General features: G+C 34.9%; 20 protein-coding genes and 1 long non-coding RNA gene across 30 annotated transcripts; 9 read left to right on the top strand and 12 right to left on the bottom strand.

The window, feature by feature from the left end:
• Positions 1–1,271: 1,271 nt before the first annotated feature.
• On the bottom strand, positions 1,272–8,014 carry LOC135849674 (thioredoxin domain-containing protein 11). Its single transcript, XM_065370186.1, has 12 exons — positions 7,666–8,014; positions 7,362–7,572; positions 7,074–7,304; positions 6,819–7,004; positions 6,549–6,740; positions 6,388–6,475; positions 6,116–6,307; positions 2,407–2,705; positions 2,096–2,323; positions 1,808–2,001; positions 1,583–1,718; positions 1,272–1,490 (listed from the first exon to the last, which is right to left on the bottom strand). Exons 1-12 carry the CDS (start codon positions 7,821–7,823, stop codon positions 1,284–1,286), a joined length of 2,322 nt encoding a protein of 773 aa, XP_065226258.1. The 5' UTR covers positions 7,824–8,014; the 3' UTR covers positions 1,272–1,283.
• Positions 8,015–10,445: 2,431 nt separating this feature from the next.
• Positions 10,446–11,852, top strand: LOC135833949 (uncharacterized). The gene has a single exon (XM_065347792.1). The coding sequence runs from the start codon at positions 10,446–10,448 to the stop codon at positions 11,850–11,852; it is 1,407 nt and encodes a 468-aa protein (XP_065203864.1).
• A 50-nt stretch (positions 11,853–11,902) lies between these two features.
• LOC135833945 (uncharacterized) lies at positions 11,903–15,705 on the top strand. The gene is made up of 2 exons (XM_065347782.1): positions 11,903–13,503; positions 13,548–15,705. Exons 1-2 carry the CDS (start codon positions 11,903–11,905, stop codon positions 15,703–15,705), a joined length of 3,759 nt encoding a protein of 1,252 aa, XP_065203854.1.
• Positions 15,706–16,306: 601 nt separating this feature from the next.
• LOC135849672 (1-phosphatidylinositol 4,5-bisphosphate phosphodiesterase-like) lies at positions 16,307–41,037 on the bottom strand. Of its 4 annotated transcripts, none has more exons than XM_065370181.1 (23): positions 40,732–41,037; positions 40,426–40,615; positions 40,267–40,326; positions 34,250–34,387; positions 29,237–29,316; positions 24,424–24,559; positions 24,217–24,317; positions 23,936–24,102; positions 23,634–23,844; positions 23,461–23,554; positions 22,975–23,139; positions 22,687–22,878; positions 22,443–22,584; positions 19,661–19,818; positions 19,312–19,518; positions 18,644–18,808; positions 18,360–18,564; positions 18,043–18,240; positions 17,786–17,960; positions 17,504–17,707; positions 17,250–17,415; positions 17,008–17,088; positions 16,307–16,908 (listed from the first exon to the last, which is right to left on the bottom strand). In XM_065370181.1, the coding sequence occupies exons 2-23, from the start codon at positions 40,594–40,596 to the stop codon at positions 16,840–16,842; spliced, it is 3,285 nt and encodes a 1,094-aa protein (XP_065226253.1). In that variant the 5' UTR covers positions 40,597–40,615; positions 40,732–41,037; the 3' UTR covers positions 16,307–16,839. The 4 variants fall into 4 exon arrangements, with proteins under 4 accessions (XP_065226253.1, XP_065226252.1, XP_065226255.1 ...); XM_065370180.1 differs by lacking the exon at positions 29,237–29,316 and adding an exon at positions 25,167–25,246; XM_065370183.1 differs by lacking the exons at positions 29,237–29,316; positions 40,426–40,615; positions 40,732–41,037.
• A 3,777-nt stretch (positions 41,038–44,814) lies between these two features.
• On the top strand, positions 44,815–52,018 carry dbo (Kelch-like protein diablo). Its single transcript, XM_065370170.1, has 10 exons — positions 44,815–45,049; positions 45,475–45,707; positions 45,790–45,974; positions 46,056–46,219; positions 46,297–46,455; positions 46,532–46,742; positions 46,819–47,146; positions 47,231–47,364; positions 47,452–47,660; positions 51,398–52,018. Exons 2-10 carry the CDS (start codon positions 45,538–45,540, stop codon positions 51,587–51,589), a joined length of 1,752 nt encoding a protein of 583 aa, XP_065226242.1. The 5' UTR covers positions 44,815–45,049; positions 45,475–45,537; the 3' UTR covers positions 51,590–52,018.
• A 334-nt stretch (positions 52,019–52,352) lies between these two features.
• Positions 52,353–57,970, bottom strand: LOC135849667 (integral membrane protein GPR180-like). Its single transcript, XM_065370171.1, has 7 exons — positions 57,376–57,970; positions 55,326–55,893; positions 55,077–55,242; positions 54,757–54,990; positions 54,533–54,670; positions 54,201–54,456; positions 52,353–54,099 (listed from the first exon to the last, which is right to left on the bottom strand). Exons 2-7 carry the CDS (start codon positions 55,802–55,804, stop codon positions 53,870–53,872), a joined length of 1,503 nt encoding a protein of 500 aa, XP_065226243.1. The 5' UTR covers positions 55,805–55,893; positions 57,376–57,970; the 3' UTR covers positions 52,353–53,869.
• Positions 57,971–58,100: 130 nt separating this feature from the next.
• On the bottom strand, positions 58,101–60,795 carry LOC135849670 (arrestin domain-containing protein 17-like). Its single transcript, XM_065370175.1, has 6 exons — positions 59,812–60,795; positions 59,518–59,670; positions 59,197–59,405; positions 58,919–59,104; positions 58,561–58,740; positions 58,101–58,434 (listed from the first exon to the last, which is right to left on the bottom strand). Exons 1-6 carry the CDS (start codon positions 59,924–59,926, stop codon positions 58,228–58,230), a joined length of 1,050 nt encoding a protein of 349 aa, XP_065226247.1. The 5' UTR covers positions 59,927–60,795; the 3' UTR covers positions 58,101–58,227.
• A 134-nt stretch (positions 60,796–60,929) lies between these two features.
• On the bottom strand, positions 60,930–65,331 carry LOC135849668 (arrestin domain-containing protein 1-like). The gene is made up of 6 exons (XM_065370172.1): positions 65,075–65,331; positions 64,798–64,935; positions 64,507–64,715; positions 64,160–64,345; positions 63,882–64,061; positions 60,930–61,411 (listed from the first exon to the last, which is right to left on the bottom strand). The coding sequence occupies exons 1-6, from the start codon at positions 65,190–65,192 to the stop codon at positions 61,163–61,165; spliced, it is 1,080 nt and encodes a 359-aa protein (XP_065226244.1). The 5' UTR covers positions 65,193–65,331; the 3' UTR covers positions 60,930–61,162.
• Positions 65,332–66,356: 1,025 nt separating this feature from the next.
• On the top strand, positions 66,357–68,595 carry LOC135849669 (UDP-glucose 4-epimerase-like). Its single transcript, XM_065370173.1, has 9 exons — positions 66,357–66,566; positions 66,750–66,894; positions 67,049–67,167; positions 67,247–67,360; positions 67,441–67,620; positions 67,695–67,875; positions 67,944–68,080; positions 68,160–68,310; positions 68,399–68,595. The coding sequence occupies exons 2-9, from the start codon at positions 66,771–66,773 to the stop codon at positions 68,449–68,451; spliced, it is 1,059 nt and encodes a 352-aa protein (XP_065226245.1). The 5' UTR covers positions 66,357–66,566; positions 66,750–66,770; the 3' UTR covers positions 68,452–68,595.
• On the bottom strand, positions 68,445–70,448 carry LOC135849671 (very long chain fatty acid elongase 1-like). Of its 4 annotated transcripts, none has more exons than XM_065370179.1 (7): positions 70,302–70,448; positions 70,157–70,215; positions 69,664–69,742; positions 69,390–69,580; positions 69,176–69,310; positions 68,860–69,099; positions 68,445–68,796 (listed from the first exon to the last, which is right to left on the bottom strand). In XM_065370179.1, exons 3-7 carry the CDS (start codon positions 69,731–69,733, stop codon positions 68,590–68,592), a joined length of 843 nt encoding a protein of 280 aa, XP_065226251.1. In that variant the 5' UTR covers positions 69,734–69,742; positions 70,157–70,215; positions 70,302–70,448; the 3' UTR covers positions 68,445–68,589. The 4 variants fall into 4 exon arrangements, with proteins under 4 accessions (XP_065226251.1, XP_065226249.1, XP_065226250.1 ...); XM_065370177.1 differs by having other exon boundaries at positions 69,664–69,745; positions 70,302–70,447; XM_065370178.1 differs by having other exon boundaries at positions 70,157–70,439.
• Positions 70,449–77,731: 7,283 nt separating this feature from the next.
• On the top strand, positions 77,732–78,704 carry LOC135849664 (uncharacterized). Its single transcript, XR_010559602.1, has 2 exons — positions 77,732–78,089; positions 78,335–78,704. It is a non-coding gene; the product is annotated as an uncharacterized LOC135849664 (long non-coding RNA).
• Positions 78,705–78,920: 216 nt separating this feature from the next.
• On the bottom strand, positions 78,921–81,898 carry LOC135849663 (quinone oxidoreductase-like protein 1). 2 transcript variants are annotated; one of them, XM_065370169.1, is made up of 9 exons: positions 81,790–81,898; positions 81,607–81,711; positions 81,336–81,540; positions 81,197–81,265; positions 80,863–81,108; positions 80,675–80,787; positions 80,501–80,599; positions 80,267–80,418; positions 78,921–80,186 (listed from the first exon to the last, which is right to left on the bottom strand). In XM_065370169.1, exons 2-9 carry the CDS (start codon positions 81,691–81,693, stop codon positions 80,081–80,083), a joined length of 1,077 nt encoding a protein of 358 aa, XP_065226241.1. In that variant the 5' UTR covers positions 81,694–81,711; positions 81,790–81,898; the 3' UTR covers positions 78,921–80,080. The 2 variants fall into 2 exon arrangements, with proteins under 2 accessions (XP_065226241.1, XP_065226240.1); XM_065370168.1 differs by having other exon boundaries at positions 81,607–81,866.
• Positions 81,899–82,260: 362 nt separating this feature from the next.
• LOC135849662 (uncharacterized) lies at positions 82,261–84,136 on the top strand. Its single transcript, XM_065370167.1, has 6 exons — positions 82,261–82,546; positions 82,657–82,723; positions 82,808–82,983; positions 83,053–83,214; positions 83,291–83,445; positions 83,529–84,136. The coding sequence occupies exons 1-6, from the start codon at positions 82,507–82,509 to the stop codon at positions 83,616–83,618; spliced, it is 690 nt and encodes a 229-aa protein (XP_065226239.1). The 5' UTR covers positions 82,261–82,506; the 3' UTR covers positions 83,619–84,136.
• A 131-nt stretch (positions 84,137–84,267) lies between these two features.
• On the top strand, positions 84,268–90,280 carry LOC135849661 (tubulin alpha-8 chain-like). The gene is made up of 4 exons (XM_065370166.1): positions 84,268–84,522; positions 84,642–84,870; positions 84,951–85,252; positions 88,867–90,280. The coding sequence occupies exons 1-4, from the start codon at positions 84,520–84,522 to the stop codon at positions 89,764–89,766; spliced, it is 1,434 nt and encodes a 477-aa protein (XP_065226238.1). The 5' UTR covers positions 84,268–84,519; the 3' UTR covers positions 89,767–90,280.
• Positions 90,281–94,887: 4,607 nt separating this feature from the next.
• Positions 94,888–103,355, top strand: LOC135849658 (transient receptor potential channel pyrexia-like). Its single transcript, XM_065370162.1, has 2 exons — positions 94,888–96,297; positions 101,791–103,355. The coding sequence occupies exons 1-2, from the start codon at positions 95,192–95,194 to the stop codon at positions 103,337–103,339; spliced, it is 2,655 nt and encodes an 884-aa protein (XP_065226234.1). The 5' UTR covers positions 94,888–95,191; the 3' UTR covers positions 103,340–103,355.
• Positions 103,356–103,766: 411 nt separating this feature from the next.
• LOC135849659 (fatty acyl-CoA reductase wat-like) lies at positions 103,767–115,639 on the bottom strand. Its single transcript, XM_065370163.1, has 9 exons — positions 115,453–115,639; positions 111,355–111,743; positions 110,997–111,245; positions 110,590–110,735; positions 110,379–110,488; positions 104,882–105,101; positions 104,541–104,780; positions 104,188–104,445; positions 103,767–104,070 (listed from the first exon to the last, which is right to left on the bottom strand). Exons 2-9 carry the CDS (start codon positions 111,718–111,720, stop codon positions 103,980–103,982), a joined length of 1,680 nt encoding a protein of 559 aa, XP_065226235.1. The 5' UTR covers positions 111,721–111,743; positions 115,453–115,639; the 3' UTR covers positions 103,767–103,979.
• On the bottom strand, positions 115,528–122,716 carry LOC135849660 (intraflagellar transport protein 56-like). Of its 2 annotated transcripts, XR_010559601.1 has the most exons (12): positions 122,557–122,716; positions 121,935–122,060; positions 121,640–121,840; positions 121,355–121,563; positions 121,067–121,259; positions 120,807–120,965; positions 117,187–117,297; positions 116,891–117,088; positions 116,706–116,814; positions 116,369–116,609; positions 116,083–116,278; positions 115,528–116,013 (listed from the first exon to the last, which is right to left on the bottom strand). XR_010559601.1 is itself a non-coding variant. In XM_065370165.1 (11 exons), the coding sequence occupies exons 1-11, from the start codon at positions 122,557–122,559 to the stop codon at positions 116,167–116,169; spliced, it is 1,662 nt and encodes a 553-aa protein (XP_065226237.1). In that variant the 5' UTR covers positions 122,560–122,716; the 3' UTR covers positions 115,528–116,166. The 2 variants fall into 2 exon arrangements, 1 of the variants encoding a protein (XP_065226237.1); XM_065370165.1 differs by having other exon boundaries at positions 115,528–116,278.
• A 714-nt stretch (positions 122,717–123,430) lies between these two features.
• LOC135849654 (digestive cysteine proteinase 1-like) lies at positions 123,431–127,283 on the bottom strand. Of its 2 annotated transcripts, none has more exons than XM_065370159.1 (10): positions 126,605–127,283; positions 126,226–126,399; positions 125,960–126,123; positions 125,777–125,869; positions 125,370–125,508; positions 125,140–125,298; positions 124,430–124,536; positions 124,151–124,291; positions 123,846–124,044; positions 123,431–123,732 (listed from the first exon to the last, which is right to left on the bottom strand). In XM_065370159.1, exons 1-10 carry the CDS (start codon positions 126,669–126,671, stop codon positions 123,548–123,550), a joined length of 1,428 nt encoding a protein of 475 aa, XP_065226231.1. In that variant the 5' UTR covers positions 126,672–127,283; the 3' UTR covers positions 123,431–123,547. The 2 variants fall into 2 exon arrangements, with proteins under 2 accessions (XP_065226231.1, XP_065226230.1); XM_065370158.1 differs by having other exon boundaries at positions 126,651–127,283.
• Positions 127,284–127,395: 112 nt separating this feature from the next.
• Positions 127,396–130,808, bottom strand: 26-29-p (C1 family peptidase 26-29-p). Its single transcript, XM_065370157.1, has 11 exons — positions 130,608–130,808; positions 130,131–130,271; positions 129,878–130,053; positions 129,681–129,785; positions 129,436–129,592; positions 129,168–129,357; positions 128,874–129,091; positions 128,698–128,801; positions 128,316–128,447; positions 128,049–128,238; positions 127,396–127,973 (listed from the first exon to the last, which is right to left on the bottom strand). The coding sequence occupies exons 1-11, from the start codon at positions 130,687–130,689 to the stop codon at positions 127,789–127,791; spliced, it is 1,680 nt and encodes a 559-aa protein (XP_065226229.1). The 5' UTR covers positions 130,690–130,808; the 3' UTR covers positions 127,396–127,788.
• Positions 130,809–131,836: 1,028 nt separating this feature from the next.
• LOC135849657 (dolichol-phosphate mannosyltransferase subunit 3-like) lies at positions 131,837–133,494 on the top strand. Its single transcript, XM_065370161.1, has 3 exons — positions 131,837–132,910; positions 132,994–133,071; positions 133,164–133,494. The coding sequence occupies exons 1-3, from the start codon at positions 132,761–132,763 to the stop codon at positions 133,215–133,217; spliced, it is 282 nt and encodes a 93-aa protein (XP_065226233.1). The 5' UTR covers positions 131,837–132,760; the 3' UTR covers positions 133,218–133,494.
• A 41-nt stretch (positions 133,495–133,535) lies between these two features.
• On the bottom strand, positions 133,536–134,982 carry Manf (mesencephalic astrocyte-derived neurotrophic factor). The gene is made up of 4 exons (XM_065370160.1): positions 134,546–134,982; positions 134,348–134,472; positions 134,134–134,275; positions 133,536–134,070 (listed from the first exon to the last, which is right to left on the bottom strand). Exons 1-4 carry the CDS (start codon positions 134,652–134,654, stop codon positions 133,904–133,906), a joined length of 543 nt encoding a protein of 180 aa, XP_065226232.1. The 5' UTR covers positions 134,655–134,982; the 3' UTR covers positions 133,536–133,903.
• Positions 134,983–135,940: the final 958 nt, after the last annotated feature.

Here is a 135,940-nt window from a genome sequence, read left to right as displayed (position 1 = left end):
GTCGAGATCAAGAACAAAAATGTAGTCAGAAAAACGAATCGATAAAATTCAAAACAAAATCGTGGAAGGGATGTAAATGGAAAACTCTCAAAAATTCAGTTCAGGAAAAATCAATGAAAATTCAGGACAAAGAACTCGCGAGAATTAAAAGTACCACAAATTCGAAAAAAATCGACAAAATTGTGAAGAAAAATCATCGACAAATTTCAAGCAACGTAACCATTCAAGAGAAAAAAATAATTTCAACTTGAAAAAAAAATTGTTCAAAGAGAGAGGAAATCCTGAAGATCTTCCCCATAACTGTGAGGGAAGGGGAAAGGAGAGAGGGATCAACAAATGAAAGATATCAAGACTCAGAAAAAAAAAATCCACCTTAAAATGTCAAAATGAAACAAACAAACTCATCGAATCTTGAAGAAGTTCCCCCCTCCCTTAATAAATTATCAAAATTTAAAGGTAATCGTAACTTTTGGAAGAAGAAAAATCACAATTCCACAAAAACGTAAGCCAAAAAATTACTAGATTTTTTAAAGCACGAGATTCGAAAAAAAAAATGTTGAAATTCAAAGAAATTCAATTAAAAATTAAGGCAAAAAAATAACCATAAGTTAATGTAAAGCAAAACTAAAATCGTGAAAATTCAAAGTCGATAAGTAGGTAAATCAAAACTGGAGAAATTTCGCCAAAATTTGAAAAGAAAAAAAAATTGAAATTCCAGAAAAATCATCGAAAAACTGAAAAAAAAGAATTGAAAATACAAAAAAAATGATATCCGTCAAAATTGAGAAAAAACTACAAAAATTCACAAAAAAAAACACCAAATCGGGGATATGAGCAACTAAATCATACAAGCCTAAGGGAAAATTTTCATGAAAAAATCACAAAAACTCGAGGTGATAAAATTCAGCAAAACTCCACTAAAAACTCACGAGAAATTCAAAAATAATAAATGAGTAATATTTGTTAAAATTCAAAAAAAAATTCAAAAAAAACACCAAATTTGGAAAAATGAAAAAGCAGGAAGTAAGAACATTTTTTCTTCAAGAATTTTGGTTATGAATTCCGAGAAAAAAAGGACACGTCTTGTGAAGCGAACTTGACAATTGAGTCTTGAAGAAAATTCAACTTTTGACATTTTTGGCAAATATTTTTGAAAGCAGGCATTCATACCTTTGAAATACCGCAAATATGTAGATTTGCCATTAGGTCAAGATTTCATTTCATTCCTCGTATCATTGAGCGAGCTTCCCTATAGAAAAAACATTCGCAAAACTGATAAAACGTTATGTATTCTCCAAATGCATATAAACAGACTTTAGTAAATTCAACGCGTTATATAAGTTATCTGCCTTCTCGGGAAAATCGGCGGTTAAAGTAACATTCGCATCGATAGTGACGTAATTATGCACCAGATTATTGATCAATTGTAAACAATGATTTTTCACGTTATCGATGCAACGTTCGAATACAACACAGCCAGCTTGATGTTCCTGAAAATTGTAAAAATGAATTACCATCTCGTTCACAATTCGTTATTTCGAACGATGAAAATAAAAATATCACGTGCAGGTAGGGTACTTACAATTTTACGATACTTTTCGCATTCGTTTATCATAAATTTGATCTTGATATCGACGTCGATGCTGGTCAACACGAAATCCAGTAAATTATCCACCGTCAATTCCTCATTCATGGAGAATAGTTTGGCTTCCGATTTACTACAAATTAAATAACTCGTTTAGTTCATTGATAAGTAGGTTTAATTTCATTCGAACGTATGTAAAATTAGCTAATGAATTCTACATACCTGCTGGCCGAGAAAACCATTATAGAAGGGTAACTTAGAGGAACGTAATGCCAAGGCAAATCGTTATTTTCGCTGTCGATTCGAGTGAATAGAACATCGCTGAAGTTTTTCAACATGTAAGCTACGGTCGAATAGACATAAGATGATACCTGGCAATAACTACAGAACGGCGAATAAAAGTAGACCACTACATGCTGCCCAACAAAATAAAACAAAAAAAAATTATTAGCATTGATAGTACATTAGGTATTTCGAGTACAAAAATCGTGTGCAAATTCTCCAACTCACTTTCGAAGAGTCTAAAACCACAGATTGGAATGTTTCACTATGCAATTCTGCGACCACAAAATCGCTGGAAGAAAGATTTTTTGGAATTTGATAACGATGCGTATACAACGACGTATCTCTGGTTGATTTCATCCATCGTGGAATGGTTCGATTACTCACATCGATCATAAATTGTAGTAAAGTATTTTTATCAACGAATTGATCAGGTAATACGTATGCTTCTTCAACCTTTCAAAAAACATAGTTCAAATTAGGAAAATGATATACCAACTTGGGCATCTACGAGTAACTCGAGCAAATTTCCATCTTACCTTATTATTAACTATCACAATTGCCGTTTTATCCTTATAGTTACTTAAATTTATGCCTAATGCTTCAGAAAAATAAGAATATAACAAAGAATCAACAGCGAAAAAAGTAAAAGTCCTATTTAAACTGCAAATATCACGTGGTAGGGGAAGATCACTATTGAAATGTTGTTTATCAGATTTATCACGAAGATACGAATACTCGTACGTTTTCTTCATCATCTTCAACCAGCGACACTTGTCGCGGATATGAAATAAGACTAGATTCTCCGGAGATCTTTTATCGTATTTTAAATTCATTCCTACATGAAAATGATAAACAAACTTGGATTAGAATTGAAATAATATTATAGCATAAGATGGTACAGGGATGAAATCCACTATTTAATTTTTTTTTAGTGACTTTAGTGACTGAAAAATAGCAAAGTGACCAAAATTTTGAGAAATGAGAGCAAAGGAATATATTATGTTAGTAGAGAAGCCCGCATCAGGATCTATTGCACCACCTACCCCCCCCCCCCTCGGTCGATCCTCCGGGACAAATTTTTTCATAAAGGGGGAGTCCCAAGGAACATTTCTAGCCATTGTCTTCAAAAAAGTGGCCCTACTTACAAAATGTCGGCAATTTTGATTGATAGGTCAGCCAAAATCGCAGATTTTGCGTTCCAACAGGACTTGCACGAAATTTTTCAAACTATACAAAGGTAGAACGAAAGATCAGACAAAATTTTCACCTGTCAAAATTTCAAGCGCTAAAGTGTCTTTTTCGATTTTTGGTGAATTTTTAAAATTCAAATTTAGGCCAAAAATGAGGAAAAAATCAAAATTTCACCAAATTGATCAAGAAAGCTGAAATTTGAGATATACCCTATTTTCAACCTGACAAATCGATTGGACATGGTTTCAAACCGTTTTGAGCAGTTCTGAAGCCTCCAGCAGATTTTTGAAACTTGAAATTCCCACAAAATTTCATCAAATGGAGTTGGAAAGCCGAAATTCATTCTGCGAACTAATTTCAATACACTACGAAGTCGACTGCAGGTAAACTTCAAGTCATTCTGGAGCCTCCAGCGATTTTTTGAAAATTACTGGTGCCTCCAGTACATTTTTGAAACTTGAAATTTCCCCAAAATTTTATAAAATGGAGATGGAAAGATGAAATTAACTCTGCACTCGAGTTTTAACAACCTCTGATGACGAATTCAGGTGAATTTCAAGTTGTTTTGGAGCCTCCAGCGACTTTTTGAAAATTCCTTGAGTCTGCACTAGATTTTTGAAGCTTTAAATTTCTCCAAAATTTCATCAAATGGAGATGAAAAGCGGAGATTTAATCTGCAATTAAATTTTAGCACTCTCTGAAGACGACTTCAGGTGGGTTCAAGTCATTTTGAAGTCTCCAGCAACTTTTTGAAAATTACTCGAGTCTCCACCAGATTTTTGAAACTTGAAATTTTTTCACAACATTTTATCAAATGAGGTTAGCAAGCCGAAATTTACTCTGCAAACTAATATCAATACAATATGAAGTCGACTGCATGGTGGTTTCAAGTGGTTTTGGAGTTTCCAGCAACTTTTTGGAAATTTCAATTTTCCTAAAAACACTACAAAACATTTCAAAAGATCACTGGAGGCTCCAGAATGACTTGAACCCTCCTGAAGTCGTTTTCAGAGCGTGTTAAAATTGGACTACAGAGATCATTTCGGCTTTCCATCTCCATTTTATGAAATTTTGGGGAAATTTCAAGTTTCAAAAATCTACTGGAGGCTTCAATAATTTTCAAAAAATCGCTCGAGGCTCCAAAACGACTTGAAACTCACCTGCAGTCAACATCGTGCTGTATTAAAATCAGTTTGCAGAATGAATTTCGGCTTTTCAACTCCATTTGCTGAAATTTTGTGGGAATTTCAAGTTTCAAAAATCTGCTGGAGGCTCCAGAACTGCTCAAAACGGTTTGAAACCGTTTCCAATCGATCTTGCAGGTTGAATATAGGGTATATCCCAAATTTCAGCCTTCTAGGTCAATTTGGTAAAATTTCAATTTTTTCCCGCATTTTGGCCAAAATTTGATTTTTGAAAATTCACCAAAATTCGAAAAAGACACTTTAGCACTTAAAATTTTGACAGGTGATGAATTTTTGCCTGCTCTTTCGATCTACCTTTATACGCTTTAAAACATTTTCGTTCAAGTCCTATGTTGGAGCGCAAAATTGTTTTAAGCAGTTCTGGAGTCTCCAGCAGATTTTTGAAACTCGAAATTCCCACATAATTTCATCAAATGGAGTCGGAAAGCCGAAATTCATTCTGCAAACTAATTTCAAGTCGTTTTGGAGCCTACAGCAACTTTTTGAAAAATTACTGGAGCCTCCTGTAGATTTTTCAAACTCGAAATTTCCCAAAATTTCATCAAATGGAGATGGAAAGCCGAAATTCATTCCGCAAACTAATTTCGATACGCCACGAAGTCGACTGCAGATGGATTTCAAGTCGTTTTGGAGCCTCCAGTTTTTTTTTGAAAATGACTAGAGCCTTCAGTAGATTTTTGAAACTTGAAATTTCCCAAAACTTTGTCAAATGGAGATGGAAAGCCGAAATTCATTCTGTAAACTAATTTTAATACACTACGAGGTTGACTGCTGGTGGGTTTAAAGTCGTTTTGGAGCCTCCAGCGACTTTTTGAAAGATTGTATTGCGTTTTTTGGAAAATTGAAATTTCGAAAAAGTAGCTGGAAACTCCAAAACCACTTGGAACCACTATGCAGTCGCTTTCATATCGTATTGAAATCAGTTTGCGAAGTAAATTTCAGCTTGCTAACTCCATTTGATAAAATATTGTGAGAATTTCAAGTTTCAAAAATCTGGTGACTCCAGTAATTTTCAAAAAGTCACTGGAGGCTCTAAAACTACTTTAAATCTACCTGCAGTCGACTTCGTAGCGTATTGCAATTAGTTTGCAGAATGAATTTCGGCTTTCCATCTCCATTTGATGAAATTTTGGGAAATTTCAAGTTTAAAAAATCTGCTGGAGGCTCCAGAACTGCTCAAAACGGTTTGAAACAGTTTCCATTCGATTTGGCGTGTCGAAAATAGGGTATACCCCAAATTTCAGCTTTCTTGGTCAATTTGGTAAAATTTTGATTTTTCCCCCTCATTTTTGGCCTGATTTGATTTTCAAAAATTCACCAAAAATCGAAAAAGGCACTTTAGCACTTGAAATTCTGACAGATGATGAATTTTTACCTGATCTTTCGATCTTCCTTCGTACAGTTTAGAAAATATCGGCTCTATCTTATCACATCGTCTTACATTCTTAATGTTGAACAGTTGATTTTTATTTTTTTTTTAAAATGATGATTCTGAAGGATTTTCATGAAAAATATTGATCATTTCCTAAAATTTTGCACTTTTTCTTTTTTACAGGAAAAATATTACTTAAAAAAGACCAAATTCATTCACTTTTTTTGGAAATTTTTGCCGAAGTAGTGATAAAAAAAGATTGAAAGTGAAATAGTGACTAAGTCACTTTTTAAGTGACCGAATTTCATGCCTGATGGTACAGATTTCAAAAAACTTGACGCGAAAAAATTCACAGGAAACAAAGTCGGGGCTCACAAAACTCCGCACTTCGCTGAATTTTTTAGGATTTTGCTTTCCCCCTCTCCCTAGAAAGCCTGTACTAACTACTAAGTAGACAACTAGGTACGAGTTTCTTACCGAGGGTAAAATTGCGACTAGTATAATCGTTTTTATTCTTGTACGAACTTCTGGCTGTCGTCATATTTTGCAAACTTTCGTCGAATACTTCTTTCGTAGCGTACGTATCGAGAAACAATTCGTAAGCATCTCCCATATAAATAAACCGTTCATCGCACAGATTATCCCAGTAATGGAAATCTTGCAGGATTTCTACAAATAGTATTTCGAAATATTAAATCACTACCGCGTATAATACATACAATAGGTCAAATCAATCCAAATTCCATTACCTTGACGTTTACGAGAAATATACGGTATAGCTTGTTTCGCAACGGAAATTTCGAAACAACTTTTGTATTCGAGAGCAGCCTCTTTCAACTATAAAATAAAAGTATCGTGTAAGAAGGTTTCTCGTTAATGTAGGCAAAAGTCTGAAATGCTAGTGAATTACCAATAAATAAGCCGGATTGCTTTCTAGGTACATGTTCCTCGGAGTAAATAAGATCACAGATGGATTATGTTCGATTAAATCTGACACTAAATCGCTCCTGGAGTTCTTCAAAAACACCCATCGCGTTAGAGAGTCGACGTTATCGTGTACCCATTTGACAATGGCGTTATCAATGAAGTCGTCTCTGTACACCTACGAAAGCGGAATAATTTCTATATCATCGAGAATAACAAACACAGCTTTCAAAAGAGGTTAATTCGATGGACTTACCAAACTCTCATTCCATAAATACAACCTGACAGTGTTCAGTTCGAGTTGTAGAACGTCGGCTAACTTGTGATCGGTTACAAAAGCCCAACATGTGTCACGTCTTGGATCACGTTCTAAGTACTTGATAGAAGCGGTGTAATACCGTTTGTATAATTTATATCCCGGTAGAAATGAAACAACCAACGCCTACGATGAAAATAAAAACAATCGTTATTACTAACTCGACGACTAAACTCTCGGATCTGTTCAACTTACATCGCATGTACCGCTCAATTTGTTGAATTCGTCCACCGAATGAATTCTTTGTAACGGTTTTATGACAGTGGACAAGAAATGGATCATATGCGAAGAACTGTATTCACCGTTATATCTTATCGACGGGATATTTCTCAAATCCAGTAAGAATAAAGGATACATGGCGACATTTTCGAAAAGAGCTTTACAACCTCCACTCGCTTGCCAACAGTTGACTGCGGCGCAGTATACCTGCAACGAAACCAAATAAATACTCTATCCGAAACTATGAGTAAACATTCGACGTACTTTTTTATGAAAATATCGACAAGCTGTTTCAAATTCTGATCGAGCATTTTGACTATCTGCGTCCCACGGAGCATACAGCATTAGGAATATCACATCGTACTTTGTAGCTTTTAATATAGCGTAGTACAACTCGCCGGCGAAGTAATCATCGACCCAGGTGCCATTGCTGAAGAAGGGCTTAGTCGGAGGAACTCTGCGAGTATTATTTTGACTACGGAAGAGAACAGAATTAAATCGTAAGTAATGAAATAACGGAACGGATAACTTTGTAAAATACTGTAGTGAGATCCGGTATTCGGTGTACCTGTTTGTTATGACAGCTACGACAGTGAAAACTACTGCCAGTATGAAACACACATCTCGGCCAACGAGGAGCATTTTATATAGAAAATTTTGCACTGTTCGTTCAACCTCATCATCTTCGCAACTTAGTAAAATTTTCAGTATACCCACCAATGTCATAACACCACGTCATAGGAATTTTTTAAAAACGAAGCTCTTAATATGCGAAATATAACATTGTACGTATTACAGACCAGAATACTCGATAAATCGTCCACTTGGAAATATTCAATTATTAGATTAACATGATTCACATTATTGTAAAATTTTTATCATTTTTATCGCAATTTTGAAAATTTTTTATTTTTTTTTCTTCGATCAAGGATTTTTATGCGTGAACTGGATAGTGCAAAAGCAGAGCAATCAAACACAGTGGTGCCAGATGAAAATTTTTTTTCATCTTTAAAATTTAAAATTAATTTTAATTATTTTTTTAAAACAGAAATTTATGCTATTATGCCAGAAAGCAAAAATTATTATCCTAGATTCATTATGCTAAAAAAATTTCCAATCTTCACCAGTCTATGTTTAAAAAATCAGCTTTTAACTTGTTAGTTACCCGCCCATGTAGCCATTTTCTCGATGGCTTAAAGCGAAAAGATCCTATATCCAAAAAGTAAGATTTTACAGTAGAGAGAAATTAAGTTTTCAACTGATCGCCAGAACTGTCACGTCGAGAATACCAAAGTGGGGTAAGTGAAGCAATGTTACCAGATGATCTAGTGTCAATTTCCTTCACTCCTTTTTCAAAAATATATTCTTTTAAAGGAGTAGTGACTTAAAAACGAGAGTGATGCTGTATGTAGGACTTTTTCGCTCTGAGAAAACTCTGATTTGTTGGGAGAATTAATCGTATAGGACACCTTTTCAATCTCATTTTACTTAGTTTCACGAATGTATTTCAGGTAATTATCTTACTGATTAGCTTGAGAAAAATAAAATTGACTTCTTCTGACTGAAGCATCTTCGGATTGACCATCGAGGCATCGACTTGCTTATTTTTCCATTTACAAGATCTTGTCTTGTTGCCCAATGTATGAAAGTCATTATAATATCGTTTGACGTGATAATTAAGGACCCGGATCGCGTAGATGAGCCATAGATAATAAAATAAGACCGTATTATTCGTCATCTTTATTTACATTACTCTCTAGGAGTAATATTTTCAGAAACATGACTGATCAAAATCCTAAACAGTACAGACAAGAATGGAGCTTGATATCAAGCTTTAGTCTATTTATTTTGTTTTATACTAACCTGGAGTTGCTGGTGAAGTGATGTAATGCTATTTTATTCATTTTTGTGACAAATATCAACAGATTTTCCAGCAGAGTATGCTATAACTCCAACTCCACAAACTCCTCAACCTTGTCAAAAAATACGTTATCAACATTCCATAGTGTATTTTTATTTGTAATGATTTATTTGCATTTTTTTAAATTAGAGACGTGATGACGTGACTATAAGACTCTTTTCGCGAAGAAAAAATTATAAAAACACTTGTACACTCCTAGCAATGGCCCAAAAATAGCATGTAAAAGTGGATATAGGACTTTTTCCCTCTGGAACTTTTTAACAGTTGAGCTGGAAGACTGTTTGTTTTCGGCTTTTTATACAGGTTATTTTGCTTCAAATCACAATAGCAGTGTTTCCATTGGAAAGAGGATGAAATTATCTTTCCAATGATACCAAAACCTCAAAATTGAAAAAAATGTCCTATAGGACCTTTTCGCTTTAAGCCATCGTTCTAATTTATGCAGACTTCATTTATGTAGCTTTCCAAGCTTTCTCAAGACGTCAAGAGTCAAGACCAAGAGAGACCTCCTGTGGTGAACCCACCTATAGCGAACCTACAGATAATACCTAGAATTAAGAATATGCAGGGATGTCTAGCCAATGGGATTGGCTAAAGCTAACGGCTAAAGCTAAAAAAATTTAGTGCTTTGGCTAAGCTAACGGCTATTGGCTAATGTCTCTTCATTGGCTGGCTATTGGCTGGCTATTAGCTGGCTAATTTTATGATTTTTTAAAAATCGAGTGACCCCTCTAAATACTCCTCTAAATGAGCACATTCCCATTATAGATATTATTTATAGTTTTAGGAAATGATTATTATTTCACAAACGTGAATCACAATTATTCGCATTCACTCATTATTTGATTATATTCATAAACTGATTTTTCACTAATTTTCTGGAACACAACGATCATTGAAAAAAATTCAGAAAAAAAAACCGGAACCGCCAATGTCAAACTACTTTTTTGGTCTTTTGCTTTTGATTTTATTACGAATTTTAAAATTTTAATTTTTTTTACCCACAGGAAACCCATTTCCTCACCTAATTATTTTCAATTTTAGCCAATCATTTTTAGCCAAAATCAATTGGCTAAAGCTGGCTAATGGCTAAATTTTTTCTTGATTGGCTGGCTAATGGCTAATGGCTAAACGTCAAAAATTCAATAAGCTAACGGCTAATGGCTAATGGCTATTGGCTAGCTAGACATCCCTGAGAATATGTTACTTTCCAAAAATTATAAACAAAAAATATACGTTTTAATGTAATGATGAAACAATCATGTCGCTCGTTTAATTAAAATTAATTGTTTCTCCATACGTTTAAAATATAATCGGAAACATGGTAGCAGAGACCCTCGAATCGCGGACCTAAATAATGCAAAAAATAACTACTCTCGCTTGATAATTCGTTTATTTTCGCGTCAAATAAAAAACTTCCAGAAAGCATGGCCAAAAACGCGGCAACGATTTTCCTTCAGGTATCTATCGATCGTTTAAAATCGCATATAGAAGAAACCAAACAGATCCTGAAGGAGAAGAAAGAATTAAAAGTGCCATACGACTTTCTCAACAAATTAATAAAAGACACCCGCATTCACATCGACAAATTGAGCAACACGGAATTAAACGATACCCTCATCAGCCAACTGACAGAAGCAACTTCAATAATCTACGACGCCGAGCACCTCGCATCCGAATTAGAAAACTTGCTTGAGCCTAAACTACGATTAAAAAACTCAGGTACTGATGATAAAACAATTACAAATCCGTCTACTTCTATCGTTCACAAACCAAAGCTCAATACACGTTACTTCGATGGAACCCATGCGGACTTTGTTCCTTTCTGGCAATACTTCGATCGTCACTACCACTCCAACCCTAATTATGATTCCGCAACGAAATTCGATTTCTTAGAAATGCATCTAATAGGTGACGCCGCTATCCACCTGAAATACTATAAACCAACGGCACAAAATTACGATTCAGTGGTAGCATTGCTGAAACAACGATATGGTGATAAAAGTATAACAATCCCGCTTATCTACAAAGAAATTAAATCCTTCCCAAAAGCAACACTCAATCTTCCGAGCCTGAAAAATACGTACGACACCCTTGAAGCGCAACTACGGGCATTAGAAAATCTAGATGAAAAGGTAAACGAAAATACACTGCTTTTAGACACTCTCATCGAAAAATTTCCTGAGCAGTTTTACCTAAACAACTCCATCTCGTTATCAAGCATGAAATTATTCCGTACAACCGTCGGTACTGCTCTACAAAAACGTGAACTGATATCCATATTAAATAACACGTCGATTACTCAACCAGCAGCCGCATCCGCCTCGCCATCTACAACAGCAGCACTCGTAACCTATAATAAAACTGATCCAAATGAAAATACAAATCGAAATGATATGAAACCGAGCTGTATTATGTGCGGACAAGAACATTGGACCACTGAATGCACCAAATTTACTACTTACGAAGAAAGGCGCAAACAAATCGAAGGTAGCTGTTATATCTGCCTAAAAACTGGTCATTCATATAAAAAATGCAACAAACGAAACAAACCCTGTTTTTACTGCAAAAAAACTGGGAATCATCATTCGTGCATCTGTCCAACGAAATTTGGTATCGACATCTCCAAACCAAAACAAACACCATTAACTCAAAATGAAAAGCCAGAAACAAACAGCCAACAAGATCCCACGAAGAAAACCAACACACTTTCTTTGCTTAGCTCCATATCAACTACTTTACTAACAGCTACGGCAACTGTATCAAATCCCTGCAACGGTAAAAATACAAAAATACGTGTGATTCTTGACTGCGGTAGTGACAAATCTTCATAACTACACGATGCATTAAAAAACTACAACTCCGTTCCACCGAATCTGAAACAATGCATATGCAAGTCTTCGGTGAAGAAAAATCAAAAGTAATGGAATCAGAAAAGGTAATCATAAACATACACACTCAAAACGGCGATTCAAAAACCCTCCATCTTTACTCATCGAATCAAATAATACCTGATCTTAATCCACCCGATATATCAGCATTTAAAAAATCATACCCGCAATTTAATCACCTCTACTTGGCAGATGATGGCCTTCAACATCACACTGACATCCTCATCGGACTGGATTATATAATCGACATTCTGAATTGGAAGAAAATCGACGCCACTCCAACGGCAACACTGCTCGATACTGTGTTTGGCTGGGTACTGGCGATCCGTCATCCAGGCAGTGGAAAAGTTGGAACTCACTGTCTTATCAGCAAAACATTGTCCGATCCTCTATCACAACTATGGTCACTTGATACTATCGGCATTCGGGAAGATTTGAACAACGAAAATGAGGAACCGGCAATTAAACAATTTCAAGACAGTATTCAATTTAAAGATGGCCGATATCACGTTGCCCTGCCTTGGAGATTTTACCCTCCGAACCTACCTGAAAACTACGATCTCGCTATTGGGCAACTGAACTCACTGTATAAAAGTTTGAAACAAGGTAATCTCCTAACTACATACGACGAGGTAATTAAAAATCAATTAGCAAACGGTGTCATCGAGGTAGCTCCAAAAAACTCATCTAGCGAAATCACCCATTACCTCCCCCACCACGCCGTTTTAACTCCTGAAAAATCCACAACGTTACGTATCGTTTACAATGGCTCAGCCCGGACCAAACAATCTAAAACAAGCCTAAACGACTGCTTATTAAAAGGAAAAAACCTAATAGAAAACTCAGCAGGTATAATAATACGCATCCGGTGTGAAATAATTGGTATAACAAGCGACATCGAAAAAGCATACCTACAGGTTGGCTTACAGATACGGGATCGCGACGCAACTCGCTTCGTGTGGTTAAAAGACATCAACCTACCTCCAACTGCAGAAAATTTAATCGTGTTTCGCTTTACCAGAATACTATTCGGAATCGTAGCATCAGCTTTTCTACTCGCAGCTACTCTAAAACATCATATTCAATTAAAAGCTCACCACTATAAACACATCACGAAAATTCTGAAAAGCTTGTATGTTGATAACTTTGCCAATGGTGCTAATTCGTTGCAAGAAGCCATCGAAATCTACAATGTTATGAAAAAACTTCTTGCTGAAATTGGCATGAATATTCGTCAATGGAGTTCAAACTCAACCGAATTCATGAACTCTATACCCGAAGCTGACCGTAACAACGCCGAAATCGTCAATCTCCTCGGTATACAATGGAAGCCAAAAGCAGATACCTTGAATATCCAAAAACCATCCGTTCACGCACCTGAAAATCCAACTAAGCGAACAGTTCTTCAGTTCACAGCCGCCATCTACGATCCAATGGGCTTTTTCTCGCCAATAATTTTGAAAGCCAAACTTTTCATTCAAAAACTGTGGATTTTGAACTTCGAATGGGACCAAAAACTAAACGAAAATCTTACCAGCGAATGGCGCATAATGGCGAACTCGAAAAAATTCCCACCCACTCCTTACCTCGCTACGTAAATATCCAAGGAGCGCTAACGCTACAACTTCACTGCTTTAGCGACGCGTCAAAAGACGCATACGCCGCTGCTGTCTACATACGCGCCACAGATAACGAAACGTCACACACGCACTTATTATTTGCCAAAACCAGAGTGACACCACCGAAAAACGAAAACGAATTAGCCAAATTCACGCCTAAATTCGAATTACTAGGTGTTTTAATTGGAGCTCGAATTCTCAACTTCGTTGAAACATCTTTAGAACGTGAAATCTCCGAGAAAATTCTATGGACTGACTCGCAGTGTGCCATGGCTTGGATACAATCTCCTCAGGTGTTACCAGTTTTCATCGAAAAACGCGTCAATGATATAAAACAACTGGTTCAAAACATCAAATACGTACCTGGTGAACAAAATGTAGCCGACATCGCATCCAGAGGCGGTACACTCGATGAAATGAAAGCGGTCAATTGGTTTAACGGACCTCCGTGGCTAAACGATGAAAAATTGTGGCCAGAACAACCAGTTCTCGGAAAAAACTTACCTGTGCTGCCCACAGAAACTTCCGAAAACACAACAACGACTCTCTTAACAAACACCGAAACAGAAACAACGCCAAAATCGACTCCCTTCAACTTGATTTTTGAAAAATATACGACCTATGGAAAACTCATCTCGGTTACAGAAAAGTGTCTCATCGCAGCCAATAAATTCCGGAAAATTCAATCTGACAAAACAAGACAACAGGCAGAAGAAATGTGGATAATTTATTTCCAAGATACCATCGGCGAAAAAATTACTCACTACTCTCACCTTGGGTTAAAGAAAGATGAGAATAACGTACTTCGTTGTCGCGGACGGCTAGAAAATTGCACGTACCTAACAGATGAAGAAAAACACCCGATTTTACTTCTTCCTGATTGGCCAATTACTAAACTAATCGTTATGCACTACCACAACAAGCTATACCACGTTGGTACTCAGCACACACTAGCAGAAATCCGGAGAAAATTCTGGATACCCACAGGACGCCGAGTCGTTTATTTCACGCTAAAAAACAACTGTAAAAACTGCAAAAAGCTGAGAAATAAACCATACAGAGCACCACCTACGCCTCCGCTCCCAAAATCGCGCCTAAACCCTACAAAACCGTTCGAAAACTCCGGCGTTGATATACTGGGACCTCTCTACGTAAAATTTGCTCCAGGTGAATGTAAACGTTGGATACTAATTTTCACCTGTCTCGTAACAAGAGCAATACACATGGAAATCCTTCACGATCTTACATCCGAAGATATCTTATCCGCATTCAAATTATTCTTCGCCAGAAGAGGTACGCCAAAACTACTCATATCCGATAACGCGCCTCAATTCAAACTTATCAGCACCGTCTATGAACTCAGCTGGCAAAATGCGATTAAAGACAAAAATTTCAAAGACTTCTTCGCCAAGAACGAAATTGTTTGGAAATGGATTCCTCAATTAGCACCATGGATGGGTGGCGCCTACGAACGTCTTATCGCACTTGTAAAAGAAGCTTTAAAACTTACGTACTATCGAATAACCCTCACTGATCGTCAACTTCAAGTCGCCATAGCTGAAACAGAAGCAATTCTAAATTCCCGTCCCCTTACGTACTTCGGACCAAACTTGGAAGAAGACATAATAACGCCGAATCTATTCCTAAGAGGAAATTTCCCTCACATACTCGAAGTCAACGCTGACGCCCCTACAGTAACAGGAAAATCTCTCGTAGACTCGTGGAAAAAAGCGGATCAACTTTTGAATCGTTTTTGGGATATATTTTATTCAAAATATATCATCTCGTTGAGAGAGCGTAGCTCAAAACTCAAGCAGAAACGCTCAACTACACCAATAACTCCGCAAGTAGGCGATATTGTAATGCTCGCAGACGACAACGTTAAAAGAGGATACTGGAAACTTGCTGAAATAATCGAAATAGAAGTCAGCGAAGATAAAGAAATACGAGCAGCCAAAGTCAGGTTGGCCAATGGTGATATCACACGTCGACCTATCATAAAACTCATCCCCATGGAAACTTCCACAACGGAAAACGGAAACGCCGACGAGCCGCCGATTATCACCGTTTCTAATGAAACATCCGTCGATCCAGTGGCAGTCACAGAACCTCTGCCGGAAGACTTCGAAATCGCCGAAATTACTTGCGAAATCGTCTCTGAATCGGATGACGAATAATTAGAATCGTAATTCTATATTTTTTAAATCATAATCCTTTCATTTTTTTTACTTTTTTATTTTTATTTCGTCTCACTTTTTACTCTTTACTCTATAGTTTAATCACTTTTGTCTCTTCTTCGGGAGTGTGGTGAACCCACCTATAGCGAACCTACAGATAATACCTAGAATTAAGAATATGTTACTTTCCAAAAATTATAAACAAAAAATATACGTTTTAATGTAATGATGAAACAATCATGTCGCTCGTTTAATTAAAATTAATTGTTTCTCCATACGTTTAAAATATAATCGGAAACACCTCCACTCTCCAGGCTCCAATGATGGCAGCTGAATTCTGAATCACATAAATCGAGAATATCTCGAGGAACCTGCATTTTTGAATGTTTTTCTAATAAAATAAACCAAACCTCAAACGTCAAACCTCACAAAAATTTGTCCAATAGTTTTTGCACAATCCCTTCCAAAAGTTGGTTTGCAGTTTTCTAAAAATCACTACATGATTGATTGATTGATGACATCAATCAACACTTAACCACATGAAAAGCTCAACTTGAAAAGATGTTGACTGCATGGTAAAATGAGACGAAAAAACAAAACATTTCTAGAAAATACAATTTATTCGTAATGAAATAAAAACAATAAAATGATTACGAATAATAAAACAAAAACCAAGTATAGGTAGGTACAACGATAAACTAACGATAGGATGAAATAATAATAAGAAGGATAACTCATGATTCTAGATGAGAAGGATAAAACAAGAAAATAAACGCTAATTGAGCGTCGTTTATATGTAGTAATAGGTATACATAAATATTAACAAATTAGGTAGGTAAATTTGAGAAAACAAAGGAATGGGAGAAAATTATTCAATAGGTAGGGTAGTCTGGAGGACCAGAATAAAGTGACTAGATTCAGTTGGAAGGATACTTTCAACTTGGAAACGAGAAAATAATATGTATAACAATTTGCAACTTGAATACATAATTGCAAAAAACAAATTTGTAACTTGGTATTACCTAGATACATACGTATGTAGTCATGAAAAGGAGAAATAAAGTAACCCCTTAATGAAGCAAGAGACTTTTTGTGTGATAGATTGAGTGCGCAGCAGAAACACAGAAACCGAGTTTAAGCGAAGAATTCAGTTTTTGATGTAAGTTCGTACTCAATTTCTTCATTCTTGTACATTTCCAGCAACTGAAGAAAACAAAATGAGAAAATATTCAAATTGACCAAATTTCTAAATAGGTACCTAAATTTAAATTTCAAACTGTGAACAGGAATAGCAATTCTTACATCGTTTACTTCTTTGTTAATATCTTGCTTTTGTTTCTCATGCTTGGCTGCCAGTTTTTCTTTCTCTCTGCCATGCTTGAACTAAAAGACACAAAAATTGGCAAAAATATAGATACCTATCTATTTGTGGAAATTTGAAGTATTACAAAGGAAATTAGTATCGAAAAAGTAATTCTTATTAACATGATAATAACTGATGCAAAGATAATGCTATCCATCACTTCCATCAGCTAGCTACTAACCTGTAAGGTTTTTCTCTCTTCCATGAATTTTTTCGTGTTATTTTGTTTCTTTTCTCTCAATCTTCGGTCTTTGTCACCTTTTGTCTTCAGATTCTTGTCATTTTGTACTTCTTTCATCGTTTCAACAGATATTTTAGCTTGTCTGGTGTTCATTTGCTTTAAATCTCTGAAGTTCAAACAAAAATAAGCTCGAGTAATTCATCATTGTTATAAAAGACAGAAGAAGAAGAACATCAATGAATGTTGTAGCTCACCTTTCATATTTTGCCTCCAACTGTTTGAATTGATTGCTTTGAACTAATTCGATGACCTTGTCCAATGCTTCTCGTTGCTCAGTCACTTGATTTTTCAACAATTCCCATTCCTCTTTTCTATGTCGATCGATCATCTCAGACCACTGCATTACTTGATCAGCGATCATCTTCTTTATCGAAGCGTCATTGATTAGATCCGCTTTGCTGCAAAAAAAAAAAAAATCATCAGAATTACCTTGATGTTATTCATGCCAAATGTGGGTCTTTAGGTAAATTACTCACCTTTTACCCTTGATTGCCTTATCAATGGTAGTGCATTGCTGCTTTTGAACAACGACTTTCTCTTTCAAGTGCTTTTTACGCAACGAATCTAATTCCTTTTGCTGTTTACGACTGGTTTTTTGGAAGCTTTTCTCATTTCTCAAGGTTTCTAAAGTGATGGGTTCGAAGATTTCCTCTGAAATAATACCACTCCGTTCAAGAATAAATTCCTCCAACATAACTTCAACAGAAGTGTTTGGTATTAAAAATTTTTATACCTTTTTTCTCCTCTTCTTTTTTCGTTTTACTGCCTTTTTTCACTGGAGCTACGCCTCCGGGACCAGCTGCTGACGATGAACTTCCTCCTGGTACATCCTTGATATCTGTCTCCTCAATTCCCATTGCTTTCATTTGCTGAGCTCTTTTCTCCTGAGCTGATAAAAATGCTCTAGGATCTGATAAGGCTGCCATGAAATCTAAAACATAAATGAAATGGTTTTAAATCACCTCAATGAATCCAAATTTGCACAAAATTGCAGCATAAACACGTGTTTATAGGTTTCAAGATGACAATGGTAGGTACTCAAGATCTCACCTTCAAAACCATCTGGCACATAGATTTTCAATTCGATGTTGCAGAACAACATGGGCAAAGACATAGGGAAATTAGCTTCAGTTCGCAGCGAAATATGCCGATAGCCAGCTTGTAATCCATCCAATGGAAGAATACGTTGACCAAGCAGTTTATTATTTTCGTCATAAACTCCGATTCGAAGGACAGCTAGATCTGGTAACACAACCTAAAAAGCAAAGGAAATGTTGAAAGGGATAGTTACATATGACAACATTTGGCGTTGTGATGGTAGGTATTTCTCTTACTTTGCGGAATAAAAATGGTTCTTCGTTGTAAATCGGATTCAGACCATTGCTTGGAATGAGCCTGGTACGGAATTCTTTTCGAATGGTATCTGTTGGTAAACCATACATGTCCACTTCGACGTATGTTCCAACTTTTTTATCAGATAAAAACTGACCAGCGATAACCTAAGAGTAAGAGAATGAAAATGAAATGTGTTATTCAACAGTGTATCTATCAAACCAAGTGAACGTTTCATCATTGGCATGGCTTAAAACTATCACCAGTGCACTCATAACATGTTGAAAATAGAGCACAAAATAAATTTCCGCTTTCTACGCCATTTTTTCGAAAAACTGGAATTTCAAAAATTTTGCTGAAGCATTTGTCCCAAATAGAGTATTTGGGTAAAATTTTGAGGAAACTGTACAAGTGTAGCTGTACATTCCAAAAATTCACTGGAGACCCCAGAACAGCTGAAAACTGCTAGAAATGGTTTCCAATTGATCTACTTCTGAGAGTAGGGTAGAAAAGCTTAAAAAAATGGAATAGGTACCATATGTACTAGGAAAATTTCAGCTTTCTGACTCAATTTATGTAGGTAGTAAAATACTGATTTTTTGCTCATTTTAAGCCTTTTAATTCTTGAAAACATTTCAAAGCTTCAAAAATGAACTTATTCTATAACTACCTGAACTGTACACTGAGCAGCGATCACACCATCCACCGGTGTTTCTGCAAAAGGATCGAATTGTTTATCAGAGCGACGCATGAAATCTGGTTTCAGCAAGTAACCACAATTTCCATTATATTCGAATTTTCCCTGATTCAATTGCATTGGCAAATCGGAGGTTTGGAAATTCAGCGAAACCATTTGACAACCTGCATTCCAGAACACCTACAACAACCAAAAATCAATTAATTACCTAACATTTTAAAATTACAAGGCACAGATTACGATTTATGAAACTATGAATCTATATTCTATGCAAGCAAATTTGGATGCCTGTACAACTCTGCTAACAGAAGGACTGACTTACCTGAGGCATGTAATTCGACGAATCAGCTCTGGTACCCTTTGGATAAATTCTACTCATTTGTCGTTTGTTATAATTCACGAATTCGATTGCTTGAGATTTCAAATAGCCTAGACCAGCGGTCTCCGCGAACGAGCTCATGTTATGGTGGAGGTTTTTGCCTAAATAAATGAAAAAATAAATTAAAATCATTAAATAAATTTGAGAACATCACTCAAACAATGTAAAATTTTTGGATTATTACAAAGCATCGATCTCATCCGGCAGAAAAATGTCAAATTGGGACAAAAAAGAAAAATACTCAACAGAATTAAGAGGTAAAAAAAATTGTTATGAAAAACCAAACATCGTTGAATCGAATTGAAAGAGCATGCAAAAAATTCATCACTGGTCAAAATCTCGAGGGCTTAAGTTCATTTTTAGACCTTTGGTAAATTTTTGAAAATCTTCAGCCAAAAATGAAAAATAGAAAAAAATATCAAACTGACCTAAAAATATGAAATTTCTAATTTCTAATAGAAAATTGGTGTTCAAATGGTCAAGGGCCTCAAGGGGGTCATTAACATACACTGAACAAATTTTTAAATACAAAAGTTCACTGTAACAGATTTCATGACTTTGTTTTGAAAAACTACTGCTGGAGGCTCAAAAGTGGACTAAAACCATCTCTAGTAGACTCAACATGTCAAAAATAGAGTGTAAAGTGAATAATGTGAACAACTTTTATGGCACTTTCTCTGTTCTACCTGAAACCAGTTTTGTTGAAGTAGACCGCATTTTTTTACTGCATCCACACTGAGTTTATGCCATCTCACACTCCAGGGGGTCTTTCATTAAACTATTTACGCTCTGAGTTTATGCGATTACACCGGGTGGAAACACACCAAAAAACATGGTCTCAGTTTCACATGTCTAACCACATTTTTCTTGTCAGTAGGGTACAAGACTGAACTCAATAATACCCCGACTTCTTATTTGGATTGAAGCCAAATGAAGCATGGGGCATTTCCGACATAATTAGTCTACAAATTCCCCACAAAAGTATGAAGTTCAATTTTACACGTGAACTCATACAAATTCTTGAAAAAATGACTAGATGTGAACTTTCTTCTGTCTTTGCTGCAAAATGCTTAGAACAGAAGTTAGAACCTCAAGCCGACTTCAATAGACACTGATGATTGTGTTCAAGGCACTGCCTACAGAGCCTGCTTGAAAAACAGTGATGCAAAAGCAACATTAGGTATAGGGATATGTTTTGCGCCAGACTCATCCTAAAATATCTCAGAGCTCATCACAAACTCAGAATACCCTATTTCCAACAATCTTACTGAGTTGATTGCAATATGCACATCCCTGCAAATTTTGAAGGAAATTGTATCAAGAAAATGAAATTGTTGAGTGATTTGAATTACATGATTAAAGCTCTCAACAATGCTTGCTCTTCTTGGCAATTGAATAATTTGAAGAATTCTCAAAAAATAAACCTATAATGTGCAGCATGAACACTTGTTTAGAGTAATTCTCAAACTATGTAAAGAATTTGATAATGTTGAATTTATTCTTGTATTTGCTAGAAAGCATGAATTTACCAACATCATTGCCGATTTTTTAGCTAAGAAGGCCATTTATGGGGTGGAAGAACAAAAGATGCGAGTCCTTGACATGTCTCCACATCAAGTGATTGAAACTTTCATCTTGACATGTCTCCACATCAAGTGATTGAAACTTTCATCATTGAAAAACATAGGCTAAAATGAATTGAAGAAGAAAGTACCTTCAATAAAAGCCACCCTAATCTGACATTTTTTTCAGGAAGGTGACTGGGTTCTCATGACAAATCATAAGCAGTCATAATTTGAAAAACTTACCTCGGGTAAACTATATCAGAAGAAAACTGGTCCTTTCATGGTAATCAAATGAAATGGTCATAACTGTTATTTATTAGCACCTACTGATGGCACTAATACTGACAACAGGCCCCGACCCACCCACTGAGTTATGGAGAAAATCTCAGTGGGCCGTGATGTATTTGGGCCGCGATGTATTTGGCCCGATAAGGTAAAAACTGGATCGCTTAAAAAATTTCTGAATGAATTTTTATGCTCAGTGTTCTGCACTTTAAAAAACAGGAGAAAAAAATTTGGCTGATTAATAATTGAGGAGCCCAAAATCATCAGGGCCACTAAAACGGTACCTATATCTCGGTGGACCACTAAATTTTCTGTGTTCTTGGGTCTGGCCCTGATTGACAGGGTATCAAATATTCATCAACTGACTCTCTTTGTTACAAAAGAGAATTTATGAATGAATGAATGAATGAAAATTTTAGTTAAGAAACGAAGTTTGTCTCAAATCTCACATCGACTCTCGCTCATTAAAGCAATGTATTATAGCATTCTTTACAGATCATCAACACAACTTGAATGATGAGAGTGATGTGGAAATTTCAACTTCTCTGGGACTCCAAAACTCCTCTAAACCGTTTGAAACTGTCTAAAATTGATTTGACCAAATTTCAGTTTTCTGAGTCAATTTAGTAAGATTGGTTTTCCCCACTTTTGACTTCTTGATTTTCAAAAATTCACCAAATATTGTAAAATGCATGTTGACACCAGAATTTTGCCTAGTGATATATTTTTGCACGTTTTTTCAATTTATCTTTGACAGAGTCAAAAAAAAAAGTCTGCCATTGGGCTACCTCCCTTTTAAACCCTTTGAATATTTCTCTGACAAATTTTTCCGCCAGTTGAGACTGAAGCCTTTACACGAGTACGTTTTATCTTACTTTCAGCGACGTCGAATCCTTGAAACTTGATTGGTTGAGCGTAGTTCACCATGGACGACAACCATGGATGAACATTGGTCGTTGAGCCAGAATATTGTATCGCGGCGGGCGGTATCTCCTCCACAGCACCTTCAACTTCCACCTACGAGAACCATACAATCAATCAAAGTAAAAAAAATGAAACCACAATCAGTAAAATGAGGGGAGCAAGGAGGGCTCTCTCCGAGTTGGCGATAAAAATCACCTTTTTCTCTTCCGGAGGATTTGCAGACGCTGGAGCGGTGGCGTCTTCTTTTTCTTCATCTTCGATGACGAACTGACCCTGCCTGAATAATTCCAACTCTTGCTTCTCTACTTCCAACTTCAAGCGTTTGTTCTTTATCATGATCTTTCTCTTGAGCGCACTCGGCGGAGGAAGCGGCGCTCCTGGCTCCAACTAGTAATGAGAATTTTTCAATCAAAATCCACCATCTTCTACAGCTTAGACCGCTCATAAATCACCACCATCGCTCTTATGTATGAGTGTACTTACCGGATAATCTGGTAATGCTTCCTTTAGTAATAAATCTCCCAGAATTTCGTCGCAATATTTTGCCAATTTGTATTGTTGGCTTTTGCAGCAATGATTTTCGAATGATAAAATTATCGGGAATTCGGACGTGACAAATGCGGTATCTCTCAAAGCATAGATGACATCCTGTAAAATAACCCGAAAATTATTACGAATCGAGCTCGCAGTATACGATTATCACATGTAATTATGTACTGTACACGTCAATAAAATATTTATGAAATGACGAATGACCCAACGATCGATGATATCGAGTCGGGACAGTTGGAAAAGTTCTCGGATAAAAGATTTGAATCCAGTTATAGGTATCTAGATATTGAAATTGTATGCAGGTAGGTTCGTACGAAAAATGAATAAAATTACGTAAACCGTAATAAACCCATACAAAATCGTATTCTAAACAAGTAACATCAATAAAACGAAACTAAATACGAGATATTGGTATACCTTGAACAGAATATCGGTACACATCGCTTTACCGTGAGTAATAATAGGCTCTTCGTCTTCGCCTTTACCATCCCAACAATCCAATTCAACACATCTGCGAACATAATTCGAAATTAGTTATCAAATTGAACCCACATTTTGATAATTACGTTGGCTGTGACGATTCAACTAACCTGCAACCGGCCAAAAGAACTTGTCGATACATCTCGACGCTAGATTTGCCACCAAATTGCCTCCCCGTTAGGTAGGTATTATGAGAAGAATTAATATAGTAATGAGCTAAAGGCTGGTCCATATCCATATAGAAGTCTAATCGATCCAAAAACACAGGGGCGTTTTCATCCGACATCAGATAACGAATTAATCCTTCTTTTGAAAGTTTTTCTGCAACAAAAAAAATTGATCGTTAAAAGTTAAAACTGCGAAAAAAAGGGCACAGGATGGTGCAGAGTAACGTGGGGGTGGTTTGACGTACTTTCAGTACGTAGCTGCTCGTTGGGTTCATAATCGTTGATAATCTCGTTGGCTCGTTTTTCGTCGTATAATGGATAAAGTATTTCGTTTAGTCTTGGATCTCGTTGTTTTTCATTTAAAAAATTTATAAATTGGTCCACGCTAATGGTATCCGCTTTGCCTTGTGTTCTGTATAACAAAAGACGAGAATTAATATCAACGAGTGAAATTATCCTACTTACATTTGCATAGTGCAAATTCAATAGGTAAGTACTGGTAGGTACATATATTCATCATACTCACATAAATTGAAACAATTCTTCGATATCGTTCCTGGGACATATTTTATGGTACAATTCGTAAAACTTATCGAACGTGAAATCAGCTGGTTCAATCAGATCATTCTACGAGAATAAAGTTTTAATTAAATAATGCATTAATCGGGCAAGTCTTGATGAACATGCACAGTCGTATTGCTCAAAAAAAAAACCACGAGACATTGAAAATTACCTTTCCACTCGGCAGTCCTAAATCGGATAAACACTGATACACCATTTTTTCAGTTTTACCAGATGCGAAAGTACGAGCTATAACTTTAACTGGAACTTTACCGCTTACTTCCACCAGCATGCCAAGTCTCATCCAACTGTAGTAGACAAAATAACAGAAAAATGTAAGTAATGCAAACTAGAAAAAAAAATATTTGTTTTTATTCGAGTCTGAGTTCATAGATTTCAAGTTTCCAGGCCGCAATAGACAGGTACGTTGTCTACATACGTACGTACAGTATGCCTGGAAATCCTACCTAGTTCCATCTTATTTTCGATCACTTTCGATACCGATTACTTACAAATCCAGTTTTCTTCTAGGCATGTTCAGAAAATTAAAAAAAAAAAAATCGAGAAAATAAGATAGAAAGATCAAACAGTAAATTACTCGTGATTGGCAAAACCAACAAGATGGAAACCGGACTCAAAGAATTTACATCTTGCTTCTACGTGCACCACTTTGCTCGAGAAATTCGTCTTCATCTTTGAAAAAATTTCGATAAAATAAACGAGTACATAATTCATGATTACTATTTTCACAAAATTTCCACATTCAGGATTTTCCGAACATACTGTACGAGTATTTCGACCATCTATAGCTACAAATATGTACCAGCATTTGATGCGAGTAATTATAATCTAAGCATATACTGTAGAAAATAGTACAATAAGTAAAATGAAAAAGAAACAAAATGAAATACTAACTGTTTCATTAGATTAGTACGAGGGCATACATTATTCATTTTATTGTTATGCGTGATTTTTCTCAACCCTTCTTGCCATATCTTGACAAAAACAAAATACAAAGAAAAATTTCATTAAGCCAAAGCAAACATGCGAACATCAAACTAATACGTAAATATAAGAAAATAAAATTGTAATACATATCAAAATAAAATAAATCATAAAAGCTGAACGACGTATACTTGTACATACATATCTAATTTCCCAAGTCTACACTTACCCAATCTACAGCTTCTTTACGAATAATAATAGTAGGTATCGAATAACCTAGCAGACAATTTTGTCACCCTAAGATTATCTAACTCTAAGTCCTAATATGATCGATGCTGATAATCATCTTTTTTCACGATTCACCTGCATATATTTGGGACAGTCAGTTTTATTGGGTTTCTAACTCTGGATTATTCGGGGAATCGAAGGGAAATGCTTAAAAAAAAATGATTATGACGAAGAATACATAAAAGTGCCCATAATGCACGTGTATAGCCCTAGCTAAATGCTTATTAAACACACCATAATATGTACATATTATGTACTTGTTGCTCGTAGGTCTAATTAAAAAAGTAATTTACTACCTAACGTGACAAAAAAAAATCAAACCGCAAGGTAGGTACTCGTGCCTAATTCATGAAAAAACAAAACCATGAGTAGGTAAGTAGAAGTACCAATATTAAAATACAAAGATTTTTTAAACAGTAGTATGCGTATCAACACAAAGTAATTTCGTTGTCAAACTTCGAACAACCCACCATCCTACTCGTGTGTCATTTTTTTTTCAAATTTGAAAAACTGCTGTACATGAACATCATAAATACACACAGAAGATATATGTATGGTATAGAGACAGCCCCGCTTCAAAGAGTATATTTTAACGCGTTAATTATTAAAATTACATCACGCGAGTATTAACCTACGTCCTTTCTCGCCGTTGATTAAATTTGTACCCATATTATTAATTATACTTTGCCCTTAGATACGACCTAAAAATAAATTACACCCATTTCTCGTTGGTAGCTTTCGAATAAGTAATATCTTCAATTTTGATATGCAAATAGAGAATTACCTATTTATGAGAAGAGAATTAATTTAATACACTGACAATGGCGGGTGTCGCAATACTTTTTTTTTTTTTTTTGAAAATGGACGAAAAATCAAGGTTAACGTGAGAGGCAACCAAACAGGCATAAACATTTTTGCACTTGGTTGAGAGGCCCACATCAGGATCAATTGCACCCCCCCCCCCCCATCAATCATGTAGGACAACTTTTTCTTAAAGGGGGAGTCCTATAAGGAACATTTCTAGCCCTTGTTCTCAAAAAAAATTGGCCCCACTTACCAAAATGGCGGCCATTTTGATTGACAGGTCAGCCAAAATAGCATATTTTTGTGTTCCAACATAGGACTTGCACGTAATTTTTTAAACTGTACAAAAGTAGATCGAAACAGCAGGCAAAAGTTCATTAATTGTCAAAATTTCAAGTGCTGAAATGCCTTTTTCGATTTTTGGTGAATTTTTGAAAAATCAAATTTAGGCCAAAAATGAGGGGAAAAATCAAAATTTTACCAAATTAACCAAGAAAGCTGAAATTTGGGGTATACCCTATTGTCGACACGCCAAATCGATTGGAAACTGTTTCAAACCGTTTTGAGCAGTTCTGGAGCCTCCAGCAGATTTTTAAAACTTGAAATACCCACAAAATATCATCAAATGGATTTGGAAAGCCGAAATTCATTCTGCAAACTAATTTCAAAGTCGACTGCAGGTGAATTTCAAGTCGTTTTGGAGTCTCCCGTGATTTTTTGAAAATTACTGGAGCCTCCAGTAGATTTTTGAAACTTGAAACTTCCACAAAATTTTATAAAAAGGGAGATGGAAAGCTGAAATTGTCTCCGCACTCCATTTTTTAACACCCTCTAAAAACTAATTCAGGTGGGTTCAAGTCATTCTGGAGCCTCCAGTGACTTTTTGAAAGGTTTCATGGTGTTTTTAGGAAAATTGAAATTTCCAAATGAAACCACCATTTGATAAAACGTTGTGAAAATTTCAAGTTTCAAAAATCTGGTGAAGACTCCAGTAATTTTCAAAAAGTTGCTGGAGGCTCCAAAACGACTTGAAATTCACCTGAAATCGTCATCAGAGGGTGTTGAAATTGGAATGCAGAGACAGTTTCAGCTTTCCATCTCCCTTTTTACAAAATTTTGGTGAAATTTCAAGTTTCAAAAATCTACTGGAGGCTCCAGTAATTTTCAAAAAATCGCTGGAGGCTCGAAAACGACTTGAAATTCACCTGCAGTCGACTTCGTAGCGTATTGAAATTAGTTTGCAGAATTAATTTGTGGGTATTTCGAGTTTTAAAAATCTGCTGGAGGCTCCAAAATAATTTGAACCCGCCTGAGGTCGTGTTCAGGGGGTGTTAAAATTGAAGTGCAGAGTAAATTTCGGCTTTCCATCTCCGTTTGATGAAATTTTGGGAAATTTCAAGTTTCAAAAATCTACTGGAGGCTCCAGTAATTTTCAAAAAGTCGCTGGAGGCTCCAAGACGACTTGAAATCCACCTGCGGTTGACTTCGTGGTGTACTAAAATTGGTTCGCAGGGTAAATTTCGGCTTTCCAACTCCATTTGATGAAATTTTGTGGGAATTTCGAGTTTCAAAAATCTGCTGGAGGCTCGAGAACTTTTCAAAACGGTTTGAAACAGTTTCCAATCGATTTGGCATGTCGAAAATCTGCCTTGGATATACAAAAACGTGGGGTAAGTAAAGAACAAATTTAAAATTTCAGCAGTTCGAGTTTATTTTTCAAATTTTGGCGAATTTTTGAAACAGTCAAAACGACCCAAAAATTAATGAAAATTGAAACTGAAAAAAAAAACAAACGAACTGGTATTTCAGTTACTAGCTAAATTTATTCTTCATTTTCAGTCGTTCTGGAGCCTCCAGCGCAAAATCGGTAATCTCGTGGAATTTCAGAATAAGTACATAAGTTCAATCAAAAAAATAGATAAAATACACACTTGATTATTATTTCGCCAATTTCTGCGGGTAATTGTGAAATTTCTAAAAAATTGTCAGAAATCGTGACTTTGGGAACCTGAAATTTTGTATTTGGTGTTTTTTTTTTTGACACGCCTGCAAATTTTTCAAATCGGATATGAAAGCCTGGAATGGTTCCGCAATAAAATTGGCAACCTTATTTTGAAATTCAATCAACCTATATAATAACAAACTGCGAAATCAATTCTTTCTTCGTCGATGAACTTTAAACTACATACACTAAAACCTTTGTGAAAATATAAAAATTCGCTTTCTACATATAGTACAGCGTACCTACAGCGTAGAATGCAAAATACATAATATAAAAGTAAAACAGAAAAAAGGTAAAGAAGTAAAACGAGAATAAAAAAACAAACGGGTGAAATCGACGGTAGGCTATAAGTATTTATGTAATACGCTCAAAGGCCTAAAGCCTACGTATAAAACTACAGGTAGGTATAAAGTAATAAGTAGCCTATATTCGAGTTAAGCGAAATGAAAAACGTTTTGCTATCGGACTACAGCATCAAAACCAACTTTCACAGCGCTTTTAGGGCACAGTTACGAGTATTACCATTACGAATTAAGTTACCTACACGATGCGATACTACGAAAAATCCCTAAGCTACAGAAAAGGCTAAAATTTCACACCTACCAGGACCAGTCTTGCCAACTAGCCGCAAAAAACTGAATTTCGTGTTATTTGTCGACATCTAATTTGGAAAAATTTTCCACTTGGGTTGAAAAAAAAATAGGGTATCAAATTTTTTAGACTATTTTTTTCGGTTTGAGTTGGCAAGTCTGTTGGTACTGATAGTAGTAATAGTAGGTAGGTATTAGCAGTTTCAAAAATATCGAATAACGAATTTAAAAAAAAAATCATATTTCAATATTACGCTTCAAACAAAAACTAGAAAAAAAAGAACTGTCTAAGCATTTCTTTCCAGCGGCAGCGCAGCCACAAATTCAGATTCAGTTATTTATGTAGTTACACTTACTGTTTTTTCAAACAGGTCAACGGGCAAACATTATTAGCTTTTACATTGTGAGTAATGTTTCTCAAACCAATCAGCCATACCTGCCGGTTAAGGTATTTACAAATTGATTAACTCAGAAATGGATCGCTGCGGACTGCGATTCTTAAAAAGTAAGTGTATAGTACGCGTATGATGTACATAGTCTATGTAATTGTAAGTATAATAATAATATAGATAGGTAGAGATAGTTTTGATACAATAAATAGGTAGCAGCTCTACGAGTAAGTCCGATAATAATCTGCCTCTCGTATCGTAAATATGTGTAATTCTTTGAATAAATAACAAATACTGTGTGTACCTGGCAATGATTTTTTTTCACGAAACCAACGTCTACAAATCTCATTAACCTTCACTTCAACGTTTTTAACCCGCATCCAAGGATAGGTATACCTAAACAGACCTACCTATTGGGTAACCAATTCATTCAACAGTTCATCAAGCACTCATGCTTATAAAGTTCATTCGATCGACGGATCACCAAACAACACGACGATTTTCGTTTCAACGCCATTCATTCGGATGATTTCGATTGAAGGCGCTGAATTTGACCACACTGGAATCCCCATAAACATGTTTGAAAGACTAAAAATTCAATGAAAATGAAGCCGAAGCGATAATCGTAATTTGATAGGTTCTTTAGGGTGCTGAGTTCGAATACCCACGAATTTTTGCATTTAGTGTCCGCTCCCCTTGCCAATTTCGAGGAAAAAATCGAAAAATTGTAAAAATATGGCGTTCTGCTAGCAAGGCCCTATTTGGTTGGCCACAAATTATGGAGAGAAAACAAGAAAAAACTCCCACCGCTGAGAAATGGATGAAATCATTAGCAAGAATCATAGTCCGCAACTTTGCGACAAAAGATTCATATTTTACTGGAAAGATACTGAATGGAAGTTTTAAAGATATGGAGAAAATACTGCAAGAAGCTATATGCCGAGGAAGAGGAGCAACCTGATGACCACAGGTTCAATGTCATGGATGAGAAGGAGCCACTAATCCTATTTGATGAGGTCATCAATGCCATCTAGTACTTGAAAAAGAACAATGTGCCAGAACCAGATAAGGTAATGCCTGAGGTCTTCAAAGCTGGAGGCGAAGAAGTCACTTGCCAAACCCACAACATATGCAACTCAACATGAATGAGTGGCGAATGGTCAGAGGACTGGGTACAGTTGATGTATGTCACTCTGTACAAAAAAGGATCTTCTGGGAACTGCAAGAACTACAGAACAATCTCTCTGATAAGTCATGCCAGCAAAGTATGTACATACTACTGAAGATCATGTACAATAGGTTATACTCGCTCATGCAGTCAAATTCCTTCCATATCAAGCAGGATTCATGAGAGAAATAGGAACTAGGGGGCAGATCCTCAACCTCAGCCTGCTGATTGAGAAAGCACTTGAATGCAAGTCCATAATGTGCTATGTTTTGTTGATTACAAGAAATCGTTTGACTGCGTACAATGGCAAAAGCTGTGGGAAATTCTACTCAAGATAGGTGTACCAATACATCTGGTGTGGCTGATGAAACAATTATACAAGAGGAGCGTAACAAATGTCTGAATCAACAGAGAAACAACATCAGAGAAATTCCATCCAGAGAGAGGAGTAAGATAGGGCTGCATTCTATCTCCACTCCTGTTCAATCTATATGTGACCCTCGCTGACAAAATCGACCATCTTGATGAAAAAAGTGTCCAAAATAATGATGTATTAAATGAATTTTAAAGGTTAAAAAATCAGATTTTTGAAAAAAAAAAATTGAAATTTTGTTGAAATGGTCAAATCTTTGCTACACTGATAACACAATCCACATCACCTCAAGCATCAAAAATATGATCAGCTTTCTGAAATGCCTGGAAGAGGTCAGCACAAAATATGGCTTGCTGATACAGTCAGCCCCGCTTATTATGGTCGCATTTGTCCGAGGCAAATTGATTTTATTAAGCGGGTGATTTTATAAAGCGAACTTTTGAAAAAACACAATTTTCACATAAAAAAATTTATTACAACTTCACAATGTACATGCATACTAAAAAGATGGATTAAAATTACGATAGGTACTCCCAAATTCGCGATTTAGGTACATAACATATCTATTTTTCAAATGTTCAAATGTTTAGACCTTTTTCCCTTTATCATCACTTGAGAGAAAGTTGTTAGAAATCAAAATTTAAAAATAAGAGAATAATACGTGAAAAATTCCAAATTTTTGATTTAAAGTATGAAAAAACAAGCCATTTTCCCAAAAATACCTCAATATTTTCACAAAATGATTCTGCTAAGCGGGGAGTTTGATTACATTAAACGAGTGATTTTCTGTGTAATTAGGTACAAAAAATCGGGACCAAGCCATTTGATTGCATTAAACGGGTGATTTTATTAAGCGGATCCATAATAAGCGGGGCCGACTGTATGTAAAACTAAGACAAATATCATGATTGTGAATTGGCCTGAGAACAACTCGCCTGAAGGCTGAAATCCAGGAAATTGATGGATCGAAGTAATGAATCAATTTGTGTACCTAAAATCCATTGTTAATAACAAAGGTGGCAGTGCAGCTGAGATGAGACACAGAGTGCAAATCACACGAAGCGCCATGTCTCAACTAAAGAAGATATGGTCACTCAGATGTAGCAGTTAGCAAGACTTCAATGATAAGGCTTGTACAGTGTTGAGGAGTGGAATGAATTTTGTTCCTGGTTCAGGGTTCCGCTCCAGCATAAAGAATAATTCTTTTCCGGTTTCTTATATCATTCCGCTCTGCTTAAAAATATTGTTCCATTCCATTTAGTGTTTTGTTCCACTCCGACTTTTCTTTTTTGTTTTAGAGAACGTTGCATCCAAAGTACGTCAGAATTTTCATGTCTAGAGCGAAAATTGAAGTTGAAATACGCAAAATTTTGAAAAATGGTTGAATTCAGAGTGTTTTAATGAAATTTAAAGTCCATCTCACATAAAAGAAGCATGAAAAACACCCAATGAAATTTGGAAGGTTTTACTTGGTGTTTGGACTGTTCAGGATTTGAATTTTTATGAGCGGAAAATGGCCTATTTCATGTCATTTACCATGTCTTGTTATAATTTTCTGGTTTATTGAGGTGAAATTTCAGCAGAAACACGTGTTGTTCATACTACAGTTTTGCAAAACGTTCATTAAAGGTCAAAAAATTTTGTGAGGTTGGACCGTTAAAAACCCATATTTTTATTCCAGTTTGGTTCCAGTTTTGCTCCAGTAAATTTTTTGTAAGTTGCTCCAGGTTCTGTTCCACTCCGCAAAAATGTTCCCAAAAGTTGGGGGTTCAGGGTTCCAGTTCGTTCCAGTTTGGTTCCGCTCCACAACACTGCTTGTATGTGCTCTGGTCAGAGCTATGTGACTGGAACCGATTAAATCCCTATTTAAATCTGATTCCAAAACCAATCCAGAAACCGAAATTGTTATTTTTCTTGATCCTGAAACTGATATAATTTTGAACCGAAACAATCCCAGAACCAAAACAAAATCGTTTCGGTTTTGGGATTTCAATTTTTGCCTTTTTTCAACAATTTTTTTTGAAAAATGGTAATTTTACATCATTTATCATAAATCATTCAGATTACAATAAAAATTACTCGACCAATTCAGCAAAATATGCACTTAAAACGTTAAACTAATCACTCCATTGGATTTTTCACATCAAACCCTCCCATTTTTTAAACCCTTGCACGGGTTCATTAGTCAATTTGGGCTTAAAATTGGTTGAAATGGAAAACCCGGAAACCGAAACTGATTCAACCAAGAACCGAAACAATTTTTTCAATCCCAAAACGAATCCCGAAACTGAAATGAAAATTTAGAAGAATGAATCCAATCCTGAAATTGTTTCGGTCCCACAGCTCTGGCTCTGGTTCAGAAACCTGGATGGTTTGCGAAATAGACAGGAGAAAAATTGACACCCTCTAGATGTGGTGCTGAAAGCGAATGCTTTGGATCCCATATTCCCATAGACTGCAAAGAGGACTAATGTGTTTCTCCTGAGGGAAATTGGTGTCCAGAAGAGATTTGTCTGCGGAGGTACCTCAGCCAAATCTTTAAAACTTCAGACATGTCACAGGGGCAGATGCGATGGCGTCTCTATTCATTCGAGGCAAGGTGGAAGGAGCAAGAGGGGGTGAATGCTCTCCCACAAGATGGACAGACTTCATCTGGAAGGCCATTGGACACAGCTTTCCAGCGTGCATCAGAAGTGCCCAAAACAGAGACACATGAAGCGAGCTGCAGGTGTATTGAGTCACGGCAGCGACGGCCGCGGCATCATAGTCACGATACCCCTTAGGGATAAAACGACACCAAGAAGAAAATGACTTTTCTCATCAATTTCTGCATTTTTGGAGTTTGGATCACTCTATTACTATCCCATGACATAATGACTCAGTTTTGACCAAAGGGCCCCTTGCTAATGGAATGCCACAAATGTAATGAGACGAAGAAACTCCAACTGGATCAACGTGGCTGAATTGACATTATCTACTCGTATTTATTTTTTAAATTCAACTCGCCCCTCGCCCCCCAGCTCCTATATACTTGGGAAAAATTGAACAACTAGAGAGCACATGAGGGGACCTGTTTCCATAAATGGGCGGCATAGACGTCGAATTATTTTCCGAAAAGGAAAATGAGTCAACCTTGAGATCTGCCCGACGTGTGTGTCGAAAACGAGATAACAAAACACGAAAATTAAACTCTGACGATGAGCTGAATACGCGAGTATGCAACTCGACAATCGACGCTCGTCTCTTGAACAAATTTGACGCACACAGCACATCACATATGTATAGAATACCACGTAAGTACGTAAATCATCAACCAATACACACAGCACGACGAACGTATGTACGTATTTCCTCTACTTTCAATTTTCAAAGATTGGTACGAGTATGAATGCATGATAATTGTACATAGATATAGATAGTGTTGAACATTGCGAATTACCTTGGCGGTTTCAGCATCTGGACAAATTATATGTTGGTAATTGATGTTAATGTAATCGGTACCGCTGCATATAGTCAACGATTTTTCATCCAAATTATCTCCATGTTTGTTAGCCAACGTTTGTAGTAATCTGTAATCCTGAAACGTGAAATTCGATTTATTATACCTACGAGTGCATTCGAAATTATAATGTGTACTTCTATGATTGGGCTGAAATAATCATACGAGTAGTTCGGCATTTTTTTTTTTTTTTTTTTGGAACATTAACTCGACTGGTGGAAGGCTTACCAAATTTTGGAGCTGTAATATGGAAATTTAAAAAAAATCCACGATGGATACTCGCACGATTTTTTCAATTTTCAGGAAATTTGAGGAACGAATGGAGGGGGAGAGGGTGTTCAAAATTTTTTCCGATGATAATTTTTAAATTCAATGATAAAATTAAAATCCGCTGAAGGGCTCAGAATGGTTTGAAACTATCACCAATTGACTGTGCAGAGCTCAAAAATGAGAAACAAGCCAAATTTAAGCTTTTTAGGTCATTTTCTGAAATTTTTATTTTTTTCCAACTTTGTAATTTTGACCCAAATTTTAATTTTTTAAAATTCGCCAAAAATCGAATTAAACGATCTGGCTTGACTCCAGTCTATCCTCTACCTAATCCGATCATGAATCACCCAAACTAATCCTAAATCATACATTCCAGTAAAAAAAAAACAAGTACCTATCTCACTAATACATCTCATCATTTATCACATTATGCAAAATAGCTGTCTAATTGTACAATTATTCAGGATTCAGATTCGAAACGATACTGAAGACGATGTAACGAGATACCTCAACGCAAATTATCATCTTTATTGCTCACACACCAACTAAACAATACGCATCGATGCGTATGATTTATACTCATGCAGATATTTTTTACACTTCCGCACATGCACATACACAGCCTTGACCTAAACTTATAGGTGTATGGTACCTTGTTTCACACCTATGACTATCGACTATACAATAAATGGCCTATACGTTTATATGTATTTACGCCGGTAAAAATAATAATAATGACGATAATTCCTATTTCGGGAAAATCCCACTGAAAGAAAATTGCTCTCAAAGTAATTGCGTTCGTCATTAATTGTTTCAATTTGCAAAATCCACTTCCGTCATTATATTGAAGATTAGCACAGCGCAAACAAAATTACCAACTCGTGTTACGACTTTGAATATCTGCGTATTTTTAGATCCGGGGAACAAAACATTGTTTAATAATACAAACACATTCAAAATAATCGAGTATACCTAGGTATTATGTATGTATACCTCTACCAATGCAACACCTACTCCACTTGAGGATGTCAACGTCACTCATGAACGAAACCTACAACAATGTGTTCACAAAGATCCCCCTATAATGACGAAACAAGGGATTTATGCTCCGAAATTTTTGAAAAAACAACATGCAACGAAACCTTTGCACCCCCCCCCCCCTGCCAATCACAACTAAAATTTCCCAGTCCAAATTAGTGGAAAGAGCTAACGAGATGAATGAAGCGGAGTTGAGTAGGGAAAAATAAGGGCTTTCAAAAGCGACCTTAAAATTTTCAGGCCCAGACACAGGGTGCCCACAAATGGAAGAACCAGTTTGGTCGAAAAAATCAAACTGGTTTTTATTGGCGCAATGTATTCTACACATTAAGGCGACAAAAACATGATATGAATTTTTTTGAAACAGGCCCATTAATTTTCAACCAGTTGACAAAAAATACCCAAAATTTGTAGATGAAAAAAAAAATTGAAACAAAAGTTGTGGAGCGTGAAAAATTAAACCGTTTTCGCTGATCAGATTTTGGAACCGGTTCATTAATTTGCAACCAATTATCAAAAATTACCTAAAAAATTGGAGATTGAGAAAAAAGCTTCAAACCAAAGTTGTAGAGCGTGAAAAATTACACAATTCTGTTCAATCATATTTTGAAACCAGTTTGGTGCGCATTTAGCAACCAGTTTTTGACAACCACCTAAAAATTGAAGATAGAGAAAAAAACTTGATACAAAAGTTGTAGAGCGTGAAAAATTGACCCATTTTTGCTGATCGGATTTTGAAAATGGCCAATTAATTTGTAACCAGGTAACTTTTGATGGCTTGCAGCGAATTAATGAACTGGTTTCAAAATCTGATCCGCAAAAAATACTTAGTTCAATTTATCACGGTCTACAAATTTTGTGTCAAGCTTTTTTCTCTATCTCATTATTAGGCGATTGTCAAAAACTGGTTGCTGAATACGAACCAATGAACCTGTTTCAAAATGTGATTAGGTACTGTAATGACGAAAAAATTGTCCATATTCGTATTTGCACCTCTCCATAATTTTACCCCATCTGTAAAATATGTACTACTTCGTTTCGGTTTTATCACTTCTTTTTAATACTTTCAAACCATGTGTAAGAAAGAGCAGCCTCTTATTAAACCAGCCCATACCTTTTCCACACCTTTCCATCATAAACTGAGTTTACTGTGTCGCCACTTTTTTCCAATGTTTTCTTCCTACTTAGAAAAACAAGCGGCTTGCAAAGTTCATTTCAATACAAACAATGAGCTGCTTGTTAAAAATATACATCCGTTGATTTCTATAAAAACGTTAGTGGCTTCTTAAATCCATCCTATACCTTCCTATGGCCGTAACTCGTTTGCGCACAGATGGGTTAAAGTGACCGCAGCAGGTAGAGGTGGTTTGCGCACAGGGTAGCTGTAGTGACCACAACTCGTTTGCGCACATGTATGCAATTGTACATAGTTCGTAGCTTTTTAGATTCATCGAATGGGTCACTACAAGTGCTTTGTGCCATCAGTACTTGGGAAAGACCTTGAACATTCGTACTTTCTGCGCTGATTTCGAAAAAGCTGCTCATAATGCTGTCAAGTCGTTGTTTCCGGAGTGTAAAATAAGAGTTTGTAAGTTCCATTTAGGCCAATCTTGGTTCAGGCACATTCAAAAAAACTGTATATTGCTGCAGGAGTACCGAAGCAAAGAATCAGAGGTTGGAAAATGGTTGAAAATTTTTTTTGCACTTTCGTATTTAAATGCTGATGAAGTATCAGATGGTTTCACCGAACTTATATCCGCAGCTCCAACGATGTCACCCTACTTCCGTTTGAATTTTAAATGAATCGTATCATCTTCCTAATTACTACTTATTACTCACGCATATATTTTTAATCACGCCTGCCAATAAAGCAGACAGTCCTATGCCTGTAAAAGTGAGAAGGAAAATATTTGCCGCAAACGAGTCGTATTGTCCCTATATGTCCCAAAGTTTCCTGTGCGCAAACGAGTTCTGATTTTGTGTGCAAACGAGTTATGTTTTCCCCCATTTGTGCGCAAACCACTTGCAGCCCTTCCTATGCCTAAAAACAAGCGACCAGTAAAGTTCTCCTTTGGAATCCACTTCATAAAAAGTGCAGCGGCTTCCAAATGTAAAATTCCATATTTCACAATGCAACCTTTTCCCAATAAATACTCAGCTCTCAGCACACCAAATTATCAGTTCACTTGGAGTTCTCTCCGAGTTCAACTTCAGCTCTTGCTTTGCTGACTTATGTATTACTAGTATCTATAGTGTTACTTTATCAAAGTTTGTGATTTCAAGTTGTACCTACTTGTTCGCGAATATCTTTTATACTGTTGTGAATTTATTTCCAACAATAAACTTTTAAAGTGAACTTTTTCGAACTTTTAATTTTTTTAATTAATTGGAGAATCTGTCATCATAGTACACAGAATCGTGTCATTTTTCATACTATACAACTTTTGTTTCAAGCTTTGTTCAATATCCTCAATATTTTTGTGTTTTTGGGTAATTTTTGAAAACTGGTAGTAAATTAGTGAACCGGTTTCAAAATCTGATCCGCAAAAAATACTTAGTTCAATTTATCACGGTCTACAAATTTTGTGTCAAGCTTTTTTCTCTATCTCATTTTTAGGTGATTGTCAAAAACTGGTTGCTGAATACAAAACAATGAACCGGTTTCAAAATGTGATTATGCAGAATTGTGTCACTTTTCACACTCTACAACTTTTGTTTCAAGCTTTTTTCAATATCCTCAATTTTTGGGTAATTTTTGATAACTGGTTGCGAATCAATGAACCGGTTTTAAAATCCGATCAGCAAAAATAGTTCAATTTTTCGCACTCCACAACTTTCGTTTCAAGTTTTTTTCTCTGTTTTCAATTTTTGGGTGATTGTCAAAAACTGGTTGCTGAATGCAAACTAATGAACCGGTTTCAAAATGTGATTACGCAGAATTGTGTCACTTTTTATATACTCTACAACTTTTGTTTCAAGCTTTTTTCATTATCCTCAATTTTTGGGTAATTTTTGATAACTGGTTGCGAATCAATGAACCTGTTTTAAAATCTGATTAGCAAAAATAGTTCAATTTTTCGCACTCCACAACTTTTGTTTCAAGTTTTTTTTCTGTACCTCTAATTTTTACGTGATTGTCAAAAACAGCATGCTAAATGCGAACCGATGAACCGGTTTCAAAATGTGATTGAACAGAATTGTGTCATTTTTCATACTCTACATACAACTTTTCTTTATGTTTTTTTTTCAGTATCTACAATTTTTGGGTAATTTTTGATAACTGGTTGTAAATTAATGAACCGGTTTCAAAAAATTCGTATCACGTTTTTGTCGTCTCAGTGTGTAGAATGCTTTGCGCCAATAAAAAACTGTTTGAATTTTTTGACCAACCTGGTTTTTCAATTTGTGGACACCCTGTGCATGGGCTTAAAATTTTCAAGGTCGATTTTGAAAATGAAAACTCTTATTTTTCCCTACTTAAAGCCGCGCCGCTTCATTCATCTCGCAAGCTCTTTCTACTTAGAAATAATAAAAGCCACCGGGCACTACTTCTGTGTCATACTGTAGTTTACCCTGTATACTGTGTAGTCTGTAGAGAAGGATAGTGATAACAACAAAAAAATTCTGGACTTCTTCATCTTAATGTTTATAAGTAGGTAGGTAGTTGTTTTAAAAATACAAAAAAATATTCAAAATTCAAAAAAAAACTAAAAAAAAACATAATAATGTTAATTTTTTTTTTCATATAATTTATTACTCCGGACACGCGAAATATAATTATATCCTACTCATACGTAAATTTCAAATGCGAATATTTTATCCCAGCTGTTCATTCTCATTAAGTGATAGCGGAATTCGTAATTATAAAACGCTCATTAAGAGCTTTAAAATGAAACCTCACACTGCATGATTTATTTTACATGCTTTATCAATCATTCATTTTATGAACAGCACTTTTTTCGAAAAATGACATCTTTATGTACGCTGAGCTGTGCAAGTTGAAAATCGAAACCCTAGATTCGAAAAACACGCTTCAGACAAACAGTATTTTTGCACAGACAAGACCACTTATTACTTCTGCATTCATTATTCGCGTTTTGTTGCAGGAGGCAACAAAACAGCTGATTAGTGTCACACATTACTAATCTGGATGATTTGTAGATAAACATACTGTATGCTGAGAATTATTTTAGAATAATGAGTGTCGATTTCGAATATTATTCGCAAAATTCCGTCAAGGTGGGTGAGTGAGTATTTCGAACACTATTCAACACTTGACTTAAAAAATATAATCATTTATAAACCAAAACTAAACGATTTTCACAAGAGACCGAAATTAAAAAACAGGAAAAAAATACGATCAGATAGCGGTAGCCAGTAATAATATTCAACAGATCAATTTTTCAGCTGGCGTTCGTACGTTTAAACGTGCATTATTCAAACACCTATGCAAACAATGTTCGAATTACAAGCAGAATTTTTTTATTGCTGCTTTTAAACTTCGGTTTTGGGATGAACTTCAATACGATTAATACGAACGTACTCGTATACATATAAATGTGCGAATTTCGAACATTTAATTCGATAACATTGACATACGTGCGAGTAGGTGTTTGAATCTGATGGACATAATTTCGAATTCGACTTACTTTGGGCAGGCCTCCGGCTCTGACATCGCTCACTTGACATAATTCGATCACGTCGCCGTCCTATAATTAAAAATATTCGACGTTATATGAGCAATTTAACAATTAATCGAATGTAGGTATTTGTTAACGAATTCAATTTTATGCCAGTGCCATACTTACTCTAGCTTCGCTTTTCCAGTAAATGAAAAATCCGTGTTCGTCGACTTTGAACAAACAACTTTGCTCGTAATCGCTGGAATCTTTTTCTTCGGTCCATCGGTCAAAAACGCAACCTTTTAATAAAGGTTCGGGCACTGGAATATGCCAATTGAATTCGAATTTCTTCGTCATATTTCGTCTTTCAGTTTACCTGCGTACCATAACAACATATCGTGAGTTAGTAGGTAACTTATATTCGGTGTTTCAGGCTGTAGGTTCAGAACACTATACAGCTGTTTAAGCGAACAAATACAACAAATTACTTACCGAATTTAAAGCATAAAATTCCAGAAAGTTTTCCTCCTGAGAAATGATAAAACACTTGGATTTTCGTCCAGCATAATTCGATGGAGAACTGTAATTTATACGTCACATCGAACAATTACGAGTAGGTACACCATTCGCGCCGAATTTCGTCAACAGAACATAACTATTAATTACGAATTGAAGGAAGCACTTTATTCGATATCTATGTATTTAATGAACAGAATAATCTGTCATTAAAAAAATGATAACTGAGCAAGCTGCAGATAAGTTCACTCGCGCACAAACGAAACTGAACTGAATTGAATGAAATTGAATTCACAGTCGGTCAACTTCGGTTCAGTAACTTCGAGGTTCGGTAGCGCCCATCCAGGCGAATTTTTTTATTGGACGCGGGATGCGTAACAAATCACAATTTGTTATGGCCTATATGATTCATTTGTTGTTAAAAATTTGAAAAATACCCGAAAAGGCGAAAAATTGCAAAAGTTCTCGCTTTTGTAATATAAATTCATTAAATTAAATTGCGACAAAATATCATTTTTTTTTCAAATCAATAATTAATCACCAAAAAGTCTTCTGTTTTAGTTACTTAAAATTTTCAAAACCTTGTTTTTTCATTAAAATTTTTCCTTTTATGATACTAAAAAATCTCACCTTTGTTTTCGAAAAATTACTCAAATATTTCCATTTTTTGACAGAAATTTTCAGAAGTTTCACTATTTTGCCAATTCGCCAATTGTATCCAAAAAGTCACACATTTTGTTAAATTTGTCTAGTATGGCCTTAATGTGCCTAAAATCGTCAGAAATTCTCGCTTGTCCTAAAAACTGACAAAAATTTTTGCTTTTCAGAAAAATGGTTAAAAGTCTTTCGTTTGCATTCTTTGCAAAAAGCTTCAAAAAAAATGACTGTTGCTTTTTTCCAAAAATTGTCTCGTAGTCTTGCTTTTCTGGTCCTGGTCAAAAATTTGTCAAACATTGTCAAAAATTTACGGTTTTTAAAAAAATGGCAGAAAATTGCCCATTTTTTCAGAAAATTTCAAAAAAGCCAAATTTTTTCCTTAGTTTTTGAAATCTTGCTCCTGTGACAGTTTGAATTTGAAAGAAGTATATTTTTTTCCCCAATAACTTACCAGTAAGTCCTGCTTTTCGGTTGGATGGTCAAATTCTTGCTTTTTGTCAGAGAATTCACAAAAATTCTCGCTTTTTGGGAACACTGCAAAAAAAATGTACTTTTTTCAAAAATTACCCAAAAATCTCTGTTTTTTACCAAAACAAAAAAGTTGCATTTTCAAAAATTAAAATACCGGGTTTTTCTTTCAGTATATGTACCTGTTACTAAAAAGTCTTGCGTTTTGCTAAAATTGTCAATATCTTGTTTTTTGACAACAATTTTCAAAAACTCCAACTTTTTTTAAAATTGACAAAAATGTTAGCTTTTGCAATAAAAATGGCTGAAGATTGACCTCATCTCCCCCCCCCCCAATTGTCTAAAAGTTTCGCTTTTTCACAAAAATTTTGAAAAATTATATTTTTTTCAATAGCATCTATGTACTATTATTTCCTGTTTTTTGCTAAAATTGTCAAAAATTCTCGCTTTTTTAGCTCAATTTGAAAAAAATTCATAACTTTGAAAAATTCAACTTTTTTAAAAAATATTGGCCCAAAAAGCCCACCTTTTTGCAAAAATGTTTCAAAGTTTTGCTTTTTCAAAAATGAAAAAATTTTCGTTTTTCAGCAAAATGGCTCAAAAATGGTGTTTTTTTTTGTATAAAATTCCAAAAAATTCTCGCATTTCTTCAGAAATTGCGAGAAAAATGTTGTTTTTTTGGCATATGATTATTCTTTATAAGGTGAGCTGATTTTTGCTAAAGTTTTCAAAGTCTTGCTTTTTGACTTAAATTTCCATTAAGTATTTTACAAATTTCCAATAATTCCCGATAAATCACGTTTGTGTGTGTGTTTTTTTTTTATCAAATCATGTACCTATCACAAATTTTCGCAACCTAAAAATTGACAACATTTTTAAAATTTCATTAAAATGGCCATAAATTGTGATTTTTTTTGGGTCAGAAATTCAAGCTGGTCAAAAAACCATTGTCAAGTTGTCCCTCACAAAATCGGCTCGAATGTGGATAAACTCGTTAAACAGGTAGAGTATGACACACAGCTCCATTTTTAGCTGCACAACTTCATTCATATGCACGTCTCTTCTGGAGCAAATTCAAAATTCTGGAGAAATTGAAAATCACGCTGGAGGCTGCAGAATGGCCTGGAAATCGTGAAATTCGCCCTCGGTGGGGGGGGGGGGTGATTGGTTAATTTTGAAAAATCGTGAATGTTCGAAAGATGTTTGTAACTAAAAAAGTCAATATGTAGTGAAGAACAGTTGAATTAGTTAACTCAGGTGGTACGTACCTACTACGTACTAGTATAAACGTTGATAGGGCTAAACTTGTAATAATTAAAAAGTTCAATTGTGATGTACCTCGTCGTCGTCGTGGTTCCTTGTCCTTTACAGGACATTGGAAATCGCATTTTTGTGGTACCCTTACAGGGTGAGGCGAATCTACCTATTTAAATTTCATAAACTTTGGGATCAGGATCAAGGAATACAAACAGCACTCGATACTTCCCAAGAAATTCAAAATTTATACTTTCAGAATTTATTTTTCGTGAATTTTGGCCAAAAAAATATAAAATTTGAGATTTCCAAATAAATTGATATTTCGTTTAATAATTCAATTTTCTCTTTTTGAAGTGATTTTTTAATTTTAATTTCAATTTTTCTCAGATTTTTTTCAACAGCCGTTTTTGTTTATTCATTTTCAAAATTCATTTTTGATTTTCGCAAAATCTCACGTTTTTTCTTTCACAAAATTTGATAATTCCAGAAAACTTGCTTTTTCAAATGAGCGAAAATTCAATTTTTTCGGAATTACTTTTCGTCAAACACTTGATAAGTACGTAGTTACGTACTTCAAAAAAAAAAATCATTTTTCAGAATTCATTTTTGCGAATTTAGAAACAAAAAGTTGGAATTTATTAAATTGATTTCATTTTTTAAAAACCACCAAAAATAAATATGAGAAATACAACGTCTATACATTTGCCTATACCATTTTCGAAGGAGTAATTTTCAAGATTTGACCAAAGAACTTTCACCTCAAGGCGGTTTTTTCGTAGATACGTCTTATTGATATGTATAAAAAATGACCTTAAGGTGAATTACCGAAAAAAAAAGTTCAGGATGATTTTTGAATTTAATTTAAATAAATTTAACTCGGTTTTAGTAAATGAAAAATATTGAAAAGTTTGCTTTTTTACATAATTCACTTCAAGCTGATTTTTGAACTTTGACTGAATGCAAGAAAAATGGGCCTTCAAAAAGTAATTAGGTAGATAAATTTGACACTACGCTAATCTTTTTGGTCTTTAAAAGGCATCAATTATGCCAATTAATACAATAATCAGTGTAAAAAAATGACTCGGTCTAACAGACAGTTATGCATGCGACCCCTCACGGAAAAAAATTGGATGCCACTACCGCAGGGTTAAGAATTCGATACCTTTTCAAAAAATTCAAAATTTATTTTCAGAATTCATTTTTCGTGAATTTTGAAAGGAACTAAGTTTATTTTGGAAATTATTATCAAATTGACTATTTTTTCAAAATTCACAATCACAAGATAGGTACTTTTCTTTGAGCACTCGATACTATTCAAAATTTGAAATTTATTTTCAGAATTCAAAATGAATTCTGCAGAAAATAAGTTTTGAATTTTTGAAAAGTATCAAGTCAAGAGGTCAAGACGTTAGACGACGTATGACAATTGACATTGACATCCCCAAGAAATGGTCAAATCGAAGAAAAAAACAACGTTTGCATACAAAAATATTTTAGATGCTTTGATAAATTTTAATTTACCTAATTTGAAATTAAAATTATGTAATGAAATAAAAAAAAAAGTTTGAAAAATCAAATTCTGAAATTCAAATTTCAAAAACTTCAAAAGAACGGCATGAACGAAATGAACGGCTGTTACGCATCCCGCATGCAAAAAAAAATCGCATCAAAAAGGCTGTTCGCGTAATCGCGTTATCATGTTTGATATAAAACAAAATGAAAACACCAAGAAATTTTAATTGATTGGCGCTGGCAAATATTTTTGAAATTTAAAAAAATTTCACGTAAAATGTAACAGATAACATCCATCGTATCTGCTGTTGGAAACTGTGAACTCAAGAAAAACCACTACATCGCTCAATATCGAATTTGTGCCAGTTAATTTTTCGTCATTTATCCCAATATTGCGAAGGTATGTTACAGTTTCAACTGGTAATTTTCACACATAATTTAGGTTATTAGTTTTCAGTTACAGCTTTAGAACTTGATCTAATTATTATGTATGTTTTCATATTGGGACATGATTTTTGAGATGGAAATATTCTCAATTCATCGTTCATTATAACGCAACTGACTATTTTCATCGAGGAAATAAACTGTAAAATGCCATTGAATTTGATGTGTTTTCCTCTTAGAAACAAAACACTTTTAATTTTTAAACGAATCAAGTTTCTAAAACTTTGTAAAGCAATCTGCTAATAACTTCGTTGTTGGTACCATTTGAGCTATATGTATTTTGATTCACTGTCAACTGATCCATGATTGTAATAATTAAAATTCCACAAGAAAAATGTTTGCTGCGTATGAATTCTAATGCTATTTTTTATTTGATTTTAGATTGACTCAGTTTGGGGGTGGAGTTCCCCCCCTTTGCGACTTCAATCGTCGCGAGGGAATAGAATGGGGGAACTGATTATTAGCGGAGAAAGGCCACCGTCTCCAGCACGATTGACTCACACATCGGAAAAACATCCTCGCAATACGCTCACCGAATTGAATGGTTTGCGCCGCCATCGAGAACTATGCGATGTCGTTTTACATGTCGGATCTAGGAAAATTTTCGCTCATAGGTAACGAACTGCGACGATTCTATATCCATTCTACATGCGAAAGAGGGCATACATACTTCATTTAATAGAGTTCATTTTATAGGGTAATCTTGTCAGCATGTAGTCCTTACTTCAGAGCAATGTTCACCGGAGAGTTGGCAGAATCGAGACAAACCGAAGTCACAATACGAGATATTGACGAATTAGCTATGGAATTGTTGGTAGATTTTTGTTACACTTCCCATATCGTTATTGAAGAATCAAACGTTCAGACATTACTACCAGCTGGTTTGTACTTATTGTAAATGTTGATGTACAGCGAATGTGCTGAATTGATTTGGCTTATGTGAGATGTTGATTTTTGTTTAGCTTGTCTTCTTCAGTTAGCGGAAATTCAGGACATCTGTTGCGAATTTTTAAAACGACAGTTAGATCCTTCGAATTGTTTGGGTATACGTGCATTCGCAGATACTCATTCTTGTCGTGATTTACTAAGAATCGCTGATAAATTCACGCAGCATAACTTTCAAGAAGTAAGTATGCAGAATTCGTTAGTTTAGTCTGAATTGCGATTGTTTAATAATTTCGTACGTACGTTTTATGTATGTAGGTAATTGAGAGCGAAGAATTCTTACTGTTGCCAATTACTCAGTTAATCGATATTATATCTAACGACGAATTAAATGTAAGATCTGAAGAGTTAGTGTATAGTGCGGTGATGTCTTGGGTAAAGTATAACGTTTCAGAAAGAAGACAACATTTATCGCAGGTATTATAGACTGTTTTTCAACGCTCGAATGTTCTCAAGTTTCATGTTTGATGAATTTTTTCCTTCTTTCGTGTAGGTTTTACAACACGTTCGTCTACCTCTACTGAGTCCAAAATTTTTGGTCGGTACGGTTGGATCTGATTTATTAATACGAAGTGACGAGTGTTGTCGAGATTTGGTCGACGAAGCAAAAAACTATCTTTTATTACCTCAAGAAAGACCTCTGATGCAAGGTCCCAGAACTCGACCTCGCAAACCAACCAGACGCGGAGAAGTCTTATTTGCCGGTAAGAAGGATCGCATGGTCGTAATTCTGTACCTACGAAATGAAATACTGACATGCGAGTTTTTCCCTTACGTTAGTTGGAGGTTGGTGTAGTGGAGATGCAATCGCATCTGTAGAACGTTTCGACGCGCAAACCATCGACTGGAAAATGGTAGCTCCGATGAGTAAAAGGAGATGCGGCGTTGGCGTAGCCGTACTCAACGATTTATTGTACGCTGTCGGCGGGCACGATGGCCAATCTTATCTCAACAGTATTGAAAGATACGATCCGCAAACGAATCAGTGGTGTTGCGACGTCGCACCTACGACATCGTGTCGTACTAGTGTCGGTGTTGCGGTATTGGACGGATATTTATACGCTGTTGGCGGACAAGATGGTGTACAATGCTTGAATCACGTCGAAAGGTACGTGGAAAACTCGGCTCGAGATGCGTGTTGGAGTATGTAAAATTATATCGTTTAATTTTCTTGCGAAATTTAATTACTTAGGTACGATCCGAAAGAGAACAAATGGGGTAAAGTAGCGCCCATGACTACTCGACGGTTGGGCGTAGCTGTAGCCGTATTAGGTGGTTACCTGTACGCTATCGGAGGTTCAGATGGGCAGTGCCCTCTTAATACAGGTGGGATGATTAATTAGATTCGTATAAGGTAGCGGTGGTTGAAATCTCGTGTATAAATTTTTCTCAATCTATTCTAATGATTTTCAGTGGAACGGTATGATCCGCGGCAAAATAAATGGACTAATATGGCTCCCATGTCCACCCGAAGAAAACATTTAGGATGCGCGGTATTTAATAATATGATATACGCGGTAGGTGGTCGAGACGATTGCATGGAATTGAGCAGCGCTGAGCGATATAATCCTCACAGCAATTCGTGGTCTCCGATCGTTGCGATGACTTCTAGACGAAGTGGAGTAAGTACTGGAATACGTAATTTTGATACGAGGGTCATTCCAGGTCAATAAAATTGGTCTAAAAAAATACGATTTTGAAAGTCATGTCTTTCGATTTCGCTCAAATTTTTTTTGCAATATCTGCCTACCCAGTAAGTAAGAACCCCGCAATCAGTTTGGTCCTAGCCCCCTCAGGAGGTGGGGGGGGGGGACTTCCATTTCACGCTGTCTCGAGGTGCTACACTTCAGCAGCGCATTCCTCCAAAACTATAATTTTTTGATTTTGATCCAAACTGATTTCACAGTTCGAAAGGGCATTGAATTTTGAACTTTTTAGCATTTTGAAATTTTCAAAATTTGAAAGTTCGAATTTTAAAATGGAGCTGTACGTGGGAGCTACCATTTAAAATTCTGAAAAAATACCATAGATGTACATACCTTCTGATGCTTTTTTGAAATATTCAAGTTTCGACTTTCGAGATGGGATCTCTTGATGTAAAGGGAGCACCCCACCTCCAATTTTAGGCCAAACTTTCGAAAAGCAGTATGGGGCATGTTATATATCGAATTGTATGTTTTTGGTGACGCTGAACTCGAATATGATGTAATATTTTTGATTAGCCACATCCACACCCCCTCCCCATTTTTTGGACTTTAACCGGTTGGGGAGGTTCTGGGAGCCATGGGCGAGGTCAGTTTGAAAAACTAAGGCTAAATTCGTGTTCAGCGATATCAAAAACAAAATATTTCATGTGTCACACGAACGAAACCTTTTTTTTAAGTTATCCCCCTTTGATATATCACATGCCCCAGATTTTTTTTTTCAAAAGTTTTGCCCAAAATTGGGGGTAGGGGTGCTCTTTTTCCATCAAGAGATCCCATCTCAAAACTTGAATATTTCAAAAAAGCATCAATTTTTTGAGTCCCGGTGTGGATTTTGACCTCCTTATCATCTCCTTTTGTAAATCTTATAACCTTGGTCCTCACTCCTCAGGTCTTGCCTGCGTTTATTTTCATTCCATATTTTAATCCAGCGCTGTTAATTTGGTCAATCATCTAACATCTTCTGCATCTGCGCTTCTGTCCCAACAAGGATCACTTTGTTGTCTGCGTAACTTATTTTATTTATTCTCTTGCCATTGATCTTGAATCCCATTTGTTAAATTCGCGCTTCTCTCATTATTTCTTCTGCGCACACATTGAACTACCTACATGAGAGGGGGCATCCTTGCCTCACACCTCTCTGTATACCACATCCATTCTCCAAGTACTCAGTTCCAATCTTGATGTTTGCTCTCTGCTCCCAGTATAGGTTCTTGATTATTCTCAGGTCTTTGTCATTAATATTGTATTTCTTCAGGATCTCTAACATCCTCAAATGGTTGACGCGATCAAATGCTTTCTCATAATCGACAAAGCAAGCAATGATTTCCCTATTTGCATTCAGTGCTCTTTGAATGATCACTTTCAGCAGGGCAATTGCATCTCTCATCCCTTTTTTCACTACAAATCCAGATTTTTATCTATCTTCTTTGCAATTCTGGCATTCATGATGGTGAGTAGTAGCTTCAGTGTGTGGCTCATTGATTTGATGCGATGGCTCTACAAGGAATGGTCAAAAAGTGAGGTTCCCACCTCTGGTATCTGTGTAAAAATGAACGAAAATGAAAAGTTGAAAAAGGGTTTGATTTTCTGAACTGACTAGATCATTTTGATATAATCATCTTCAAGATTTGAGCCCTTGTCACTTTGAAAATCAGCTTCGCGATGATAGTCCACAATGAAGTGGCTGTTCAACTTCTTAAATGTTGATTGAACTAGTTTTTCTGTATAAAACCAGTGGTAGTGACAGACACTGATTTTAACCAGTGGTAGTGACTGCCACTGTTTAGAACCAGTGGTAGTGACAGCCACGGTTTAAAACCAGTGTTTGTGACAGACACTGTTTGAAACCAGTGGTAGTACCAGACACTGTTGATAACGGGTGGTAGTGATAGTCACTTTTTAAAACCAGTGTTTGTGACAGACACTGATCAAAACCAGTGGTAGTGACACACACTTTTTAAAACCAGTGGTAGTGACAGACACTGTTTTTAACCAGTGGTAGTGACAGCCACTTTTTAAAACCAGTGGTAGTGGCAGACACTGTTTTTAACCAGTGGTAGTGACAGCCACTGTTTAAAACCAGTGGTAGTGACAGACACTGTTTAAAACCAGTGGTAGTGACAGACACTGTTTGAAACCAGTGGTAGTGACAGCCACTGTTTAAAACCAGTGGTAGTGACAGACACTGTTTAAAACCAGTGGTAATGACAGACACTGTTTGAAACCAGTGGTAGTTACATACACTGTTTTAAAAACCAGTGTTTGTGACAGACACTGTTTATAACTTAACTGGTGGTAGTGACAGACACTGTTTAAAACCTGTGTTTATGACAGACACAGATTGAAACCAGTGGTAGTGACTGACACTGATCAAAACTGGTGGTAGCTACAGACACTTTTTAAAACCAGTGGTAGTGACAGACACTGCTTAAAACCAGTGGTAGTGACACACTGTTTGAAACCAGTGGTAGTACCAGACACTGTTTATAAGCGGTGGTAGTGACAGACACTTTTTAAATCCAGTGTTTGTGGTGACAGACACGGTTTTAAACCTGTGGTAGTGACAGACACTGATCAAAACCAGTGGTAGTGACAGACACTTTTTAAAACCAATGGTAGTGACAGACACTGTTTGAAACCAGTGGTAGTGAGAGACACTGTTTGAAACCAGTGGTAGTGACTGACACTGATCAAAACCGGTGGTAGTAACAGACACTTTTTAAAACCAGTGGTAGTGACAGACACTGTTTAGTGTTTGAATTAAAACCAACGGTAGTGACAGAAACTGTTTGAAAGCAGTGGTAGTGAGAGTCACTGTTTGAAACCAGTGGTAGTTACATACACTGTTTTAAAAACCAGTGGTAGTGACAGACACTGTTTGAAACCAGTGGTAGTACCAGATACTGTTTATATAAGCAGTGTTAGTGACAGACACTGTTTAAATCCAGTGTTTGTGGTGACAGACTGTTTGAAACCAGTGGTAGTGACAGACACTTTTTAAAACCAGTGGTAGTGACAGACACTGTTTAAAACCAATGGTAGTGACAGACACTAAATAAATGCTATTCCACTTATTTTAATTTCTTGTGGGTGACAGGGTGACCATCATCTGCGTCATTTTGGTATGCATGTCTCATTCTCTAGAGTTGTGCCTTTTCTCCAGTTCTTCTTTTTCTTGGCACTTCTCCTCATACCATTCATTTTTGGCCATTCTGCACATTCCCATGATCTTGTTATTTAGTGCTGTGTATTCACTACTTGGTCTGTTTGCTTTTCTTCGTTTTTCCATCAGATCCAGTATCTCTTGAGCCATCCATGGTTTGTGTTTTCATTTTCCTGTGAGTGGAGTAGACTTTTCTGCTGCTGTTTTAACCTTTCGGTTCCATGCTTGCCACTTTTCATCAATACCTTCTGGTTGTTCCAACTTGTCTTCCTTTTGTTTTTCCAGTTCTTCTCGGAATTTCTTTTGCACGTGTTTTGATTGGATTTTTGCAATGTCAATGACATTCTTCACCCAATAGTTGTTGTAAAAAAATTTTTGTATGAAATCAAAAGACATGAGACATGACTCAAAAACGTTGGTCGAATTGACATGGAATGACCTACTACATCTTTAATCAAATGTACACTATTTCATTACATTTTATTTTCAGGTTGGTTTAGCCGTAGTAAATGGACAGCTTTATGCTGTAGGAGGTTTTGATGGCACAGCCTATTTGAAATCAATCGAAGTTTATGACCAAGAACAAAACCAGTGGCGTTTATGTGGTTCAATGAATTACAGAAGGCTGGGTGGTGGCGTTGGCGTCATGAGAGCTCCACAAACTGAGCATTCACTTTGGTGATGGCGTGTACTTTATAGTTCACATTGCTCGTGACCAAATTAATGCTTTTGTTACTACTATATTATTTGGATGGTGGTTTGAAAATGGACAATTCGCATTTAACGCGTTTTTCTCTCGTTTTAATTCGTCAAATGTTTTTCTGTGGAAAAAATCTTTATTATGTATTAAGCCGATTTTATGGTTAGCCTGTACCTGATTGCGAATTGATTATTCAACGAATTATTTTCTTTTTTTGAACATTATCTCATCTGACGCTGCTGAAATCGATAGCTACCTATGCATTAAGTATTCAGTATTTTTATTAGATGTCAGAACGCTGCTTCAAGTTTGAAACAAACTTTTAATATGTACTTATTCTTTTTTTTTCTCTCTCTCTCTCTTTCTTTCTTTATGTTGGTAAATGATTGGATAAAATTTTGATTTACTCAACGTATCTAGTTTTCTTTTTGTGTTTCATTATGAATTTTCACTATTGAGTGTAATGAGGCTGAATTTTTCAAAAAAATTGGCCAAATGGGAACAACTTTTTATAGAAAGATGGGAATCTACCTCAACACCAATTTCAGCCTTTAGAATTCTTTTTTCTGTAGTGCAAAAGTATCTCATTTTATTGATCAAGCACGCTTTCATTTCTTTCTGATCAGATTCTGATCTTCACTCTTCAGATTTCAAGTTCGTAGTTTCGTACTTGATTAATGATTTTGGAATTTCTCATAAAAAAAATACCATTAATTATCTACTTCCAACATGGTGAAAATGAAAATTGAAAAACTCATAGAAATGTATTTTAAAATTGCATTTACAATGAAATTACACAATTCGCTGTCTCAAGTCATGTTACATGAGAATTTGAAATTTGTTCTAATAAACGTGATAGTTTGAAAAAAAAATGCAAATAAGTAACTAAAAAAAGGTAACCAGAAGCGAAAAAAAGTCACAAAAATATCATACAAAAAATTCCAACTTTTCTTGAAAACACAACGATGTTTCTAATTTACGATCTACGAAAAACATCATAATATCGCATTGAATACTTTGAATAAAACAATTAAATATACATAAAAATTGTATAGATTGAATTGAGTTCTTTGTTGAGAAAAACTCAATCAAAATAAACAAAAGCAATAATACCATCAATGACTAGACGTTAAAGTGCACTAGTTTTTTTTTCCGGTGCAAAAACTCGGAAGCCGTCGGGTAATGTCGGAGGTACTTCGTTCAACTTGTATTTATCTTTTCATCGTCATCTTTCTGTTCTTTTCTTTCCAGTTCCCAAATTCAAATTTTTGATGTTAAGTATTTATTATTTTTCCACAACTAAAGCATACTAATGATGTTCATATGAACTGACTTGATAGTTGATGTTGAATTGATTGAAAAACCACTATCACATCACTGTAGAGGCGAAGATTATTGACAAAATCACCGCGAACTGAGAAAGAAAAATATGAAAAAACAGTAAACAAGTTAAATTAAGTAGATTATTACTTATTGCCGAGCTTTCGACAATTGTTTTTCAACTCATATATTCCAAATTTGCGTAGGTACATATGTTTCGTGGAGTGTGTACAGTTCATGAACGATATGTATCAACACTATCAGGCTTAACATTTTGAAATGATGATAATAATTGATCCATCTAACGCCAACGGTTAATATTATGGAAAATGCTGAATAAGTAATCATTATATGTATGTAGTACGTAATGGTATTTTATAATTTTATATTTTCATTTTTTCACCTTTACGTCCTTTATTACGAAGCAGAACAGAGTTTGAGACTTGAGAGTTATCAGTTATCACACTAGAGAAATAGAACAAGTCGAACGAAGTATTTCCGACTGTACCCGAAGACTTCCGAGTTTTTGCACCGGAAAAAAAAACTAGTGCACTTTAACGTCTAGTCCATCAATGTACGTATCTCAGAAAAATAAACGACGAATGAAATTAAAACTTCTAATAAAAATCGTCATTGTGGTGTTCAACACAATGAAAGGAATGCTTCATTCAATAAATATTGATAAAAATTAAAATCTAACAAAGCCTATGCACAGGCGAAAAAAAATCCGAAAAATATCATTAAAATTCAAAATATTATTAAACCTTAAAACACAATAAAACTCGTAACTTTTCATTTGTACAGGCGATATTTTTTTGTAAAAAACACACGTACACATTGATAGGTAATATTTACAAACGCGAGACTCTAAATCATATCGCTGATATCGCTAAAAAAAATCCCTACAAAAACAGCACAACTTACATGTATACGGTAACCGCATTACGAATAATGATTCAAGTCGATTAATTTCAAATATTGAGCAGAATCAGACAATGTGGGTGAAGCTGGAACATAGTCATTTAAAACATGAGGAGCTTCGTTGAAAACATCCAATTCATCACCACCAGTATCGATTGAAGTAGCTAACAAAAAATATTGCTCGCTTCTGGTGGGCCAGAGTAAATGAGTCATTATACAGTACGCCAAACAATCAGCAGCATATGTTATAGCTGAAAGTGAAACAAACACAAAAATAATGACATTCGTTCGAACTACAGGAGCTCTCTACGTGGTGCTTCATTAACAGTTGCAGAAAAAAAAAAAACCATACCTAGTAGTAATTTAGATCTCCATAATGGCGATATCTCCGTCGATATTAAAGCTGCTATAGGCAGATAGATGAACCAGACCAGGGCTGATGCTCCAAAATGCAAGAAGAAATTCAATTTCTTACAATTGTGTTCGTATTTCATGGTATTTCTTAATTCTAACAGGAACCAAAATATGATCACAATGCGGAGTAGTATTATTAACCAACCGGGCCACGTTTGATATTTGTCGATGTCTTTAACGATATCAATTTCCACCTAGAATTTGTAAAATTAATAAATTGACGTGCCATGAAACCAAAGTGTTTTGACCACTAAATTCAATCAAACTTACTTTATTCCATATATACAATAAAATATGCACCATTCCGTATATTAACCAAATTACAAATACGAATGGATGCCATGTAAGCTGCATTCTAGTAACAGCCCATCCTTTAGCGAGTAATAATAACAACAGCATGAAAGTTGTCTGCAAAAAAACACATACAAACGCATCAATATTAACACATCTGTACCTAGGTACCTACTACCTACCTACCAATTGAGTCGTCATACCCGTGATAAAATATCCAGTACGTCACCCATTACAGCTATTCGAGGATACCCCTCTCCATCAATGGCAAATTTAAAAGCACCGAGCAAATTCATAGAAACACCGAAAAATTCCATTAATAGACTAGCAGTAAAAAGCTTAGTTACAGGGTGACTTTGATGGGTAACTGCATAAATTTGAACTGGCACTAGTAACGCGTAAATTACAAAAAATAATAGGAATAATTCCACCGTGTCCTGCAACAAACAAATACATTCCAATAATTTATTTATCCTTCGCCATATTTCCTGCAGGGATTGAGGGCTGACTGCACAATACTCACATGTTTATCAAATGAAAACTGGTAAACAAATGGATTAAATGAGCTGCGATTAGGATTACCGTTGACAAACCATATATCATAATCAATTTTGATTCTATCTTTAGAGTAATGCCAAGTACAAGTGTCCTGGTTTAGGTAACAAGCAGCGAACGAGGCGTACCAAAATCTGTAAGTAAATAAACAAATCGATATCATAATATCGTACCACATATTAACTGGTCAACATACTATTACATAACAAACTCTTACTTAGGTTGCTGGAAATCTTTGATTTGATAGGAGAACTGAGACCCGTAAATGAAATCAGCCGGATTGCCAGCGTTCGTACATAGGTGATTCTTTCTACAAGGGATTTCGCTAACGAAATCGATCTTCTCGCCTTGAACGCATTTACCAAACGAGATCTTATGGAACATCAGCTGACAAGCTTTCGTTCTGTTTTTAAACAATCTGTACGGATAGTATTCGATGAAATTATCGTTATCGAGTACCACAAACATAGCAGTTCTGTTAGACTTAAAATTATCAGTCGTTATATTGCCATAAATGTATCCGGATGAATATGGATTGTGCAAGTCAGTCTTTTGGAAGCCGAATTTCACCACGAACATGAAGAAATCCTCGCTTTTCCAAGTGCCTTTCATATGGACACATTTTACATTTAGAATCTTCAGGAATAATATCAGAAAGAATCCGGTCATCTTCATCTTACTGTTGATGCACAGCATCTCTCTCCGGGCCAACGAATTTAATCTACATTTTACCAGATGGATTCCTCGGTTCCTCCACTTGTTGGAGGTGGATTTTAGTCCAGTAACTTTAGCAAAAAAATAGGGGCTATAGTGAATCTCTAGGTGGCAAGCTGATTTTTGGTATACTGGTCCATTTTGATGTCCTGAAAACGAATCTGAGGAGTCCTCTACTGTGCCGGGTGTGCTTTCCCCCAAATTGTGGATTTTAGCCCCTCAAAATAGGTTTTTGGCCAATATATCGAAAAATTTCGACTCTAGCGCAAAAATGATTGAAGAATGTTGTTCTACGTTAAATTTCCGATCTATTGATATATCAACTGTCTTTCTCCCCCAAGGGGGGTGGAACTACAACCATTCAAAAAAGGGGGGTTTCCTGAGAAATACATAAAGGATATAGGCGCCTGCGGGGGGTGAAATGGTCCCCGAAAGCGTTCGAGTTGATATCAGCATGGAAGGTGGGTCCCATCGAGAAACTTCCGCGTGAAAAATTTCAGATCGGCACCACCTCCCCTTTTTGGGGAACCCCCCTTTTCTGTAATTTCAATACCAATTTTCTCAGCCCCATTTCAACCGATTTTGAAAATTTTTCAGTATGTTATGTATATTCATAGTAGGTACCCTCACAAAAATTTTCAACCCCCTCCCCTCATATTTACTCCTCAAAATAGCGTTTTTCAACTTATTTCAAATAGTATAAATTGAGGGGGCTATGTGCTGTGGAGAGGGCTAGATGAGTGTAGCAAAAAATCTGACGTCATATTCGTGCTCAGCGGTATCGAATCATACGAAAACGACACCCTACTCATTAATACTTAGTTATTTTCCCCGAAATTTCCATTTAACCCCCAACCCTCTCCAAGGCACATTTTCACACCATTTTGAGGGGTAAATATGAGGGGAAGGGGTTGAAAATTTTTGTGGGGATACCTACTATAAATATACATAACATACTGAAAAATTTTCAAAATCGGTTGAAATGGGGCTGAGAAAATTGGTATTGAAATTACAGAAAAGGGGGGTTCCCCAAAAAGGGGAGGTGGTGCCGATCTGAAATTTTTCACACGGAAGTTTCTCGATGGGACCCACCTTCCATGCTGATATCAACTCGAACGCTTTCAGGGGCCATTTCACCCCCCCCCCCCGCAGGTGCCTATATCCTTTATGTATTTCTCAGGAAACCCCCCTGTTTTGAATGGTTGTAGTTCCACCCCCCTTGAGGGGGAGAAAGACAGTTGATATATCAATAGATCGGAAATTTAACGTAGAACAACATTCTTCAATCATTTTTACGCTAGAGTCGAAATTTCTCGATATATTGGCCAAAAACCTATTTTGGGGGGCTAAAATCCACAATTTGGGGGAAAGCTCACCCGGCACAGTAGGGGACTCCTCGGATTCGTTTTCAGGACATCAAAATGGACCAGTATACCAAAAATCAGCTTGCCACCTAGAGATTCACTATTCAATGCTAAAGTTACTGGACTATTTTCTCAGCACCGAAGAAATAAGTATATAAAATTGCACACGAAATTATCACGTAATCTCACCATCGTCGCCGCGTAACACAAATATTACACAACAAACACACTGCTACTGTGCTGAAAATGAAATGCTGTAAAGTGTAAACTAGACTAGCTTCGAATCTGTCGTTTTCGAATGATTCGATCAGTTTCATGCGTTGCTAGTAAGGGACGATATTGGGAAAGTAGAGTCGTTTGGGTTTGGATTTGGAAGGGTTTTATTTATCAATGAATGAAAAAATTGAAAATATGTTTGATTTTGACTCGAATGATCCAATTTATTTCTTTTTATTTAATTATTTTATACCGTTGGGATTGTTTAGTAAACTGTGCTATTAAATATATTCAACTCTCAACTCTGACTATATAATGAGATCAATTTCTTTCATTGCATTAATTACATCACGATTCCCTCTGTTGTTAGGTTAGGTTCATATGCTTTATTGTTATAGTACCACTTGCCACGCGATAGATTAATTTTTTTCATATTCATAAATTTCATTTCAACCACCTGTACACATGCCTCATGAAGTCTACACTCAGTGTATTTCATTTTGAAGTAAATACCTATCTGGTTGAACAGGTATATCTACTCATTAAAAGGAATAAATATTGACAAAAAATAAATCCCCTGCTTCCTTTAATGAGAGTTTATAACGATAGGATAAATAAATTATTATTATTATTGATTTTCGATGGTTCTCGATTCCTCAAATTTTTCCTGGTTTATCATTCAAAACTTTCAAAAGAAGTTTATTCAAGGTTGAAAGATTTAATTACAAAAATTGGCAAAACAAAATTATGTACGACAAATAAACAAACAAAAAAAAATAAAAAAATGAATAAATTTAAAATTATGTACATAGAAAATTAAAGTCGCTAGCTGCAAATCGTTGAGATAGACATCGAACTCAAATTATGATTACTTTCTCCTAAACTTGTGCCTGCTCCTTGTATTACTTCATTATAACTTGGAGGCAAATCTTCTTCATTAGCTGGATCACGTTCGGTAAGTGGAATATCACCGATTGATATTGGTATGAATAAATCTAAATCACAGTTGGTATTTTCTGTATCCACTTTCACCTATAAAAACAAAAGTGTCGTCAAGTTTAGTTGAGTTAGACATCAGTTAGACTAACTATAAGTACCTATTCGATGTTCTTTTTGTCGAAGAACTTTTTAATAATAAATTCGAATAGATTATCTTACTTGTATTTCATATCTCATCCTAATTATTTGGCAGTTTTCAATAAATGGAAATTCAGCTAATGGCATTTGTACTGATTCGACCCATGAACGAGTAGTATTGGAATTTAAAGCTCTGATGTTGATGGTTTTTAGTTTTTCAATCGTGAATTTTCTATTCTCACCAGATCGCCATTCTGTTTTCTGAAAAATACATAGAAATAAATAAATAAACAACACTCAATTTGTTCGTTTAAAATATTGAAAGTTGAACTCGTTCAACTACTTAATTCTAGGAGCAAAAGTAGGCAGCTCGAATAACACATTTGTGAATGAAATTGCCTAATCGAATGCCTAATATAGTAAATGAAATACAACTTACTCTGTTCACATAAATGAAAATTTCACGAATTGAAAAGAAGCTGTCATTATTGGCCTTTAGAGATAATGGAATAGTCTCATTTTTAGCAAACCCACTTCTTGGCACAGAAGCTGTTAGTGAAATTTTCCCAGCAGGAAAACAACAACATTGGTAAAATCTTCTGTATCTTTCAACTACTGTGGGCGACTAAAAAAAAAAAAAATCGTTTTTTATAAAATTAAATAGAAAATTGATAAGCAAAATAAAACTATACAATTATTATAAGTTAGTTGGCTTACTCTAAGCGCAGGATAGTGATTCAGATTTAATAGATTGACCACCCTGAAGTAAGATTTCTTTTCAGCATTGTCGTGTTTTTCGAACATAACCGTAACTTTGGCATAATAAAATATACGTCCGTGAATTCCAACAAACGAAGCAGGTATATTCGGAGGTAGAGTAACACTGAACGGATATAAGTACTGTCCTGGCGTTAATTCAAATTTACCTATAAAATCGAATTTCAAGCAGTTTAGTGACAGGATATCACTTAGATAAGACTAATCGTTACGTAGGTAGGTATACAAGTACCCTCGATAAACTACGTCGTTAATACTTACCGATTTGTTGATCCAGGGGCACTACTGTTTTAAAATACTCTTCGTCACTTGTACGCCATACTCTTCCAAATTGTAGTTTACCTTTACTATCCGTCGTGGTCACCAAATCACTCCATTTTACTTTCGCTTTGCCTTTGATTTTTAATTTAATACCTGTCGAAGAAAAATATTAATTCGAAATGAATCACTTAATATTAAAGATAAGTATCTAAATAAGCCTACTTGATAGGTAAGTGAAAAAAAGTCACTTGCTTCGTTGAAAACTGACCATTTTCTATAATACATAATACTTACACGTAAGATTCCGAATTGTATTGAGCTTGAAAGCAACATGACCGGTGATTTGTTCACCTGTATTGTAGATCAAATCTGAACGATCGAAAAATATGCTCAAATTCACCAACGACATGGTTCTGTCGCACCGAATACACGAATATTGGCGCACTAATTGGGGCAACGTGTATTATAAACTGTTTTATCTAGAGTTATTGTTTAGTTACTTAAAAGGTACTCGAGTGGTTCTCAAGTTTCTTTATACCTACGTAAATTGATATAATATGAAAGAATATACCGAGCTGAAAATGATTCATCGTGACGAAAATTCACATTTGGAGATGATGAATCACGAGTATTTTAGGATATTTATGGTAGAAAAGTGAAATGCCAATGTGGGTAAAGGAAGTGTGCTGTAGCTATAAAAAGACGTCAGCAGCCCTTCATTGAGCGATAGAAATCAGTAATATGACGTTAACAATGAGATAATTTAATTAGTACGTAGGTTATATGTATACGCGATTAATGAAATAGTGCAAGTTCAAACGAATTGAATAAAAATATGTAATAAAAATGTGTATTAATGAGTTCAATTTGTGTAACAAATAGAGGAGCTATTATTAAAGCTTACATATTTGATAATGCAGTGACCTGTGTGATTTTTTTTTAGAAACATCACACTTATTCTGTCTCACTATCAATGACGAATTAAACGTATCTTGGATCTTATGAGGAAAAAAATTTCATTTTACATTGATGAAGTTGGAAATCATTGTATTGAAAATTGGAATGGTTCTTTCTTTTTAAATAGGTACTTAGATACTTTTTATAGAGATCAAATATGCTCAAATACTTAAACTTGTCCTTGTACGTACCTTCCTACACGTATCATTATTTCAATATAATCCCAACTCTCTAGATATCTAGATATATTATGCAAATATATGGGGTGTTTCATTTATTTCCAATAAGGTATCTTGCTTTCAGCACAATAATTTCATTTTTTTCGGCATTATATTGGTAAGTATTGATTTCAGAATGGAATTTTCCATTTTTTTATGAGATAAATCCAGCTGTAAACACTCTTTAAATTTTTATGGTCTTATGCAACGTGGCAATTGAAAAAAAAACACAATACCTACATAAGTATGTAGCAAATTACTTTGCTTTTTATTTGTAAAGGTTATAAAAAAAATAAGGGAACAATTGAAAAAATATCATTGTTCCAATCAATAGGTATGATATGAATTTATTGATATAGGGTACCTATATGGGCTATGTAAGTAATACTTACTTACCTGTCCACAAATTATGCATTACTTTTTAAATTATATTTTGTTTTCATTCAAGTAGGTATCCATATAAATTAATATCAATATTTCTTGTGGCTGGTAAATATCTCAACGGGTTTGCTATCGGAGGGTTTATAAGTAGCGTATACTTCCTGTTTGTTGGTTTCATCGAATTCAAATTCTGAAATCTCGGCATCGTCCTTATCCAAAGATAACAAAAAGTGATCGTCTCCGTGACTTGGTTCGTCCTGGATAAAAGCAATATCACCGATGGAGATCGGTATTGATAAATCTAAGTCGCAGTGGCCTGCACCTGGATCAGCTTCGATCTGTAGAATGACAATAAATTAGGCTTCGTAACGATTTTCCAACAATTCATCAAGTTCGCAAAGTGCTGTTAAAAGTTATGAAAGTAATCTAGAGAGGTTATAGGGAAGATAAATCATTGCAATTGGTGGCAACGATTTTTCAGAAATGAAATCCATAATATCGTACCAAAAACCGATTTATGATTTCAATGTTTTTACATTTTTTTTCAAGAAGCATCATGCATCATTTTTGATTTTTTTAAAATCTGCGATCCTTTGGGTCAACTGTGAGAAGGCAAACTGAAACTGCCCTTATAAGAGTCGGGGAGCCCCCCCCGATCCTCCAGGACAACTTTTTTCTTAAAGGGGGAGTCCTAATGAACATTTCTAGCCCTTGTACTCAAAAAAAGTGGCCCTACTTACAAAATTGCGGCCATTTTGATTGACAGGTCAGCCGAAATCGCAGATTTTGCGTTCCAACGTAGGACTAGCATATAATTTTAAGTGCTAAAGTGTCTTTTTCGATTTTTGGTGAATTTTCAAAAATCAAATTTTGGCCAAAATGTGAGAAAAAAAATCAAAATTTTACCAAATTCACCTAGAAAGCTGAAATTTGGGATACACCCTATTTTCGACCTGCCAAATCGATTGGAAACTGTTTCAAACCGTTTTGAGCAGTTCTGGAGCCTCCAGCAGATTTTTGAAACTCGAAATTGTCACAAAATTTTACCAAAATGGAGTTGGAAAGCTGAACTTTATTCTACAAACTAATTTCAATACGCTACAAAGTCAACTACAGGAGGATTTCAAGCCATTTTGGAGCATCCAGAGGTTTTTTGAAAATTACTGGAGCCTTCAGTAGATTTTTGAAACTTTAAATTTCCTAAAAATTTCATCAAACAGAGTTGTAAAGCAGAAATTTACTCTGCAAACTAATTCGATACGCTACGAAGTCGTCTTCTGGTGGATTTCAAGTCATTTTGGAGCCTCCAGCAACTTTTTGAGAGGTCGTATGGTGTTCTGGAAAATTGAGATTTCTCAAAAGTAGCTGGAAGCTTCAAAATCATTTGAAACCACCATGTAGTCAACTTCATATGGTATTGAAATCAGTTTGCGAAGTAAATTTCAGCTTACCAACTCCATTTAGTACAATGTTGCGAAAATTTCAAGTTTCAAAAATCCACTGGAGGCTCCAGTAATTTTCAAAAAGTCGCTGGAGGCTCCAAAATGATTTGAACCCACCTGAAGTCGTCTTCAGAGGGTGTTGAAATTGAAGTGTAGAGTAAATTTCAGCTTTCCATCTCCATTTGATGAAATTTTGTAAAAATTTCAAGTTTCAAAAATCTGATGGAGGCTCCAGTAATTTTCAAAAAATTGCTGGATGCTCCAAAATGACTTGAAATCCCCCTGTGGTTGACTTTGTAGCGTATTGAAATTAGTTTGTAAAATAAATTTCAGCTTTCCAACTCCATTTTGGTAAAATTTTGTGCGAATTTCGAGTTTCAAAAATCTGCTGGAGGCTCCAGAACTGCTCAAAACGGTTTGAAACCGTTTCCAATCGATTTGGCAGGTCGAAAATAGGGTGTATCCCAAATTTCAGCTTTCTTGATCAATTTGGTAAAATTTTGATTTTTTCCCTCTTTTTTGGCCAAAATTTGTTTTTTAAAAATTCCCCAAAAATCGAAAAACGCACTTTTGCACTTTAAATTTTGACAGGTGATAAAGTTTTGCTTGATTTTTCGATCTACTGTTGTACAGTTTGAAAAATTTTGTGCAAGTCCTATGTTGGGACGCAAAATCTGCGATTTCGGCTGACCTGTCAATCAAAATGGCCACCATTTTGTAAGTAGGGCCACTTTTTTTTTTGAGTACAAGGGCTAGAAATTCAAATTATGATTTTTTACCTGTTAGGAAATTTAAAATTTAAAGAAGAAAAATGAATAGTACTGAGCAAATGCCAAGGAAAAACTTTTGAAAATTCGAAATTTTTGAATCATCGAATTCAGATTTTAAAATTTCAATTCATTAATTTGCCGACTTCAACATTCGTCAAAATCGCAAATGTGATCAATAATTCATCAAATTGTCCGGAAAATTTCACTCAACTCGTAAAAGTTGCAAATTTTAAGCAGAATAGGCAGGTACCTACTCGTATGATCAATTTCTGAAAATTTTCCGACTTTTTGAATGTGGGGGTCCACCCAACCTCCCTCCCCCTCCCCCACCAGTACTTGAGTTTCTATGTGGCTTTGTAAGATCTTCATCAAATTAAAAAAAAATCTTTTCACGTTTTAAATATTTTTTTTTTTTTTTTTTTTTGATAAGAAATTCCCTCTTTGATTTTCACTTTAATCAATTGCTCTACTTCCATCAGTTGATAAAAAGGGTGGAGAAATCTTGGGAATGTAAAATAGTAAGGCCAATCAATTCAGATTTCTGATTCTACACGAAAATTATCACTTTTTCTTTTCTTTTTCTGCAATTTACTTACCCATAGTTCATATTTCAATATAATAATGTGACAATTTTCTAAATAAGGGTAATCCTTCTCTGGAACCGGTACGCTTTCTACTATCGTTGCCGAAGAATTTGCTTTGGCTGAACCCAACGTGAACGTTTTGAGTACATCCTTCGAATGGTTACGGTCCGATCCAGCTCGCCATTCAACTTTCTGTAGGTACAAAAAAATCCACAAAATTGAATTCAAATTGAGAGGCGAAATATCAGAATTAAGTACCTACACATTTATTAAAAAATCAAAACGTATACTTGGACAACGTAAGCTGTAATTTTTCTCAGAGGAACCGAACTATCGTTATTGATTTCCAATATTAAAGGAATAGTTTCATTGCTAACGAATCCACTTCGAGGAACACAAGCGCACATTCTCAATTCTCCGCAAGGAAAACAGCACATGGCGTAAAATTTCTTGAATTTTTGTTCTTCAACAGGAGCCTGCAAAAATGCTTTTTTCGTTTGATAAAAATGTTCAACAATTATAGGTAGGTATAGGTATACAATTTTCAGGAAAAAGGACATTCTTGTATTATTGAAAAAGATAGATTAAGATGTAAGATGTAGGTACCTAATTTAGTAGGTAAATCAAGTGTACCTACCTTCAATCTCGGGAAACAATTCAAGTTGAGGAAATTCTTAACGAAGAAAAATTCTTTCCTCGTTTTATCAAGGTGTCCAGAAATTTCAATCTTGGCAATTGCAAAATATGTAATTTTCCCATAAGAACCGGCAAAACTGGACGGAATATTTTTAGGTAAAAGGACACCGAAAGGGTATACGTGATCTCCTTGTGATAATTTGAAATCGCCTGTAAGCAAATAAGTATATTCATCGTTCATCTCTACCAATATACATTATCGACCGATCCTCTTTCCATCAAAAAAACCTACCAAGTCTTTCGTACAGAATAAGTTTGGATTTGAAATACTGCTCGTCAGATTGAATCCGAGTCGAACTACTTTGATTTCCTATTTCTTTGTCTTCAGACCATTCTACATCTGCTCTTCCTTCGAATTTTATTTTTATTTCTGCACAAAACACACAATTTATAGTAAGAATTACCACCTACCTACAATACCTTATCATTATATTTGCCATTACCTACATAAGTAGGTATACGTAATGCTTAAAAATAATCATGATAAAATTGAATTATCGATCACTTACTCGTGACAGGTTTCGCAGAATTGAAAAACATTCGAACCTTACCGGTCACCAATTGCCCCGGAGTATACGGTCCTCCACTTTGATCGAATATAATACTAAAATCAAACCCGGTCATCATTCGAATTTATCAAACCCTAATTGTCACCCAAACACGAACATCGTAACCGTCTACAATCGCCACATTACTCAATACTAAACTTATGCATACAGGTAAAAGGAAGATAAAAACCTCATCGAATATTATTTTCGAGCATCGAGTGTGTCGTAATCTCGAAAAAATATTTGTCGCAGCGCTAAATATGACGTAGCGTCATAAGTCATAAAAAAAATAGTGTCTAGGCTGATAAAACTACCTTCACCGTTCAACGTATCGTGGCAAGGATAGGTAGAAAGTAATTGTTTGTATTTATGATTCATTTTTTATTATCTTCGCTTTAATTCGTATTTAAATATAAAACATGTGATTCGAGCACGAAACTATTAAGGAAAAAACAGTGCTTCGATATGTATGTTGCTTTATAGAGATTATAGATTAATTATTGATTATAAATGTGATGGTTTAGTTATTGCATACTGTAGGTAAGTTGCAAAGTAGCTTAATACTGATTGTTGGAATCTCCTATCCGAGCAGTAAAATCATTAGATGAAACAATTACGATGTGCATTACTTCGCATTATACCTAGTGATCATGTTGAAATGAGTATTGGTTCATGTTTGGCTCATGTAATGAATCGAAAAAACAAACTTCCAAATTCCAATGCTTTGAAAGTTTTTGGGTTCATTCAAAATCAAAACATTGAAATGTAAACATGACCATTTCAAATTCAAATGTTATTGTATCGTATGGTTACCTAACAATCAAATCAAGTAAATAATTAGCAAACATAACGCATAACATTAGAAAGAAAAGCTGAGCTTCGCAGAGTAGGTATCTATGATTGTTTTCAGATTTACAATAAATTCTGACACTGATTTCACTTTCAGTGGGTATTGTATTGGGTAACTCTTCAATATAGGTATTATTCTATTTTCAATAAAATAAAAAGGACATTCAACTCAAAAACTCAACATCAACAAATCAACATCGACAAAATTTGACTTGACATGCAAAATTTTAAATTTTGCAAACTCAGCACAGAAAAAAAAATCGAAAAATTGTATAAACGAAAAAACGATGCATTTTAATTGGTCGAACCAACGATGACGTCACAATAACATTCAAATTTTCACACTGCCAATCCATAAAACAAACAATTGCTGATAATTTTTGGAAATTTTTTCGGCGAATTTGAAGCGAATTTGAAAGAATTAAAAAAATTTGATCAATATTTGCCATCATATAAAACAACCTCGAGCATTTATTTCTAGTCATAACCCTCGTTCAACTATCCCAATGCCCTACTTATACCAAAGTCAAACAGTAAAACGTTAAACGAACGATCAACAATTGAAATTTCCAGCTTGAAAATGATGTAAAATACGAATTTTGCGGTGAGTTATTTTTCCTATATCTTTGTATCACACTCTTACACTTATCAGTTTAACTTTGAATATGTTCGACTTATCTGTAATTAAACAGTTAACGTTCGAGTACGCGTGTACCGGGCGCGTTTATTACATTCAGTTCTCGAGCTACAGTGTTTCAGTGAAGTACTCATTTCATTTGTATTTCAGTTCGTTCCAAGATAAGAAAAAATGACCCAACAGTACGTGCTAATTACCGGAGGAGCTGGATATATCGGAAGTCATTGTGCTTTAGTTCTATTACAAAGTGGTTACGATGTTTTAGTGCTGGACAATTGTTCGAATACATATTCAGGTATATATCGTTGAAGTGAATTTTTTGGTCAAACTGTGAACGACATTTAGAAAATCCAAGGTTGAATTAATTATACGACTTATCGACGATAAGAAAAAGTGTTATTTCGATAACACGTTAGTTATATTATTGACCGTATTCTATTTTGTTAAAGCTAACAAAGATGATAAACCCGAATCGTTGAAACGAGTAGAAAAGTTGGCTGGAAAAACACTTTCGTACGTTTACGGTGATCTTTCGGATTGTCAAAAATTGAAGGATGTGTTTACTCTGGTGAGTATTTCTCGTAGTTGGCTTATACGATTTAATCGCTACAGATTTGTAAATTTGTATTTGTCTTTCCCTTTTCTAGTATAAGGTTTCGTGCGTTATACATTGCGCCGCTTTCAAATCAGTCAAAGAGTCTTGGGATCTACCTCTATTTTACTATACGAATAATGTTACCGGATCGTTGAATTTATTCCATGTAAGTTTATTTGTCTACGTCATGTATGATCAGATCAGATACCTTCCAAAGAGCCTGTTTAATTACACGACATTTTACAGACGATGTCAGAATGCGGAGTGAAAAATATAATTTTTTCTTCCTCTTCTACAGTGTACGGCGATCCGCAATTCCTGCCATTGACCGAAGACCATCCAACGGGTCAAAATTGTGCCAATCCGTACGGAAGGACTAAGTTCATGGTGGAGGAAATTCTAAAAGATTTAAGTTTATCCGATAAGGTATCTTGAACTTCGAATTATTCGCCTTTCCCATATTCTTTCTGTGTCTCTATAGAGAACTAAAACGTTTACAGGGATGGAAAGTATACTCGTTACGATACTTTAATCCGGTCGGAGCTCATCCCAGTGGCGAAATTGGAGAAGACCCGTTAGGTATACCCAATAACCTAATGCCGGTTGTATCCCAAGTAGCGGTGGGTAAACTGAAAGAGCTCGCTGTGTACGGTGACGATTACAATACACCTGATGGAACAGGTAAACTACCCATAAACTACACGATGATCTCTAATTATTCGGTGGTATTCATTGTGTTATTTGATCAGGTGTACGGGACTATATTCATATCATGGATCTAGCCGAAGGTCACACTGCCGCAGTTAGTAAACTTTTGACCGAAAAAGAAGACGGTATTTTTAAAGCTTATAATTTAGGCACAGGTTCCGGTGTGTCTGTATTAGAGGTAAACTATCCTATTTTGCCTCGAAAATATCGTACCAACTAATAATTTATGTAACGATTGCGTTATCTTTTTTTCTCAGGTAGTGAAAACTTTCGAAAAAGTCAACAAAATAAACATTCCGTATAAAGTCGCCCCTCGACGACCTGGCGACGTTGCCTCTTCTTACTGTGCTGTCGATTTAGCCAAAAAACAACTAGGCTGGGAAGCTAAACACGGTCTAGATGAAATGTGTACGTATTCGAAATACCTATTTTTTAAACCAGCTCTTTCATCAGTAGGTAAATTTGTTATCTAATCTGTGGGTGGTTCTTTCCGTAGGTCGAGATTCCTGGAATTGGCAATCGAAGAACCCGAACGGTTACCGAAAATAATTTTAATCGCATCTTGGTGCCATTTACACGACGAAATCATGCATTTACCATATTTTAAAATAATTTTATTGGAAAATTTTATTTAAAATGTATTTTTCATTGTTTTTTTGACTAGTCTGTTAAAAAATGATTTTATTTCTACGATGGAAATTTGTATTTTTTTGGCGCTTCTTCTTCTTTCATTAGACGAAAGAACTCGTCGATTTTATCCTCGTGGTCGTAATTCAAATAGGCGTTCGTTACGAAGAAACTGATCGGGATAATGATCAGTACGTGTAGTTTCGGGTAATCGCAACCGTACGTTAACAGCTCGAGTAAGTGCAGGAAGAGGATTTGATAGTGGATCTGAAATGTATCCAGATTATGGTCAATCGTACTTTTTGATTTAAAATATTTGTTCGTACTTACTATTTTGATCGAGATGACTCGTTTCTTCCAAGTCCAATATCGATCGTAAGGATTCATTTCGTAAGTAACCAAGAAAGCGACATAAACGATTAGATTAATGGCACTATCGACGAAAGCGAAAAATACGCAATGACTTCCCGGATAATATTTCACACAACACCAACTCGTTCCGATGAAAAGAGCGTGTTTGAAGATGTGCGGATATGTCGTATGGTTCCGTTTACTGATTATTAAAAGTACCTGGAATACGAACAGATCAACAATTACCTAATAAAATGTTAAGGTTTTTTGACTGAAGAAAAATACTATCCCTTACTGTATGCAGAAGGTCGATCACTTTCACGATGAAATGGAGATAAACGTAATCAGCTAGTTCGATAGATCCTTCGGTACGAATCCTACTCAGAGGTTCGCACATAGAATTGAAATCGTACCACCAATACTGCAACCCCTGTTTTGAAAAAAAAAATTTTAAATATCTAGGGCCTCTGTTATACCTTTCTAGTATAATTCAATAGGTATTTTCTCACTTTGTAGAATAATTTCAGGTTCAGTATCGCCATCAAAAAATTATACAAGAAATATAGTTTCCATAATTTATTCGGTTTTCGATCCTTCATCAGTCTGGGTCCAATCCATAGAATAAACGAAACATATACGAGCATTATGCATCCTATCGGTATAGGATTCGGAATGAGGAATTTGCTATTTGTTCTAAGATCTGCAATGATCAAAGTACAACGTGAGGTGATTTTCTAATCAGCGTAATGATTTAAATTTAAAAAGAGGGGTTTCTAAACTTACCCGCCATTTCAGTGAAGACAACGTTGAATCCTTTTTTGATAGCTGTTGTGTATTGGAACTTGGACCCCATTTTGATCAGCTACTGTAAGAGTAAAATTATACTTAATACTTAGTGTTTTAGGTTTATTTCGAGGTGAATTTGATGTAAAGAAAAGACGTGCTCGTACATTTTTTACACACGTTTATTTGATACCTATTTAGCAAGTATAATTTCTAGTAGGAGGTGACATAGATTTATGATTTGTATATTTTGTCAACACGTTCGTTTTGTATGGTTTTTTATATTTTCAATTCGAAGATAAATTTTGGTAAATGAATTTGTAATACAACATTAATTTCTGCATTAAATATTTTTAAAAAAAATTTAAAAATTAAAAAAAAATAGACCAAATGACCATAATGAAGATAATCATTAGTTAACATGGGTATTTGGCAGTAAGTAAAAAGTACCTAGGTACCTATCTGTGGCTCTCTACTGGTTTAAAAATCTTACCTTGACCAGAATTTCAACATCAAATTTGATGTCGAATTCAACAAATGAACATAACACAGCTAAAATCAGTCAAGTATTCACTATAAATTCTATTTATTATTATTTTTTTAAACGAATGCAAATTAATTAGACAATTAACACGTACATCGAACATGAAAAATTCACGAAAAAAGTCCAATTTTTTACGATTACCGAACAGGTACATCACGTCCAAGGGTATCTCACTACAATGCGACGAAATTCGACTGAAAAAATTAATTAGACCTTTATTATCATCTTCACAATCTCGCTGTATCATTTTCCGATTCATTAGTCGGTATGAGTAAAGTACGAGCCGTTGAACCGTTATCAAACTGCGATATTTATGCGTTTTAAAGTAAAGTGAAGACAATTATCAAGTTTTAAAGAAGAAACAGCACGACAAAAATTACACACGATTCCGTTATGTGTCAGTTTTAAGAGATGTGTTTTATAAGTTGCATAAATGATCGGTTCAAGGGGCAAACCTGATAACTTTTTTTTATCGTCAGAAGCTTCAGAACCCGTAAAAATTTTGCCATTTTGAGAATAGGAAGTTCAAACAGCTAGAGCTAAACATCTTTGAAGGAGATGGAGGGGAGGGATAGTTGAGGAGCTTTGCAGGCAAAAGATGTTTTAAAGTGATACCGAAATTTAAAAGAAAAAAATCATGAAACTGAATAAAATTGAATTTTTGAAATGTAAGATATTTTTTAAAAATTTTAAAAAATAAGTATATTCGAAAATTTTAGGAAAAAATCTTCAAGATTTTAGGAACAATGGACTGGTAGTTTTTGAATTCTTCTTCTCTGAAAAATATTGCACTTACCTACTTTCAAGGGAACCTCATTGCGTGTACAGCAACCGATTAAACACGATTTTTTTTTAAAGCAATCGTAAAACTATAACTCCTATAAAGGTCCAAAGGTCTCCACATTTCAATTTTTGCCAATTCCTCCAAACAAAAAAAATAATAAAAATGCAAAAATCTGCATAAATATAAAACAGTAAAATAGTAATTCCATCATACATATCGAGCGTTAAAAACTTGAAAAGTCATAGGTTCCCAAAGTATTTTTTGAGCCAAAAATGTTTTGAAAAATTGATCAAAACTGGTCAAAAAATGCGGTCAATTTTTAATATTTAAAAAGACGATTCACACATTTGCGCCGGTTTTCGACAATTTTGGCCTTGGGCTCAAAAATACCTTTCTAGATGCGCAGACTAGAAATCCAGCAAAAACCCCAGAAAACTCAATTTGTGACTAGAAAAAACTATTCCCAAAGTTTTAGAATATGTCCCTTCGTATTTTTCGACCATTTTCAAGAAATCTTTCAAGAATTTCGAGTCAAAAAAATACCCTAATGGATCCTTTGACTTTTTGACACTCGGTACATAATGGAAATAACTATTTTACTGTTTCAAATACATTTTTTCGTTTTTTGTTTTTTTTTTTGAAGGGGGGAGTATCTAAAAATCGAAATTTTTGAGACCTTTGGACACCAGTGGTACACACAGTTTTGTGAATGAGCAGCTTCAAATTTTATAGTAGACTACCCCTGGGATCTTTTTTTTTGTTGAAAAAATCCGGTCAAATCAGTTTCTACATACCCGTTACTTGAAGTAAATTTTTCATTTTTTTATTATTCACTTTTAATTGGGGAGGGGGGGCATGGTAATTGAAAATTGGCGCTGATGGTCAGTCATAATTTATCTGAATAGAATTGTCATTCATTTGAATAATTCTTTTAACTAAAAAATTCTTTAAATGGAATTAGAAAATGGTATAAAATTTTCATTTTTCATCTCCAATTAATGAAAAAATTTCAATTGAATTAAAAGAGAATCGTAGTTTTGAAATAAATAAACGAAAAATATACATATTTCAAAGTATAGGTACCTAGTTATACTGGTAGTATTGAATATTTTTCAGAAAGTGATGGACATAAATTCGATATCATTTTTAAAAATGCTGCAGTTTAAATTAGGTTAAGTTAAAATCTTGAAAGTTTACCTGTTTGGCGAATGTTAAAATTTTTTAAGTATGTACCTATCTATTTTCGTTCTTAAATTTCTAAATATGTAAAATTGAAAAAAGTTGAAATTTTTAGGTCATTTTATTTAAATTTTGAAATAAGTAGAAATTGAAATTAGTGTTTTGGTTCCACGTTCAAAATTTTTTAGGTTTAATTGGTTGACTTTGATTTAAATTTCAAAACTCTATGGGTTTGGAAAATGTATGAGTAGATAGTTTTATGATATGCTTTCAGTTTTTTGTTTTTAAAATTTAGTAGAAAGACGTAGGTAGACGATTTTCACTGAAAAATTCGAAAAAAGAAAATTGAAAAACCAACGGGAGAGGTCAATTAATTATTCGATAAAACTATCCCTTCAAGATTCTTTTAGAAATCTTTCAATTTCTCATCAAAATTTTTCAATTGAGGTTACTTTATGTTTTTTTTCCAAGTTGGTAAGTAAGTATAAAATCTTTTATTTTTTTGGATCAAAAATTAGAATTCTTTAAACGGAATTAAAAAAGAGCATAAAATTTTCATCTCTGATTTCACTTTCAAAACGTAGGTAATAAAAAAGAAATATTTCAATTAAATTAAAAGAGAGTGTAGGTATAGTTTCAAAATAAATCAATAAAGAATTAATTTTAAATTTAAATTTCTTTTTGGGTTTGGCTTTAGTAAATGAAGAAATTTATGGATTGGGTTGGTTTAAAATTCAAAATTGGACGAGTTCATCAAAAATTCAGAATGATTGACTTTGGTTTAAATTTCAAAACTTGACGGGTTTAGAGATAGTTTTATGATATGTTTTCAATTTTTGAAATTTAGTAGAAAGGCGTGGGTAGGTAGACGATTTTCACATATTTTCTTTTACTCGACACGTTAAGGATTAAAGAAATCGAAAAAAGAAAATTAAAAAACCAACGATTGGAGATCAATTAGGTATCTATAATATTATTCGATAAAAGTATCCTTTCAAGATCGTTTTAGAAATCTTTCAATATTTCTGATCAAAATTTTTCAATTTAATTTCTTATTATTTTTTTCAAGTTGGTAAATTTAAAATCTTTAAAATTTTATTTTGGATCAAAAATTACCTAATGGTAAGTAGTACATATAAGGAGAAGGACATGAGTTCGTGCAATTATATCAAACGTTTAAAAACCCTTAGAAAAAATTCATCAATAACGAATATTTTTACAATTTTAGAATATTTTGTCTGACTTTCAAGAACTTGGAAAACATTTTTCAGAATTCCAATTAATGAGATTTCATTATTAGATTTGAAGCGAAAAACATATTTACGACTTGAAACTTTTCTCGCAGAGAAGATTTTACCTACCTCCATTTTTTCCAACTTGACAGGTCTCTATGTAGGGGGCTAACATAGTTTGGAGGGCACGGATGAGGAAGTGAGGAAAGGTTTATCTTGAAAAAAGAATTCTAAAGTATTATGCTCAGATATGTAAAATTTTAAAATAATTTATACCTACAGACATCAATTTATTTTTCTTCTTTTTTGATAGGTATTTTTCAACTTAGGGAGTTTCCTACAAAGGGATATACATCTTTGAATATTCTTTGAGCGTTGCTAGCGACGACGCGACGGGTGGATTTGCTAGTTTAAAAAATAAAAAAATGATTTAAAAACCTTTTTTACGGTGGTAACCATCGTCGAGTTTTCAATAAAAAGTAAAATTATTTGGCTACCAAAACTATTCAGCTGGAGCGTTATGCTTCTAATGCCAGTCAAACTACAATCCGCACCATTTTTGCAAAAAGTATCTCTGCGTCCATTTTTCAATGGCTAAATAAGTATAAATTAATCATCAACGGTGATACTATTTCTGAAATTCATTCTTTAAATTTGTTATTAAATTAGTACGCGCATCGCTATGCATAACTTCAATATAGGTTTACTTTGCGCTTTAACTTTAATGCTTCTCGTATCATTCGGTAAGAATTTTTACAATCGTACCTATTCTATGTAATAATATCTATGTATTATGTACGATGTATGCATTATTAATTCTTTTAAGAATCATCTTCCATATATAACTTTTTTCGATGTACTTATAGGAAACGGGTTGAAATGTTGGGTATGTGATGACACGAAGGCAGCCGAGGCGGGTCCCTTTAACTGCAACGATACGAGTAAATTTAAGGAAGCAGACAAAGCTACTGATTACACAACCCTTGCACCCCCCGCGAATACTCCAGCTAAAAAAGACGGTTGCTACACTTTGAGGGTGGAAGTTGAAGCTGGTGAGAATCACGAAAGTTATCTACTTACCTTTTTTTTTGTTTTCACCGTTATGTAACAAATTATACGATCGTTACTTTAATTTACTTATTCGTGGAAGTTTTAAGATACTCGTATGGATACATTCAGGCATTTTTTTGTAGTCGTCTCTCGTCTTCTGATTTTAGTGATGGAATAGTTGCAGATAAACTGAATTTAAGTTGCTTACATCTTGTTTATTATTTTAGGTAAATGGCGTTTTAAACGAGATGGAGCGCAGCTTGAAGCTGCTGAAGACGGTAAAAAGAGATGCGAAGAGTTAGCAAAAACAGCATTAGGAACGGTGGCACCAACGGAAAAAAATCATAATTGTGAATTTTGTTTTGAGAACGGATGCAATAAGGTCGATTTCGCCGCCGCCGCCGGCGGCTCCACCACCACCGGTTCCTCCGTCTCCATACGAGCAAACAGTTTCATTTATTGCATTGTGATTTTTGCTTTGTTTATACGTAAATTTCTATCGAGTGATTTATTAGTAAAATTATTCTAATTTTAAATACGATGTTTGGTCACCAAATGTTTACGTAGGTTACTTAGTATAATAACTTAAACTTAAGAGTTATAAATTTTTGGTTGTATTTTTATGATAAGCGGTATATTTTTCGCGATTGCTAAGTCAAATAAATATTTTCTTTTCGTGGTTTACTCGTATTATATTTGTCTTCGATGAAGGGAGAGCGACGGTATTTTAATGAATTTCGAGAATCCTGCTTTTACCTACTTCTATAGAAAGATGCTTCCACATTATTCGAGTGGTGATGTGCAATAAATATGTAGGTACCGTATTTTCGTTTAAGCGGGCATACCTACGTAAGGTAAAGACTCAAAGTATTCTGAAAAACAAAGGTTCTCATTTTGTTTCGATTTTTGATTTTCCAAGAGTAAACTCTACGAAAAAACGAAGTCCATTCTAGCTCACTCATTTACTCTGCAGAAGAAAGGTTGAAGACCATTTGGATTGATAAGCATCGTAATTAGTGCACTTCAGTGCAGTTATTCTCAATGCTTGGCTCGAGCAGCGTTTTTATTATAAATTTTTGACGAGTGATGTGCAGCTATTAACAATGTCCATTCGATCTGAATCGAAAACAAAACAAAAACAACACGATTCAATCGGTAACTCGAACAAGGTGTATTCTTTAGCAATTTTTTGTATAATTTCTCTGTGAGTAAAATCCATCGAATACTTTTACCTACTCAAGGAGAAATCAAACAAAAAATGTTACAGAATGAATCCTGTATTGAGTAGTATTGAAAATAAAAAATAAAAAAAGGCTTAAAAATAAAATAAAAACGTAAAACACATCAAACTCGATAATTATAGAGACAGTCGTTTTCATTTATAATTTGCTTGTCTACCTATTTTATTTATAGGTACCTATAACCTTTTTGGATCAGCATATTGCAACATTTTCCAAACTCTGTCTTGCACAAGTCATTTGTCGGGAATGATCCCAATTTGTTTGGAATTGGATAGGTGCCTATAACTTATTTCTAGATCACTCATCAATCATCATAATGATTCAAACATTTCTTTAACTGATCCAGATTCCTCACCATATGCACCAGCAGACCACTTCATCGTCATTTTCACATATGGGTGTGTCTGTTTTTTCTCTCAAATGAATGGCACAAGATGCAATGAAACCAGATTGACTTGCTCTGGTTTGGAAAGTCTGAAGTAACGAAGTAGATTTGTGTATTCCAGAGATGCACTTCTGTAATCAGCAAATTCAGATGAATCTAATTCTGCCAATTTCATGTCTTGAACTGTTCTTTGTTATCATCAAATCTGAATTTAGACGAGACATTTGATTTGATACATTCTAAAAGAAACTTATGTATTGTCGATGATGATTAATGAAGCAGACAAGGTGTAATACTATGATAGAACAGTCTGATTTGTTGAGACAAATTGAGTGAATGAAATGAACAAAAAAACTTAAACAAATTTCACCCCTGAAACAACCTATTTCACACTTGAAAACAATCAAAAAGCACAATAATATTTATCATGAACAGAAAATTATAATGCAAAAAAATCACTATGATTAACTTCCAGAATGAAACTGATTTGATTCAGTTGCAGATCATTTGGTTTTAGGTAAATTTTCCTATGAATTCTGTACCTGATTTCAAATGTAAATCTGCCTATACATTCAAAAAAAAAAAAAAAATCTTGGGGGGATAATTAAAAATAAAAAATGAGATAAAGAAGGCATTTCGAGCTTTTCAAAAGAAATAAAAAATAACAGATGAATGCAAAAGAAAACATAATGCACGCAAGATTTACAAATAATAGGTATACCATCTTCGTCAAAAACAAGAAAACAAAATAAATCGATGTACCTACCTTGACAATCAGTCAAAATTATAGCTCAATGCGATAGAAAAATTATAAAATAATAATCATAAATTTAGGCAAATTCACGAAGTGAATAACGATTGAATCAAATCAAATCATAAAATACCTATTAATATAAAAAGAAATAAATTCTATTGAATTAAATATCCATAATCCCTTTAAATTTCAAAATTTATCCAAAATTTTAATGAAAATTGGAAACAAAAAACTTCCCATAAGAAAATAATAGAAAATTAACGTAGGTAGGTATGATTCTGAATTTTTAGTGTGTTCTTCGCCTCAACGAGAGCTCTAATTTGATATTTTTACAAGCTTTCTATGGTGAAAAATAATGTATTCGGTCATTTTGGAGAACTTTGAAGCCCCACAGCTCCGCCAAAAAAAAAAAAAAAAATTGGAAATTGAAGTAGGTACTTTTACCTACCTACTTACGTTCCTTTTTTGTTTTTGTAATTTTGAATAAAATAACCGATGTTTTGAATCGAATTAGGTGCTCATTTTTCTCATCGTTAGATTTTTTAAAAACGAAAATTCCAATTCAACAGATTTAAATAATTTCTATTACAAATAATTCAAGCGGAAACACTTGGATAAATTGCGTGAAATTGTTACAGATTTGAACGCAATTGTACATTCATGTAGCATCTTTAGTCTTTACCATGTTAAATAAACACCTTGAAATTAATTAGAATAGGTACCGAAATCTCAAGTTCATATAAACTCATTGGCCGTAAGACAAATGAACATCTAAACTGAGTCTTATATTTTTTTTAGGTATCTTCAACTTACATTTTACCTACATTCTTGTTTCACGGTTACCTAAAATTTTTACAATTTTTTCTCAATGAAATAAAATAATCTACGAACTACCTATTCCAAGTAGGTATCATGAAAACAACGGTACTCTGAAACCAAATCACATAACCAATTATTACGTAAGTACGAATCTACCACTCAATAGGCTAATTATATCGATGATTCAATTAAATGTTTCGGAACAGTAACTGCAAATCTGTAACAGATGTTCCAATGTCGTGGCCAAGGGAAAAATCATCCTTCAGTGATCCGATAATTGGCGTGTAATTGAATAAACGCATGCCCTCTTTCAATTATAGGGTGGGGTTTGTAATATATTTTCAATATAAATAGTTGACGAAAAAACAACATTAATCAGTAGTTACTTTTGATTTCATCTAAAGTCATCAATTCATTTAAAACAACGATACCTACCAGGTAAGAAGATTTACATGTAATTAAATTTCGAATGTAATTTTTTTTTCAAATCCATCTACAGTAAAACATGCTTAGTCAACACATCTACTTGCGTTTACTTTTCAATCGTTACAAGTTGCTTCACTTTTCCATATTGATTTTAATTTTCATATTTTGATTTCACAAAACTGTAATTTTTTTAATACTCAGTTTTGCAACATTTTTCGTTCGAATTAATTCAGCAATTTATACAAATAATTTTACAGCCATGAAATTCTTCGTCGTCGCTTTGCTTCTCGTACTCATCGTCGCTTCAGTTCTCGCTTCGGACAAAAAATCCGAAAAAGAAAAAGTCAAACAGAAGAGCGATAAAAAAGGAGAAAAAATGAAAGGCGCTGAATCGATCTACCACCAGTTGCCAGTGCCATTCGTCCATTACCCGTATCCATTTGTGAACAGTTACTCGAACAGATACTTCCCTTATGGGTATGCTGGTGGTGTAGGATACGGTGGTATTCCTTATGGAGGTGCGGGATATGGCTGGGGTTACAATAATTATTACTAACGCGTTATGATTAGAAAATTATCTATTTCTGCGAATATTTATTTGCAAATACACGATGGCTATTTGAACAATTTTTTTGTATATTTTTTCATTAACTTACCTACTGGTTCGTAAAACATGAATAACACAGATAATGAACTGAGATTGTTCAAATGAATTTAACCAAAATTCGTAGATGTGAATTTCTCAGCATTTCCAGAGTTGACTTCGACGTTATTTAGAAGATTAAATTCTCGTTCAACTAAACACCTCTCTTCCTCTGAAAACGCAGAATGAAAACAGACACAGAAGGGAAAAAAACATTTACTTAATCAAAATAAAACAATGAGTAGGTATATTAACAGAATATTCGTGAAAAATACTAAGGTATTCAGTATTACATACTGTTTACTATCGGAAAAAATATCACGAAATAACAAAAATTCAATGAAAATTAGTAACAGGTTCACTCGAGTAAATTTAATAATTTTTACATACATTTGAAGAGTTCTCAGAAAAAAGATACTTTTAGAATTTCAGGTAATAATTATTAATACATATGTATACCTAGTATAACTATAATATTAATATAAATCCATATATAAAGAAAACATTGAGCACACACATCAGTTATACTGTAATATAAAAAGTAATACACATTAATTAACATTTCAAAAAACGATACACCTAACTACGAATAACGTAACCGAAAAACACACGTGCAATAAAATATTCGAGAAAATGAATAACAAACACTCGGACGGGACTCAACCAAAATTTCAAGTTAACATCACGTTTTAATGAAGGAAGCACTAACGTTAGTGTGAAAGGAATGTTGCTGAATCGATCAAAGGATAATCACAGTATTAGTTTTTTTTTGTGTAACAAAAAGTATTGCGGTTGAAAAGTTAATTGTAAAAATAACTCGAATATCACAAATTCGTTTTCGTAAAAATTTCCGGTAAATTAGCTTAGCAGTACGTACAATGTAGAAAATTACACCGTATAATGCTCGAGACCATTGACGACTAGTTAGGACTAGAAATTACTAGTGTTCTTACAAGTATAGGTCTTATTAAAAAACAGAAAAGAAAATATAAAAAGCCGGATCGCGCGTAAACGTTGCACGATTCGTTTATAATTTTAATAAATGCATAAACAAAGGAACGAGACACCGAAGGAATGTAAATGAAATCTCATAGCACACTAATACATCAGAAAAGCAGAAAATTATACTTCGGTGAAGACGATACCAATTATTAAATTCATATCTAGATACAGACTTCTAAGGAGACGAATAATGAAAGTAATGAAACATTTTATACGAACAAGATCATTAATGGAGAAGCTAATAAAACAGATAATTAAAAACATCGATTAAAAAAAAAAAGAATCGAGATGTACGAAACAAAAAGAAAATAATGATTGAGAATATTTACAAAATGTAAAACGAGAAAAGGTAACGACATTATTTATGCGTAATGCTAACTACGATACGATTCACTTGATTTTTTGATAACTGCTGAATAACTTCTGGTAATGATTCGAAATTAACGGTGTGATACACGTAAGGTCTACGAAAGAAAACACACAAATATTAGTCATTTAAGTATAATTAAAAAATCAGAGAAAATCACGAAGAAAATTAACGTACTTTATAATGTTCTCTTTTAATTTATGCATCGCGTCTGTCAAAATGTGTTGATATTTGCCTTGGGCGATTTTCGACATTAACCAAGCCTGTTCGTACAGAAAACTAATACAAGCACAACGATCGAATAATTTCTGCGAATCTGGAGGATCCAGCTGGAAACGAGAAATGAATATTTTCAACATTGCAATTGTTTTTAAGTTTTAACGAAGGTAAAAAATCATTCAAAAATATTACTTGTAATCTAGAATTACACGAAACCCATCTTCCATGAATGGTCAAACACGAAATAATCGTTTCAGTGCTCAATTGATTGGGTGTTTTATCCTCCTTCATCTATAATACGTAAATTGTACATAAATAGAAACGTAAACGAGAGAAAAATTCAACCAAGGCGAAAAAAAAACTTACAGAAGTTTCCAAATCGAGAACAACGTCGACTCCTAAATTATCGGTTTTATTCATACATTCGTTGAAAAGAGTATCGTCCATATCGACGCTTTCGCTCAAATCGATGATTTCATCTGCTCGAGAAAAAAAACAAACTCAATTCACTATTGATCGTATATGGATAGACTTTTTTAAGCTAGCGAATTTACCGATGCAATTGTCGAACGTTTCCAAGTATGTTTTTTCAGTGGGCGACGTACACGTAGTGAGTATTTTAGCTCCGACGTGGTGCGCGATCTGTACACAAATATTGGAGCACGGTAATGCGCCATTCAACACCAAAATAATATCATCTTTCGTTATCTTCGAACAATAATGAAGCGCAATGTAGGCCCGGATACAATCTCCGATACAAGCAGCAGCATCCGCAAAATTAATGCATTCTGGTACACGAACTGAAATATATTGATAAGCACAACGTTACCATAAAATACGTATACTGACGTTGCGCAGGAAACGATAATATTTGAAAGTAAAACTAACCTAAATCGTACTGTTCAATTACAACATACTGGCCACATCCGGACTGAGCGCAGGATACAGGAATTACTCCTGTAATAATTAAGATACCTATGTAGCAAAGATCTATCTTCTTAGAGGATAAAAAAATGATTAAACGTACCTGCTACGCGATCTCCAACGTGTAAAGTATTCACCTCGGATCCGACACTTTGCACGATACCAGATATATCTGTACCTAGAGTTCTATACTCTGTGTTTATGTTACTATCGTCGACTACAGGTTTATATTCTTCGTTAGAGATAGATACACCACAAGCTTGTACTTTGACCAGTACATCGAATTTTTTCAAATCGGTCGATACATCCTGTGGGAAAGGATATGAGTAAATTTGACGTTACAATGTATAATGTATAATGAAAATATGATTAACCTGTTCGCAAAACACCACGTCATTCTTCTTGTTTAAATAAGCGTATTTTGATTTTTTCGTAGATACTGGAACACTTGATGGATTCATTTTGCATAAACACTAGATCTGAAATTTCAACGATATATAAATCAAGCCACATACACCCACTCTGAACTATATGGCACTAAATTCCGAACAACTAACAGGTGAAGTGAAGTGAAATGAAGTTTAAAAAGCTGAACTTAGCTGAACTCTAGTTACGGACAATATAAAAAGGGCTTTTGATAAGAAAAATAAATAAGGGAATATACAATCAGCGTAGCCATTTAAAAAACTTTTTTTTACAAGTTTCTGAAAATTTAAAAATAGAATTCTTGAATTTCGCATTTTTTTTCATGTTTTGAACTTTTTAATTTTCAACATGTCGAGAACTTGAAATAATCTAGATAAATATTGTAAAGTAAACTTTATAACTTGAGAAAAAAAGATTCCAAAGTTTCCTACTGTTTCACAAATTTTTACGCTCTGTATTATGGCGGCATTGATTCACCTGTAGACCAGAGACCTACAGGGTGCCCAGAAATATCGTGAACCCCTGAGAAAGTTTTTCATTAAAAATACAGGTTGAGAACGTGAAATAGATGCATATATTTCTGGACACCCTGTAGACTAAACTCAATTTCGTGTAGCGGAATTTTCAATGAATTTTTCAACGCTATTCGATAAAATTTTATCAACGCTAGCTATTTTACGTCGAGTTGATTCATTCTTGAACCCCAGGCGTGGTCTTGTTTTTATTTATATTTTTCATCAGGTGTTATTAAACCTGTAAAGAAACATCGTCTTGCTACCTGTCGCTTTATAGATTCAAATAATTGGAAGTTATTCGATGATTTAAAAAGGTGATAATACTATCCGAAGATGTCGAGAGATACCAGCATAGAGTACCCCAAAGCTTCAGGTAAAAATGCATATATTTGTATCGATGATTCACACAATTCTCCAGCATCCTAACTTTGTTCAAATTCCATAAATTTACTCGCTCAACTGTTGATATTTCTTGTACTTTAGATCGAGTAGTTAAAGGCGGATTACTGGTCTACATCGGTGGTCTTTTTCTAATGGTATCATTCTTCAGGTATGTATATTACATTGTTTGTTGTTCTCTCTCTCTCTGGAGTATCACTGGAGTACCTCTAATTTATTTACTCGATTGTTTCAGTCCATATTGGATCTCTTCGTACGATGAATCTTTCAGCACATTCAAGAATATGGGTGTTTGGGAATACTGTTTTAGTAATTTTCGGTATCCAGCTTACCAATTCGATAAAGTATTCGATGGATGTAGAGGTGTTTTAAGCGACGAATACTACGTAATTCGAGAATGGCTGTTGCCAGGTAGTAATTAAAAATCATTCCGGTATCAATGTTTGTCATTTTTCGCCACTGATTGTTAATTTTGTATAGGTTGGTTGTTGGCGTTGGAATTCTTCATCACTATTGGCTTGATTTGTACGTTGGGAGCTCAACTAGTGTTGGCCGGAGTTGTAACGAGATATCCATTGGAATTTATACTACGTCACGAGTATTTACTGATCACTGGATCTTGCATTGCATCCGCTGTGACAAGTAAATTAAGACCAAGAGTATCTACATAAAACTTGAAAATTATCGACATATTACGAAAAAATATTTTCTTCCGCAGACTTTTGTCTTTTCATGATGATCATTATTTTCCCGTGGAATTGCTGGCGTCGTGATTGGTTACTGAATCCAATGTTCAATCATCTTTCTTGGGCATACTACAGCTTGTTCTTTTCACTATTCTTTCATGCCATTGGAACTAATTACTTGTACAAGGTAATTTAACATTTTAACTCACGTCCATTATACATTACTCAATATCAATTTTAATTTAATTTTGTCAACTTTTTTCCCCTCAGGAATCTCGTTACAGCTGGGATAAAAGGAAGGAAAACCGTAGCCTAATTATGCAAATGTATCCTCGTCACGATAGAAATGGATTTTACTAAAATTTTCACTCAATTTTCTCATTTTAATTTATTTACTACCTATTTTAACACGGGTAATTTAATTTTAAGTCGTTTTGACAATTTTTCTCAGTATTTTGTGTAGAATAGGGTTTTTTCTTATAGGGTCTAGTCGTAATATGACTCTAGATTTTAAAGGATTTTTTTTTCGCCAGTGATCTTTGAACAAAATGAAAAGTGTTAGGTAGACATATCAAAGAAATTACGTTAGTTAGTGAGACGATTAATTTTAATTATATATTGTGATTATGATTATGTACCTATTACGAAGGATATCGATTAATACTTCTTACTATGGACTAGAATTTCCTATTATTAAGTATTTACCTCGATTCTGACAATCTTTCATTCTTACGGTTCATTTTTTTTCCTTACTCGTAATGACTGGTACTGTCGTTCCGTCCAATTTTTTTTGAGAAAATTCTATTTTTAATTCTTTTGTATCGAGTATTTTTCACGTTTTTATGTAAAATTTACCATTAAATTATTTTAAACTTGGGTTTTGTTGTTATTTATAAATTATGCATGGTTCATTGTGGAATCTCTGTATATCGATATATTCGTTTTTTAGCTCAATTTTTTAAAAATTTCACAACTTTGAAAAGTTCAACTTGTTTTTAAAAAATTGTGCCAAAAAGGTAAAAAGCCCTCCTTTTCGTAATATTTCTTTTAAATGAGAGAATAACTGGCTACCTACTCTGAATGAATACTAAAATGCATTCAAAACAAACACAATTTTATCTAATTTGATTAGTAATCAATTTTGCATAAATGTTAAATTAAAGGTAGTGATTAATTTCGAATTAATTTATTCAAGAGAAATTAAATGTGTAGTTTTTTTCATAAATTTAATTTCTTTTGAATAAAGTTCACCAAAATTACCATGGTAAGTACCTACCTCATATTTTCGTTATCAATTTCATGAGTAAACAAACCGTATTCCGAATTCATGGTTCTTATTTTTTATTATTAATTTCTATGATTTTTTTTTTCGTTCTTTAACAGCAAGAAATAATCTCCATACATATCGGACAAGCAGGCACACAAATTGGTAACGCTTGTTGGGAATTATACTGCATTGAACACGGAGTTCTACCCAATGGATTCCTCACCACCGATGTAGCCCCTTGTTGCCTCAGAGAGTGCGAAACATTTACCACATTTTTCGAAGAAACAGTGGTAGGCAAATATGTACCGAGGGCTGTGTTTGTTGATTTGGAACCTAACGTTATCGGTAGGTCATTTTTTAACTCTTTAGATTAATTTTAACGTGTGTTTTTTAATCAAATACCTAATGCTGAATTCTGCTTTTAGATGAAATACGAAACAATCAATTCCAACATTTTTTCCATCCTTCTGGGTTGATTTCTGGTAAAGAAGATGCGGCTAATAATTTTGCCAGAGGGCGATATACCGTTGGACGAGAGTTATCTTCGGCTTTATTTACCGCTATTAGGAAGGAGGCTGATTTGTGTAATAATTTGGAAGGGTTTTTTATATTCCATTCGATGGGCGGTGGTACAGGATCCGGATTGACGTCTTTATTAATGGAACATCTGACTGCCGAGTATGGGAAGAAGCATAAATTGCAGTTTATTATTTATCCATCTCCAAGGGTATGTTTTTGATTTGAGTAGTACTTACCTATTCATATACTAAATGAGGGAACTTATCGAGATATCTGCCTCATATTTGAAAGGGAATGAGGTTTTTGGAAAGAGCATGGATTGAAACCTCCATAATCGAATATATCGGAATGATGCTTCAAATTGACCTTTTGATTTTTGGTAAATTTTTGAAAATTCAAAATTGACCATTTTTGGTGACTTAAGTTTTAAAAATATATGTAGCTAAAGATGATGGAAATTAGTCCGAAGACTAATATCAACGCCCCTGAACGAAATTGCACCATTTCTGATCATTCTAGAGACTAGCAAAATTTTCGATTTCTCCAGAAGTCGTGAAAATTAATTTGCGCTGCTAAAAATTGAGCAGTGGCTTATCCTCGACCTGTTTAAAGGGTTTAGTCACATCTGAGCCGATTTTTAGGTGAACATTCCAAGTCCATGTTTTTCTACAAAAATGATTAGGTACCTATTTGAGGATAAAATTCATAAAAATCAGAATTTTTTTGTTCAAGGGGAAATTTTTTGAAATTTGCACGAAGGGCTGCATCATGTCTAAAAAACCAGTCCCTCTAATCCAAATTTCACCGTTTTGAGTCATTCTGGAACTTTCAGCTCCATTTCAGATTCCTCCAGAATTTCAAAATTTTTCCATAAAGAGTGAAATCAACGTGGGCTCCTAAAAATCAAGTTGTAGGTAACTGTGCTAGACTTATGTAAAGGGTTCATTCACAATTTGGAACAAAAAAATAATCATCTAAAATGGTCAATTACTTATTTTGAATTTTAAAAAATTCGGTAAAAAGTCAGGCTGTCCACCGTCTTGAAAAACCTGGGAAACCTGGAAAAGTCAGGGAATTTGGTCGATCTGGAAAAGTCAGGGAATTTTAGAAATTTCAAGCAATTTCCCTTCAAAAGTCGAGGAATTTTTTGAAAGTGTTCATCTGTAATTTTTTAATAATTCAAGTAGTTTTATTGCAATTCAGGGATTGTACTCGGTTACTTTCTAAGTAACCAAGTACATACTAAAGTTAACTTTTGGTTACTTTCTAAAAATTTTTGTTACTAAAAGTTACTTTTTCCTAATTTTTTCACAAATTTTCTTTTTTTTCGAAATTCATAACCAAAATTCTTGAAGAAAAAATGCTCTCACTTTTTTTCAGGGTTTTGAATTTAATTTCTCCAAATTTGGTGGTTTTTCTTTTGAAATTTTTCTTTAATGTTAACAAGGTACTCTCATTTATTATTTTTGAATTTCTCGTTAGTGTTTAGTGGATTTTTGCTGAATTTTATCACCTCGACTTCCTGTGATTTTTTCATACAAATTTTCCCTTAGGTATGCTTGTGTTTTTATTGCTCAAATCACCGATTTAGTGTTTTTTTTGTGAATTTTTGTAGTTTTTTCTCAATTTTGACGGGTACAAATTTTTTTGTCATTTCGTGAACTCTTTTTTTTTAGTTTTTCGACAATTTTTCTGGAATTTCCATTTTTTTTTCAAATTTTGGCGAAATGTCTCCAATTGTGATATGCTTTTCGACTTGAATTTTCACGATTTTAGTTTTGCTCTAAATTATGGTCATTTTTTGGCTTAATTTTGGCTGATTTTTAAAAAAAATATCAACAGTTTTTTTTTCCGAGTCTGGTCCTTGAAAAAACTAGTTATTTTTTGTCGTACGTTATTGTGGAATTGTGATTTTTCTTCTTCCAAAAGTTACGATTTCCTTTAAATTTTGATCATTTTTTTAAGGAGGGGGGGGGGGGAGACTTCTTCAAGATTCGATGAGTTTTTTTTTTTTCATTTTCGTCTTTTGAGGTGGAATTTTTTTCTGAGTCTAGATATCTTTCATTCGTTGATCCCTCTCTCCTTTCCCCTTCCCTCCCAGTTATGGGGAAGATCTTTAGGATTTCCTCTCTCGTTGAACAATTTTTATAAGTTGAAATTATTTTTCTCTCTCAAATTGTTTTGAGTTTTGCTTGAAATTTGTCGATTTTTTCCCGAATTCGTACTTTTAATTCTCACGAGTTCTTTGTCCTCAATTTTCAGTGACATTTCGTGAACTAAATTTTCGAGAGTTTTCCATTTTTATCCCTTCCACGATTTTGTTTTGAATTTTATCGATTCATTTTTCTGATTTAATTTTTGTTCTTCATTTCAACGAAACCTTTTTCCTTGAATTTTTGCGATTTTTATGAAATTTTCTTCTAATTTTGCGCCAAATCATAGTAATTTTTTCTGCTTAAATTTTTGTAGAATTCTTCTTTTTACAGTTATTTTGAGTTTTTGAGAAGTTTTTTTGGATTTTAAGACTCGATGTTTTTATTTTGAATTTTTTTGGGGGGCTTTCTTGATTTTTTTCACGTTTTATTCCTTTAAATTCTTGTAGGATCTATTTCCCAAATTCCCCCCCCCCGAATTTTTGTGTTTTCTCTTGTGCCTAAATTTTTGCGAAGTTTCCGCAATTTTATCATTAGTTTTCATGAGTTAAAAAAAAAATTATGTTTTTTCTTAAATTTTAGTGCTTTTATGTTGAATTTCGCTCTTGAGTTTTATTCTTAGGGACTTATATTATGATTTTAATGTTTTTACACATTATCCTCTGCTTCCTCTTTTGGTCATTTTCTCTCAACTTCAATATTTTTGTTGCCTTTTTTTCAATTTTTTTTTTTTTTTTTTTTTTTTTAAATTTATTGAGTCAATTTTTGCCAAGTTTTAATGTCTTTTTCTTTCGAAATTGAGGATTTTTTTTCAATTTCTGAAGCACAGTACATTTTTTCGGATTCGAATTTTCAAAATGGTTTTTACAAATGACTATTTTCCCCAAATTTGGATTACAAGCTTGCCTCCCCCGCCCGTTACCATTGATTTTAATGAGTTTTATGTTCCAAAATGATTCTTATTACTTATTTATGGAATTTTTCCCAATTATTGTTCATTCTTTCTCAACACTCAAATAATTTTTTTCAACATTAGCTCGCTCATCGTGTCAAAATTTCCTCAATTTTACAATTGGAATTTTTGTGTTTAATTTTTTGAAATGATTTTGGATAAGATTAAATTTAGTTCCCCCCTATTTTGATGGACTACCTCCCCCCCCACTTTCAATTTTGCAATTTTTTTTCATTAGTTCAGTTGTTTCCAGAACCTTATATTTTTTTCATGCTTCTTTTTTGCATTTTCACTCAGTTTACTTTCGAAGTGTTGATGAATGGTTTTTATTTGAATTTTGGTGATTTTTTTGGTTACTTATTGTGAGAAAAATTCGAGTACAATCCCTTTTGTATTTATTTTGGAAAAAGAAGGCATTGAAAAACGTGATTTTTTTAATGCAAAGGAGGGGTACCTAATATTTTAAAAATACGCATGTTTTTATTTTGAAAAAAAAAGATCTGGAAAAATGGAAATATTTGTCTAGATAACCTGGAAAAGTCAGGAAAAATCATTTCCAGAAATCAAATTGGCCACTTGAAATTTTGGTTTGGAAATTTCATATCATGCTTTTTCCAATAAAACTTGCAATTCCGTTCAAATAAGAGGCGGGCATCTCAAGAATTTCCCTTGTAAGCATTTTCATATTCGATATTAACGATATTTTTCACGTTTTAGCTATCAACCACAGTAGTGGAGCCATACAACGCTGTTCTAACCACCAGCGACACCATAGAGAGCAGTAACTGCGCCTTTCTCACCGACAACGAAGCCCTCTACGACATTTGCTCTCGCCACATAGACATGGAGTTACCCACATACGTGGACCTGAATCGTATCCTAGCTCAAGTTATCTCAGCCCTAACAGCATCGAAACGTTTCGAAGGCTCCATCAACGTCGACCTGACCGAATTTCAAACCAACTTGGTACCCTACCCTCGAATACACTTTCCACTCATCTCGTACGCTCCATTTTTCTCAATTCAGCGAGCCAATCACGAAATCGTAACGATATCCCACCTAACCCGTATGTGTTTCGAAAGAAGCGCTCAAATGCTAAAATGTGATCCGCGACACGGTAAATATATGGCCTGCTGTATGCTGTATCGTGGCCTAGTGCCACCCAAAGAAGTAAATTCTTCGATCCAGGTAATCAAAGCGAGCCACATACCGTTTGTGAAATGGTGCCCTACCGGTTTTAAAGTAGGAATCAACTATCAACCTCCGGCCGCAGTTCCAGGCAGTAATTTAGCCAAAGTGGACTTGGCCTGTTGCGCCGCCAGCAATACAACAGCCATTGGCGAAGTTTGGGCGAGAATAAATTACAAATTTGATTTAATGTTCTCGAAAAGAGCCTACGTTCATTGGTACATCGGCGAAGGTATGGAAGAATCTGCATTCGTTGATGCCAGAGAAAACTTGGCCGCTTTGGAGAAAGATTACGAAGAATGTGCTCAGGATGGCGATGATCAGAGTTCTTCAGGCGGCGAATCAGAAGGTGAAAGCTTGATTACTGGTGAGACTTCGACGACCGCGTATCCCACCATTGAAGATGCTGGTGATGATGGCCAGCAGTAGTCGGTTTTTGTTTGAAATTTGTTTGTTACAAAAAAAAAGTTGTGTTTAAGTTTCAGTTTACTTACCTATTTTATAATCGTGTGAATTTTAAAATCTACAATAAGCTATTCTTAGTGGTATTTTTAATTTCTGAAATTATTTTTGATGTGTTAGTGTACTTTTGTTTGATGGTGGTTTTGTTTTGAAATTTTTAATCGTATTTTTAAAATGGTTGAAATTGTAATTTTAAAATTTGTGTTCGATGACTTTTTTCTGTTGTATAAAATAAAGGGTAAATTTTAATAATATTATGACGTATCATTTTTTTACGATATTTTATTTGGTAGGTACCTATCGTAAGAGTAAGCATTATAATTCGTACCTTATTAAAGGTGGCTAATTTAAATAGATACGAGTATATTGAACGTAAAATAATTAGGTACCTATTAATCATTTTTTTAATATTAAGTGCGTGCAGTTGATATTTTCAAAGGGTGAGCTCAAGTCTGACCATTTTGTTTCTTGAAGGAGTTGATTGTTCTCACTAAGTTTCCATATGGGCTGACATGAGAATAGTCATAAAAACCCTTGGATAATGCTTCTCTCACAGGAATTGATAGTTTAGGATACAAATTTGGGTAAACTGCGATCAAATCAAATCATTCAGATGGATTGTGCTTCCATCTTTGAATTTTTCAACGTCTGTGTATAGTGATCTGAAAAGAATTGAGATTTTTTTTTTAATGCCATGAAAAATTGCAGATAGTTGAGTGATAAATTCACCCTGATAGTTTCACTTCATCTTGTAACTTCAATCTGCTTGAAATATGTGCTCAAAAAACGAACTGTGTAGACGCTGACCAGCCTCCTCCTCCCCCTTTCCATCTCACTCTTCAGACTGAGTTGTTGAAGAGCCAAAGAGGATAATGGAAATATTATGAAGAAGTGGGCTTGTGCTATCTTTCTGCTGTGGATTGTAACCGGTTTAACTTACTCATAGGATGTCTTGCCTGGTTTTAGAATTGTAGGCAGTGTTTAATACGTTTAACTTTGGTTCAAAACGTAAACGTTGGCAATTTGGAATGGAGTACCTCTTACGCACCTATACTGAAATTTAGAATAAGTATACAAGATCGTTTAAAACCATATTTTTCCTAAAAATTATCTCATTTATGACAAAATTTGTCGACCTTCAAAAATGAAAATTCAATTTTTATTGAAAAAAAAACACACAACGGAAACATATTAGTTTATTTTCCAGAATTTTCGAACGATTGATTATTCGTAGTTTTTTTCATCAGACAAAATTAAGACTATTGTGACTGTTGGACCATTTTAAAGCAATTTTTGGAAATTTGTTGACTTTTTTTTTGTCAATTTTAAAAAACTTTGTGAACTTCATTTGGAAAAATATAACTTTTTTGTTACTTATTTAAAAAAATGATTAAAAAAAATTGTTTGTAACATTTTATGCAATGTTTGAGTTTCTCTAATAATTGATTGAATTTTATTTTGAATTTTTATCACTCTTCTAGAAGGAAATGAGACCGGGATTCAATAATCCTGGAGGAGGGGGGTCGGTGAGGAAAGGGGGTAGAAGAATTTTGAACAATTTGTGACCGAAATTTGCGATTTAGATTCTTACTTTTGGGAAAAATTGCCCAAATGTCTCTCTTTTTTAGCAAGAACTTTCAAATTAGTTCAACTATATAAAATTAAAAACCAGAAAATTTCAATTTGTAATGTTTCTTTCCAGCAGGGATTGAAAACCGGATCGATATCACTCTTGGTTTTGGTTTAGGTTTTTAAAATATTATCTCTCTCGTTCTGGTTTTGCTTAAAGGTTTTGATTTCAAAGGAATCGGTTTCAGTTTCGGTTTTGGTTTCAGTTTTTTCCTTTTTTCTCCATTTTTTAGAGGGAAGAAGGCCAAAAAAGTGATCACTTTTTCAAATACATACCATGTGTATGTGACTAGATAGTGGCACTTTGGAAGTGCCAAATTTGTCAACTTTTTTAGTTTTCATGCCTTTTCACCCTTAGCATCAGTTTTTACTTTATTTTTACCAAAAATGCAGCATTAATTAGGCTAATTACCTAAAAAATTCCAAAACCAATTAAGTTTTCAATTGGTTATGCTCTCGGTTTTGGTTTTGAATTTGAGAAAATAACGCTCCTGGTTTTGGTTTTGAGTAATTTTAATCGGTTTTTGGGGGTTTTGGTTTTGGTTTGCAAGCCCTGGTTTCTGGTTATTTTTTAGTCATTATTTACCTGGGCCCCATCTGCGTCCCATGCGAGTACCATCAGAGTCCCATGCGAGTCTCATTCATGCCCCATCCGAGTCCCATTCGAGTCCCACGCACTAGTCCCATCCGTGTCCCATGCTAGTCTCATCCAAGTCCCACAAGTCTCACATGTGTCTCATCTGAGTCCAATGCAAGTCTCACTTGTGTCTCATCCGAGTCCCATGCAAGTCTCATCTGTGTCTCATCCGAGTCCCATGAGAGCCATGTTGAGTCCCATATGAGTCTCATCCGTGTCTCATCTGAGTCCCATGCGAGTCCTGTGTGAGTCCCATCAGAGTCCCATGCGAGTCCCATGTGAGTCCCATGCGAGTCTCATGCGTGTTCCATCCAAGCCCCATGCAAGTCTCATCCGTGTCTCATCTGAGTCCCATGAGAGTCCTGTGTGAGTCCCATCAGAGTCCCATGTGAGTCTCATACATGTCCCATGAGAGCTCCATGCGAGTCCCATGTGAGTCCCATGCGAGTCTCATGAGAGTCTCATGCGTGTCCCATCCGAGCCCCATGCGAGTCTCATCCGCCTTGTAGAGGGTATTCGAGTACCACAATTACTTGGCATAGCAGGGAACTTTATGCCCCAGTCGGAGATAGCACTGTGTAGCAGCACGCTCTGGACAAATTAGTTCATCCAGAGCTGACGATGACCAACACGGACAGCTATGTCCGCCTCGCAGTTTTCTGATGGTCGCATTAGGGAGCAGAAGTTATAAGTTGAGTTATCCTTGTACTAAGTTGTAGTCCTGTACATGGCACGGACAGATGCTATTGATTGTATTTGAGTATTGTGCAATAAACCTGTGAAAGGAATATTGTGTCGTCTTATTTACAGTTGATAGAGTGTGTGGTAAATCCTTGACTAGGTTCGTCCTAGGAAGGGTGGATTCGAGCTTTCTCCAACCCATTTGTGGAAGAGTAAGCCAGAATCACCATTTACCACTACAGTGTCTCATCCGAGTCCCATGAGAGTCCTGTGTGAGTCCGATGAGAGTCCCATGCGAGTCTCATCTGTGCCCAATGCTAGTCTCATCCAAGTACCATGCGAGTCCCATCAGAGTTCTATCCGAGTCTCCTCCAGGCTCCATGTCCCATCCAAGTCCCATGAGAGTCTCATCAGAGTCCCACGCGAGTCTTATCCGTGTCCCATCCGAGTCCCATGAGGGTCTCATGCGAGTCCTATGCGAGTCCCATGCTAGTCCCGTATGGCCCCAACAGAGGCCCATCTGAGTATGAGATTCTCATGGCTGCTGAAATTGTTTAGGTCTCGCTTTTTGGCGATAATTGTCAAAAGTTCATGCTAGTTGACAAAATTGCTATTTTTTTCAAAGCGTTCCAAAAATTTCTATTTTTTTTTTTTCAGGAATTCAACTTTTTCTTAGCAAAAACTGTCAAACAGCTATTCCTTTTGTCAAAATTGTCAATGTTTCGCTTTTTGCCAAAAACGAAGTTTTTTTTACCCATTTTCACTTTTGGCCAAAATTGCCCAAATATCTCTCTTTTCTAGCGAAAACTCTCAAATTTGTTCAACTTTTGAAAATTGAAAACTAGAAAATTTCAATTTGTAGGTAATGTTCGCTTTTTCAAAAATGGAAAAAATTTTCGTTTTTTAGCAAAATAGCTAAAAAGTTTTGGTTTTTAAATAAAACATTCCAAAAAGTCTAGCACACTTCAGAAATTGCAGGGAAATGTTTTTTTTGGTACAACTTACATGATTACTTTTTACAAGGTGGCCTGATTTTTGCTAAAATTTTCAAAGTCTTGCTTTTGACTTGAATTCTCGTCAAGTATTTTACAAAATTGCCAATAATTCCCGAAAAATCACGTTAGTATTTTTTTTATTATGTACACAAGTTGGCCATTATCAAAAATTTTCGCAGCCTAAACAGTAAACATTTCGCTTTTTTGTCAGAAATTTCAAAAGGCTTTTCCTTTTTGGCCAAAAATTGCCCCCCCCCCCATAAATCGCAAACATTCTGTGTTGAAGGGGGGATTTCCGACTGCCTAGGGTCGCGAATATGTTAAATCCGGCCCTGAATGAATTTTCAAAATTTGTAAATCATGTAGATATATACTTAGTCGTATATGTACATGGATTGAAACGTAATAATAATATAATAGCATGTCATTCATCTTCCATGACTTACTTTTTTTGTGATTAAATTGAATTTAAAAATAGGAGGGACTCAGCAATTGAACAGACACCGACCGGTTGATTATAGCTGATGGAAAAAATGATCATCTTCAACTTGTACTTCGTATTATTTTTGAACGTCCGCGTACTCTGGACGGTACCTCACCTAGGTACCTATACCTACCTATACGTAGTTCGAGTTGAGCCACCAACATTGAGCGAATGTTGATAAGCATCAGATTATTTACTCTAAACGCTTTTCTTTTTGATAAAATATTAAACGATGCAAATTGTCGCATCTTGCATTTAAAGTAGATAAGTTGGGTACTATTGAAGGTGTACTCGGTCAACACATTTTGTCATTTATTATTCTTATTACGAGGAAAACTCACCGACATAAAAAAAATGAGCATACCTACGGCTATTTATTTCTAGGTACCTACATTTTTCGCGGTTATTGTCCAATGCGTCATTTTTGAACACAATTAAATGAGCACCAAACAGTAAAATATAGGCCTAAAGATCTAGGTACATAGGTATAGAGGTACGAAACATGCCTAATTGTTTGGCCACAGAACCGGCTCGGCTCATTTCGGTCGCTTGGCCTCGGATGGATATAAACCAGTTTCTTTAAAGAAGTGTTTTTTCTTCGAGTTATTTCGCCAATCTCCAGGAAAATAGATTTTCTATATTTACTTTGAAAATTTTTATAACGCAAGAGATCGTTCATATGGAAGTGTCGAATACTAATTGGAGAACGAATTTTTCGATAGTTCGACCGGTTGACCGTGAGTAAAAAAATTATTTAACGCGAATCCGTTCATTTGACTCATATGTAAAACGTTGTGATAAAAACACGAATGCATAATTAGGTATAGAAGTTGTTCTAATGAAACTAGATAAGTTGAATAATTCTTATCGAGAGTATTATGTTACCGGTACTCGCAAATCAGTCAATTCCTATGCTAGCATAATTGTCGGTGGTTTAATTCGTGTTCATTTTGCGAATATGCGAAAATGTTGCGACGCGAGTCCAAAACTAGCGATAACATCGAATTTTACGAAACGCGAATCAATAACGTCCGACAGTCGATCAAACAACGTTTACGTAGTTTACGTAAAAGATCGAAAAATGAATCTCCCCTCGAGTACTTCCCGATGGATTTCATCAACGAGGAAACGCCAGAAAGCTGTAGTATGACGACCGAAGTGATGAGAAACGACATCAAGCAGAAATTACTAGACGCAGTTCGTTACCTAGGAGTGCACGATGCCTTTCAAACTATGGAATCTGGTGACCTGAACATCGATACGTATAAAAATGCCTCCAGAACGGTGAAAAATCTCGCCTTCCTGTGGGCTGCTTTTATAGGAAGGCTCGATTGCATGCAGACTTTGCACCAACTAGGCGCTGACGTGGGGTTTTCCTACGAGATTGATAATTTCAACGCTCTACATTTGGCAGCTTTTTTTGGTTCGGCAACGTGTTGCGAATGGTTGTTATCGAAAAGATGCCAGTCTCAAGAAACCATTAAAGGTCTTTTACCGGTACATTTCGCTGCGTTGGGTAATTCTCGGTGCTGTATAGAACTTTTAATGCAATACGGTAGCCAACTTCCGGATACGGTTTTGAACTCGGCAGTGAACGGTAATTCGGTCGAATGCGTTGAATTGCTGCTATCGTTAAATGTAGACGTGAATTCATTCGATAAAGAGGGCATGACTCCTCTGCACATCGCCGCTGATCAAGGCAGTATTTATTGTTTGAAATGTTTATTAAGTTACCCTTTATGTGATAAAGATTTGACCACCAACGATGAAAGGAGGTATACAGCGGTACATTTAGCAGCTGAAAACGGATACGATCAGTGCATTCAGAGTTTAGCTGAAACGGGCGCTGATTTAAACGAAGTAAACGCTAAAAAAGAAACACCTTTGCATCTGGCGTGTAAAATGCAGTATCCTGATTGTGTAGATGTTCTTTTGAAAAACCATGCTCATGTTAATGCTCAAAATAACGACGAAAGGACACCGTTGCACTGTGCTGTAGCCAAGTCCAGACTAGCTCTACTCATTGTGCAGAAATTGGTCGAATGGCATGCGGATGTAAACGCATCAGACTGGTAATGAATTTACGTAATTTTAAATCTTCCGATGTAATTACTACCTAGTATTATAATTAGAATTATGATATAGTATGACATATAGGTACAACCTTCTTGAAAATTTTGCTCTATAAGAATAGCGAATAAATAAATAGATACTTGTGTCAAAGTACATAGGTAGGTACTTGGTTAAGTACTCAAAATTCGCCTACGGCATATTAGATAGGTATCCCATCCCATAAATACTTCTCACAGTACCTATGTAATACTTGCACGCGCAGCAGAAACTCGATTAAAGTACTATTTTCACAACAAAAAAAAAATACTTGGAAATTCTACAACAAAATATCGAATTCCACTTGCAAAAAACCTTTTCGGAAAAATTTCAACTTGGAGAGTTCAGTTACCTCATTCAGTAGAACATTTCCCACACTATCACTTAAATAAGGTGACTGTTGTATGTACTCCGCCACTTTGTTTAGGAAAGATTCAATTTTGACTTTTTATACAGATAGGTAAGTAGGTACTCTATAGAGATGGAAAATTATTTTTTCCACAAAAAGTGCAACTTGTATACCTAGTTCTGAAACATTACTCAAAAAAAATTCACTTTTTCAGCAAAAGCAAACTATCGCACATTTTTCAGAAATGAAAATAATGAAATTCAAAGTTGATTATTTCTACAGAGACTAGAGAAAGAAAAAAGTTTTTCTGAAAATAGTTCAAATTGGAAAGTTCAGCCACAAACTGATTAACGCTTTTGATATCATTGTGTTCTGATGTTGATTTTCACCTCTTTATCTTCTCTTAGTGAAATCTATAACCTTGGCCTTGCCTGCATTTATCTTATTACATAGGTACCTATTTTAATCCAGCACTGATTATTCCGTTGGCCATTGCCTGCATTTGTGCTTTAGTTTCAGCAAGAATCGCTTTGTCATCTGGGCAACTTATTTCATTGATTCTTTTGACATTGATCTCGAGTCCCATTCTCTCAACACTTTTACATACAAGTTGAACAGCCTAGGTCATAGAGGGTATCCCTGCCTCTATTCATACCGGCCACGTCTGTTTTTTGAGTACCTACATATTTCCAATGTTGATGTTTGCACTCTGTTCCCAGTACAGAATCCTTATTATCCACAGGTCTTTGTCATGAATGTTGTACTTTTTCAGGATCTTCAACATTCTCTCATAGTTAACACATTCAAATTCCTTTTCATAATTGATAAAACACCTAATTATTTCTCAGTTAGCATTCATTGATCTCTGAATGATCACTTTCAGACTTAAATCCAGTGGTAGTGACAGAAACTGTTTGAGACCCATGGTAGTGACAGGCATTGTTTGAAACCAGTGGTAGTGACCGACACTGTTTAAAACCAGTAGTAGTGACACACACTGTTTAAAACCAGTGGTAGAGACAGACACTGTTCAAAAACAGTGGTACTGACAGACACTGTTTGAGACCAGTGTTTGTGACAGACAAAGTTCAAAACCAGTGGTAGTGACAGACACAGTTTGAGACCAGTGTTTGTGACATACACTGTTTAAAACCAGTGGTAGTGACAGACACTGTTCAAAACCAGTGGTAGTGACAGACACTGTTTGAGACCAGTGGTAGTGACAGACACTGTTTGAGACCAGTGGTAGTGGCAGACACGGTTTAAAACCAGTGGTAGTGACATACACTGTTTAAAAACAGTGGTAGTGACAGACACTGTTCAAAAACAGTGGTAGTGACAGACACAGTTCAAAACCAGTGGTAGTGACAGACACAGTTTGAGACCAGTGGTAGTGACAGACATAGTTTGAGACCAGTGGTAGTGACAGACACTGTTTGAGACCAGTGGTAGTGACAGGCATTGTTTGAAACCAGTAGTGACCAATACTGTTTAAAACCAGTGTTTGTTACAGATACTGTTCAAAAACAGTGGTAGTGACAGACACAGTTTGAGACCAGTGGTAGTGACATACACTGTTTAAAACCAGTGGTAGTGACAGACACTGTTCAAAACCAGTGGTAGTGACAGACACTGATTAAAAACAGTGCTAGTGACAGGCATTGTTTGAAACCGGTGGTAGTGACAGACAATGTTTGAAACCAGGGCATTGTTTGAAACCAGTAGTAGTGACCGATACTGTTTAAAACCAGTGTTTGTTACAGACACTGTTCAAAAACAGTGGTAGTGACAGACACTGTTTAAAACCAGTGGTAGTGACAGACAATGATTAAAAACAGTGGTAGTGACAGACACTGTTTAAAACTAGTGGTAGTGACAGGCACTGTTTAAAAACAGTGGTAGTGACAGACACTGTTTAAAAACAGTGGTAGTGACCGACACTGTTCAAAAACAGTGGTAGTGACAGACACTGTTCAAAACCAGTGGTAGTGACAGACTGTTTAAAAACAGTGGTAGTGACAGACACTGTTCAAAACCAGTGGTAGTGACAGACAATGTTTGAAACCAGGGCATTGTTTGAAACCAGTGTTTGTTACAGACACTGTTCAAAAACAGTGGTAGTGACAGACACAGTTTGAGACCAGTGGTAGTGACAGACATAGTTTGAGACCAGTGGTAGTGACAGACACTGTTTGAGACCAGTGGTAGTGACAGATATAGTTTGAGACCAGTGGTAGTGACAGACACTGTTTGAGACCAGTGGTAGTGACAGGCATTGTTTGAAACCAGTGGTAGTGACAGACACTGTTCAAAACCAGTGGTAGTGACAGGCATTGTTTGAAACCAGTAGTAGTGACCAATACTGTTTAAAACCAGTGTTTGTTACAGATACTGTTCAAAAACAGTGGTAGTGACAGACACTGTACAAAAACAGTGGTAGTGACAGACAATGTTTGAAACCAGGGCATAGTTTGAAACCATTGGTAGTGACAGGCATTGTTTGAAACCAGTGGTAGTGACAGACAATGGTTAAAAACAGTGGTAGTGACAGACACTGTTTAAAACCAGTGGTACTGACAGACACTGTTTAAAAACAGTGGTAGTGACAGACACTGTTAGAGACCAGTGTTTGTAACAGACACAGTTCAAAACCTGTGGTAGTGACAGACACAGTTTGAGACCAGTGGTAGTGACAGACACTGTTTAAAAACAGTGGTAGTGACAGACACTGTTTAAAAACAGTGGTAGTGACAGACACTGTTTAAAAACAGTGGTAGTGACAGACACTGTTCAAAACCAGTGGTAGTGACAGGCATTGTTTGAAACCAGTAATAGTGACCGATACTGTTCAAAACCAGTGTTTGTTACAGATAATGTTCAAAAACAGTGGTAGTGACAGACACTGTTTGAAACCAGTTTTAGTGACAGGCACTGTTTAAAACTAGTGGTAGTGACAGACACTGTTTGAGACCAGTGTTTGTGACAGACACAGTTCAAAACCAGTGGTAGTGACAGACACAGTTTGAGACCAGTGGTAATGACAGACACTGTTTAAAAACAGTGGTTGTGTCAGACACTGTTCAAAACCAGTGGTAGTGACAGACAATGTTTGAAACCAGGGCATAGTTTGAAACCAGTGGTAGTGACAGGCATTGTTTGAAACCAGTGGTAGTGACAGACATTGTTTAATACCAGTGGTAGTGACAGACACTGTTTGAGACCAGTGTTTGTGACCGACACAGTTCAAAAACAGTGGTAGTGACAGACACGGTTTAAAACCAGTGGTACTGACAGCCAGTTCAAAACCAGTGTTTGTGACAGACACTGTTTAAAACCAGTGGTAGTGGCAGACACTGCCTCCGGCCGCGTTGATGCTACTTTCAGCAGGAGCAATGGCCATTTTTGAGAAAATCACTTTTGAAAAAAAATTTCCAATTTTTTGATGCAGGGTATCGACGATTGACGAACATGTCGATGCAATGTCGATCCATCCACATCCGTCACATTTGGATCCCACATGTCAATGCAAATTTCGACCCTATGTCCGACCAATTGTGGACATGAATGTCGATCAACATGGGTCGAACCGGAAATAAGTTCAAAATTCACATCGACATGTGGTATCCAAAAGTGACGGATATGGATGGATCGACATTCACATCGAAATTAGCATGGTCATTGTTGAACGGGCCATTCTGTACTTCGTTACAGATTTTCAATTAGGTATTTTTGAAAATCTAGTATTTTATGGAACGGTTCTATAGTTGTTCGGCCAATGCAAATGAGCCTTAGTTCTATGTAATCTTAATCTATCTAGACCTATTCCATTTCTGGATTATTGAGGCAGTGGCAGTACCTACTTTCCATCCCCCCCCCCCATCCATTTCCACAGTGTGCCTTAAAATGGTTACAATAAGTGCTCGAGCACTTTTTTCAGAATAAGTATAGGTTTCAAAGGTAATTTCATACACAGACTTGGGAAAGAATTTTTATATTCTGGAAGAAGTTCAACTGTGAAAATTCAATTACGTCATCCAACATTATATTCCCACAGTTTCGCCTAAAAAAGGTGATGGTATGTGCTCGAACACTTTTTCTCAAATGAATTACAAATTTGTTATTTTCATACTTGGACTAGGGGTCAAAATTCTGTTTCTGAGAAAAGTTCAACTTGGAAAATTCAGTTACATTATCCAACAAAGTATTTCCACAGTTTCACGTAAAAAAAGTGACCTTATGTGCTCGAGTATTTGTTTCAGAAATAAGTTTCAAGTTTGATAGTTTCATACACAGACTTTTGAGCGAAATTTTATTTTATGAAAAAAGCACAACTTAGAAAATTCAGTCAATTCAGTTACATCATTCATCGAACTATTTTCACCGTACCTCTCCTTTCCAAAATAACTGCTTCACTTGATTTTTCCTCGTATTGAAAGACTAATCATGACGACGTTATTCGTAAGAAGCCACGTAAGTCGATAAGTTCAGATTTTGAAAAAAAAAATACCTCATAAATCTGGGACTTGCGATGTTTCTATTTATTCTGCTTTTTGATGACGGATATACGAGGTTTCGTTTTTCACTGATAAAAGCGTTGAATAACGATATAGACTTTCGAGGTAGATACCTATTCATCGAAATCCGATTCCTCGTTTTTTTCCTGTAAGAAACCACGTAAATCCGATTTTCGTTATAAAAGTCGGACTTGTGTGATTTCTTACGAATAGCGTCGATGATACACTTTTTTTCTGAATAAAGTTCAACTTGAAACGCTCCAAAACATCAATCAATAGTGTTTCCATTATTTCACCTCAGGAAGGTAGGTAACTGTATGCAGGTATTCGACCACTTTTTTCGGAAATAAGATTCAAATTTCAGTTTTCATCAAAATACTCAATCGTGAAATTTTTTTCTCAAAAATGAAAAAAAAATGCCTGTATGTTATTTCATTTATGTTCGCACCTATCTTTTGAACTTGTCTATATATTTTTAAGTTTTGGTGGGGTTGGATTACGTACCTACCTATACCTGCTATACCTATTAGATACTTTTTATGTATTCGTTCAGATACAAAATGTCGACTAAAACGAAGGTTTTTAATTTCCAGGTACGGATTCACTCCTTTACACATAGCAGCTCTAAACGAACTAGACGAATGTGTCGAGTACCTGATCATGAGTGGCTCCAACGTGGCAGCTAAAACGAACGCCGGATTGAGCGCATTAAACGTCATCAATCGTAAAACACCGCTCAGCGTGAGCAAAATACCAAGAAGATTGAATTTATCACTGGCATACAACGCCGAACAAAGTTTAAAATTCAGTTTCAGAGATATAATTACCAATTCGCAAACAGGCGAAGTGGATTTTTTGTACACTTTACAAAAAGAAGGACAATCTTGCGTATTAAAGCATCCCTTATGTCGGGCCTTTTTACACCTTAAATGGGAAAAAGTACGACCTTATTATTTGCTTCGAGTAGGAATCTCAACGGTGGCTATAGTTTTACTAAGTTTTTATATCATGATCGCGTCTATAAACAGATGTTGCGACGAACAAGAATCTACTAACTGCAATTGCACCGAGCGTAATATTACATTACAAAACAGAACAGTTTGCGACGAACAAGAATCTACATTACAAAACAGATCGGCAGAATTTATATTTTTAACACATCTTCACGAACAAACGTTCGTTATATATACAATGAAAGTAATAATTTTACTTTTAGTTTTTTTAAATGTAACGAAAATATTTTTCAGTTTGGCTGCTTATAAATCAGCGAGGCATTATTTTTCCAAACAATATAATATTTTAGAATTAAGTTTAACAGCTGGAATTTTCATATTATGTCTACCTCCCGAAACGCAGTTCCATAGATGGTGGCAATGTATTATGGGAGCGATGACGGTGCTTTTTTGCTGGGTGTATTTAATGATAATGGTCGGTCAAATGCCATCCTACGGAGCCTATCTTTCTATGTTTACCAAAGTACTGCAAGAATTTTCCAAGCTTTTAGTCGCATATTTCTGCGTACTGATAGGGTTTACTATAACTTTATGCGTGCTTTTTCCCGAACACGAAGTACTTCGAAATCCACTTCTAGGGTTTGTGAAAGTAATGGCAATGATGACGGGCGAACTGAATTTAGATGATTTGGTAAAGACGATCAAAGCAGCTCATGTAAAGTTTACAGTAATTTTCATATTAGCCTTATTCATAATTTTTGTAACTGTTGTTTTAATGAATTTACTAGTAGGTATTGCTGTACATGATGTTGAAGGGTTACACAAGACTGCAGATTTGACCAAACTGGTCCATCAAACACAACTGATTCATTTCCTAGAGTTGGCTTGTTTTAATGGATTTTTTCCCAAAAAAATATCCGATATTTTTCAGAATTTTCTGTACGTATCCCCTAGAATGTATAGAGTAGTTATTTATGTTAGACCATTGAATCCGCAAGAGAAAAGATTACCCAGAGAAATAATGGAAGAGGGATTAAAAATAGCGCTGGATCGTAGAAAAGCGAGAAGTATGAAAAATAACGCCAAGCAGGATATGGAAAGCAGAATAGATAGTTTGGAAAAACAAATTAAAAATTTGCAAACTCTCATGAATGAAATAGGTAATAATGTAAAGAATTTGGTAAAATAAAGTTTGTATTGAAAAATGTTGAACTTTTTTTAAATCATCTAACACGACTTACGAAGTTACGATTATAAAAATATGTCATTGGTGCTCAATAATCCTCATCTGATTCAGCGATTTGATCCAGATTGTTTTCATATAGGATTAATCTATGATTGTCTGCCAATCAACCAAACCCATTTTTGTTTTTTTTTCTTCAGGTGGGGTCATTCGGTCGCAATCTCGCCACATAACTCGGGTGTTAATATTTTTGCCTACCTCGCGTGTATTTACGGCGCGGCCACTCGCTGCTAACGGGTCGTAGATCGAAGCGTCGAGGGGGTGGGAAGTAGATAGTTTAGATGATCAGAAAATACGTAAGTGGATTTTTTAACATTTTCTTGCTAGTTTAAAAATGACACATTCTATTAGTTGTGGAAAGACAATAAAATGATAAATTTTTTGGACGATATACTTTGATTGCATAGGTAAATTCATACAAGTAGATCATATCGTAGGTAACTCGTAACAAAAATTTGTATAGGTACAATTTAATTGGTGGGATTATTTACGGTTTACCAAAGATTCTTCAATAAATACTTATACGGTTAGATAATCGTAGGTAGTCTAATGTTGATAGTTGACTATAGACGATTGGACAACGTTTTCAAAATACAATATATTTTAGAAAGCTCCACAGCAGGAAGATTAATACTGCAAATAAAACAGTTTTGAGAGCAACATGGGCATAGTACAACCTGAAAAAACATGAAATGATATTTCAGTCAAGATTACAGAAATACTTATCTTCAGTACCTAAGTTATCAGCTACGGTAAGTATAGGTACGTATGCTTAATAGTATTTTTGATTTTACCTCCTCCATTTAATTCTGGCTGCTGGTAAGGTATGAATATCATCGTTGACAAGATACACTCGCAATCCCAAGCCCATCGCTTGCAAGAAATATTCCCACGAGAATTCAGTCATGTTGAAGAAGAAAAGTTGTTTATCTTCATTGGATAACTTATGCCAAAGTTGTTGAGTATTTTGATTTTTAAAAACCCAGTTACGCGATCTAAAATACGTCAAAACTTCTCGAATGTCGTTCATTTTCTTATAAATCTTGGTTAAACTGTTCGATAAAACAAAACATTTTAAAAATCAGTTTGAAATCAATTAGGTACTGAGTTAATGATCATCATAGTAGGTACATATAACACAACGTACACTGGTTTTTCTCCAACAAGACGAGCTAGAAAATCTAAGAAATAACCAGGGATTGTGTGCATCAGAAACGATAATATCGTGTACAGGTATTTGTTCTCGGTAAATGTCAACGAATAATACCATACGGCTTTTATGGTAGGAAAATCGAAGGAATAGTGAATCGAATGATCTATAATTTCTCCCCAAGTTATGGGATTTTGAGTTCCGCTGGAGTAAATATACACGGGAATATCGACATCTCTGAAATACAGGTAAGAGCAAAAACCCTCGTTTAAATTCTTCATGTAAGCACAAAAAAGTAGGTACTCGTAAGTATGTAGGTCATGTGAACTGTAACGAACTTTTTCTCTGATTTTGATTTTTCATATTTTTCAGCCGTAGCTTTGGCCGCACATATTAAACCATTTACTACTAAATCCACCGGAACCATATCCGAACTGCTTTTGTCATGACCTCCTTCGTAAACGCGTAATATTCCAGTTCCAACGCCTACGATTACTCCAATAGGTCCATAAACGTTATCTATCCAACCACGAACAGGCTCTTTGTAGGTTGAAACGACTGAAATTTAGAACAAAACTCGATATTACTTAATTGCAGAAGAAGAAAGGATTTTTTTTTTGTTTATTAAAGTTTGTATGTAGGTAGGTACTAGGTATCTACATCTGCCTCGCAGGGGATCAGGTTGATGTCGTTAGAGGTCATCGACCTTTTATTCCTTATCTTGACCGCCATTCCAATCGAAAATCATGCTAATATTTGATGCAAACCTTCAAATCAAGTTTTCAAGGAATTTAATGGCACCCTCAAGCCTCAATGTGCAGTTACCCAATCCTGTGCATAATCATGTGTGGAAGATGATAACTTTCCATACTGATTATAGGTACCAGGGTTGTACAAAATTAGGAATAAGTGAGACACCCCCCCCCCCTATTGATAAGAAATACAAGTTTGTCTCACTTCTCAACTATTAGTATTATGCCCGGGTTTTTTCAAATCCACTGTTACTCCGTTCTACCTGAAACTGGGTTTGTTGAAGTAGACCGCGCTTTTTTACTGCATCACCTGCAGTCCCCACTGTGTTTATGCCATCTCACATTCCAGGGGGTCTTTCATAAAAGCAATTGTTATGCAATGTGTGTACCCGATTACACAGGGTGTTAACACATCAAAAAACGCTGTCTCATTTTTACGTGTCTAACCACGTTTTTCTTGCCAGTAGGGCCAATGGACTGGAATTGACAGAATTTGGGTAGATAAGGATTACAAGGTACCTAATTAATGACCACAGTGTTGGTATACATAGGGTCCCAGTTGGGTGAAAATCTGCTCTTCTGCCAATAAATACGCGGTAAAGAGCAGTTTAATTGGCGTTTTATACTTCAACGCGACTTTAAACTGCTGCCATGCAGCAGATTTTACAGTTTTCAAAATCGCGCTTTAATTCACGGGCGTAATTTGAAGCGACTTTTTAGGTTGTTACATTTTCTGCTCAGCAGAATAAAATTCCTGCTGATAAACACGCCACACGAATATTTCATAGCGTATTTTTATCGCGTAAAGCCGCTACGCTTCTAAATTATGTGGCGTATTTTTGCACGTTGAAAAAACCAGCCACAAAATACACTATGCAAATATTTCGTAGCATATTTAATCGTGTATTTGCTGAAAAACACGCGTAAATGTGGTATTTTGCGTGTGTGTTATAGGTTAGTATATAAATATTTGTTCTCTTCTACCAAGTTCCCTGGTGGAGTAGGTAGTAAGGAGTCCGCTTTCAGATCCGGGGACCCGAGTTCGATCCCCGCTAGTGTCAAAAATTTTTTCAAGAATATTGATCAATGGCAGATTTTTACGCGTAAATAAAATACGCGCCGATTTATGGGCAGAAAAGGCATTGGCGTAAAGTGTTAAATCTCCTGCCCACGTTTTTATGTCGCGTAAGAGCAGATTTTCACCCAACTGGGTATGATATCATACCTGAATCAGCAATAAGATAAAATCAGTGCTATAATATAATTCCAAAATAGGAGAGAATAATATTTGTGAGATTTAGAAGCCATGTCAAAACTCGGTACCCCATTGACAAAAATTATGCAATAGTATGCTAAAACACATGCTTTTATGCATAGCACAAGCATGTGTGAATTTGGACTTTCTTCAAAAAAAGCATGCGATTCAGCCTGCAAATATCATGCAAAAAGCAATGTTAAAGCATGTAAAATGAAATAAAAATTGAAAAAATTTTTGCCCTGGGTGGGGATTATCCTGGGACTTGCAGTTTCTAGTTATCCGCGTTACCTAACCCACTAGACCACTTCCCTGCTTGCAAAGAGTGGAGTTATTTCCCCATAAATGTTTGCACTTTTTGGACTTGGAGAAAAATTTAAAAATTTAATATGTTCACAATGCCCAAGCATTTATGCGGAAATAACTTCACTCTTCACAAGCGGCGAAGTGGCCGAGTGGGCTAGGTGACGTGGAAAAACAGAGAACCGCGGGTCCCAGGTTCAATTCCCACCCAGGGCAGAAATTATTTTCAATTTTTCTTTTATTTCACATGCTGTAACATTGCTTTTACACATGCTATTAGCAGGCTGAATCGCATGTTTTTTAATGAAAAAAGGTCCAAATTCATGCATTATGCATCTACACGCCTGTTTTTATGCATAATTTTGTCAATAGGGTAATTGTGGTACCCCAATCGCAACACTTTCCACCAATACTTTTCTGCTCATTAATCAGCGCACATATTTTTTTATTACGCAATAAATTCTGCCAATGTCCAATGTTTATGAAAATTTTGTTGGCTCGGCCCGGCCACAGATTGAACCACAGCAAATACTATCAACTAACAATACTGGCAACTCCATCAAAAAATGGTGTTTTAGCCTCCTAGCAGCCTAGGGTGAAACTAAATCTTACCACAACTACCCCAAGCATCTGATTTGCTTATTTGAATTTCGCGGATGGGTGAGATTCAAACCAGTTATAAACCAATCAATCAGAGCATTTTTGATGAGAGTTAGTTTTTACCCAGACCGTTCAGATTGCGCTATTACTGTGACAAAAACGCTCAATGTATTTTAAATGGAGTTGCCAGTATTGTCAGTTGATAGTATTTGACCATGGTCTCTGAGTAGGAGTTGGAGAGAGACTTTTCTACTTACCTATAACCCTTGATTATGTATTACTTCGTAAGAAGATAAACCATCCAATGTTAAATAAAGGCTATACCTCTAAGACATCCAACCGCATTGCCGCGCTGCAATCGCAGGACATCCAGCAAAGTCGATGTAGTTCGCTCTGTGGATGGGAGATGGTGCTGTACTATGGCTACATTTGTAGTGGTGCGTGAACTTGTGAAACCGGGTGTATGTGTGTATGGCGTTTAGAGTAAATAAATGGAGTTGCTTTTAGGGTAGTGAAATGATGCACCTCGCCGACCAGGGAGAAAAAACAACATCTGTAGGAAGAATGGAGGAGGGTTTATTACTCATTCATAGGTTTAAAAGGTCTACCATACCATTATTATGTTTCTATCACATGGACCGCTAATCTTTCCCTGTCTTTCTTTTTTTCCTTTCCTTCTTTCTTAATTTTTTTTTTCATAGACCATCTTTACAAATTACAATACTATGAAATCCAAGCAGGAAAAAAATGAGAATGAGAATAAATTAAAAAGTGAGTGCGACTACGACGACGACGATCAAAAAAAATGAAAAATTTGCATTTCTCATATATTTTGAATGAGTAGTTCTGGATTTTCTGTTCAATTTTTATGTTCTTAATAGTATTGAAAGTAACATCTTGGACGGCCCAAGCGAAGCGAGGGCAAAAGTTTCGGAAAATTGTAATATATAATCAAGGCCTATAACCACTGGGGCATGTCATGGAATGAATGCAAATATTTCTATACTACGCTATAACATTTGCGTAAAATACTGCATTTACACGTGTTATTTAGCAAATATGCGAAAGAATACTCCAAAAAAAACAGGTTGATGGCATATTTTGTAGTTGGTTTCTTCCAGCACAAAGAAATACGCCACGTAATTTGAAAGCATTGTGGCCTTACACGAGAAAAGTACACAACAAAATATTGTGCATCAATCCACCTTTGAACAGTGCTTTTTCATGAGTGCATTCAGAATACATCAATAAACCAGCTCGTTTTATTGGCATCTTTTTCAGAGTATGGGCAGATTTTCACCCAATGGGGTAGGTACAGCAAGGAGATCCAAATCAAGGATTGGAATGGCAAAAAGCACGTTCAATAATTATCTCATCAATGTGCTTGGAAATCGAATGATGAATCGAAGTCTGAGGAAGAGAATTATGCGATTCTACCATTGACTTTTCAGATATGGACTGCTAGCGGCCCATAAGCCTTAATGTACAGCCATTGTCTTGAATAAGTCAAGGGTTGCAATCTGCGCATGTGCCAGCTCTATTATGACGTTATACCTTTGTGCTATGGTTCAACAGAATGAGGGGGGTATCACATCACTGTGCACATTTTTTCGAATTTGGGCATGCAGAAGCCAAACCTCAACCAACTGATGAACTATGTTCAAGACCATTGGCTCATGCACCATTAGCAGTCTGTATCTGAAAAGTCAGTGGATGCTACATATGGACTGGTCTGAAAATGATGCACTCCTGTGAATCATGGACCATGACCGCAGAATGTGAAAATGAAATACATATCGCACCTCGGGAGTAATAAGGTCACATCTCAAAAAAAAATTGATTTTGATGTTTTTGCATTTTTGGGGTTTGTATGACCCCCCTCAACCAAAAATTACACTTTGAGTTGGGTACATTATCTATATCTTGTAAAAAACGCAAATGCCTAACTCAAAATCTCAACAACGTTGCAAGTTGTTTGGAGTTATAAGGGTACATCTCAAAAAACTCCACCTTTTTTGAGCAAATTTCGTATATACAAAGTGTTAACAAATAGTTTTGATTGTTTTGAATGTTTGTCAGTTAGAAATAGTCACAAGGAGTGCATTTTTTATTGGTTTGTACCAAATGGAAGAATTTTTTTAAATTGATCACTTTTCAGAAAAATGAATTTGCACATATCATGAAATTTTAGTTTTTTGAGAAAAACTCAAAAAACTAAGCACTCTAGAAAAAAACTAACGACATTATGTCGATTGGAAATTTAATTCTCTACAACTTTGTCATCATGAAATTTTTTTGGACGCTTTCTTTCGCCTCCACATCAACTTTAATGAAAGGTTATAATACATATAACTCAAAATGTTTTCCAAACATTGAAGTATTTCCTCTTTAAGATTTTATTTTTCAAAGTGTTCTTATGCTAAATGAAGGTAGGATACCAGATCTTTAAAATGAGGTGCAATTCATTCCTCACAATTAATTATAAGTTGATAAAAATAATGAATCAAGTTTTTAAAAAAAAGAAAATCACTCTCCTGTAAAATTTGACTTTTTTGAGATGTGACCGTATTACTCCTGAGGTGCGATATCTGCTTTCAAGATGTGGTGCCTGGTGCTACTGAAGGCTACTGAAGATCTCATGGAAGGACTTAATCACCAATGCAGAAGTCCTAGCAAGAGTAGGGGAAGAATGGAAAGTACTAGGGAAAAATTCAAGGAAAAACGACAAGTGAGAGAAGATGATCAGAGCTGCTGACAACAAACTTGCCAGCCAACTCTCCCTGCAAAATCTTAAAAGAAACTATCAAATATGCTGGAAACCGATTGATATAAACAGATAGAATCAGATGTATGCTTATGTCCTGCAAAGGAGCTGCGACCACAACGACGATGACGATCTACATTATCTTAGAAGTAGGTACTTACTCACAGAAGGTCGGAAAAGGCCAATTGGTAAACCTTGACTTTCGTTTTTCACCACACATTCGGCCAGTGCTTTTGTAAACGTGTATGTATTGGGCCATTCCCCCAATATTCTGCAAAAATATACAATACATCTCGTAGTAGCCTTTTGTAACAGTCACAATTAGATATGCAAACATTATACTCATTTATAAATTGTAGAAGGATAAATTACTTGTTTGTTTCGAAATTAATTTCTGACTCATTCATTGTAGTAACTTTATTTATCACATCCATGTAATGAACAGGCATATCGTAGAATTTTTCTTCAATTTCGGAACGAGGACAAAAAGAATATGCCGTCGAAACATGCATCATCGCCTATTTAAAACGAACATATTATGGTATGTGAATTGAAATATGTAGATACTTGAATGAAAATGTAATGGTGTCCTATTCGAAAAATCGATCAGGAATTCGCCTAATATTCGCTGCAAGTTGCAACCTAAACTACACCAGTGTAATTTGGTTTTCCGACACTAGAAATTGAAGGGGTGACGAAATTTTTTGGTACCCAGCTGCCCATAGAAACCTACTCATCGTAATTCACTTATCACTCTCTAAAAACAATCTTAAGTTTACCTTCAGATTTTTAGCACTTTTGGCCAATTTCAATATTTCTCTAGTGCCGATAACGTTAATTCCTACAGCGAGCTTGAGTTTCTCATCAAATCGTACGGTAGCTGCTCCGTGAAACACAACGTTGACTTGTTCGGCGAATTTTTTCTTATCTTCGTCAGATAGGCCTAATTCCGGCTCTTCTAAATTACCATTCATCACAGATACTTTTTTATAGAAATCAGGAGATTCGTGCTTGAGCCTTTTGTAAAGCTACGCGTAATAAATAACACAAAGATTATTACTTACATTATTGCGTAGAGGTAGGTACCTACCTATTGCCTTAAAAAACATATTGATGAATTATGTGTAAATTACTTACCCTATCTTGAAAAATAGCTTCGATTCTTTCAGCGGAAGTTTTTCCTTTTTTATCTCGCACCAATAAGTAAATATGTTTAAGATGAGGACAAGATCGCAGCAATTTTTCAGTCAAGATTTTCCCCATAAAACCGGTACCTCCGGTGACGAAAACGGTTACATCGCGAAAGAATTCTTGAACTGGAGTGCCAATTTCTTCTTTCGGTACTATACGAGGAGGGTTGAAGCTTCTTTCGCCCAGTATTTCCAAAGGATCTCTGGGAAATTCGGGAGTAATTATACGTTTCAATAGTTCAGCATCGTCTTCGTCTACTTGAGCATGTCCTCCTTTCTTCAGGACGTTTCTACGATGCATATCGAGTGCCATTTTTAATGTCGGTTAAGTGGTATCTGAAACAATTTAGGAATTTTAAATAATTAATAAATTTATTGAGTAATGGAGCGAGGGGGGGGGTAATCGATTTAGATACGCATCAAGCACCAAGGACAATGACGAGCTTCTTTTGACACCTCAGCGAGTAATAAATCTGTGCATGACTCGAAAAGTTCACCGCAGAGTGCAGTTGATGAAATGCCAGGCTTAATAACATGATTAATGAGCGATTAATCGAATTAGCAACAAATTATAAATGAAGGAATAAAGCGTTGACACGGTGGCATTAACATTGAACTTGAATTTCCGCATTTCCGCACATACATATTACCTACCAGTAATTAATTAACACGATCGTGTATGTAGGTGGAATGTATATTCATTCGTGGTACTGTAGGAGAAAAATGTTCGTAATTGATATTTCGACTTTATTAAATTTGTAACCGCGTATACAATGTATGTTTAACTAGGTAATTATGTTGCTAGAACGATCAGAAAAAATCCAAACCAGTTTCTCTGGGTATTCAAATTAGTAATACTCGTAAGTACTTTCCGAACATTATGGTTATTAGCAGGTTTCCCATATATACCTAGTTCATGTACATAGGCCGGACTTTATCAGATAAACATAATCGTTGATTTTTAAAAAAATTGCAAAATATTCACGTTTTATGACGTATGATTAATGCTATTCCACTCTATGAAGGCCTACGCGGTGGGTGGAGAGCGGTGGGGTAGATCATCTTTGATTTCGGTTGGAAAGTGGTAGAGAGAAAATCGAAAAATGTTTAGAGATGATGTCAAAAAATGCTGGAAAGAATTTTAGATTTCTGACTCAAAATCCATTTTGTTTTTCTGCTGGGGTTGGAAAAAAGTTAACGTGCCTATGGTATATAAATTACGTCGAAATGTCAAAAAGTATGATTTTTTGACATTTTCTTATATCTGACTTTATTTAAGATTTTTCAAATAAATTCTTGCCATTTTATTTTTCCAGATTTAGTGATTTTTCTTTTGAAATTTTTTCATGTTTTTCCCAACTTTAACAAATAAGTAGGTACCTATTACTGATTATTTTTGAATTTCTTGATGGTTTTTCGTGAATTTTCTCCTGTTTTGATTGATTTTTACATCTGGATTTTCAGTGATTTTTTTCCAAAATAATTTCCCCATGATTTTGTTCTGAATTTTGATGATTTTTTTGCCTGCATTTTTTTCTGAATTTTATTAGATACCTTGAGTTCGTTCTGGCGATTTTTTCATACAAATTTTCCCTTAAGCTTGTGTGATTTTATTGCTCAAATAGTCAAGATTTCTCCTTATTTTTGTTCGATGACATTTTTTTTTTTTGAATTTTGTGATTTTTTTCCCGATTTGATGATTTTGTTTTGCCTGAATTTTTGTAGATTTTTCCCAGTTTGACGGGTATTATTCTCTTAAATTTTCATGAGTTCCCTCTTTTTTTTAGTTTTTCGAAATTTTGACTGAATTTTTTTTTATTTTGACTTTTTTTTTGAGTCTCATGCTTTAAAATTGCTCACATTTTTGTGGAAATTGTGATTTTTTTTCTTCATAAGGTTATGAATGATTATGATTTCCTTTAAAGTTTGATTCTTTGAGGAGGGGCAGATTTTTCAAGATTTGATGAGTTTGTTCTTTTCATTTTCACTTTTTGTAGTGGATTTTCTTCTGAATCTTGATACCTTTCATTCATTGATCCCCCTATCTCCCCCCTCTCCCAGTATGGGGGAAGGTCCTCCAGATTCCCTATATCTTTGAACATTTTTTTTCAAGTTCAAATTTTTTTCTCTCTTTTAATCGTCTTGAATTTTGCTTGAAATTTTTCGATGTATTTTTTTCAACATGTTTTGAATTTTTTTCCGAATTTATACATTTTTTTAACTCTCACGAGTTCTCTTCTCTGTTCTGAATTTCCAGTAATTTTTTTCCTGAACTGAATTTTCGAGAGGTTTCTATATTTTCACCATTTCCACGATTTTGTTTTGAATTTTATTGATTCGTTTTTCTGTTTAAATTTTTGTTCTTAGTTTCGGCGAAACCTTTTTCTTTTGAATTTTCGTGATTTTCTTAAAATTTTCTCCCAATTTTTCGAAAAATTTTGGTAATTTTTTCTGCTTAAATTTTTGTTTGAGTTTTTGAGTGTTTTTTTGGACTTTAAGACTTGATGGTTTTGTTTTGAATTTTTTGGAGGCTTCCTTGATTTTTTTCACGTTTCATTCTTTTGAATTCTCATAGATTCTGTTTCCAAATTTTTCAACGATTTTCCTCGAATTTTCATGTTAACGTTTTCGCAATTTTATCGTAAATTTTCGAGTTTTTTTTTCAATTTTTACGATTTTTTTTCCTTAAATTTTAGTGATTTTTACTCTAATTTTTTCGGAAGAGTTTTTCTAATTTTAATCCGTTTTTTTTTCGTATTCGAATTTTTAAAATGATTTTCACAAATCACTATTTTCCCAAATTTGGATTACAAACTCTCCTCATCCGCCCTTTACCTTTGATTTTAATAAGTTTCCCGTTTTAAAATGATTCTTCTTAAGTAGGTATGACATTTTTCACAATTATTGTTCTCAACACTCCTGAATAGGTAATTGTTTTTCATCAAATGCTCGCACATGTAAAAATTTCTCCGCATCTAACAATTGATATTTTTGTGTTTAATTTTTTGAAATGATTTTGGATAAGATTGAATTTCGTTCTCCCAATTTCGGTAGACTCCCCCCCCCCTTTCTTTCAATTTGACAATTTTTTCAGTGTAGTTCGACACATTATTCAAATATGTTTCCAGAATCCAATATTTTTTTAAGCTTCCTTTTTGGCATTTTGATCTAGTTTACTTTCGAAGGGTTGATAATTATCTGTATTGAGCTTTCGTTAGTTTTTAAAAAATTATTTTTATTCAAATTTTGGTGATTTTTTTTATTTAGAAAGAACTGGTAGGTATCGAGATTTTCCTTACGTTTTGTTGTTTTTTACCAATCTAAAATGAAATGTTATAATTTTTTTGATGGATTCAAATTTTTTAGTCACCTCTTTTTATTAAATTGGAAATTTTTTTGGTCATTTTTTGATTCCTATTTGGTTACTAAAGTTACTTTTCAAAAGAAAAATTTTCAGTACAATCCCTGGAAATATCTCCCAAAATTCTAACAAACTAGTCTTTACTCTACAGGGTGTTGCAGAAATCGTCTGCCAAACTTATTTTTGATGGTTTTTTCAAAATTAGTAAATTTCAAGTTTTGCGAAGCACGTGGCTCCTTCAATGGAAAAATTTGCTACGAAGAACAAGAAACAGCGAGGGAAAATCATTTCTTTTGAAGACTTCACACTATTTTACGGTATGCTTTATTCTTCACACATCGCTAAAATTCGTCAGTTATTCTGGCTCTAGTGAATTCCACAACTGAATCTTTGCTTTTACATACCTACCTAAGTTACATTATATTGATATTGACGGAATGACGATCGAACTCTAGGAAGCTGTGCACTGTTTTCCATCACTTTTCCAGTGAGCTGGATCATTTTTATTTTTTGGAAAAAATTGCCCTGTCTTAATTTCTCCCCCCCCCCAAAATTATTTAAAAAGTGAAAACAACGTGTCTCATAATCAATGCACTAGCAGTAGGTATGAATATCTATGGATTTCTTCGGCTGATGAATTTTAAGACAGGCGAATTAGGATGAAAAATATAATGATGTACCAACCTTATAGAATATAAAAATCTAGTTAGAAAATGAGCACAAAATCAGTTCACTTTTTCACAGCAGCAACAACAGAAAAACACGTGAATGCAGCATTTATTTTTATAAAGTTAGAAATATCAATTTAACACTTCGTTGACAACCGACTGTAACACATTTTAAATTTTATTCATATAAAGTCAACTTTGTAACATTATAACAATATGAATATTAAATTTGGAGCGCTTTTAATTATTTTCTCCGACGAAGGTCGTCGAGTTCAACACTAGCATCGTATAGAAATACTCGTTTGTGGTTATAATTTCACGAAAAATTAATTAGCTGCACTTGGGCAGGTGCGGAATACACGTATAGACGGAATTTAGGCATCACTTCCTTTTTTCATCGAAATGGAAAGTTTGTCAACGTTTCCTCTTTTGCTCATCAAGTAGCCCGCGGTATACAGTGTACTCGTAAAACAGTTATATTTTGTATTTCCATTCCAATTGTTCAGCATAGTTGTATAAATGAGTTGCCCTTAGTGGTGCAATTGTTGGAATTCGTGCTGGAGATAGCCAATAGATACTGATGACCACGAGTATCCATTAGTAATTGTATCATTTTCGATTGTATGAGAAATAACTTGCAATTTACTTGATTAGAACAACTCGTTTCTCTCAGTGTAGGAATTTTTCGCATTCGCAGAATCATATATACGAGTAAAAATGTCGCAAAAAATTAGATATTAATCCTGTTGTCTTTGGCCCAGCGTTTAATGACTCGTATAATCGGTTCAACCTGGGCATTGGCGGAATTTCGCAGCAGCTGTACCATGTCAGATAAAGAATCCCTGCAGGGAGAGAGAGAGAGAAAAAAAAGAGTAAGGAAATATGTCCGTTTAAATACGTTGTGGGTACCTATATGTATCAATGACCTATACCTAGCTTGTCTTCCTGCTATAATCATTTGAAGTACTCCAACGCAAGCTCCTCGCTTTCCTTCCCAATACTCTGGCAATGGATCCAATCTTTCCAGCATATCGAATGCTTTTGCTGCATGCCAAAATTGAGCCATTCGATAACAGTCGTTTGCAATCAACTGTAGCAAACTGAACGATTCGGCTGATGTTTCCATTTTCAAATACAGTTCCCAAGCTGACTGCGGTTTTCTGTTCATTATAACTAGAAATGGGCGTATAAAAATGCAAATAACTCATCAATAACGTTATGATGTAGAAATCTGACGGTAGTTTAGGTAGGTATTTAAAATTCATTTACAGCATCTGGCCAAATGACTGATGTAAATGAAATCATTTAGGATCCTTTCATTTTGAATCAGCATGAATATTTCTTCAGCTTCTTTGTAATAACCGAGAGCTGTCTTGGTCTGAAAAAAAAAGTTTAATAGGTGAAATAATTAAATAAGTAAGTAGGTAGAGGTACTAGGTAGAAGTAATACCCACTTGAGCGAAATTGAAATTGAAACAGTCGTCGTTGAAATAATAACTCTTAATTGAGCTCAAGTAAAGTTGAACTTCGGTGAATTCTTTTTGTAGAAAATACGAAGAAGCCATGCATTGTCTTCCTGGAATTGTATCACATTCGCTTGAACTGCTTCCAACCAATTGAAAGAAATGTTGCGCAATTTTTATATTTTCTCTCTTTAAAAAAATTCATGAAATTAATGTATTCGGTTTAGGTAACCCTGAACTTAAGCTTAATTTAATGTTAAATAAAATAGGTACCTAATTTAACTCACCAATTTCGAATGTTGACCGTAGGCTGCGTTTACAACAGCTTTCAAAATATACTCGTGAGGCACCGATGGTTCGACATTTTTTATCAATTCAAATGCTTCCTGATAATCATGCTGTCAACATTTTCTCAACAGTATCATCAGTAATATTCAAGTTTCGTGTAACAAAATAGGTACCTATAAGTATTATCTTTAAAATTGAAGAAGCTACTAGTAGGTAGTTACCTATGCTCAAATTTCAGTTCCGACCATAGCAGAGTGTTTAATGGCAAGAAAACAGCAAGAAAGCGATAAAAGGACATGGGTGGCAAGAAAGCAAGAAAATATACATACAATATAAATTCCTTTTAAACGCAAAAAAATTTCCGAAGTGATTGAAACAGTGTCTATCTCAACAACAGTTGTTTTTAATTCTGATTGATTGATTTTGTCCAGAACGTGGCGAAGGTTTCTTGTTGGGGTTTTAAAATTTTTGGAAATATTGAATTTGAAACCCTCACTGTGTTTTTGTCTCAACCACAGGTTCTTACTTGGGTCTGAATACACCCACAGAATTAATCAGTGTCCGTTTCAAACACAGGTCATTACTTGGGTTTGAACACACCCACTGAATCAGTGTCTGTCTCAAACACTGGTCTTTATTGGGTTTGAATACACCAACTGAATCAGTGTCTGTGTCAAACACTGATCCTAACTTGGGTTTGAATACACTCACTGAAACAGTGTCTGTGTCAAACACAGGTCCAGTGTCTGTTTCAAACACTGGTCCTAACTTGGGTTTGAACACACCCACTGAAACAGTGTCTGTGTCAAACTGTCAAACACAGGTCTTTACTTGTGTTTGAACACACTCACTGAATCAGAGTCTTGTCTGTCTCAAACACTGGTCTTTACTTGGGTTTGAACACCCACTGAATCGATGCCTATGTCAAACACTGGTCCTAACTTGGGTCTGAACCGTCGACTGTATATAATGGATGAATAATTCAAATCGCAGGAAATGACGGCCACATTTTGGATGCAGAATCCAGGAAACCTTCTGCACATGCGCAAAACACAGGCCCGGACCCACCCACCGAGTTACCGAGAAAATCTCGGTGGGCCGCGACATTTTTGGGCCGATAAGGTAAAAACTGGGCCACTTAAAAAAAATTCTGAATGAATTTTTATGCTCAGTGTCTTGCACTTCAAGAGAGGGGAGAAAAAAATTTGGCAGATTAATTGAGGAGCCCAAAATCAGGGAGCTGAAATGGGATATCTCGGTAAGTCGGTAGACCACGTGTTCAATGGGTCCGGCCCTGGCCAAACATGATGCTTACAGCGCTGGTGGAGAGAGAGAGAGACGGTTCACTGGTTCAACCCATGTTCAACCAGTAAACCATCTCTCTCTCCACCAGCACCGTAAGCGTCATGTTTGGCGCATGAGCAGAAGGTTTCCTGGATTCTGCATCCAAAATCTAGTCGTCACATTTTGTCATTTTTTCACCGTTGAATTATTCGTCCATTATATACAGTCGATGGTCTGAACACACCCACTGAATCAGTGCCTGTGTCAAACATTGGTCCTAACTTCAGTTCAGTCTAAAGTCTAACACACCAACTGAAACAGTGTCTGTTTCAAACATTGGGCCTAACTCTGGTCTGAAACCACCCACTAAAACAGTGTCCTTGTCAAACACAGGTCTGTACTTGGGTATAAACACACCCACTGAATCAGTGTCTGTCTCAAACAAAGGTCTTTACTTAGGTTTGAATGCACCCACTGAATCAGTGTCTGTAACAAACACTGGTCCTAACTTGGTTTTGAACACACCCACAGAATCAGGTTCTGTGTCAAACACTGGTCCTAACTTGGGTTTGAATACACCCACAGAATCAGGTTCTGTGTCAAACACTGGTCCTAACTTGGGTTTGAACACACCCACCGAATCAGTGTCTATGTCAAACACTAGTCCTAACATGGGTTTGAACACGCCCACTAAAACAGTGTTGGTCTCAAACACAGGTCTTTACTTGGGTTTGAACACACCCACTGAATCAGTGCCTCTCACAAACACCGGTCCTAACTTGGGTCCTAACACATCCACTGATTGAAATAGTGTTGGTTTCAAACACAGGTCTAGGTCCTAACTTGGGTTTGAACACACCCACTGAATCAGTTTCTGTCTCAAACACAGGTCTTTACTGGGTTTGAACACACTCACTGAAGCTGTGTCTATGTCAGTCTCAAACACAGGTCTTTACTTAGGTTTGAATGCACCCACTGAATCAGTGTCTGTAACAAACACTGGTCCTAACTTGGTTTTGAACACACCCACAGAATCAGTGTCTGTGTCAAATAATGGTCCTAACCTGGGTTTGAACACACCCACTGAAACAGTGTTGGTCTCAAACACAGGTCTTTACTTGGGTTTGAACACACCCACTGAAGCTGTGTCTGTCTCAAGTCTCAATCACTGGTCTTTACTTGGGTTTGAATGCACCCACTGAATCAGTGCCTTTCACAAACACAGGTTCTAACTTGGGTCTTAACACATCCACTGATTGAAATAGTGTCTGTTTCAAACACAGGTCGAGGTCCTAACTTGGGTCTGAACACACCCACTGATTTTAACAGTGTCTGTCTCAACTCTCAACCACAGGTCCTTACATGGGTCTGAAAACACCAACTGGCTTCAATAGCATCTGCCAGCTGCCTCAACCACATGTCCTTAATATTTGGGTCTGAACACACCCACTGATTTAACCAGTATCTGTCTCAACCACAGGTCCTTTCTTGTGTCTGAAAACACCCACTCGTTGAGAATTCTAAATTCAAATTGTTGTGATTTTTTTGTTGGTATTTAATAATTTTTGAAATACCCACTGTGTTTGTCTCAACCACAGATCCATACTTGGGTCCAGGGCTTCAAACCCGTACCCGTACCCGTACCCGAATACCCGAATACCCGAACAAAAATCCATAAATTTCTGTACCCGAACCCGTACCCGTACCCGAAAAAATAAAACAAGGAATACCTGTACCCGAACCCGTACCCGATTAAACTATTTTGAACCCGAATACCCGATAGATCGGGTATTTTTTCAGGTATTCCATCAAAATTGTATCAAAAATGGCGAAAATTGAAGAAAATCCCATACCCATACCCGATACCCGTACCCGAAAAATTTTCTGTACCCGTACCCGATCCTCTGAAAAAATTTTCTGTACCCGTACCCGAAAACGTTCGGGTTTGAAGCCCTGCTTGGGTCTGAGAAACCCACTGATTGAAACAGTGTCTATGTCTCAACCATAGACTTTGTTTTTAATTCTGATTGTTTGATTTTGGCCACAATGTACCTAATGTAGGTTTCTTTGTTTTTTTTTTAAATTTTTGAAAATATTGAATTTGAAACTCGTATTGTGTTTGTCTCAACAGCTGGTCTTGTATTGGGTCTGAGAACACCCACCGAAATAATCAGCAGTTCAGCACGAAGAAGCCAAGAAAAAAACGAGAAATTTGATTTTTCGGTTTCAGTAGGTAGGTATCAGTAGACACTACACTCGGCATAGGTACCTTCATAATGTAGATTACTAATGTATCTACTTACTTACAAGGAAAAGGTATATACTTCTTAATTACCTGTTTCAAATAATGAATAACCAGGTTTAAACGAGCTTCTGGGACAATATCCACCAGCGGTGGTAAAATTTGCATTGCAAATTCGCCATTCCGAAAAACCACCAAGTTATGTCGCAATAAATCTTGTCCAAATGAAAACGAATTTATCGAATTTTGATCCTGAAATTTAAAAAAAAATGAAAGAAATTATCTAGTACCTAATTTAGGAATTTAATTATGATTGTGGCGGTAATAACAGATTCAAAGAAGCGTAAACTTACTTGTAAGGATTTTATTTCAGCTTCGGCTACTTTGCCATTATACAAACGAAAATAATTACAGGCTTTTAAATTCGTTGCTATCACAGAATCTGAGTATTTTTGCAAATAGATGTTCAGAACGTCTTGAGACACGTCGTAATAATCCAGTTTATAGTAGCAAAAGGCGATGTATACGTTCAATGCTAGATATTCGCTTTGAAAAAAAAATTAATTGCAATACTAGGTACTTACCTATATACTACAATATTACTACCTACATCTATGTCATCCTGTAGTTTTAAAACTTACCGATTATCAAGTAGAATACGTTTATAAATATCAATAGCTTCTTGATAATGAGCTCTCAAGTAATGTATCGAAGCTAAAGAAAGTTGATCTTCAATCACATCAGCGAGTTGTTTATGATACTCCATTAACTTATTTTCATCTGCTAGCTTATGAGCTAAATGAAACATGAGTCGGATTTTCAATCTAGAATGAGGTACTTTTTTCATGACCTGAAATCAAATGGTAAGTATGATAATTATAATTGATCAAAGTTTTGATAGAATTTATATGCTAATGAAACCTCACTTCGTCAACATGGGTATACATTCCTAGAAAAAAATAACAACATGCTAAATATAACAAGCAGTCCTTCGGAGGATTATTCTTATTTTCTTGTTGCAACGAATCGTACACGGATAATGCGCGTTTATAATCGCCTAAATGAAAAGCGCAAAATCCCATCCACAGTTTTGTTAATTCGCCATCTTTGCCAATATTGTGCTCAAACTGCAATCATAAATAATAATTGTTGTTAGAAAATACTCCTGCGTTTCAACTCCTGCAATGAAGAGGTTATGTAACTTATTAAACTCGAACGTACTTCGAGTAAATTCAAAGCGCCGGTGTAATCTCTTTTATCAATGAAATCATGAAGAGATGGCAAACGTTTGGTATTAGATATGTGAATTGATTCTTCTTCGACAGCAGGTTTTATTCGAGACAGAATCTATAATTATAGTAACCATAATGTATTGTAGAACTTTATGAGAACAAAAAAACAAGAAATGTGGGCACAATTTTTATAAGTTATAAAATCAGAATTCGTTTCTTGAAAAAAAAAAAAAAAAAAAAAAAAACACAAAAAAACAAAAATGACAACAATCTATACCTAATATAATATAACTAACGTGCAGATTTTAATTTTGAAGTCTAAATGACTGAAACAAAATACCTAAAGGTTCAAGTAAACTGTACTAATTCAAAAAAAAGAATGGAATCAGTAGTTTATAGCTCTCAAATTCATTATTTGAGGAGGGAAAATGGAAATTTCAGATTAAGCTATATCAAAAACACTTTGATGTTACAATGAGTGATTCCAAACGATGTGCTATTATGTTTTTGCCGACGATACAGCTAAGTTCATATATGATAATTTCAAATTGCTCATTCATTAACCGATGTATGTAGAAGTGCATGCTTTGAAATAAAATTCATATCCTTACCATGGCGGTAAAATTACAAAATCGCTACCAACGAGTTTTATAGCATTTATCCTAGTCCACTTGCAGCCATCAAGATGATCAATAGAAAAGTAAAAGGGGTTACCTCGTAGTAACTAAAACAGGCACACAACAACGCGAAAGTACGAAGGGTAGGTAAATAATGAATGAGCAGGTGCAGCGCAGGTCATTTCCATTTTCCAATACACATTATTGAAGGGGAAGGAAACAATTGAAGTGGAAATTGAACGTAACGTGAACAAAACAAACACTTTTTTTTGAATACGGTCTAAGTAATTCGAATTTACATAATTACCTATATTTGATATTTTTCATGGAAATCTCAACCTGTCCGAATAACCAAAATTTTATTTGAATCACATTAGGTGTTTTATTTTAGTCAAGTTTAATGCAGACTTTAATCGGTAGGTCTAGGTAATACTGGATTTTTTCATGTTATATAGGTAGCCTAGTAGTGTTGATTCGCATTTGCAGAATTCAACTAAAACGATTTATGAATGATTTTTGGGTGTAGAATTCTGTTTTCTGGGTTGATTTGATTACAGAATTGCTTCAACATCTCTGCTTGGTCATTCCATATCAAAAACATTCTACCTATTTCATGTCATATGATCACACAATGAAACCATTTCTATTTTTTTTTTTTTTTTTTTTTTTTTTTACTTTATACCCCCTTTAGATTCATTTTAACTATCTTTAATTACCTGAGTATGTTGTACAGAGAAATATATTAGTATAATTGGTATTTCTAAGTGTTCATGTATTGATATTGATTTTAAAAAAAGTACCTACCCTACCATGTCGCTGATATTATTAGGTACATCATTTTTGCAACAATAAGAAGTATAGTGAGCTTTTTTGTGGTATATTTATTATTTATAATATTAAAATAAAAGTTTCATATAGGTACCTACGTATTTCAAGTTTAATTTTGCAAAAGTGTAATTCTGAAATGGAGTGAAGAAAATACCTATTACAATACCACGAATGTTGCTTCGTTCATAATACCACAAATGTTATTCTCAATTGCAAATTTAAAGTAGCCTTGTTGCCCAACAGATGCACCCCAAAAAGGGTTTACAATCCAGTACTCCTCATTGTTTTCTTTACCAAACCCAACTAGTAATCCACAATAAGGTAATATGAACTCTTTATCACCTAAAATGGAAATTCATAAAGTTCATAATTCTTCAAACACGTAAGATAGACCATAAGGTAGGTACCACCTACATAGCTGATATCTACATATAGTATGTAAATTTGCACATTACCACAAGTTGGGTCGTTGTAAATTCCCTCCGAATGTTTCATAATTGAAGCTAAATCTGCTTGAAAACGTACTGCTATTGGACCATATCGTATAAGAGCTGCCTTAAGAAGAAGTGGATTTTTTGAAGGCACCTTACTCCAGCGACTGATTTCTATTGTAGTTGGTTTAGTGAATACGTTTTGAATTTGGCAAGATTCATGCTACGAGTACGTGAAAATGATACACACATAATTTGAGATAGGGTAATTCCAAATGATAAATATAGGTATAATTAGATAGGTAACGTGAATTTGGTTTTGAACTTACCACTCCCGTATGTGGACCCGGATAATCATTTTCTTCAGGCATGCCACCGTTGTGTTTGATCCATTCGTACGCAAAATGTTCTCCTGCTCTGGGTCTGGCTTCAATTCCACGTTTATATGCGACGCTGCAGTCCATTAAAACCTGAAAATATTAGGTATATTAGTAGTTCAGTAGAAGCTGTAACTTGAAAAAAAAATTCTCGTCTGCTTCAATTGCAGAGAATATACTAATTAATCCTGTTTCTAATTGTTATTAGGGTGTAAATTAAGCTTGTGATACCTGTTTTGAAAGACGAAGTAATTTTGTACGATTTGTACTAAGAAAATAAGCACCTTCGACCACTCCAGCTGCTGCACAACTCCAAGACAGTTCTCTAGTGCATTCATCTAGATCATAAAATAATACTAAAATTGAGTTATGTTTAGATCTCAAAATGAAGAGCTGAAAATCTTATCCCCTCAATTAAATTTTTTGTGGTTTAAATCTAGAATAAAATTTAAAAAAAAAAAAAACGTTCCTAGGTAACTTTTTTCTGGAATCAGGCTGAGTAAATTCATTATTTCATTAGATACAACGGAAGATTATTATTTCAAATTCTAATTTCAATTTTTTCATATTTTTTTTCAAGTTAAATTTAAAAAAATTCAGTAGTAGGTCTACCTACCTATTATTATACATTTTCAGTGGATCCCTACCAATAAAAATAAGTCATCATTACCTATATATTTTGTCACTTGATTCAAATTTTTCAACTAGGTATTTTTAAAAATACCATTCTCAATTTATTTATTCAATTAAAGAAAAAATCTGGCATTGAAACTGAAACATTAATTTCATTTTTGACCTTTTTTATGCAATTTTGGGAAACCATAAATATTACTTTTTCATTTCTTCGAGTTTTTTAACCTTCATCATTGGGTTTTTGTTCTGAAAAAAAAAAATCCAAAAAAATCCTCCACCTCTATTAACGTTTCCTTACTTATAAGTACCTTTATTTTCATTCACAGCACCCAATTCCCTCCAGTCAAAATTATCTGGTAATTTTTCTGGTGAAAAAGAAAACCTATCTTCACGTATTGGCGCACAGTTTTCCTTCAATCTGTCGTAAATTTTATCCATAGCGTCATCATCAACGCATTGAGATTTATCTACAAAATTTTCAATACCTGTTTATTTTATTTTTAAAAATGGCTCACACTAACATTTGAGTTATACCCACCTAGTGGCTCTATAAAAATGTCATCGAATGAATTTTCCTCGGAAAAGCTTGTTATTTCGTATCTTTGGGTGAGTGACTTCATCGATACAATGAGAGTGATCGGAGTGAGCATCTCTTTGGTCGGATCTTTACTGGATTTCTATTAAATTAGAATTTTTTTAAAAAATAATCTACTCAATATGAAATGTATTATTCTTCATAGTATATTTTATATAGGAACTGTTACACAATTGTATAGTCGTCGCTTTTTTATCCAAAATTACTGGAATAATTCCCCCTTTCTAAAACTGTTTCATTTTTTTTTTTTTTTTTTTTTTTTTTAGTGTATTCAACTAAATGTGGAAGTACAACATTCTATGCAGATAATTAAAAGTTGATTGGATCCAAATATTAAAAAAATTGCCTACTTGGGGTCGCATGTAAACTGTGATTTGTAATCCATCTGTTTCGTTATAAAATTTATCTGTTTCCATTCCTCTGAAGTTTTCTTTTCCAACATGCTGCATTAAAAATTATAGAATGCATTTTATAGTATTCGTTAAACTTCATTTTTTTGATTTAATAAAATACTCAAACAAGAATCATCCTACTTTAAAATTTGATTTCAAATACACGTTCAAATTTATAAAAAATATCGTGTTATCTTTCGTCAGAATTTTTTTCACACAAAAATCCTTGCTATTGATAGCGATCGGGAAAAACTCATAAGTGGTCATTTTTTCGTCATTTTTTTCGATGTATGTTTTCAAAATACCTAAAACATTATCAGCAAACAAATAAAGTGCAAAGTTGAAGTTCATATGTACCTATTTCACTTATCACTTATCAATTAGGTTGATAAAATGCAGTTTTATACTTCCATATGTATCCATTCTTGCTTTTAATTTATCTCCAGCTAGCCATATTGACGCAGACAAAGTGCCTCTACTGTCAGTGGTATTGTAATATAAATCTACGGTCATACTGAAACTCGATGGGAACGTAGGAACAGAATAATTTGATTGTAAGCTTTGCTCAAGCGTAGTATCTCCTGCAAAGAAAAAATATTTACAGCCTACGTTATTTCCAAGTTACACAAATTTTCATTTCAATTTAAAAAAGCTTCCAACGAAAATGGTAAAGTTCCAAAAATATAATCATTTTAATTGTAGGTAAGAGAAAAAATTATACCAAAAATCTCAAGTTAGTAGAAAAAATATTTTTTTGGATTAAGTTCGTGAAAAAACTCTACTCACCTCGACCTTCCATGACTCTGGAAACTAAACTAAGAAAAAGAATTACCCCACGTAACTGCGAATCCATGATGGTGCTCTTCGTTGACCCATTCAATAATTAAACGCTCAAGTTGAATTTCGAAGTCCATAGAGCTGGTGTTTTGGATTGTCTGACAATTATGCATTAAGTACGATTAATTTGAAACTTCACTCAAGGACTGAAAATTTGATTGTTTCGGTTGAACTAACATAATTTACATCGTGTTTTGAAAATTACGATATTTTTAATGATTCGCTGAGATCGTAAAATAATGACAAATTTATTAAATTAAAAATATGATTCGTCATTATGCTGGTTATTGTTTGAGCCTACGGCAACTTTTCGAAATTACATCTTGATATTACACCTGTCGGTTCAGGTGTTCAATAGTTCGACCCTTACCTATGTGAAAATGTCCGCCAATATTAGTAGTTGGAAATTAAACATTTTGTAAAATAAATCTCGTAAATATTTTGTTTGTTTTTTTCCCTTTTTTTTCAAAGAAAAAAAAACAACAGTTGTCAAGCTGACAATACAAACACAAGCCGATAATAAAACCAATAAATCAACGTCCAACATATTTAAAAATTTCTTATGTCAACGATTCCTGGTACCGAAAAATTGATAATATTTTATCGACGAATTTATCTTTAGGAATATTGTTAACAATAATTTTCCTCACAAGTAAATACACCTAACATGTTAAAAACTTATTTTGCCGAATAATTTTTCCTAAAATTTTGTTTCACGATTAATAAAATAATGATCCACATTTTACACTAGCAATACAATTTTTATTGGGTAATAAAATCTATATTAATTATAATAATTTCATAGTTCGTAAACTGAATCACAATTTTATCACATTTCAATCGCCTTTTACGAAGATTAAGATAATTATTACGTTTCTCTTAAATGCATTATTCGTACGTATGTAGTAGGCAATTATATACCGACTCTTTGCCATTTAGGAACCTTCGAAAATAAGAACCGATAAGTAAATAACATATAAAAATATGATCAATTGATAAAATACATTTAAAAAATCCCTTTAAAAAAAATGTTTGATTATACAAATACATATAAAATAGTTTAAAAAAGTCTTCTACAAAAATTGTCTTCGGATCAGATTGGTTACTTCGTTGTTGTACTCGTATTTCAACGATCAGAACGTGACGTAGGTTGGATCTGTCATCACACCGCAATTATTATCTTGAATGGCCATTAAAACGTAGCCATCATTTCCCCAATAATTGGACCAGGAATTCTTAATCAACCAATATTTCTTATCGCCCAGCGTTCCATACCCGACCAATAACACAGCGTGATCCAAACCATCGGGAGTATTTCCTACAAAAGAGAGAAGTGTCAACATAATTCGTACAAATCAAGGCTCGATGACTAAACACAAAATAGAGATCTTACCGCATTTAGGCTCATAATATACGCCATTTGAGTAGAATGAGAAAGTACGATGAGAAGCGTCAATGGCTACAGAAATGGGACCGTGTTTCAATAAAGCAACTTTAAGGGCTTCTTCGCTTCCAGAAGTGACATTAACGTAGCCTGTGATTTTAGCTTGCAGGGTAACATTTTGTACGTGACAATAACCATCCTGAAAAGCACGAATAAAGAAGTTGAGATGGCATGTTTAGAGTATTAAAATTAAGTTCTCTGAGAGAGTAGGTGTACCTGGCCGTAATATGGACCGTATTCTTCTTCTGTAGGAATACCTCCGTGTTTCAACATCCACTGATATGCTCTAAAATCTTCTCCGCCGTCACAACCGTTATTACCGTATCCCCAGCTGCAGTCAATTAATGCCTACAACATGTTGAAAATTTCGTTGATAATGATCGCAAAAATTTATTCATTATTTTTATAGGTACATGATTATAAGTCAAACAGGGCATAACGTTGCACAGAGTTCAATTAAAAGTTCGTATCTTACCATGATAACAAAATGTGATCTTTGAACTACAAATATACATATATACGATCAAGATAAATAATTTTGTCAACTCAGTGGTTCATAAACACATTTATATAAGTATAACTTTCGAGAATTACTCACCTGTTGAGACAAACGAAGCAGAGTACCTTTGGTGTGAACGAAATATTCACCTTCGATTGCTCCGGTCGTTCCAAAACTCCAACAAGATCCACAAACCGATTGATCTATAAGAAATGTTACCCATGAGTTCTCACGATCAGTATTTGATTCAGAGTATTTAATGTCGATGAACGTACCTTTGACTGGAGTCACAGCTCCATAAATTCTCCAATCGAAATTATCAGGAGCTGATTGAATTTCTTTATCGGCATCGTAAGGGAAAGGTTGACCGCCATTGTAACCAGCAGAATACCTACGACCTCTAAGAGCACGTAATTCCGTCGGTGTTTTGTCGGCTAAAACATTAACTCCCAGAGAGTATCCTAAATTAGCTCTATTCTTCGATTGAATAAACCTGTAAATAACCAATCAAAAGTTCATGAATGAATCAAAGTCTGATTTATTAATTCTACTTTCGAGTTTTTTTTTACCTAACGTTATGTTTGAAAGCTTCTCTTCTGTAAGGATGCTCTTTATCATCGTATTCTTTGTTGTGAGCTCTCTTAAACTTATCAAAAGCAAAATCTACGTGTTCGTCGTATCCTTCGACAAATTCACGAATCGGGTTGAACGTATAAACGTGATCGATTCCGGGTCCAGGGAACGATTGACATTTCATATCTACGAATAAAATAATCGGAGCTCGGTTTACGATGAAAAATAACAATTTTAATACCCATCTAGGCTAAAATTATTTACCAGTGACTTGAAAAACTGAAGGATCTGGTTTCTCATCGGAAAAATACCCGTAATCGATCCAATAATGATCGAAATGTGATCCAAAAATAACATTCATGCCTTTCATAATGAACGTAACAGGTACAGGTATTTGAACATTGGGGTCTTTGGTCGATTTCTAGAAAAACGAGGAAAATTACAACGTTACATAAAAACACCTGTTCAATGTGACCCATTTTCCGAGTATCTGACAAGTGACATCAAACCTGGTATTGAATAAACATAGTGTATTTCGTCAACTTTTGCCCATCTTTTTCAGTAAACTGCCATTTTTCCGCTTCGATGCCGCGGATTATTTCTGTACCAATTAACTATAACAATGAAACAGAAACATCGATTTCCTCATTGTAATTAACAAGTAGGTAATTCTCGGAATATTGGGCGTATTCTATTAGATGCATACCTCGTAGCTTTTCAAATCAGGAAGAACGTTTTGAGGTGAAATTACACCAATTTCAGCCGACCCATTTACTTGTAGACAAGTGACAGCGTTTGTTTCATCTTCGGTCGTAATGGGTGCGATTTTAAGCATAGTACCGTAAGATCCTTGTTTCGTTAATTGGTACGTTTTAACCATGCCTACGAAATGAGAACATGAAAGATTAGAATTTACTAGAATAATTAAAGAAAGTAGACAAAACACCGAAGACTGATACCTCCATAGTAATCCACTCTGCTGACGGAATTGTCGGCATCGTACCAGGCGTAAAATGGCTCTTCGATTTCTGAGTATGGGATGTATAAAACAGCTTTGGCAACATAGCTGCTAGGAAACACCGGTGGTGCTTGTGATTCTTCTAAATATGAATAAAAATAAAAATGTAGGACGTTTCAAGTGATAAATTAAAATAGGAATGTGTTGCGTTGAAAATTTTCAGTTTTATTTCCAAGGATTGGTTTCATAAATTTAATCAAATCGATGCAGAAATGTAATTCTTATCTGCTAGGTATCTACCTATTCATGTAGGACTAGTCAGAGATTTTGCAAACGATAAAGTTTTCTGTTCGTGTTTCATAAAGTGAGTAGATCAAAGGTCAACAAAACACATCAAGAGTTTTCATGAAATTTCATAAATATTTTTTTCAACTTGCTTATTTCATAATTTAAGTAGAATAGTTATTTGAATGCATACCATAGCTAGTGCTCCCAGAGATGAGGAGAATCGCCAAAATACCGAAATACTTCAACATTATGGCACTTAACTTCTTCAACATTTAATATTACAGGAAATAGCGCATTAGATGTGTCTCGTACAACTCACAATTTGCATTTAATCCATCATAATCATCGCACTTGATTGGCAAGTCATCCGCTGCTTCAGATAAAAAATGATAAGAAAAAAAAATAAATGAATCATTTGCTCATATTTATCTTTTGTGTTCACCATACTGGGTCGTCGTTCCTAAACGAATCAACAGCTGAAAATAATTTTTTTTTTTTTTTTTATTCGCGAAAAAAAACGAAGTGGCTGACACCTAGCGGCTGTTCCGTCAACTATCTGAAAAGGTGATATGATGAAAAGGTGAATGCAATTTTTCGTGTAAAAAATTCAACTTTTTCGATTATTCACGGATTTTGGTGAACTTTAGTGCAGTATCAAATTATAGACAATAAAATTCCGTATCGATTGATGTTAAATTTTCATCATTTCGTGAAAAAATAACGATTTTATGAATACTTTTAGTTTGCTGATTTTTGCATACTACGTACATCAACTTCAAACTCGAAATACTCGTAATTTTCAGTGAGCATGTGCGCGTTTTAAATAATTTAAATGTTCGGGATTTCATCCTCTTTAAAATGGATTTTTACCGAAAGCTCTATGTGCAACGGTTCAAAAGTTGTGGAAGTTTGAAGTTGCGAAAACATGGCAAAAAGCAGCTGCGAATCGTAAGTACTGAACTTCGAACAAAAATTACTCGAAATTTTCAGTGGACACCTTGGTATTTTAATATAGCAAAATGTTCGTAATTTTATCCTCTTTAAAATTCTTCTTTGCCGAAAGCTCTACCTTCAACTGTTCAAAAGTTTTCGAAGATCAAAGTTGCGGAAAGTGATTATTCATCAACACATGTTTGAATTGATAACAGTGATAACGCAATTTGAACATTTTGGTGACATTATCTTCGAAAACTTTTGAACGGTTGAAGGTAGAGCTTTCGGTAAAGAAGCACTTTAAAGAGGATAAAATTACGAACATTTTGCTATATTAAAATACCTAGGTGTCCACTGAAAATTTCGAGTAATTCTAGTCCAAAGTTCAATACTTACTGTTCGTAGCTGGTTTTTGCTTTGTTTTCGCAACTTTAAACTTCGAATACTTTTGAACGGTTGCTTCTACAGCTTTCGGTAAAAAATCATTTTAAAGAAGATGAAATTCCGAATATTTTGGTACATCAACATATGCATAGGTTTACTGAAAAGTTCGACAATTTTTAGTTTAAAGGTGACATATAGTATGAAAAATGCGGTAAAAGTATTCATTAAATCGTTAATTTTCCTCTAAATGGTGAAAAATTAGTATCAATCGATAGGGAATTTCATTGTCTTTAATTTAAGACTAACTAAAAGTTCATCAGAACTCGCGAACAATCGAAAAATTTGCTGTTTTTTCGCGAATCACCAAAGATATTACCATCTAATCACCTTTTCAGGACTGCGATACTAGCGACCCAAGCGAGGGTTTTTTCGCGAATTGATCATTGATCAATTAAATTAAATGAAGATCAATGATCTTGATCTGTACTGAACATCATTGATTTTTTTATAACTTGATCACATCACATCAAACACGATTTAATTGATATTTTGATTATTGATTTATTTTATTTTGATTTTGATTGATCATAAAGAATAAAGATATCGATTTTATGTGAAAATAGCAGTTCCTTTCGGCGAAGTTTTTGTTTGAAAAATGATTACGAAAAATAGAAAATTTCCGATTTTGAAAACCTCCATTCAAAATTATTGATCGTGTGGAAAATTCGCAAAATTTCCATTCCACCTTCACGTAGGTGATATTTTACTACATGTAACCTTTATTTTCCTTTTTTTCATTCACAAAACACAGTATACTTTGATAATTATTAAAACGTCAATGGTGATAAGACTGATAACAACGACAAGTGAAGCTCGTAAAATTGAAATATTGGCAGGAAGTACGACATATTTACTATCAAAGAGCAATTTTTTCATTCTTTTTAGTTAACATCGACTTGGAACATGTTCAAGGTATTCGTACGCTAGTCTAGGTTATAGTTAGGGGCTAAGTATTCGTATACCAAAATGACCAAGTTGATAGATTGGATGGCTGCTGTATGCGCCTTTCTGTCCATCTGGTTAGCTTTACTGTACCATTTCATCGAGTTGGAAATCATCAACGAATATAGAGGTTTAATTTCACTCCTTCCTGTGTTTACCGTGTTCATATTTGGTGTAAGTATTGTGCTCATCGTGTACCTGTAAGCTTGGCAATGTACCTTGATTAATTTGTGTTTTATTTGTGCTTTCTTCTGCAGCTGTATTCTGCTGGTACTGTTCTATGGAGAGTGTATAATTTCAACGATTGTAACCAAGACGCCCTAGATTTACAAATGGTAAGCTCTCAATATCTGTTCTGTTCATTTGAATAACATCACACTACGCAGCAAGCTTATTGATAATAATCGTAGTGGTTTCTTTTTCGTAGGAAATCAAAGAAGCTAGAAAAGATCTCATTGCCAAAGGATTCGTATTCCAGTAAACTTCAAATTCAAAAGTGATCAGATTACCTGTGTTGTTTTTTTAAATCGGATTTTTATCTTTATACCATTATTTTTAAGGTACCTATTCAACACGTACGAACGTGCCTTTTGTTCCAGTTTATGTGTTTAATTCGCAGCTATGAAATCTGTATGATTTTTTTTTGTATACCATCGTGTTATCTAATAAACGCATCGCTGTTTTTAAAAAATACGATACAAGCTTTAATTAAGTTTATAATGTTTAGCAACGTGGCTAAATATAGTATTGTATTCATCTCTGGTCTCGTTATTATAATTTACACATGTAAAACAGAGGGAACGTTATCAACAAAATTATATTTCTCTCAAATACAAATGTTTATCGAATAAATAACTTATGGAGAAAAAACATTAGGGTTTAGGGTAGATTTAATAATAACAAAACTGGACACATCACGTTAAGTAAATGCTTAAAAAGTACTTAGAAAATACAAAACATTAAATTCTAGGTGTGCTGTAATATCACGATTTAATTGAAAGGAAGTTCCCAACGTCTCCGTATAATAACCACATTTCCAAAAATTATTTACAGATTTTGAAGCTGATTTAACTAAATTTCGATACAAAGAAAGTTGACTAAGAGAATTCCAATTAATGATAACACCTTTGCGAGGAGATGATGAGGATTGATGGAATGAGCCAAAAATTACAATTCTTCTCTGACGTATTTAGGTTTCAATTCTTCTATTCTACTGATAAAATCTGGTTTTTCGATGCAGCCGTCGCATTCTTCGTCCCAATTGCTCAAGATGTTCTTTAATTCGCGTACTTTCAATTTTTTCAAGTCCACAGTTTTGAAATCGATAACTTTTTCTAAAAAAGAAGACAAGATGAGAGAAAGTAAAACACCGAAGGTTACGTTATAAGGAAACTTACCGTATCTTAGATCACAGATTTGAGCATCTTTTCTTTTTAATTTTTCGCAGATTTTATGCACCGGTAAAGAATAGGTCAATGGTTTGGATAATTCGCTCAAGATTCCTGTAGCTGATTCTTCTAAGCCTCCTAGGTAATAACACTGCGAGAAAAAGAGAATATTTGAAGATCTGTAGGCAAAAAAAAAACGTACGGAGAGAGAGATTATACTTACGAATCTATTTTCGCGATTTTTGGCCCCTTTGCAGTATTTCTTAAATTCTTCTTCGATTAATTTGTGATCCTTTAAGTGTTCTTCGGATAAATTTACACTGAACTTCTCGATAATACCGAAACATACTGCAAAACATTTAAATCAACTTTAGAACATATTTGGAAAGAACAGTAGTTCAATTTTTAATGAAAAACTTACCTTCGCATTCGTCTCTTTGTAGCTCTGATAACACCGGCACAACATTATACAGACAGAAGATCAAACAGCAGAGACCTAATGAATCTCTTGAACTAATTATACGTCTCATTGCTAAGTTTTCTTAAAACTTAACTGAGAATTAACTACACGAAATTACGCGGATGTACGAAATCGCCGATTTATATCAGGCAGATTTTCTAGATATGGAATGAAAAGTTTACAGCAAAATATGATGTAGTCGTGGCCTTACCGACGATGTTTTGGCATTTAATCATGCGGCACAATTAATCAATAATGAGGTAACTGGGTACTTGAAACAGTAACAAAGTAAACGGCAAATAATAGATATGTATGTCAAATTTTATGGTGATTTTCTACCTCTGTAATTTTGACATGTAATAATTTTTTGATTTGATCATTTTTTTATTTTTTTTGCAATGAACTTGTTCCACTCCTATTGGTTGTTCGAGTTGAGCACGTCAGCATCTGTGACGCCGTCTGTGGATGAAGAATTTGGATAGGTAAGCAAAACGTTGCCTATTTACTATTTTTATATTTAAAAAATTTTAATTTAATGCAACTCGACAAAATTGAAATTTGAAAATAAAGTCATAAAGTGACACAGAGTGGCTCAGAACAACACCAGAGTTCTCTTTTAAATTGGAAAATATCTTTAGATTTAGAATTCAAACTTTCGAACTACTTAGGTTAGGTGGTCTAGGCTAGGTAGTGGTCTAAACCTAAACACATTCACCAAAAGGCATGTGAAAACTGAAAATCAAAATGTGGAAAAATGTTCACACGTTGTGACAAGTGTCCAGAGCAGACAGGAGACCGGTGACAAAATGAAAATCGGTATACAACTAAACTAACTATTACGAAAAAGAATTCAATTTTGAACACATTCTGTTGCATTATATTCTGCTCCATAAAAACCGAAAAAACAAGAATTTTAATGATTTGTTGAGAGAAATTTTGAAATTGAGGGAAAACGGGCGCCTCAAATGAAAATTCAGTACAACTACAAACCGAAATTGTAGAGATGTCATTAAGGAACTTTTTTGATTGGAAATTTTTTTTCGTGGGACTTGAGAGCTATAATATTGTGGAGGGTAGACCCTAGTTAAAGAGACATAAAATTGAGACCCTACTAACACTATGGTAGGTACAGTTCTTCAGTTTTTCATTACATTTTCACATGTATTATCTACTCATTACAAGTACTGTGAGGTGCAGTCTCAAATCTGAGTTCATATGCGATTTCTCCACACTTCCCTCGGATTATTTACGGACCCAAAGGGCCAAAATCGGTCCGATTTGGGCCCCAATCTCGAAAATAAGCGGATCCGGGGAAATCCGAAATCGCATTATCAGCAAGAGCTCGAAGCTCGTCCT

The sequence above is a fragment of the Planococcus citri genome, chromosome 1 (genome assembly GCF_950023065.1).
Source record: "Planococcus citri chromosome 1, ihPlaCitr1.1, whole genome shotgun sequence".
Taxonomy (NCBI): domain Eukaryota; kingdom Metazoa; phylum Arthropoda; class Insecta; order Hemiptera; family Pseudococcidae; genus Planococcus; species Planococcus citri.
The sequence above is the reverse complement of the archived record's forward strand: the minus strand, read 5'-3'. Positions and strand labels throughout refer to the sequence as shown.

What these genes read in the sequence shown, in the direction of transcription:
- LOC135849674 (XM_065370186.1), bottom strand. Translation starts at nt 7,823, where the DNA reads ATGACATTGGTGGGTATACTGAAAATTTTACTAAGTTGCGAAGATGAT. An exon ending in GTAGCTGTCATAACAAACAG is followed by an intron (nt 7,573 to 7,665) that starts GTACACCGAATA and finishes TCTCTTCCGTAG; the next exon opens with TCAAAATAATACTCGCAGAG. An exon ending in TTGTGATAGTTAATAATAAG is followed by an intron (nt 2,324 to 2,406) that starts GTAAGATGGAAA and finishes GTTTTTTGAAAG; the next exon opens with GTTGAAGAAGCATACGTATT.
- LOC135833949 (XM_065347792.1), top strand. Translation starts at nt 10,446, where the DNA reads ATGGCCAAAAACGCGGCAACGATTTTCCTTCAGGTATCTATCGATCGT.
- LOC135833945 (XM_065347782.1), top strand. Translation starts at nt 11,903, where the DNA reads ATGCATATGCAAGTCTTCGGTGAAGAAAAATCAAAAGTAATGGAATCA. An exon ending in CCCACTCCTTACCTCGCTAC is followed by an intron (nt 13,504 to 13,547) that starts GTAAATATCCAA and finishes TCACTGCTTTAG; the next exon opens with CGACGCGTCAAAAGACGCAT.
- LOC135849672 (XM_065370181.1), bottom strand. Translation starts at nt 40,596, where the DNA reads ATGACGAAGAAATTCGAATTCAATTGGCATATTCCAGTGCCCGAACCT. An exon ending in CAGATGCTGAAACCGCCAAG is followed by an intron (nt 29,317 to 34,249) that starts GTAATTCGCAAT and finishes CTTAACCGGCAG; the next exon opens with GTATGGCTGATTGGTTTGAG. An exon ending in ATCCTCCGGAAGAGAAAAAG is followed by an intron (nt 22,585 to 22,686) that starts GTGATTTTTATC and finishes TGGTTCTCGTAG; the next exon opens with GTGGAAGTTGAAGGTGCTGT.
- dbo (XM_065370170.1), top strand. Translation starts at nt 45,538, where the DNA reads ATGGGGGAACTGATTATTAGCGGAGAAAGGCCACCGTCTCCAGCACGA. An exon ending in TCAGACATTACTACCAGCTG is followed by an intron (nt 45,975 to 46,055) that starts GTTTGTACTTAT and finishes ATTTTTGTTTAG; the next exon opens with CTTGTCTTCTTCAGTTAGCG. An exon ending in CGCAGCATAACTTTCAAGAA is followed by an intron (nt 46,220 to 46,296) that starts GTAAGTATGCAG and finishes TTATGTATGTAG; the next exon opens with GTAATTGAGAGCGAAGAATT.
- LOC135849667 (XM_065370171.1), bottom strand. Translation starts at nt 55,804, where the DNA reads ATGCTGTGCATCAACAGTAAGATGAAGATGACCGGATTCTTTCTGATA. An exon ending in TATTGTATATATGGAATAAA is followed by an intron (nt 54,457 to 54,532) that starts GTAAGTTTGATT and finishes TACAAATTCTAG; the next exon opens with GTGGAAATTGATATCGTTAA. An exon ending in GAGATCTAAATTACTACTAG is followed by an intron (nt 54,100 to 54,200) that starts GTATGGTTTTTT and finishes TTTCACTTTCAG; the next exon opens with CTATAACATATGCTGCTGAT.
- LOC135849670 (XM_065370175.1), bottom strand. Translation starts at nt 59,926, where the DNA reads ATGTCGTTGGTGAATTTGAGCATATTTTTCGATCGTTCAGATTTGATC. An exon ending in GCCCCTGGATCAACAAATCG is followed by an intron (nt 59,406 to 59,517) that starts GTAAGTATTAAC and finishes TCGATTTTATAG; the next exon opens with GTAAATTTGAATTAACGCCA. An exon ending in GGATGAGATATGAAATACAA is followed by an intron (nt 58,435 to 58,560) that starts GTAAGATAATCT and finishes TTGTTTTTATAG; the next exon opens with GTGAAAGTGGATACAGAAAA.
- LOC135849668 (XM_065370172.1), bottom strand. Translation starts at nt 65,192, where the DNA reads ATGATGACCGGGTTTGATTTTAGTATTATATTCGATCAAAGTGGAGGA. An exon ending in TTCTGCGAAACCTGTCACGA is followed by an intron (nt 64,936 to 65,074) that starts GTAAGTGATCGA and finishes TGTTTTGTGCAG; the next exon opens with AAATAAAAATAAAATTCGAA. An exon ending in TATTGAAATATGAACTATGG is followed by an intron (nt 61,412 to 63,881) that starts GTAAGTAAATTG and finishes GTCATTCTACAG; the next exon opens with ATCGAAGCTGATCCAGGTGC.
- LOC135849669 (XM_065370173.1), top strand. Translation starts at nt 66,771, where the DNA reads ATGACCCAACAGTACGTGCTAATTACCGGAGGAGCTGGATATATCGGA. An exon ending in TTGTTCGAATACATATTCAG is followed by an intron (nt 66,895 to 67,048) that starts GTATATATCGTT and finishes ATTTTGTTAAAG; the next exon opens with CTAACAAAGATGATAAACCC. An exon ending in GATCGTTGAATTTATTCCAT is followed by an intron (nt 67,361 to 67,440) that starts GTAAGTTTATTT and finishes GACATTTTACAG; the next exon opens with ACGATGTCAGAATGCGGAGT.
- LOC135849671 (XM_065370179.1), bottom strand. Translation starts at nt 69,733, where the DNA reads ATGGGGTCCAAGTTCCAATACACAACAGCTATCAAAAAAGGATTCAAC. An exon ending in ACCTGAAATTATTCTACAAA is followed by an intron (nt 69,311 to 69,389) that starts GTGAGAAAATAC and finishes TTTTCAAAACAG; the next exon opens with GGGTTGCAGTATTGGTGGTA. An exon ending in TGATCGACCTTCTGCATACA is followed by an intron (nt 69,100 to 69,175) that starts GTAAGGGATAGT and finishes TTCGTATTCCAG; the next exon opens with GTACTTTTAATAATCAGTAA.
- LOC135849663 (XM_065370169.1), bottom strand. Translation starts at nt 81,693, where the DNA reads ATGAATCCATCAAGTGTTCCAGTATCTACGAAAAAATCAAAATACGCT. An exon ending in TTCTCGATTTGGAAACTTCT is followed by an intron (nt 80,600 to 80,674) that starts GTAAGTTTTTTT and finishes TACGTATTATAG; the next exon opens with ATGAAGGAGGATAAAACACC. An exon ending in CGTGTAATTCTAGATTACAA is followed by an intron (nt 80,419 to 80,500) that starts GTAATATTTTTG and finishes TCTCGTTTCCAG; the next exon opens with CTGGATCCTCCAGATTCGCA.
- LOC135849662 (XM_065370167.1), top strand. Translation starts at nt 82,507, where the DNA reads ATGTCGAGAGATACCAGCATAGAGTACCCCAAAGCTTCAG. An exon ending in AGAGTACCCCAAAGCTTCAG is followed by an intron (nt 82,547 to 82,656) that starts GTAAAAATGCAT and finishes CTTGTACTTTAG; the next exon opens with ATCGAGTAGTTAAAGGCGGA. An exon ending in CATTGCATCCGCTGTGACAA is followed by an intron (nt 83,215 to 83,290) that starts GTAAATTAAGAC and finishes TTTCTTCCGCAG; the next exon opens with ACTTTTGTCTTTTCATGATG.
- LOC135849661 (XM_065370166.1), top strand. An exon ending in TTTGGAACCTAACGTTATCG is followed by an intron (nt 84,871 to 84,950) that starts GTAGGTCATTTT and finishes TTCTGCTTTTAG; the next exon opens with ATGAAATACGAAACAATCAA. An exon ending in TTATTTATCCATCTCCAAGG is followed by an intron (nt 85,253 to 88,866) that starts GTATGTTTTTGA and finishes TTCACGTTTTAG; the next exon opens with CTATCAACCACAGTAGTGGA.
- LOC135849658 (XM_065370162.1), top strand. Translation starts at nt 95,192, where the DNA reads ATGTTGCGACGCGAGTCCAAAACTAGCGATAACATCGAATTTTACGAA. An exon ending in GATGTAAACGCATCAGACTG is followed by an intron (nt 96,298 to 101,790) that starts GTAATGAATTTA and finishes TTTAATTTCCAG; the next exon opens with GTACGGATTCACTCCTTTAC.
- LOC135849659 (XM_065370163.1), bottom strand. Translation starts at nt 111,720, where the DNA reads ATGGCACTCGATATGCATCGTAGAAACGTCCTGAAGAAAGGAGGACAT. An exon ending in CTTGTTGGAGAAAAACCAGT is followed by an intron (nt 104,446 to 104,540) that starts GTACGTTGTGTT and finishes TTTATCGAACAG; the next exon opens with TTTAACCAAGATTTATAAGA. An exon ending in GCCAGAATTAAATGGAGGAG is followed by an intron (nt 104,071 to 104,187) that starts GTAAAATCAAAA and finishes ATGTTTTTTCAG; the next exon opens with GTTGTACTATGCCCATGTTG.
- LOC135849660 (XM_065370165.1), bottom strand. An exon ending in CGTATTCTACTTGATAATCG is followed by an intron (nt 121,260 to 121,354) that starts GTAAGTTTTAAA and finishes TTTTTTTCAAAG; the next exon opens with CGAATATCTAGCATTGAACG. An exon ending in TCAATTTCAATTTCGCTCAA is followed by an intron (nt 116,815 to 116,890) that starts GTGGGTATTACT and finishes TTTTTTTTTCAG; the next exon opens with ACCAAGACAGCTCTCGGTTA.
- LOC135849654 (XM_065370158.1), bottom strand. Translation starts at nt 126,768, where the DNA reads ATGCATAATTGTCAGACAATCCAAAACACCAGCTCTATGGACTTCGAA. An exon ending in AAGAATGGATACATATGGAA is followed by an intron (nt 126,124 to 126,225) that starts GTATAAAACTGC and finishes ATAATGTTTTAG; the next exon opens with GTATTTTGAAAACATACATC. An exon ending in CATTTTTATAGAGCCACTAG is followed by an intron (nt 125,299 to 125,369) that starts GTGGGTATAACT and finishes AAAATTTTGTAG; the next exon opens with ATAAATCTCAATGCGTTGAT.
- 26-29-p (XM_065370157.1), bottom strand. Translation starts at nt 130,689, where the DNA reads ATGTTGAAGAAGTTAAGTGCCATAATGTTGAAGTATTTCGGTATTTTG. An exon ending in CTCTGGGAGCACTAGCTATG is followed by an intron (nt 130,272 to 130,607) that starts GTATGCATTCAA and finishes ATTCATATTTAG; the next exon opens with AAGAATCACAAGCACCACCG. An exon ending in AGCTGTGACTCCAGTCAAAG is followed by an intron (nt 128,802 to 128,873) that starts GTACGTTCATCG and finishes CATTTCTTATAG; the next exon opens with ATCAATCGGTTTGTGGATCT.
- LOC135849657 (XM_065370161.1), top strand. Translation starts at nt 132,761, where the DNA reads ATGACCAAGTTGATAGATTGGATGGCTGCTGTATGCGCCTTTCTGTCC. An exon ending in TTACCGTGTTCATATTTGGT is followed by an intron (nt 132,911 to 132,993) that starts GTAAGTATTGTG and finishes TTTCTTCTGCAG; the next exon opens with CTGTATTCTGCTGGTACTGT. An exon ending in ACGCCCTAGATTTACAAATG is followed by an intron (nt 133,072 to 133,163) that starts GTAAGCTCTCAA and finishes TCTTTTTCGTAG; the next exon opens with GAAATCAAAGAAGCTAGAAA.
- Manf (XM_065370160.1), bottom strand. Translation starts at nt 134,654, where the DNA reads ATGAGACGTATAATTAGTTCAAGAGATTCATTAGGTCTCTGCTGTTTG. An exon ending in ACAAAGAGACGAATGCGAAG is followed by an intron (nt 134,473 to 134,545) that starts GTAAGTTTTTCA and finishes AATGTTTTGCAG; the next exon opens with TATGTTTCGGTATTATCGAG. An exon ending in AAAATCGCGAAAATAGATTC is followed by an intron (nt 134,276 to 134,347) that starts GTAAGTATAATC and finishes TTTTTCTCGCAG; the next exon opens with TGTTATTACCTAGGAGGCTT.